The sequence below is a fragment of the Odontesthes bonariensis genome, chromosome 20 (assembly GCF_027942865.1).
Source record: "Odontesthes bonariensis isolate fOdoBon6 chromosome 20, fOdoBon6.hap1, whole genome shotgun sequence".
Lineage (NCBI taxonomy): Eukaryota > Metazoa > Chordata > Actinopteri > Atheriniformes > Atherinopsidae > Odontesthes > Odontesthes bonariensis.
In genome coordinates, this window is record NC_134525.1 from 25,014,910 (window position 1) to 25,159,088 (window position 144,179).

The following is a 144,179-nucleotide window of genomic DNA, read 5'->3' on the forward strand; positions in this document are numbered from 1 at the left end:
GGCTTCGACCTTCTACATTATTTCCAACTCTGGTTAACAAATAAATAAATGAACAAACTCAGTATACCAAAGGTCATGATATGAGATGCAATTTCTAGCATATCAGGCTCATTGTACTTTAAATCCAATTTTTTGTTTTTATTCTCAATCATGAAAGGCATTTTGAAAGGCAGCATATGAAAATATATAAAATAAACTTAGAAACAAATGAACTGGTATCTTTCCTTGTGTTTAGAGCTTATTCTAACAAGAAATTTAAAAGAAAGACTTCGGGGAAGAATAAAGAAATGGTTATGTATGATGTCCAGTGCCTAATTTACTTCCATTTATGCAGAGTCTGTGATCTTGGCTTGTCTTCTTATCTCCTTGAGATTGGGGCCATCCAGGATATATCCCTCGGGGGTCAAGATTTTAGTGAAATACCAAAATAAGCTATTTCACAATGTTTACATCTCTAAATGGTGCTGTGACTGAGAATAGGAGCATAACACCAAGATAAAACAGAAATGATCTGCTTGACTTCGTACCGTAAATGCTGGTGTAGAAACAAGTTTTGCGATGTAGTTCAATTTACTCTTTAAAGTGACCCAACTGATATGATTTGGGAGTTGAGTTTCCCCTGGAACCCCAATACTATCCTGGTTCTGAGGTTTCAGTGAGAGTTTAAGCAGCTGCCAGGGAAATATTTCATTGAAATGTGTCCACACTGTTCTGTGTGCAGCTAAAATACATGGACATTTAGGCTTTCTTTATCTGTTCAGTGTTAAGACTGACAAGCATGACAACACACACAAGCTCCCATCAGGCAAACATACTCTCACACACATCTTATCTCTGAAGCAGAATGTGGTTTTGAAGCTGTGACAAACTGTCCAGCCATCTGAGGCGATCCATGGAGAGCCTTTCTATTCTGTTGCTTAATGCAGGTTTTAAGTAATTAACTCAGACAAAAGCTCAAATTGCTCCCTCCTGATGTGAAGTCAGCACACATGTACAGACAGAGAGACACATTCCACTCCTCCCTGATAAACAGGGAGTCTGGGAACATACAGAATATGTCAACAACACGAAAAGCATCAAACAGGAATGGAAAATGAACTAGTGGGAGTCTGTGGGAAACTGAAGAATATGAAGTTCTGATCTTGTTTTATGCTATCAGTCAAACATTGTCCACCCACAGAACCTGAAACATGGATCATACACAACAAGCCCTCCAACTGATATGACCATATAGAATGTATGTTCATAACTATAAAGTCACACAATAACAGCATCCTGTAACCTACCACTACTACGAACAATGAGGAAGGAAATGCAACTAACATGAGTATTTCCTCACAGAGCAGTCATCATTCACCAGTCATTTATTTAAGCAGCCTCAAAGTCCTTATAAGGAGAAAGGTGATGGGGTTGATGTTTTAGTTATGTACAGAGGAGATTTCTGCAATGTTAGTACATCCAATAAAAGCCAGTTATTACTGCTCTTTAATTAAGCTGGAAATCCATAAATCATCTCAAAACACGATTTGATTGAATTCATATGTTGACATTTTTACCTAAATTCAGCAAGGATTATTTGCTGTGAAGAGGACAAACTCCATTTTATCATGTGTTACGCAACAAAACAACTATCAAACGGAAAGTTTTGCTTTGAAAGTAGCTGCACTGTATTTGAAGTATTAAAGTCTGTTCACTCCCCTGTCTCAAGTGTTTTCATAAATAAAAGCTATGTTTTATGTTTAACTATACATATCTCATCTGGTGAAATATGTAAGCTGATTTGCTTTGAGATCTTTGGCTCTGAGCAACAAAAAATGGTTATGTTCAAAGGTTCCTGTCATGGTTTGGTAACGGAGGACCCAGGTGCAGACACGGACAAGAGCCAGAAGTGAACTGCAAGGATTCATTTTAAACATAAACAAAAAGCGCAGCAAAGCTGGAACACTGAAAAAACTAAACTAAACATAAAACTAAGAAAATAACAAAACCAGACTGAAATACTTCCAGGACAAGGACTGACGAGGAAAAACCATTGAACATAGGCTGTGACAGCTTGACGGGGTAGATAGACGGGAAGTGAGACTAGGATCCGGCAAGGAGTGGTGAAACTAGAATGAAATATATACTGGGGAGGTTGGTTACTGGAGCAGGAACCGGTGGCTAATTACTGACAGGACCCAGGTGAGAGTGATGAGAGCAGAGCGCAGGAGACGGACTGAGGAGAGAGAGAAAGAGAGAGAGAGAGAGAGAGAGAGAAAGAGAGATGGCACAGGGGGCGAGGGAGAGCACACTAACTATGAAAATGAATCTAACTAAAGCAAAGGGAAAACATACGGAGAAATAATCTAGCTAACACAAAGAATAAACAAGGATTAACTAAACATAACTGAATACTATGAGAAACAGAACCAAGGTGAAACAAAAACTGATCTAATAAATAAAGAACTAAGAGCACTAGACAAAAATAGAACCAACAACTAAGTCCAGAAACACCACTAAAAACACCCAGATCCTGACAGTTCCAACAAAAATGAACCATCTCCTAAACATTCATTTTTGTGGATACCTCAACCATGAAACCCTTTAACCATACTCAGTGTCGGTAGAATGAAAGAAGCCTATTGAAACCAGTGTCAAACAAGCAATAAAAGATCTAAGTGTTTGAAAGAATCCGCAAACATCTTATTGAATCATTCCATTTCCAAGCAGAACCCGCAAAACCTACCTGGCGCTCTTCGCCAAGCTTCAGACTGCCCTCACCCACAGAGACAACCCAAATAGATTCCAAGCCCTTTCAGTGTATAGCTGAGCCAAGTGAAACATTCTGCATGCACCAATATCAAGGGGGTTTTGGGAGAGTGCCTGGTTCAGACTGTTGGCACCTTTTCCATAAAAGCATCATAACTAAGTGTGGTCATTTTGTTGAATCACCCTCTGAAGAAAAATGTCTATGAGACCTTGAATAACTTTATTTCACCTATATTAAGGTGGCTTAGGTCTGCCTGAATGTGCGAAGAGCTTGGAAACCCACTGTGAGCTGCTGCTGTGCTGCTCCTCCACTCTCCTCACTGATTTGACCCACAGTCATTGTCAGCTTTGTTTATTTTTTTCCCTTCTTTGTTTCCTTGCCTGTCTTCATTAAACTTGTCAAGTTCCTGCAGCAGCTATGCCAGTTTTCTATTATGCTCTGCTGTTCTCATCATCATGCCCTTCAGTTGCCTGGAAACTGAGCATGACAAAGACATTTGAAGAGGCAGAGCACTCCTCCTTATACAAAGTAAACATCACACCATGTTATATAAAGTATGTAGAGAGTTTGGCGATGAAAGTGAGGAACAACTAGAGTCCACTTTTGAAGAAATCAACTTCCCTTTCAATATACAGACTGGTATTTTGTGTGTTAAAGTATAATTCAAGAACATTAAAAAATCATGGAAAATATAGATCCTTGATTTCAGATGGACCTAAGTATGCTTGAGTATATTGGACATCGATTTTCTTCCCTCTTTGCTCATATAGCAATGACTTAGGCCTCACAAACACACAGACAGCAATGGACTTCTCGTGCTCTTTAATCAGCTTCGAGTATGCATTCCCTACCTTCGCAATAGGTGGGTCAGGAAAATTTCCCAAAACAAATTGCAGCACAATTCTCTCAGCAAATCACCCCTCGGTCATCTGACCCACTAGAAGTGTGTGGTAGTATTTATTTTTATCTTTTTATTTTTTCTCAGTAGGACAGTCTGAGCCAAATGTATTTTAAACAAAATATGTAGCAACCTGGGAATTTCTTCCAGATCTAACCATTCCAAAACCTTGAAAATTAATTTTCTACTTTAAGGACGTCCATTCTTTTTGCTGTGTGAAGTTAAAACCAGGGAGAAAGCTGGAACCTCAACATTACATTGGGGCATTTTCGAACTGACTTTGCAACGTCTTGTTGAGTCGGAGTCTGGTTCATTTTCTCCATTTGTCACGATTCCTCAACGTAAAACTGAACATAGCAATCACTCAGAGGTTAACCAAAGCAGACACACATCCAGACCATTTGCAGGACATAACCTTGGTCTCAGGATATCTGCAGCATATATGATTCTGTAGCTACATAGGTTCTCTCCATCAGAGCAAAGGGGCTTTAACCAAAAAAAGAATAAATATTGGTAAATCAGAAGAATGCAAATCGCCAATATTTTTCATGGTTTGGTTAAAGCCCCTTTGCTCTGAAGAAGGGAGCAAAAGTACGTCTGCTTACATCAGACTAATGCAAATTTAAGCAAACACACATTCTAGCATTTTTTACCACTCATCTCTCCAGAAAAGACATGTGAAAGCTGACTTTTTAAATTGTGTTCACTCTGTCTGAAAAAAAACCCTCCTGATATTCACCAAGTGAAAATTCTTGAGGTAACAGATGGAGGAAGTGAAAGCAGATAAATGTGGCTGGTGATGCTGCAGGAGGAGCACCTGTTCCAGCAAAGGCTACTGTAGTTTTTCTCTAAAATGCTAATAAGGATAATTATATAAATAGAATAAGAACAGGACCTGTGAAGTTAATTAATCAACTATGAAATTAGATTCTGGTTATTTCATCCTCAGGCCATTAATCCCAAAATTAAACTATTGGTACTTGTCTTTGTACTGGCGATAGATTGTGTATGTATACTTTATTTAAGGCTGTTGGTTGATCCATACATCACAAACCCAGTTAGACACATGGCTGTTTCAGTTGGTCAGAAGCCACATAAAATATTTACAAATATAATTTCAGGCACAATGCCCTCAACACTGATACAAATTTGTCTATGAATCTGTGATCATGATAATACGAGAACATCGTATTTGTCATCCTATAAAACATTCACACCAACACTAACAGGACCAGACAGTGAACTGTTGGTGGTGAACAGTGGTTCAAATGCAATTCCTAACTGCCGAATTGATTTATCATTACAAAAAGAAAGCAATTTTGGAGAAACTGAATAGCAGGAAAAACCACAGCATAACACAAATGAAAGCGAGAGTAATCTCAATGTGGACAAAAAAATGTGACTTTCCTGTAGAAGCTAACGCTCGCCTAAAATCAATTCTTTGAAAACTATTCTGTCTTTTGTCACATCGGAATGATACACCCATTCTTGTGGTTCATAACAAAGCCATCAGTGAAAGGAAAAAGCTAAACATTTGGGCATGCTGCATTTACTGTCACCTGACTAATTCAGAAAAACCTCTGCTCCAGAGAAGCTTTCTCTGTTTGCAAAGGTTTTCTCGATTTCAAATCATCTTATTCCATGAAAATGTTCATGACATTGGCCATAATCCTGCGTAAAGCTTTAGCCTTCCAAGTTTACCTCCTCCACCTTGTGCCTGAAAGGATTAACATCAAATCTCCATTATTTAACGAATGTTCTAAACATCTACATCATGGCAGTTCTTTAATCTTGGAAGAATCACATTGCAACAAGCAATGTGGCTGAAATATTTTGCAGAAACATCAAAATAATCAGTCATGTTTTGTGATTCTTAAATTCCATAAAGAGCTTGTGTCCCCATGAGCTGTCAGTGCGAACATTGACATTTGCGTGATTCTCATAATCGATCACTATGTGTTCTGAGCTTAATCCCATTTCACAGGTTTCTCCTCAGTGAAAGAGTTGTCATGGAAATATCAGACAATGAATGAAAGAACAGGACTCAAACTGTTAAAAACAGAATCGTTTTGAGCATTTACTGCTCTCAGAAAAGATGACGCAAAAAAACCTTTTATTTCTATTAAATTGCTTGCTTGAAAGAGACATGGCGTGATTTATAAGCGCATCATTTCAGAGGCATGTCAGATGAGTGCAGTAGACAGACAAGATTTCTTGTCCTTCATTTAGTCAAGCAGTCCTGCATTAGTTCATCATCGCAAACAGCCAGCCTCCCAAACATGTTGACTTTTCAAAGCGATGAAGAAACACTATATCAAATGCCATCAGCCCTACTTGTCACCCGGCTTCCCATTGTATCTTGTCAGTGTGTGACGTACTGTACATTACAACGCGGTATCAGATTTTCTGAAAACAAAACAAGGGTGGACCATTCGTGCATCACTGCCATGCAGTAGCTGACATAAAATCGATACAGGGGGCATGTATTTGTGGGTTGCTCTGTGGCCGCAGAGCTAATGACAAAACAAGACAAATTAAGTGTCTGCTTAGGCGCACTTCCTCAGCTTGACAAGATGATGGGGGAGGCATAATGGGAGTAGAGTAGAACAGAAGACTAGCAGACTAGAAGCCATAAGGCTGAGAGGAATGCTTTATTCTAAAGGGCTCGTTTTGGAGAGTTGTCGGACGTACTTGCATGCAATGTGATGTGACACTGATTGCCAATGGCATGTCAAGGCCGGATAACCTCTGTACATGTGTGTCATACTGGGCGTATAAGTGTGAGGTTTGCCTCAAAGCCCCATTACGAGACTGCAAAAAGTGCAGAGCTGGAGAGGCACAGACCAAGACTGATAAAACATACAAACGCAGATCGCTACATCAGGCCCTGGCAGTGGAACAAATGGGGTCAGAGGTCAACAGCATCACAGTGTCAGTCTCAGCCTGCTGCCGGTATAACTGTTATTCTAACAGAAACAGGGGAGCTGATAACCCAGTTTCTTAGCTGACACACTGTTGCAAACAGCCGCTGCGTAGCACCTCATGGTCTGGCATTTGATTCATATCAGTGAATCTGAACGAGTAGAGGGAGTGAACGCCAACAGAGCCTGAAATGATTTTGTGTCCAATTACAAATTAAAGTAACAGTTAACAAGAATGCAATGTGTCGAGTACAAGTGTATTGTTTGTGTGTTCTCATGCCAGGCCTCCATTTTTAAAGCATTTGCTGAAACCTTGTGGCAGAAACACCCAGCCATATGCCTAGTCTGTGAACACTGGAGCTTCCCAGCCATCTGATCCATTTGGCCCTTTAAAAACTGCCTTCCTCATCAAACGCTTTATAATTAACCATAAAATATGACTGGAGGAGCTGTGGTGAGCTGTTGCTTTTGTCTGATGTCAAAAATCAGGCCAGGTTCCATCTACGAGGATGATTTCACGAGTCTTTCTGAAAAATCAGAACAGAGTATTTGATGACACTCATCTCTTTTTTAAAAAAAAAAGCCTTTAAATCCAAAGAAGCACTGGATACACCACTCCACAACTTCCCTGCCCTAACCCTGCCACTGTCATCTTAAGAATACAGTAGCCTGCATTTATCCATGACATTTCTGATAATTAGTGATTGTGAACATTTTTCTTTCATCACACCATCCTTCATCTTTTGTCTTTTTTTTTTAGCCAAGAAAGAGCATCATTCATGCAACAAAGCATGCTGATATTAGGCCTAAAATGTGCCTACACTGAAGTTGTAGAAGATACAGAAGCAGCAGCCCCAAAGCTCAGTACTGTGTGCAAACTGAATGTGTTCAGACACAATACTGAACCAATACACAATCACTTAGTGATTTGTCCATCCATCCATTTTCTACACCCGCCTAATCCAACTCAGGGTCGCGGGGGCTGGAGCCTGTCCCAGCTGTCATTGGGTGAGAGGCGGGGTACACCCCTGGACAGGTCACCAGTCCATCACAGACTTAGGGATTAGTGCGCTGGAAAACAGCCTCTGATGTGTAAAAATGTGTTTTAAAGTAGACTGCTGGTATTTAAAATGAATAAAACATCAACTGTTCCACAACCTATATGGGCAGCTAATTTGATTAAAATGGCATCATATCTGATCTGTCACTTGTGTGAGATGGAATACTGAAAAAAACTTTCTGCAGTGGGAGACGTTTTGGAAAAATGAGCACGTTTTTGAAAGATGTGGTTTTCAGTTGAATAATTAAGAGGTGAAGAGGCTGAGATGAGCTGTTTTATACAAATCTGTCTGACCTTAAGCAAGATATCTGAATGCATGCAGTAACTCCAACTAATACTTGAAAAACATGGTCAATCAACCTTTTCCAGACCTGTTCAAAGTCATACACTGACTCAATATGTAATATGTGGTTTCTCAGCCTCAAGAGGGCATATCTCTAAATATGGTTCATTCATTACCCCAAATGGCTGAGTGTTATAACTCAAACACAGCTAAGCAAGGACGATTCAAAGCTGTGGATTGATATAAACTTAGTGCTCAAGTGACTATTTGGGGCACCAAGGTTTATCTGGGACTGAAGCAAATTAAGTTACAATGTGTGTGTGTGTGTCTGTGTGTGTGTGTGTGTGTGTGTGTGTGTGTGTGTGTGTGTGTTTTCATGATTATCAAGGAACTTGCCACCCAGTGCAATAGTGTGGTTCACTGAAGGTTTTTGGGAAAACAGTGGCAGACATTATGAACCATTCAAAGTGTTTATGTTTATGCATTTGGCAGATGCTTTTATCCAAAGCAACTTACACTGGTGGGCAGGCAGGGTAACTTCCATGCAGGGAAATTGAACGCAGGTCACCCACATGAAAGGGGGCGATCTTACCACTACACTCCACTACAATGCAGAACACATTTTTGTTTAATTAGCATTCAGTTTGGTTACATGTTATTCATACAACCACCTATTAACAACAGAAATCATCTCATGACACGTGCTTTACAAACGCCCAATGTTCCTCTTTTGTAGTGCATCATAAGAGGATGTGATTACTGCGTAGTCCTTTGATTCACATTCTTCTTTCCCTTGCTCTGTCTTCTTTATGCATCCAATTACATTTGTCAACATGCATTTATCTGAAGCTTCGTTTCTGTCTCCATCCAACTCCAAATCTCTTTATCTCTCAGTCCCTCATTTCTACTTTGCTCTTTGCTGCGCACAATTTCTCGTCCATCTCTCACTTTACATCCAGCTCCATTTCTCACTCTTGATGTATCGTATTCAATATACATTTCTCATTCACTGACACTTCCGATGCATCAGACTTTAAATATTTCTACTCCTGTCTCAGTCCTGTCCTGCCCGTATTTGTCTATGTCTGTCTCTTCTCCCTCTCAGCCTCTGTTCTGCTGCAGCTCTTTCTTTTGCTGTCTGTCTTTGTTTGTCTCAGTGGACATGTTGGTTTCTCTGAGGTCTGCACTCTGACATGGTGAAATGGAGTTAGTTGTTCCTGCACTGACGGTGGCATTTTGCAGTCAGGATAACAACTCTAGATACTGACGGCGAGGAGGAAGAAGACTTCAGGGGTCACAGACACGTGGCAGGATGAAGAGGCGATTCTTCAAAACACTGCAGATGTTTGGTGTAGGCAAAGTTAGGAAAACGCACCCTTCAGAGTGGCAGCTTCAGACAGAACTTTTTATGTGCTTGAAGCATAATGATATTTTCATTTTTTGTGCCAGTTATGATAAAAAGTATTCATTGTCTTTTCTGTAATCCGGGATTCCTGGGTGGATGAGAGACGGTACCAAACACTTTGTCGTGGTCAGTTTGGGAAATAGTTTTAATGGTTGCCTCATTTCTTTTCTTCCAGGTAGGTTTAACTACCCTTACAGCCCACCTCATAATCTGCCTTATAAAGTTTTCTTGCACTTTTGGACTGCTTTTAAGAATACTGCGATGGGCATGGATTTACAGCACATTATAAAACATGGTGACTGAGTGTTGGCCTAAGCTACAAGAAAGCTTTAAACCTAATTTGAGCTCCGTGCAAATGTTTTAGGCACCGAAAGCAACACGAAGCATCTTTCAAAACCGATGACGGAAACAGATTTTCTTTGTAAGTTAACTTCATGTAGTAAACAGCTCAGGCAGTGAAAACCAAAATTTATTTCGTACTTGGTTCAAACATCCGTTCTCTTTAAAAACTGTCCCCATTCTCCTCCTGCGTGCACATTTTTTTAAAGTGCTTGGCAGGCCGGTTGTTTTAAAACATCTTGGAGAACATGCCACAGTTCCTTCAGTGTCTGTGTCTCTCTGATGTTGACTCAACAACGCTGAGATAAGGGTGCTGTGGGGGCAACCATCTGTCACAGAACTCCTTTGTCTTCCTGAGACTGAGAATGCTTCTTTATGGCCCTGGCTTCTTTGTTACAGCTGGTTGTCATGCTTCAGAATGAATTTCAGACTGAAAAGAGCCACCGCAATGGTGCTGGATAAGAGGTATTCTAACAATCTGTAACTTTTGGATTGTACTATATGCTTATGTGTGAAGAGGTATCTGACTTGTACCTCTCAGAAAATATAAGTGCATGTCTGGCTTGGACAGTTACTGAGATACCCTGTGGTGAGTCAAAGAGCTGTGACTGGTCAGCTTGGACTGATAGTGTTACTGGTGTCTGTAAATTCTGCTAAAAGAGATGAAAACATAAAGCAGGCCAAAAAAAAAAGAAAAAAAAAGATTAATAAGCTTTTACTTTTCAGTAACATAACAAGATATTAAGTACAGCATGGAGGCTGCGGGAAAAGCCTGCAGATGGCTTGGTGGTGGGGGGTACTGGGACTCAAGTCAGGGCCTGATCAACCCTGTCTGTTGATCGCCTAAGTGAATTACAGACGATTACAAACATCCAATGACCTCAGGGGACAGCACTGATGATGTGTCCCAGCACATCCTCGGATGTATCTGTGCAACTGCATGGCAGGCTTAAATAAGCCTCTAACATTTTCCACAAACTTAAGTTAACGGCTAGGATAGAATTCAGCTTGAAGGATTGATTTTTGAAATACAAAACAGAGGAAGGAAGCCAATAGAGATAAGAATACCCAGCCTAACATTTAAAACTGTAAAAAAAAATGCAACAATCTAGGTAGGCCAGCTGTGATAATACATTTCTTGTCAGTGGTTGTAATGTAATTATCAAGATGCATGGCAAACAGCAAGCATCACACGGGAGTGAAACAAACAGTTTAGGACACAGCGATAGTGCTTTATGACTTCCTGTCTGTGTTTTCTAACATTTGTGTCCTACAAACCCACAACACTGTTCTTTTCAGGCAGCTAGCATTGTGGGGAGGTATTTTTGGAATGTGACAAAGACAGACAATGATGCCTGACATAGCTGTTAACCATGATTAAGAGACTATACAGAGGCAGGAAAATAATCCAAAATTCAGTCTTACAAATGTATTTACTCATTTCAAAATCATGTCAAAATATTTTTAAGCTACATTCAAAAGAGATTAGGACCTGTTAGCTTTTTTTAAGATGAAAGTCAGATTTGTTGATTAAAACTTATTTGTCTGGCCACAGTCATACCATGTTTGTGTCGTTTTCATTTTGCACCTTTGTGTGAGATTAGAAATTCACGTCTAACTTTGGGCCTTTTTTTTTGTCTGACATGGTCGTGTGATCCACAGTTGGTTTGCTTCCTGTGGAAAACAACTTTATGACTGTTGAGATAGTTGATCAAATTTACGTTATACAGTCACCAAACACTTTTCACTTCATGTGACCATCATTGGTATTGTGAGGGAAAAGCCATCACATGGTATGTGGGTGTTTCTGTTGCTGAAATGACATAATGCAACCGCTATCTTCTGACTAAGTTAGGTTTGATAAAATGTCCCTTTTCTTTCCTGTGATCTCAGTGGCTCAGCCTCTTTAGTCACATCCTGTTGATCTTTAGAATAACACAAGTCTAAATCACCAGATCTGTCACATTCAGTGGCACATGTTCTGTCACCGGCAGCTTCATGCCAAACATCTCAATTTGTGATGAAGACAGAAACACAAGAAAGGCATACAAGTCGTAAAGTATCAAAGAATGATAGCACACATCCTGAATGAGTTCTCTGTACTTACTCGCACAAACACAGATTGAAGAAGGAAACTCCCACCCCCCAGCATTTGTACTGTGCCATTATTGGATTATGAATGTGCAGTTTATTCGTGCCATGTTCCTTAACCTTTTAACAGCAGCAGTGCGAAAGTTACGAGAAATAGCTTCCATTGATTAAAACATTTCTATTTTGTGCAATTTGGTTTTGATTCACACTGTGAATGATAATATAAGAAGTGAGGCTGATGTTTTTTGTGTTTTAATTGTCCAAGGAGAAGGACATTTTGCATGTATTACCCTCCCATCTGTTCATGAAACAGATAAATGTTTATTCTAATCCATCCGCTTTTGTTCTTAAATCTAGTACATTTTAATTTGTGTGAAAAAGAACAACAAAGATCTGACTCATCAAAGACTCATCGGGTCTTAAAATGGAAAAATAAAAGGTTACATTACACCAAAATGCAGATGCAGTGTGTGAAAAGGTAAGTGCACCCTTTGTGCCTCCATGGGAATTAAAAGGCCAAGTAGCAGCCAGGTGCTGCTAATGCACTTCATTAATCAGGCGTGACCACCTCTGTCTAAGCAGATGTTTTGGCATTTCGCTGGTCTGGGATTCAGGTGTGCCAAGTAGGAAAGCATTGATCTTTGAGAAACAATTGTTCCTGCCCGTTAATCTGGGAATAGTTTTGAGGACATATCCAAATAATTTGGAGTCTGTCATGAAATAATTGGAATGATTTTCCCCAGGCGTAAAACATTCAAAACAGTTGCCAGTCATCCCAGGAGGATGTCCCAACAAGTTCACCCCTGGACCAGAGCATGGAATGCTTAGAGAAATTGCAAAATACCGAAGAAATACATCTAAGACTCTACAGGCCTCAGATAGCATGTTACATGTTAAAGTTTCTGAAGGTTAAGTTAGAGAAAGACCTGTTTAACCGTACAATATTTGCATGTAATGACATGGTGGCAAAACAAAAAACCAGCCTGGAGAATAAACACAAAAGTAGAGGAACTCTGGAGTCCACGGTAGAATTGAAATAAAGAAACAAAGAAATAAAAACTTGAGTTGTTTGCTGGTTAATAACTCAAGCCTGTGGACTGAGGCCATATGACTCAACAAAGGGAAACATGCTGTCTTATTGTGTGCCCAGGTTTCTAGAAATGTAAAATGGGAAACATTGTTCTCTGGTATTATCTCACTAAAATGTGAGTTATATCTAATTGTAGCCTTTCATCAAAATACGCAGCCAGGTTGCTCTTCCTATGAATTGTTATTTGATTTACAAGCAGTAGTAACTATGGTCATGACATTTAAAGTATGGTTAAACAGAGTAGTGGCTTCCTTCTCTCCACATTTCAGCTTATATCTGAATGAAACACCCTCACATACTGGAGGCTGTATGGTCACGTTGCTTCTGAGAACTTAGACAGACTTAAAATATATACACTATGGATGGCCTTCAGAGAGCAGGGGTTTCAATGGCAGTCACCAAGGTGATTTTAGCCAGGGTAATCTCTCATAATTCAAGTCAGATGGATTCACCGGAAATCAGATCAGCTTTCAAGACTGTGAGCTGAGGAGGCAATATCCCAGTGAAATTTTTCATTGACCTACATAGCATTTCTCCCTGACAGTTCCCTCCCGGATCTACACCTGCCTCCCTCCCCTTCATTGCCCTAATCTCTGCCGCTTCTCTCTGCGCATTTGATGATGAGCAGCAAAATATTCATCATCTCAGCATTGGAGAATGGAAAATTAACCCAACCGATAAGAAAAATATATATTCATGCCAATACTTGGAATTTGCCAGGCAGTTTGCTCCTTGGCTTTCCAGAAATGTAATTAAACATCAGAGACAATTGTGAATCTGTGTGTCTCCCAAAAAAAATGATCGCTTGATTGGGTATCTAGGATTGGGTAATTTCCATCAGTGATGATGTGAAATTGGGGTGCTGCAAAACTGAGTTGGATTTGCGTGTGTGAATTTATGACGCACACAAACACACACACACACACACACACACACACACGTTTGCAGATAAACATGGTCACATGTGCAGACTCTTATGCAGACCCATATGCACACAGAGACAGACAGTAGGCTCCCTCATCATTAATTCAGGAACCATCACTCTCACTCTCCCTCTGCCCCTTAGAAGACCTCGATGCTTCCCGGCAACATTATGCATATTTATTCAAACCTCCTCCCCGTTTTACTAAATGTCACTGTAAATGTTTCCACTTCTTTATGTTTTTGTTTTATTCTCTCAATCCCTCCCGTTTTCCTCCCTCTCTTGCTCGGTGCTTTGCTTTCCCCTGGCCTGGACGAGAATGAGGAATATTCCTGCAAATTTTGTGGGTTTATTGTTCTTTCACTATTACCATAATGTGTCTAAACTTCAGAGGTGCTTTATTCAGCCTCTAATAATTCCATTCACACTTGGTTTCACCTCAGCCAAACACCTCAGAGGCAAAACACGCTGACTTTGTAGCAATTACTCCAGACCTTGATGTGACTGAGCCTGCAGCACCATCTCCAACCCACTGCTCAAGGGTCAGCAGAGCAGGGATTTTTCTGGGTCTTTACTTTGTCTTGTTGCTCCCGTTTGCAGTCGGAGCAGTGGTTGCTCACTTCGGCTTCTGTTTGCTTCTCTCCCCTTTAGTTCTGAAACCATTCACCTCTCGCTCCCTCTCCCGTCTCACACAAACACGCACGTGTGCCTTTCACATTCCTCCAAGCAGAAAAAGCCCAGGAAGACAACACCGTGACAGAGTATAAAGGTGTGTGATTTTACCAGCAAACATGTTCAAGAGTGTCAAACATCCATTGCCTAGCCTAGTAATTATCACCAACTGCCAAAACTGTGTAACAGGTACAGCAACCTATATACTGTGAGAACTCCGTACTGTATAGCTCCTATTCATGGTCATAATAACCTTTCTGTCTGTGGATGCCTTTGGCTGCCTTTTACAGTGGTTGTCATGGTGGAGAAAATAGAACACTGTGGAACACGATAACAAGGTCTTCTAAAAACTTCACAGTCTGTGCTTCTAATCCAGCATTTAGGTGTTCCTCCTGGTGTTGCCATATCATAAGACACACTGAACTTAAAAGTCCAGAGTTTTGTGGAGCGGTGATGTCCCCGATGAGGTCTCTGAAAGTCAGAACTTGTTTTTACAGAGTAAAAATGCTGCCAAGATGGATATGGTGTAGCATAAATGAAAGGCTGGCATTTTTAGCACATAAATCCGAGGGATTAAATGGTCCGTATGACAGCAGCCGGCGAGATCCAATGTCTAAGATCAGTGCAGTATGGGTTGGATGATACAACTTCAGGACTGGCATCGTGAACCCAGTCATTTGCGACAGCAAGGCTGAAAATATCTGGCATTGCTTGTTGCAGCTGCAATCAGAAAATTGATGATATCTTTTAATGTGGGACCCAGTTTATTACCATAAGGAAGGAAACTGTTTGTAATATCCGTAGCAGAAAACCTTTATTGGGTCCTATTATGTACTATAAGCCTGGAATCATGCTCGTGAAAAAGGAAAATAATCACATCTTTCTCTCTATAAAAGAATCAAATTTGGGAGATTCTGCTCATTGTGAGCTGTAGTGTCAGTGTTCACTGTCAGCCCGGGCAGAAGTGTTTCCTTTGTATAGTGAGGGGTGGAGGTCAGAATGATCGATGGGCAGGTAGCATTATCTTACATTCATGCAAGCAGACCAGTGATGAATTACAGTCCTGTAAAGAAGATACGTTTTTCTTATCAGGCTGTTATTGTTGCTGTCGGTTTATCATATTTTCTTCACCAGTCCCTTCAACTGAGCTGGGAGAATGAACACCAATCTTCTGAAATATTATCCCTCATTTGTTGTTTTGATGATGTTGATACGTTGTTGCATAATCTCCCATTGGCGATACGATGGCTTGAAATATGACTTTTTTTACTCCACATGGAAGCACTGAGTTTCTTTTTTTATCACGTATTTCAGCTTCTCTCCCGCTTAGAAAGAGAAAAACAATCTTTAAAAAAACAACACAAACTAAATTTAAATCAAATCGTGCCCAGATTCTGAACAGTCGACAGACTTTGTTGTCACAGATTGGACTTTGTGCCTGATGCTTTGAGTCTGTACATTTCACTTTAACTCATTCACTCTGGTGAATAAAGGGTAGCCTAATGAAATCAAGTCAAATCCTCATAGGAGCCATAAAAGGTCTGCTTTTGTACCAGTGCTAATTATTCATCAGGCCTATGCTAAAGATAAGTGCGGATATATATGAAGAGCCAAATCCTTAAATGGCTCTTTCTTGTTCCTCTACAATCCCACTTCATTTTAGATACCGCACTGTCAGGCACCCTTGTGAAATGAGTCTAAACCATTGTTCCTGTTTTATCCTGATGACACCAAAGGCTAGTGAGTGCTGCCTTTGATAGAGATGCCCGGCGAAATTTGAACATTTGTGTTATCAGTAGGACAGAGAATTACTAAGGCTGAGAGAGAATGAGAATAAAGCCACTCGATCCTCCGTCTTTGTCTTTCTTTGTGAATGAAAAAAAAATAACGTGCAAGGATTGCGGGCTTATCTCGCTGTAGTGCGACAAGAACTTTTCAAACTGGGAACATTTCATTATGGTGTGCTCTGAATTTAGCATAACAGCTGCCTACACTGAAGAAGGTGCCGCTTGTATCTCTCATGGGGTGAGGGGCGATTAACCTTTTTTTTTTTTTTAGATTTGAATACACAGTACATCAGGATTATTGTTTGAACATTCCACAAAGAAGAATGATAGAACAGTTCCAATCAGTCTAGTCATTCATGAATTCAGCTCGGCACTGTCAAAGGCAGTACAGTAAGGTGAGCATTTGGAGCAATGGGTGACTCTTGCTTAGCTGCTCATTGGCTCTGATGCCCCCTTCAGGGCAGAAGGCAACTAACCACAGAGACCACCAGCCACTGGCCTCCAGTTATTGCAGTAAATTGAGCTCAAAAAGAAGAGAGCTCAAGCAGCATGTGCACGGGACTTAACCTTTCAGGCCTATGGAGAGTCCCCGGTGAAATAAGGTCGGGGAAGTTTGAGCTATATGACACTGGGAGTTGTTTTAGCTTCACTTCCCTTTTCAGAGTTGCACAATAAGATGAATGGATGTTTTTGACCATAGATTTTCCTCGCTGTTTTTTTTTTAAAAGTAATGTTTGTTTGAAGCAACACTCCCTTAGGATTTTTGTTCAAATGAGTGTTTTCAAAGGTTGGTCCCGTTTTTAAGGTCACCAAAATCATTCTCCGCCAACTTTTTGCCCTCATTCCACAGTTTGCTTGTGTTGAATGAAAGACTTATTGTGGATGCTTGTCAAAACTGATGCCCCTGTTTGTGGGGTCTGATGTCATGCTTGGCCAGATCATGCTCAGGAGTAAGTATGCAGCCATTCAAAAGTGTCTGTGTTTTTAGTACAGGTTGTGGCAAAATAGACAAAACTGTTGTTGATAACGAAAAAGCACTTTCTGTTTCCAGGGAAAAAAGACACTGCAGAGAAACCCCACGGCCCTATGACCTCCCAGAAGACCATATACAGTAGCTCATCTATAGAATTAACATCATATTCCTATTGAACTATGTGTGTGGGGTGCACTGGAATGACCTTAACACACGTCTCAATATGCTTTATCTCTTTTGAAACCAATGCTCCTGCGGAGTTGGAGATCGAATCTCCTGTTTTCTTAATATCCTTATAAACCTTATAAAAGTATCCATGTTGCAATGTTATTTATCATATGGGTATATCAAGCTGGGGAAGATTATCTGTGAGCGATGCAAAATGACAGATAGATCTTATTCGTGGTGACTCATAGACGCCGAGACGCCATGGGTTAGCGCATCTTGTGTTTACTGTGAGTTTCTGACGCGTCCAATAAAGGCTACGACCTGACAGCGAAGAGAGAGGCAGCTTGGCGGAATCTGCATATCGATTGCAGAGACGCACACGCCGGCACACGCACGAAAAACAATCGCGCGCACCCGAGTACTCAACCCCCTTGTAAAGGGGCGTGTGGGGACTGGCAAGGACTCAAACGCTTCGCATTGGAATCATTGGAGGAACCGAGAGTGGTGGCGCAAGGAGAGACGGAAGGGGGGAAAAAAATCAACTTATATTAGAACATTAAGCACTTTTATAATTAATGGTTTGTATTCTGCTTCTCCCTGAGATATTTGTGAACTGCTCGTTGTCCCTTTACGGTGGTCGGATTTCAGTTGTGAAAGCGCTGAATGAGAGCCAAACACGGAGACAGACCAGGAGAGATCAACGGTGAGGAGACTTGTCAGTACCGGGAGAGGAGAGCGTATCTTCGGGCATCGGCTGTGCGTCTTGGCGCGGACTGGGCTGGAGGACTTTAGGACTGGGGGGGAGGGTTTGGTTGACTCTTGACTCGCTTTTTTTTTTTTAATTCTAACTCTGGAGAAGATTTGGCCTCATTTGAAGATAATCGTCAGAAGTCTATCGGGTCGTGTACTCTACACCACGCATGTTGGGGCTGGAAAGAGGAGGGCTGGATGCCTGCGAGTTTCAGAGTCCTCGAGACGCAGGTGAATGCAGATGTTTTCATTTGACTTATATCAAGGATTGAAAGACGCATTGCTATGCGGTGTTCTTAATTAATAGTCGTTTTTTATTTTATTATTTAAATCATATTCCATTGACTTTTTCACAAACCTGGCTGGTATGACCCAATCTTCCTCAGTTACTTTTTATAATCACGTATTACAATGTATTGTGTTTACACAGGATTTTGCGGAGCAGTATATTTAATGTTGATCGATACAAGCCGGGTCCCTTTTGTGCACAGTGATCCAGTGAGAGCAGAACTGAGTAAACGTCCCGAAGCTGCTAAAATTTACGCTCTTATCGATTTCCTCTAAATTTCGCTTTGGTGGGGTTGTTGTTCTGAGGCAGTCTTTACCAAACAGATGTATGTTGAGGGGCTCCTGGTGCGTAAAGTAAATTCACAAATACTAAAGAGACAAATGCTTTCTGTCAAACGGAGCAAAAGCAGGGGCCTGAGATAAACAATGCAGGTCAGATATCCACCTCCAATGGAGCTGGCTATAGGGTCAGTATTCTGGAGCATTCAGAATACACAGACGGGAGGTTTGGTTGATGTTGTAGTTCAGGGTGTTTCATAGTGATCAGGCTCAAGCGAAACTTACATGAGATTTATTAAGGATTTAAAAAAAAAAGATCGACGGTTATTTTATTTCACTAAACACCATATTGTGTATTATGTTTCTGTGTTGGGAGGGTCCTGTTGTGTCACTATATCTTCCATTGATGTCTGGGTTCTCTTTGTAAGGAAGGAAAGTGGGAGGGAAGGCAAGAATGGGTAAGAGAGTCAAAGAAAGAGAGTCGTCACTTAACCGACTGCTGGTGTTCTGTGGCTCAGTGTGCAACTCAGCTTACTTATAAAACCACGGGACTTTTCAGACATAGGTTGGCACTTATAAAGCCAATCACCAAACTCTCCGAGTCCCCACCCTCAGCCAATAGAAACCAAGCAGGCTCAACTTGGTGAAGGGCTGTACCCTTGCCTTCATAGTTTTATTTATATCAGGTTCTGGACAGACTGGAACATGTCCAGAGCGCACGGCGACGACACGAACTTATAATCAGCTCACTTCTGTTTCTAACACTCCACAGCCAAGGATTACGTCCTGCTCGGGCATCATCTAAAGGAGTAAGCAGGCAAGGTGGGGGCGGAGTGACTCGTTTCTTTACACATCTTGCACTTTGGCGTGTTTGGAGAGGATATGGCACGGTCGGCGCTGGAGAGAGGAGAGCAGCCGGCGATGGCGAGAGGAAACAGGAGCTGAATGACAGGATGCCAGCGACCTGAGCCCGCACTCTGATCACTTCCAACTTTGTCACAAGAGACATTTCTGCTTTATTTTTCTTGAACTGGGAGAAGAAGAGTATTTGCCAGAGAAGCTTTTGGAGGAGTTTCATTTTGGAGTGTTTTTTTTTCTTTTGTACTCATAATTTTATTTCTAAGGTGATAAAACAAGGATGCATTGTGGATTAGTTTTTATCCTGTTCATGGGAATCCTCCTGGTGGCCAAAGCTTTGAAAAACGGTAAGTGTGACTTCCATCTATATAAAATAAGCTTTTGTGTACTTAGCAAAGCCACTAATCCCAGTATATTTTTTTAAAGATTAGCCCATCTGATCTCTGCTGATCTTTGGGTAAATTCGGCGCTTACCTGCCCATTCTGACGACGCCGAAAGAAAACCTCTCATGTCGGCTATTATTTTACAGTGTTGCATGATAGCGATGTCAGATTCTTTTCAGAATTTATTTCCCCTTCTTTAAAAAAAAAAATATATATATATATATATAGATATAAAACAACACATCTTGTAATAAATTTGCAAAACCGCAGGGTTTTCTTTGTGTGCGGCACTCGGGTATCAAGCGAGTTTCATCCCCTTTCGCAAGGACACAACTTTAGGTGCAACTGGTAAAAAAAAAAAAAAAAAAAAAAGATATAATGCAGATTAAAAAGTCCTTCCAAAATGTTCCTTTTACAAAAACCTCGTCTAATTTTCTTGCAGCACCCATCTACTTTTATTCATGCAGATCTTGCTATAGACTTTCAAGAAATGTATGTCGGAGCAGCAGATGGCGGCCGCTTCAATAATGAAAAGATGGATGCGGATGAAGCTTCTGAAAAATTAATGATTCCTCTTTTTAATCATCAAACGCGTTGTTTCGAGGTGAGGTGGAGGCTGAAGATGAGCGAGGCTTCAAAACAAAACTTTCCCTCGAAGCGTCCGTCTACTCAGACTTCTGCGGTGCAACAAAAATAAAAAAACCGCATCAGTTACTGAAAGCTGCTCTGATTTTAATGTGAGAAAAGAGAACAGAATGGAATGTCCTAAGGTTCATGTACGCGCTCACCATGAATGACTTTTCTTTGTTAGTCTATCTTTATTTCTCTTTTGACTCGTCTCTGTTGTATCTAACACTGTGCGAAGTGCGGTCCACCTGGAATACTTTGCTTAAGATAAACAGAAGAATAAGTTGGGCTGATTCTAATCATAGGCTATGTATCTTTTAGGAGCTTTAAAACAGCAGTTTTTTGTTTCTGGGGAACATAACCCTGACATGAAAGTGTTATTTGGAAGAATATATATATTTTTTTGTTTTAAGATGATGGTAAAACGTGAGAGCAACCTCGTTTAACCTAACCGCTCTGTTGCTTCCGCTCACCGTTGCAGATAAATGTGGAGGCAACATCAGAATCTCAACCGCCAGCTACCTCACCTCGCCCGGATACCCCATGTCTTATCTGCCCTCTCAGAGATGCGTGTGGGTGATCTCGGCGCCTGGTCCCCACCAGCGGATCCTCATCAACTTCAACCCACATTTTGATCTGGAGGACCGGGAGTGCAAGTAAGTAGCAGCAGCACGAGTTAGCGATCTTCTCTATAAGAAACACATGTGCGTTTGGCCCCCAAAACTCAATCATTCAATTACAGTTTGTCTCTAGGGCCCCAAGCAAAAGTTAGAGGAATGGAACTTTATCAACGCATCGAATCTACAGTTTATGTTTTTTTTCTAAATTTGACCCTCAGACCTGACTTTGGGAAACGCTTTACAATCAGATCCTGTACTGTGTGTTTTCATAAAAACATAAAAACCTCCAGATTTATGTTCATTGACACATGACAGCATGTATATATATATAAAAAAATATGAGCTTGTTCATTCCATCCATATGTGTGTGAGAATTCCAGTGCTGGTTTGTGTGTGTGACATTGCTCGCCGTTGCTTATGCCTATTGCACATGAAACTGCGCCATCTGGTGTCGGAAAGCTTAAAAAAACGGTATTAATTTTATTCGGTTCTGGCAATACGTAGAGATGAAGGAATGTCCCATCCCTGCCTTTTGGTTTGGGGAATCTCCTTTATTTCCATCTCTGTGGAATGGAGTCATCAAGTTATAATACTGACTCAGTTCTTTGTACTTTTGCAGACGGCTATGGGTGAGACCGCAGGGGCCAAAACCTCACCAGAGTCCATAAATTGTGGCTACTTTTTGTGAAATTGGAAAAAAAAATAAAATCATATATTCCTTCCTGATATTCATTTTTCTGCTAACACAAAAAAATGTGTACCAAAAAAAAAAAAAGAATCCTTGAATTATATAATATAGGCAATCCCTCTTTTGATACCAGAGTTGGAGGGAGGTGAGGCTATTTGACTTGTGTGGAATTATCTCCCTTGAAAACTTGGTGAGACTTCTCTTTATTGGTAGACCTCTCTGTGACAGTTCGTAACTGATCCTAATTTGACTTGTGAGCCACGAGCTGTTGCATTCAGCAAAAGGCCAAGCAGCCACCCTATTGTTAGTTAGATAGTTTGAGCCGATGAAACCAGAGACAGACAGTAATGTGATGAGGCCGTGTCAGTGTAGGTGCCCTAAGGTGAGCTTTGCCTGGGCAGACTGCCTCACTCTGATTGCCTGTCTCTGTGTGTGTGTGCGGGGTTTTTGTGTCTGTGCCTCAGCCCTGCTCTGTCTCAGCTGTTTGTTTACGCTGCAGGGCTCTAGAGAACACAGGGCTTTGCTGGATCCTGTTACTGTATCTCCGCTCCACCCAAAGTCGGGACCCTACGCTTCCTTTGTGCTCCTTGAATGGCCCCCATATACGCTTGCAGCAGCTTGGGTTTTTTTTTTATCCTGTATTTAAATCCTACTTTAACTTTTCTTCACTGCTGTCAAAGATTTATGACAGACTGAATGGTGCGGTCTTTTGGAAGCCGGATGCTCTTTGACACTTCTTTTGGGTCCAGTTTCAGCACAGGGGGACTATTAAACTGTCCAAGATCATCAGTCAGAAACAGAGAGTGGGGAAGGGACAAGAGAAGAAATGGGGAGCAGTAACAATAATTGTGTTAATGAAATTAGTCAGGAATGTATATCCTGTCGGTAAGCACATGCATTTAGTAGAAATTAGCTCCTCCGGGCTCAAGGAAATACGTTTGCTTTCAGTGCGGAAGGAGAATGGGCTTTCAGTTTAGTGAGCAATTGATTTATAATTTACAAATTAGCATTGTTCTTTTATTTAGCAGCCAGACTGCCAGCTGATTGACTGTTGATAAATGTGCTAGCAGATGATGTCCGTGTCTACGTCTGCGAGCATCTCTCCCGCCTACTTGTTGTTTTCTATTCCCTATGACAACGATGAAAAGTACTATTAACTTAGTAAAATTTTAAGGGTTCTTCTGATACAGAGTAGCATTACCATTTGATGTTATTATGAACTTCTACTCCGTGACATTTTAAAGGGAAATATTGTACTTTAGATTTTTATTTTCTTGTTACTTTCATGACAAAGATTTTAAACAATGGACAGTTTAAAAGGCTTGCCATATTTAACACTGATTAAATCAGTCGTTTTTATTATTCTTATTGGCTTCTGACATCTTACAAAAAGCTGTGTGGGTGTTACATTTCAGATATCTGCGCTGATAATTGAATCCATTGAACAATAATTAACACTGAAAACAGATTACTATTCAAGAACATTTAATCAAATCATAGCAATTCAAAAGGACAAAGCCAGTATTTTCATGACAGAGTGATTTTATTCCATTTTTCTGAAGCATATGTTGGGGCCCTTTCTGAAGGGATCTGAATCCTTCTTCCCCTCCTGCCCTTGAATCTAAGGAATGTAAATTTGGAGCAGACAGTCATACTCATTTTGTGGTCAGAAGGATCTAAACCGCTTGTCTCGAGGATACATTAACAAATGACCCAGGCAGATGGCTGTGAAACTTAAGTCAGATTCATGTGGGCCGCACAGAAGTGGCACCAGAAAATGGGGTCGTCCCGACCTACTGCTTTTTCCTATTTTTAACTTTGTGCTCTTTCATTTTTTATGTTGTTAATGGAGGGGTTTTCATGGGGCTTTAGTTCCACTTCACAATGTCTTCCAACTTGTGTGCCTTCATTTCGGCTTTAGACTGAAAGGACAAGGCAAAGAGTGAGGTCTATTTCCCTTTTTCCACTGTGATTTAGAATTCTGGTGCTTTGATGAATGTGGATTACAGGGCTAAATGCTGACAAGGCATATCATACCTAACTCAATCATTGTAGGGGAATATTTTGTTGTTTACCTGCAATACAGTTGGGTGTAATTTGCATTGGGGCTTATCAGACTCCCTGTCGCAGCTCCACTCACCAAATCAGCCCTTTCATAATGGACACTGATGAGAGCCAGCTTTGTTCCTTATCTGATGGACTGGCAGAGTGGGTGGACATGGAGGCAGTGGGGGTTACAGCGTATGCTTCAGTGCACTGCCTTGCAATCTAATTAGTGGGCAAATGGAACACACATGCACCACATGTTCCCCAACATGGCTCTTATCAGCAAACCAAACAAGAAGCACTCAAAGTGGTGCTCATAAAAAGAAAAACAGTCTTGACTGAGTGGAGTCTGACTGCCGCGGTGTTGTTGCACGTGTGCGCTACCCTTGACAGGTTTGTTTGGGGAAGTGCAGAGGCCTGTATCCTGAGAACGGGAGGAGGAAAACACTTCATCACAGAGATAAGGGGACTAAGTGAGCCTTGCAATTCTGAATGCAGAACGTGTTTACCTTTCACGTGCCATTGTAGACTTTCACAGAGTGGAGTTTCACGGACCGCCCCTCACCGCCTCTCTCTCAGCTAATGAAGTTTAAGAAAATAGGCAGAGCTCTCATCAAGGCAAATATTTGCAGTCAGTTTCCCCTGAAAATCGTTGGAATGAGCAAGCTGCGCTGAAGTGAAAAAACCAAAGTAGATATGCTTTTGCTACACTCTCTTTCCATGAATCCATTCTCTTTTCCTTTGAGATCTGATAAAGGCTGCCAGACTGTTCTGGCTGCACTAGCTCTGCCATCTGGAGGAAAAATGAAGGTTTCAGTGGATTTGACAGGCAAGTTTCACATAAGGCAAACCAAAGGACAATTCCATGATGTAAAAGACACACCTTAAATCTCATTATTCACGTAAGTTTTTCTGTTCCGAGGTTTGATAAAGTTAGGGGTTTTGAACGTCTTCAAATCTTTCATCCTGAGCTGCAGGCTGCTCTCTCCATCTCCTCTTATCTTGCTGACTCCAAGAAGAGAACTAGCTCTGTTTAGATACGATGCATTCCTGACAACGTTATGAATCATTGATAGCATCGAATTCGCTGACCAGACCAGAAAACTGTTCGGTGTTCAGCCCACTGAAATTCCTCACAATCAGCCAGTCAGTCAGTCAGAGCTGCTCTGTTTGCTTTGGAGGAGCAGAAAAGGTGGCTTAAAAACAGGAGGGAGAGAGCGGATGTCTCCGCTTTCGCCGCTCTCGCTCACGTTTTTGCATTTCTGTCTATGTGGATAGAATATCTATGTGGGTTTTTTTTCGGGTTTTCACAGAAATTCCAGTGTGACAGCATGCACAGTAGATGGAGGGGAGTAAAGATGAGCTGTATGGCAGGGTGGTGCGAGGCAGACATGCGAGGAATGCTATTCAAGGGGAAAGTCAGCGAAAGTCGGCAAGAGACCCCCCACTTTCAGGTGCCTGTAATTCTAAGCTTAGAAAAGCACTCTACCCCTTTTTAATTGTTTTTCTCTTCTTTCTCTATCCCTCTGCTCCTTTACACCAGTACCCCACCGTGCCCCCCCCCCCCCCCCCAATCTGAAACTGCCTGACCTGCTGGGAATGCAAACATTCTCCACTGTGTACCTTATACAATAGACATCCTGCCACTACTGGCATTCGTGACCAGACCTGGACTCCAAAGGGGAGCTTGGGAAACAGGAGCAGGGTATCAACCTATACCCTGCATCTATAGTTGGATCTGTCTTTGTCATGTGGAATCCCATTAACTCCAATCATTTAGTTATAGCAACCAACACAGAGTGCCACCTGTTTCAAAAAAGTGAGAGTGAAGGACAAGAAGAGACTTCCGGAAAAAAAAATCCATTTCTCCTAAATATCTTGTTCCTAAATATCTAGTTTAATAACTTGAAGGCACGCAGCAGCTCCAAGATAAAGGGTAGCGTAGCTTCACAGTTGAGGAGTGAAGAGCAATGTATCCTCCCTACTTTTCTGTCATCCTCCTACCCCAAGGCAACACTGGGCAAATAAGGGAGGATGGGATACACTGTTGTTTATTAGCTGTGGTCATGGAGGGGAAAAAAAGAATGCAGGAATACAACAGAAACCTTTGTTAACAGCCCAGTGGAGGTGCCAGATTTTAGAAGGAAATGACTGACATGGGTTGTTGGACATACTTATGGCCCGTGAGCAGACATTTATTTCTGATGTCAGTGTGTTCTTGTCACAGAGGACTCCACGCTGGAGGGTTTCAAAGTGGAAGCGCCAAATAAGCGCCGCTCATTTTAACTACCAGCTTCATCAAAAACAGCACAAATTGTGCACCTGGTATTTTCTACACCAATAGACTCCCACAGTTCATAGCGATGGAAATCAAATTAGACTTGAAATTACATTGAAGCAGTGCCCCTTGAAAAAAAAAGCTTGTCAGCAGTATCTCAAAGAGCAATCCACTTTAAATGTAAGTTGTTCGCACTTCACAGCTATTATGTCCAACCTTATTTTGTTGGAAAGGTAAAACGCTGAGAAAAGCAAGCTGCTTTTCTTTTTGCTGTTGCCATTGTTTCAGAGACGAGGCAATTGAGGCATTTAAAACATATATTAAAGAGAAGCTGTCGTGCTGATGCATTTTCAAGTGTTTCCCCTTGTTTATTAAGCAGAGGATAGAAAATGCTGGGCAGCACACAGCTCTGAGGCATCCGAAAGTCAGTGCCCTTCAATCTCATTACTGTTTCTTCCTCTTCATCTCTTTTAGCCATAGAAGGTTTACTCCCTGGCTAATGAGCAGGATTGAAATAGGCCCATGGACATGTGTGCTCGGTTGCATGCAGCGTGTGAGACCGAGAGGTTGAGGGTCTTTTTTTCATTCACCGGTGAAGCATTTCACCTTGTCCGCGGCTTGGAAGGGCAGCCTGATTGAAAAGCTTTCTGGCTGTGGCATCTGCCATCCTCCCTGCTGCTCTGTCACCACTTTGATTCATGCACAACCTGACCACAACTGGGAGGAAAGCCACTCTACCTCACAGCGGGATGCAAGTTCACTTCACAGCAGAGAAATAGGAAAGGGAAGAATGAAGGAGGGAGAGGAGGAGGAGAGAATGAGGCTCTTACTCATAAATAACCGGGATTTAAGACCTCGGTCACATATCTGTAAAAGCACAAAAACCATCGCAGTCACCTGTCTGCCTGCTTTGTTTTCATCTCGACGTGGGAGTGAGCAACTTGTGTTTGCCTGGGACTAGAGTCCCTAAGCTGTTTCTGGCACTTAGCTGGTGTTTATTTTTTGTTCCTTTTTTTTTTCTTTCTAGCCTTAAACCATTGCAAGTTTCCCTATATGGCAGTTTCTTGTGGAATGGAACTGCCGCCCACACAGCCTACAGATGACAGCCTTTTTCTCCTTTCCTTTTTATCCAAAACAGATTGCAAAAAGGGCCTGTATGGAGAGACTCATGATTAGAGGACAACATTTGGTAATCTCATCTCTCTATCTGGAAATACATCTATTGAAAATTCCTACTCGTTTTCCTTCCAGCGCCAGTGAAAAAGTATTAAACACTACGGCTATAATTTAATTAGGCATTCTGTTTCTTAAGGACAGTTGCCAGTATGTACCGTCTCCCCCTTGCTCTGCAACATATGCTATGATTAGCAACAGGTTTTCCTTTTTTCCCTTTTTTCTTTCCATTTCATGCTGGTTTCACAGTTTACAAGTCTTTATGTAAAACAACAAGAAGCGATAACCAAGGTGAATAAATCATAACGTGTGGGTGGCGAGCAGATGTAAGTTGTAAATTACTTTGAAACAGTACCTCCAAACATCTTATTTATCCACCTCTAGCAGAGGAGACGGGGAGAGAGTTGGCTCTTTAGTCGAATTGATGAGGGAGCTCTGGCCACTTTAGTACGGCATGTCCATGCTTGTCAGACCTGTTTCGCCCAGCGCTCCAACCTTGAATGGGGCCTATGATTTTGATTGATGTGGCCACGGTGCTGCACAGCTTGTTTGTTGCCCTAACGCCCTGGTGCTTACAGGGGTAGCAGGTTGGAGGGGGAGCACAGTGACCACAAGGATCCTTATTTAAACAATCAAGCAAGTCCCCAGAGGGGCTCTGGGTGAGCCAAAGTTTGTTTGCACTGAGTAAGAGGGAAGGTAGGTAGGAAGTAGAGAGCCAAGAACCCTCCTGCCTCAGGCCCAGATCCCTGGGATCATTTTTGGTTACTGTGTTGCATGCAGCAGGCCGCTGGCTCACTGGTGTTTCTGTACCAATCAACCCTGCGTGATTCGACCAGGGCAGCAAGCAGACAGTGATTGATGAGGTGGTACCCCACTGCTCTCTGATTGAGTCACTCACAGTCCTTTGCTTTGTTTGCTCTTTGCTTGATCTCTCCTCACTAAATTGCTCACTCTAGTTGTGGTCTTTGGTTTTTTTGAATTGCAGCAACCATTACATTTTTTTTCTCACAGCCCTATTTCTTTTATAAGAGGGCTGAGATTATAAATGACGATAGTAAATTCAGCTTAAAGCACTCCTTTCTGGCATTATCTCAGTGGGGTAGGTGCTGAAAGTATTATTAGTATCCTGCTCCTCTGGCGCCTGCTCAGCCTTTCCAGGATGACCCCTGCAAACACACAGATAAGTGACAAGAGGGCCTCTCAACCACTGTCATATTGGAGGCAGCTGGCCTCCAATATGACATGGAAGTTTGATTGTCAGGCCAGTAAGTGGAAGTGTCATATTGCCCTTCAAATACTGGCAGTGGTTGGCTGACCATCAGCACCTAAGTAAGCTCTGTAATGCCAAGAATTCACCCTCTCTGGCTGACACCACTGAAGAGATGCACCGCTTGGCATGCGGCCCACACAGCAAGGCCTCTTTGGCTTTCATAGTGCTGCATCACTGAAAAATCTGACTACTTTGTGCAATGTCGGAACAATGCAGCCATAAAAATTTAATAAATGATACGTTTTTAAATATGAGACACCACATCCTTGTTCATATCGGCATTCAAAGGAAAAGTGCCAGGTTATGACAATAGCTGATTACCTGCCTGCGCCTGCACTTAAGCTCATCCTTTCTTTATTTCCTATTTCCTCTTTTTTGTATTAGTGGTCTATGCAGATTACAATCGGAAATGGTTGATTCTGACTGTTAATGTGTGTTGCATACACTGAAGAGGACTATCCTTGTCCTCCTCAACACCCCCACAGGGTCTGGTCCCAGCCGTCTCTGCTCTCAGTCGTACGGCTGTACGTCCAGCCAAATGACCGGGTCATGATGCATCCAGCCAATCCTGCTCTCTGACCCCCTCCATCCCCCTTCACAAAGTCCTCCAGGGAGGTCAGAGAAAAGAAAGAGGGGGGAGAATGCCACGGGGGCGGATGAGGGTATTTAATTGAATAATTCCCAGAGCAGTTATTAGTTCTATTGCCCTCGAGCTTCTTAGCCGATGCGGAGTCTTGTGTAAGAATCTTCGGGAGTGAGAGCCCTTGCTTCATGCCACTGAACCCTTTACCGCATTCGTGTTGATATATATTTACCAACTACCTCAGCCATTTGCACCATTCTTTTCTTTTGTAGCTATTGCCTCACTCCCTTTGTCAACAATTGAAAGCTCATTCCTTCTCTATCTTCCTCAGCAGTCTTCTTTTCACACACAATCACCACCATTGCACCCACACCGCACCCTTCCCCTCTTCCTTCCCATTGTGGCGAGGCAGGAGGATTTGGACCAGCACCCACAGCCTTTACCTCTAACTGACCTCAGCCTCCGTTCCCCTCCTCCCGTTCTGTCCTCCTCCACTGCTCCTCTTGGCTTCTTTGAGGACAGCACGCTCCTCACATGCACAGCTCATTACTCCATGGGGAGCACTGCTAGCGACTCACAGTATCAGCAAAAGATATGGGATTGCCTCTCTAAATGCTGCGTGGTTTCGGGAGTTCATATCGTTTTTTTTCGTTTTTGTTTGTTTTTCGCTCATTAGCCCATAAAATGTCTTATGGGGCTAATTTTAGATCATGGTAAGGTTCAGTGGGTCCTCATATTTCCTTATATTTTTGTCATCCCATGGTTCAAGTAAGTTTGTCCTCAATTTTGTACAGCCTACATGTCTTGAACAGGATATCCAGTAGTAGTTTTCCTCCTAACAAGCACCCTTCTTTTGGGGGGGGGGGGTCTGCATGATGGTGTCCTCTAACAGAAAGTCAGACATGGTCTGAGTAATAGTGAAGCAAATCACCAAAGATACAAACACGATTTAAACAAGTTATTTTTTTTTAAAAAGCAATAGTTTCCTGATGTCAGCTTCAAGCATTTCCAGTCTGTTTTGAGGCTCTGAAGTACTATATATGGGTATTATAATACTATGTACCATATATGTACATTTGGCTTTAAAAACAAATTGTGACATGCTGAAGTTTTGTGTTATGTGTTGGATGTGTTCTGTGAGAATTCATATTTCTCTTTAAACATCCACAAATACAACTGTAAAGAGGAAGTGGTCCCATAAGGCCCCACTATGTGCTGTGGAATGACACAGCTATTAGAAGTTCTGCAGAGAAACTGCGCCACAAAAACAAATGATTTTTTAAAAGTACCGATGGCACTAAATAACGTAGTTTAATAGTAACGCCTTATGCTCATAAATAAACAAAGTTTAATCAAGTAAGTGACTAATATTCTTCTTCTTCTTCTTTTTCTTCTTCTTCTACTGGTTAATAATAACCATTGACATGATAATGTGTAGCAGTTACTGACATCTATTTGTCAAGATAGAGTTAGCCTTCATCTTGAATGCCACTGTGGTAACAAAAAGCATCTAGAAAACATCTCTATAAACAAGCAACTTCTGTGTCATGCAGATGAGCTTTCTCTGCAATTTCCCTCTGGGAAAAGCCATATCAATGTTTATTGCTGTTTCTTTATTCTCCATCTATTTCAAATGAAGGTAATCTCTTCGTGTTTTTGCTCCTTTAACGAGATGATTCATATTCTGATGCCTGTTCTTGCATTGCTTCATATGTGTGGTTCTCCATTACTGATACATGATAATGTTTATCCTCACACTCTTACACCTCACACACCTTTTTTGTCTCTTGTGAACTTTTATGTGCCTTTTATGGTGGAAGATTATCCCAAACAGTGCAAGACAGTGGTAGAAATATATCCTGGGTAGAAGTACACACTGCACAAATTTACATAAGTGGTTGATTTTACAGTAACAAAGATATGATAAATAATTTACCAGAGAAATTATTTAATACTGAAAACATTTTTGTAAAATGTTTTTTTTCATATTGATTTTTTTATTGTTATACACACTGTAACTAAGAGGATATGTTGCATTTATATATTTGACCAGCACATACATTGTTCACTGAGCTGAGGGTTTTGGATCTTAATGAGTTTCTCATCATAAATTAAGTTGAGATGATGCAGCCACCTCTCACCCCCAGCTGGACGTGCATGTATCCAGACCACTGAGGTGTTCCATGGTGAGAGTGGGTGACAACAATACGACAGGAACGGTGTGTCGGAAAGCGTACAAGTCAGCTTGTATGACCCCCCCCCCACACACACATGCACGCAGACACATCCACCCTGTCTCCCAGTGCCCTGTTTTTTTTACCCTTGACTTCTCGTCGCTGTAACGACAGCGTATCATCCGAGCTGTGCCACAGACCCCTGTAGAGGACTCTCTCTTTGCTCACCTCTGCCCGCCCCTCTCTTCTGTGTAATCAGAGATCCTCACAAATGTCAAGGTGGGACAAATGGGAGCCATTCCCTCCTGTAATGGCCCCTAGAAATGGGCTGGAAAGATTCTCCTTCTCTACCTTTCTCTTTCGGAAAACACATGGTCCTTTTCATCTGTCTTTCAGTTTCTTTTCATGCCTTGACTGGATACCAATTACCTGCTTTTCTTTCTTTTTCTACCTTCTCTTGGTGCTTTTCAAATCATATCTCAGTCTCTGGTTGTTGTATGTGAATATGTTAAACACTTTTGAAAAGAGACTGTGTATTTGATATATTATGCAGCGCCCGGTAACAAAGACCACATGATAAGGCTATCACAGCTTTGCTGCTGTGGTTTCTTTGATTAACACCTAAAGGGCTGGTCTTCTCATTTGCAGAAGCACACATTTAGTGTCTGAATATTCATATCTCCACACTAAGATTGCATGTATTCTGTATTTGTTGTATGCAAATTATTTTCCATTCTGAGGTTCACATTTCAGGGAATAGTCTTAAATGTGTACTTCCATTTAGCCATGGGCAGTTTCCTAATAGACTGTATTTACGCATATTCATAGCATTCATGATAATAAGATGAAAACAGAGACATGAACCCATCTTACAGCTGCAATATAGGCTGAGGGCTCATTTTCTATGTTTATCGTTTGGACAAAAAAAAACAAAAAACTGTTTTTTATTTAATATTGTTTTAGGGAGATGTCTGAAATGATGAAAAGTAATCATTGTTTTTCTTATTAGTAGATTCAATTAGCAATAGAGCATGTTGCTCAAATAATTATCTGAGCAAAAGACATTCTTCCCTGTTACATATGGTGAGCATTGTCCCATTTGAGCAAGAATCGGCTCCTGGATGCACTGATGCAAAAAGTGAGTTTAATCTGGTTGGTCTTTTATAAAAATACAGTCACTATAAAGGTGGGCAACTCCAGTTATTATGCGCTCAAATCAGTTTTCAAAAGCCCCAATAAATACAGAGTAAACTTAGACTCTTTTGGTGAAACTACTGAGAAATATCTAAATGTCTATAATTACATTATTATGACCTATTTGTCACACTTCACAGTTTTAATGAGAAAAGAAAGTAGCTCCAAGCCAGACGACTGAAAATATGCACCGCTATGCTTTGGCCCTGTAGGCGTGTCACAGTCCTTCATGGGAATAGAAAGTAAATCAGCTGAACATAGTTCAGCATCCCCAGGGTTCAAAGTGTAGTAGGCCTGACATGTGAGGTGCCGTCAAGGCAGCCTGCTAACAGTGGGAGCTTTTGTGGTCAGTTGTATTTCCCTTGCTTGTTCAGACCCACACCCTGAACCCGTCCCTCCTTTAGTCCTCAGCAGTGTGAGCCTGCTCTGTGCTGAGCAGAAAGAATCCCCCCTTTGGGGCAGAAGTCTCCCTCTGTCACTGTGCGCTCATATTTCTGAATAAAGGATTAGTGTGCATGTTGCTGACAGAGGTGGTGGGGGGTGGGGTGCAATAATAGAGTCTAAACGGCCAAATTCATTAATTTGATTGTTGGCGACAGCAGATCTCTTGACAGTGTAATTAGGGAAGCTAATGGATGTAAGCATGCTAAATCCATCAGTGCTAATGATAATTGCAGCGAAGGAATATTCTTTACAAATGTGCGACTAAGGCAGCAAAAAAAAAAATCTGAAATAGCTACCGCATCTAAAAATAAAACCGTGCTGAGTTTAACCTTGTAGGGGGGACACCCAAAGATGCCCATCGGACGGGTGGAGTTGGGCCTTCAAGGGGGGAATCTTATTTATCTCCATCTATACATGAGGAAATGGATAAAGTGGTGGGCGAAGCAGATGTGCCCTTTACCAGGAGATAACCACTTCTGCTTTGATTGGTTGGTGGGACATCCTTCTAGGTGGGTTACCACATTCTGAGGTCTTCAGCCTCTGCAATTATTTTTGCGCAGTCGCAACATCAGTGGAGCGCATGACAACTTAAAAAGAAACTTTTTTTTTTTCAATGTTTCAAGTATCTGTCCTCCTGATTTGGTCTTTCCCTTCAATAAAAATCTTAATGTGCTGGTTAATAAGGGTTAATGTTTCCATCTGAGATTGTAAAGATGCCGACCTGGTTTATTGCCCCATTTCTATTTTTTTTTTATTTCCTTGTCTGTCCAGGCAAGCTGACATAAGGGTCATTACAGCTGGACTGATGCCCAAGGAAAAATGGAACCTGTTATTCTAGTCCGTTCCAATCCAGGTTAATGAATGTCACATGCATCGGGGAGGCAGCAGGGGTTGGAAAGTTGAGAAAGAGAGACTATTTATTTCAGTGAGGCATGTCCCCTCCAGGCTCGGAAAAAGTAACTCGAAGATCAGCTTGTCCTAAGCCCGCTTGTACAAATGTTAATGATGTTTTGCCTGAGCCCCAAGTGACAGTTTGTTAGACGAGACTCGTTAATACCTCAAGTCCCCAAGTCAGAGTTTTCTGACAGCTGACAGCAAGGTCGTTTTTCCTGCTAAGTCTCCTGGGCTTCACGGAGCTTTCCCAAGTTCATTGTTTAGGAATTTCCACTTGTGTTACTTAGAAATGTTTTGACATGTTGTAGGTGACATGTTTTCATACAGAAGCAATCCATACAGTGTCAGCTGTAGAAAGAGAAATGTGAGAGAATGGCTCAGGCGTTTGTTCTGTATGCAGCTGAACCCAAAGGGTAAAAAAACCAAAACAGAGCTCTTGTTCTGTGGCTTTCCGCAGAATATCTGAGCGTATAAATGGTCTGATTAAGAAATCTAACCAATTGTAAGAGGCTTACACAGTCTGTCATAGGGTTATTCCATTGCCTCAGATTGTATTGCTTTTGTAAAACCATATCAAGCAGACATTTATAGAGGGTGGACAGATTATTTCCATGGGAAAGCGTCAGGCAATATAACTATTATACTGTTGGGCCAGTGGTTTGTCGCCTTCTCTTTCGTTGTGCGAGGAGGACTAATGTTCTCGTTTGACACTAGCGGATTGCTTTTTCTCTGTGCCTGAAGAAAGAAGGCAGGCTAATACATTTGAGTTGAGTTGGTGAGGCGAAGGTCATTGAGCATTACATCGCCCCCCCTCCCCTTCCTCCTCCTACCGCTTTCTTTTTTTCCCTTTAATTTCCCCACTGGATTGGTAAACCATTTTCACTATTAGCACTGTGGTAGGCAGCTGACTGTGCGTGTGTAATTATCTGCATGTGCGTTGTTGCATGCAAACCCGCCCAGATCCTAAGCACACTGGATAGATAAATAGGTGCGTGGCTCGACTGGACTGTCTTGTCATGAGGAATAAGAGCAACAACAGCAGCAGTAATAAGACATGGAAAGCACCACCCAAGCTCCTAAGAACATTCTAAGTTTAACTTGACGGGTCAGGAGGAAATAGAACAGTGGCAAAGCCCCAAACTGTGGGACTGTTGGAGGTTTATAAGTAGGACATGTCCATGGACTTGTTTTATGATCCTAGATAGAGGTTGTTAACTGTCCTCTGTCCTCCCTCAGGACGTTGAACCATAGAATCGAATACCCACAGGTGTTTAGAGCAATATATTCCAGATACATTTGCTACTGCGAGCAACAGGGGAGTCTTTGGGAGGCATCAAACTGCCCAGCCAAGCAGTTCTCATAACGCCTTCCAAATGATAAGGGTCTGAATGGATCTGTGTTAGTAGAGCAGAGTGTGTGGACCCACTGGTGCAGAACCACTGGAGTTCTGGCTGCCACCACTCATTTTGGCACAAATAGAGACATTTTGAAGATGGTGGTTTCTTTCGCTGCAAAACCCCCCAGGGTGTATTCACTCTACCACCTGCATTATCTCCCTCACTGTGTCGACTTTTCAAGATGCCGAGCTGATGATGTGCCGGGGTACATCATGAATAGCTTTTCTGGGGGTGCAGCGAGTCAAAATAGGGGCAAAACCAAGTTTTTTTTGTCCTTTTTCAATCGTGTTCGGAATAAGCAGAGTGATGCTATTTATGTGTACACCAATACGTGTTACACTGTACATAATATGCATAATCCTTTTCATCTGCGCACATTTGTTCGTGAATACACTGAGCACACGCGTAAAACAACACAAATCCAAACACACAGACAGACAGATGCTCAGCTCCTTCTGCTGCACTGCAGCTTGCTCTTCTCCATCTCAGTGATGCATCTAAGCATCAATTTTTTAGGTGTATGGCAACGCTCAGCTTTTGGCAGTTACAATGCATGGAAGGGTAAGATAGCTGCAGAGACAGAGGCTCTGAGTTGAATTATAAGTCTGCTGATAGACCAGAGGAGGGCCTCAGAAAGATTGATGATCTGTTGTGGACTGAGAACACAAAGGAGGAGAGGAGAGGAGAGGAGCTAAGTGGACAAATTGGCTCTTTATGAAACTGAAACAACTGGGGAATGAATCTCTTGTGTATGCTGCCCATTCGAGCAACTACACACTGTGAGAGCCATACATACCAGTGTACCTATACCAGCAAACATGTTGCTGGTATGCTGCCCATACCAACATGTATACCTTTTTATTTGTGAAAAAAAACCTTTTATTTCAACTTAACTACATGACATCATTATAACGAAAAACCCAGAATAGCAAGGGAGCCCTCCAAACTACAAACGAGTTACTCCCAGGGTGTTTGGTGGATAATAACACTGTAAACACCACGTGAAAGTAGTATTTTTACTGAGCTGCAGCTAATAAAGAAGTTGAAACAAAGTGGTGCTTGTGTAAACCAAGCAAGGCTGTTGCTACAGCTGGTGGTCTGATGAGGACAGAGGAAGTAGACCCGGTCTGAAATCACACCATAATCAGAGAATGAGAGAAATGAGAAATGAGAAGGAGAAGCCATAAAAACCCATAGCAGAGGTTTTCACACGGCAACACAGACTGAGTTCCCAAAAGATTTCCAAACATACAGAAAAGTGCAGGGAAGCCAGTTGTTAGGGAGCTACAATGCCTGTAAAAAGATAATCCTAAAGAGTTCCTAATAGTGGAGGGTTCGCTACAGCCTGTTGTGCTTTCTTGGTAGGACTACCCTGAGGTACAAGAGGAGGCCCTCCCTCTGAGGGACCCAGATCCACATGTGGTGTCCTCCTCCTCGCTACACAAGCCTATTGGTCACTTTAATATTTATAACCCGTTTCCCCTTTTTTTGTATGTGTCTTTGAGACAAGTGAAGGAAGCCATTTTGTTGAAAAAGGTGGCAAAGGAGGCCTGTTGATACAAGTCAAGCTCCACCTGAGGGATTTAGCCTAATTGTGCCGTCAGGTAAAGTGTAGATCACCTTTTCGTGCAAAAACCCATGCATCCAGTGACTCCAGAATCCCTTAGGAGACCTGATGTTTTGACAGTAATTTGGGAATCAAGCAAAACTATGATAATTAGCCCCTTTGCCTAGAGGGTGCATATTTTCTGTGAAGACTGAATATGACCACACACCTGCTGCATCGCATGCTGTCATGCGTAAAAACTCATCTTTGTATTATTTACTGTTATCAAATTGCTGTGATTTCATTTGGTTACTGATGAGGAAGGAAAAGCAGTTCATGAGCATCTGGAGAGGAATGTATTCAATAAGCAGCCTGCAGGACTGAAAACTCACAGGGAACTCACGATATGAGCAATTAAAAACAGTGGAAACCTGAACTGAACTGAGAGCTACTTTTGGATCAGCACCCATCACATGGAATCAAAAAACAGCATGGAGAAGTCATTTCTACTCATCCTTAAAAGTCACGCACGCATGCAGGCAGGCACTGGAGGGAAAACTACAACTCAAGATGCATTTCATGCACACTTTTTACAAGTGCCTGAAACACACACACTGATAACCAGAGGCTGTTCAGACCACCCTTATTGTCCAGGCACTCCCATTTTTCTTCTACCGGCGTAGGTTTCGCATGGCAGATTTCACGTGTGCTTCTGTATCGCGGCATGATAAAAGCTCCTCGCCTCCTCTCCTCCAGAACTCTGTGCTGACTCAATTAAGTGAGCTCCCTTCAATGGCTGTGGGTGTAAAATTCCATTTGAATGCAATGTTTGAGTGCGTGTGGGTTTTTTAATACTCTTAACACCTGCTATTTCTATATGAATAAAAGCTAAAAGCCAAAAGTATAATTACATTCCAGACTCATTTTTTTTCTTTTTAAACAACCTGTGGTTAAACAGGGGATAGACAACCATTCAGCTCAAGATCAGTAGTTAAACTATTACATAAACGTGGTGTCAGTGCTCCTGTGAGCACAGTGTGTGTGTGTGTTTGTGTGTGTCCGTGTCTCAATATAATTAAACTATATAGCCTCCCCGCCTGTTCCCTGAGTTTTAACCTGAGACCTCATTAGTGCACTAGTTGTTTCCACTACATTACCTGCACAGTATGTTGTGTTGTCGGTGTTTCTGATCCTTTGAGAATTGTATTTGTGTATTTGCACTTTCTCCCTCATCAAAGACACAGTATAAAGTGAAAAGCAGTAATATTCTGGTCACGAACATGTTTACGAAGAACCTGAAAAGCATCGTGTGACCGACACTGTTGCTGTTGTTTGCTCAGGTACGACTATGTGGAGGTGCGAGATGGTGTGGACGACAGTGGTCAGCTGGTGGGGAAGTACTGTGGGAAGATCGCGCCCTCCCCGGTGGTCTCTTCTGGAAATCAGCTCTTCATCAAGTTTGTGTCTGACTACGAGACCCACGGAGCAGGTTTCTCCATTCGATACGAGATCTTTAAGACAGGTGGGTGACAAAATTACAGTTGTAGCTTTAGAAAATCCTACTGAATATTAGTATATCTAAAGTTGTGTCTGTAAATCCTACTTTTACTGTAAATTTAAGTTTGGGTTTTTATTCTCTAATGTTTTTAGTTTCGGTGATGTTCAGCTCACTTTGCTGATACCCCCACATATCATTCCAGATCACAATGTGCATTTCATGCTCCTGTATGAAGACAATGATCGTTGTCTTTGTAGTGGTTTGATTTGTTGATTGCTCTTTAATTCAATTTCAAATTATTTTTGATTGGCCTCGTTGTTGAGATCTTGATTTAAATTTAGAAGATCACCAGAGCTCCAGATCTATCTGTTGCCAAATCCATCAAACACAAAGAGTTCGGAAGGCTGGAGGAAGAATTTTGATAATGAAGCAAGAAAAAGCCTCTCTGTCTAATTTCATGGTTTGTTTGTGCTTTAGTCAAGGTACCGGAGTATCTCATTATGCAAATGCAATATGGCAAGCAATATGATTCATTCAAAACCAATGAATCATAGTCCCTTATGTTCCCTAATTGTTGCAATTGTTATCTGGTGGGAATTATTGCACAATAGAAAGGGTGTAATTTGATATGCAGTGATTGAACAAATGTTGTTTCAAGTGTTGGTTTATTGTCCGATGGCGGTCCACAGTCTGGCTATGTACCCGCCATTATCAGCCTAAAACACTGGATGTGGAGAGAGTAAATTCAGTCCTTTCAGCAGAGTTCATGTCAGAAAGTGCTTTCAGTGCCACAGTAGTGTGCAGTAAAGTTTCATTCCTCAATGTTTTATCTAAAGATAGGAGCTCTGGGTACCATTTGGGTACGTTAAAGCACAAATATTATCAGGAGATGTGTATCTTATCAGAACACAACATGAAGAAGAATTTCCTGTTGGTTTTGCTGCCTTCCTTTGTTTGGACTGCAAGAAGGTTTAGAAGGAGGACATCATATCGAGAGAGTGACTAGTCGGCTGACAGGTGCTACAGACTCCACTTTCATTAATTAACCTTAGCAGCAGTCCATTGGACCCTTCCCCCCAATGACCTCGGAGACTTGATGAATAGCCTGGCAAGGTTCCTCCTTCCTTTTAATCTGTGTGTGTGTGTGTGTGTGTGTGTATGCGTGTGTGTGTGTGTCTGGCTTTCTACGTGTCACTGGCATGGCTGGGCAGCTGGTGGAATCTGGGTCCATTTGTGAGATCAAAGCGACACTCCACCCTGACATACGTAAACTCGTCCCCGAACACTGCCTCATTCCCCTCGATAGGCTGCTTAAATCTGCTACATTCTTTCCATGATTAGCTTGGTATTTCCCAGTCTTATCTATTAGCAGGGACTGATTATAAATGAGCCATGTTAGGAGCCCTTTGGCAATAGGGGAGGAATTGCTGAACACACTTGCGGGCTGCTGAGATGAGGAATACAGATCTAGCAAGAAATTGAGTTGAAAGTGTGGACAGAGATAGAGCTACAGAGTTGGAAGTTGATGACAATCTGTGTGTGTGTGTGTTATTTTTTGCTGATTCAATTCAGAGCTTGCGAGGGGGCTGGTATGCAGGCAGAAGCTTTTTTTTCTCTATTTGTTCAGCTTTTTGGGTGCTGAACCCATGTAAGATAGCACTATGTAATGTTATGCCTTAAATTCCCTTTGTGTTTTCACTACTGCGGCACTGGCTCCCGCCAAGAACAAGGCTCTGAGATCAATTAACAGCTCTGTTTGTTAGAGCGTGAGAGAGAACTAAGCAGAAAGAGAGATACAAAGCTAGCTGATTAGCACAGCTTATCAACAAACAGGGTATTACTTGGGAAAACATTGTGTTGGCTAACACATGTAATGTTAATGATGATACACAGATGGTCTGATAATGGATAGAGGAACAGGAGGCTGGTGCTTGCGTATATCAATGGGAAGGGAAATGCACGGATTACTGGCTGTTTATTGCTGTGATTATAGGCCTGGATCACTGCATGTCAACCTCGGGTTAAACACAATTAGAGGTCACATGGAACATAAATTAACACAAATCGTACATATGTAAACACATTCTTCCCCTCGGGATCATATGCCAACCTACAAAAGTATGTTTATATGTGCAGGTTGACCCACTTATGCGGTGAACTATGTAAATACACTATTAAGCACAAAATGCTGGCTTTAATAGCTCTGGCTTTTATCATTTGCTGCCTGCAAAGTGTCTAATTGGAAGAGAACAGGTTGTTTTGCGTCTCTCTTTGGGTGCTTCCACATCAGTGTCTACCCCTCTCCACTCCTCAGTCCAATCCAGCTATCTTAATTAGCATGGGCTATTTATTTTACAGCCTGCAAATTGGCAGTCTCGCTCCACTGGCTGAAGTCTGGTGAGAGGCAGGGAGATGGCAGGGAAGGAGGAGGTGGAGAGGAGGGAGCACATTAGCAAGACGGTTATGTTTTGTCTGTTTAAAGAACTTGAACTTCAAAAGAATAATAAGATGGTGACTAAAAACGCTCAGCAAACTATAGCCTTGACATGAAAAACCAGCCTCGCTTTGGTAGAAAAAATTGTTGTCAGCCACAAAAACTGAGTTTACATCAGGTTTTCCTCTACCAAAATCTTGATGTTTTTACAGGAGAGGGAAAGCTGTGTTCATCTTGTCATCTGCCGCAATCTCTCAAAAAGTTCAAAAATGATACTGGAAAAAAAAAAGCCTACTGTTAAACATGCACACAGCTGAACATATGTTTTCTCCTAACAGTGTTGCAGTCTGCCCAGAGCGATATGAAGGTTGGCAGAGGGCCCACTGATGTGGGCGAGGAGACAGAGATAGTGCCACTGGTAGCCCCCCACTCACATACACATAGAAGCCCAATTTCTCCATTACTCAGCAGAGTGACAGCATCAGTTAGAGGGAGGCTTGCCTTTACTTTGAGCACACACCTGTGAAAACACTTTCAAGGTGTGTGTTGGACACACCCCAAACAGACCCACACACACACACACACACATTCTCCTTAGTCCGTCATTGGCACATTTGCCAAGTTAAATGCCCTGTTGAGAACACAAAATGCCCTGTAAATGCAAACCTGCCTTTCCATCTGTTTCAATGGCTGTCCCTCCATAGACGTCAAGTTAATTATTTATTTAGTGCTGAAAGAGCTCATTCTCCACTAGCAATTAAGCCTTCTGTCAGTGTGACATGAGGACAAAATGGTGGTGAAAGGGGGCACCTGAAGGAGGCGACGGCAGTAATGGGTGTGGAAGCTGGGCGAATCGCCAGAAAGAGAACAACATTACACATAAACAGTAGTGATTTGCTTAGCAGTCCAAAAACAACACCTTCAGCTGGTGTGGTTTCCAACCACCTTGACTGTGTATGTGAGGAGGGGTGAGTGGGTATGATTGGAAAAGACAGAGGTGGATGTGTGGAATGTCAGACAGAAAAAGTCATTTTAGAAATGAAAAAAGAAAACGATTAACACCCAGTCTCTGGTCTGCTACTCAGCACTTAGAGGCAGCAGCTTAATAGGGACACGCAGGGAAAGTAGTCAGAGAGCTGAAAGGCACCATCTATGCTGCTGGAGCCATATTTATTTAAGGATTCGTGATGAATCTGAAACACTTGCAAAGATCAAAGTCAAATCCAATCCTAATCACCCGCTGAGCAACTTCCAAATGGCATTTGTTTATATCATTGTTCAGAGTAGGAAGACTCAAGACTTGAAATAAGTCATTGCAGCCAGCAGAGAATACTGAGGGGCCTTGGTGGAAGCTGGAGGTTAATATGCACTCAAGGTTACTTCTCTTTTCCTTGGAGTAAATTCAGCTATTTGTTTAAAGGCAGCTGTTGAACTGCTGGCTGCACTATAATAGACTATCTGATTTGAATTGACTGAAGTTGTGTCCATTCCCACTGAGTAAAACCTTTGAAATTCCCAAACCTCTTTTGTCTTTCTAACCTGAGCTCTACTTATGGCAGCGATCAATCCTCCAGGAGAGACAACAAGTAGTGAAGCAATAAAACAACAGTGGGTGAGACAGACATGGAGTTAGGGGCGGGGAGTTAGCAGTCAGCTGACAACTTGACATGTTTGTGTCCAGGAGCTCCCTGTCAACACAGATGCATGCGCACGAGCTGAATGTACGTTGGGACGATGCTACAGGAAAGCATGACGGCTATCAGTGAATGCCTCTCAGGCTGACATAAGCACAAAGCCCAGCAATGGGGAAATGGGGACAAAAGCCACACATGGAGACACTAGATGAAAGAGATCTGTCGGCTGATTATCTCACCAGTGGGAGCAACAAGAGTGTTCTTCCTTTTTTGCCTCTACTTTTTGTTATATGCAGCCAGGGATACAAAAGTTCACAATTGAGAGGTTTGTCCTTTGGTTGCCCTTAGACATGAAAAATCAGAGAGAACATAGAGAAGACCAGACCTGTGTTGCCTGTGACGAGGCAACACAATACAACAGATAAAAATGATAAATTAATGCAGACAAGTTTCCCTGTTTGTCTACAGGCCTCTGAGTTGAATTGGTTAGATTTGTATCTGTTATTACACATGCAAGAGGGTTTATGGGAGTTGTGTGTAATGATAACAGAGGAAGTGCTTGGATTTTGACATGTTTTCAGTGTGATCCATTCCCAATCACCTAATTTGTTCTGGTCAAGTGCTGAGCTGAGATAAGAATCAGGGTGGGGGCTTATGGAATTGATGGAGAGTGAGGTTTTGGCCCTATATCCAGTTATCTAGAGCACCCCAGCTCCATGGCAACGTTTTCTTAAAGAAGTGGCTTTATCTATTGTTTTTTTTTTTTTTCCTCCCCTGAATCCTTCTGACATTTTCCCAAACGTGCAGTATATAAATAAAGTGCGGTACAGCAGCATCCAGCAAACCTGTCATCCAGGGAACGCTGTCGCTGTCTTAATAGAATCTCTCAATTTTCTCCAAGTTAATACGAGGAGAAGCTGCAAAATTATTGGTGCCCACTATTCTTGAAAGCCCCAGTTTAGCTGCTGTGCGAAATGTCAACTCTGTTTCGAGTCAAAACGCTGCTCGCCGCGGCTTTCAACTCGGGAAGAAAGAAAATCAATATGACTCTCCATCCCCTCTCTCACACCACTAGTGGACAGGCTCAACTGGGCCTGATGGTCTTCAATTAGGGCACAGCGAGATGCTTGAGTGATGCTGGAAAAAGCAGTTTGCCACATTCATTTAAGCTACAATGACTGCAGCATGGTGGTTCTATCTCGCGATAACTCCCCGCAATTTTGGCTTCGATTGGCCCCATCTGCACCCATCACGCCAGCTGCCAGACGAGCATGAAAATGATGTTATCCTGGGTACATTTCTGCCACTAATGGCTCCAAATAATTGCACTGAATGACAGTACTTCTCTCTTTTTTTCTCTTGTCTCAAGCGTGTGTTTGTGTTAAGCTGAGCTTGGACCTGCACTTGAGCCTGGAAATCTTAATGTGTCTTCTCTGTTATACTTTTACACATCAGCTGTTAGTTTATACATATATATTTGTGTATGTATATATATATATATATATATATATATACATATATATATATATATACATATATATATATATATATATATATATATATATATATATATATATATATATATATATATATATATATATACATACACATTTCTTTTCTTTTTTTACTTCTTAAATTCTAATCTTACGCTCCAAGAGGTAGCTACCATGGCAAAGGTGTTTGTGTGTCTTATCAGCCTCTCTGGGGAGCCGTGGATAAACATTTTGACTTACCTCTGTGTAAAACTGTGTGTGTGTGAGTGTGTGTGTGTCTGTCTGTGTGTGTTTGTTGATGTATGTGTATGTATGCGTTATTGCTCTTACCTTCCATCACACAAGCTGTTTTACTTGAGCACCTCTGTTCATGCTTGAACATCTGTTTTACAGACATGTCCTGATGTCCTTCCGTGTGTGAGTGTGAGAGAGAGCCAGACAGCGAGACGTTTATTCATCATTGCTCGACTCTGTTGATTGAGATCTTTCACTAATGTTTTCAGTGTTGGTCCAGATGTTCGCACGGTGAATAACTGTGATTTGTGTCCTAATAAGGGGAGAAAACCCCAGAACTGTCGAGAGATCCAGATGTAGCTTCTTGTAAATAGATGAGCCATCAAGGTGGTCCCTTCGCTTTGGGCCATAAACTGTCCTGTACTCAACAGAGCAGCTGGGAAGCAGAGCTTCTCAATGACCACTGTATAAAGACACCCAATAGATCACTTTCACAATGGCCATTCAAAGACATTATCTCCTCCCCCTGGTTTGTACTCTTTACAGCTCATTTTCTCACTTGCCATCTTGTTTACAACCTTTATCCTTCTTGCAGGCCCTGAATGCTCCAGGAACTTCACCTCCAATAGTGGTGTCATAAAGTCACCTGGGTTCCCAGAGAAATACCCCAACAACCTGGACTGCACTTTTATGATATTTGCCCCAAAGAGGTCTGAAATCATTTTGGAGTTCGAGAGCTTTGAGCTGGAGCCCGACACAACACCCCCGACTGGTGTCTTCTGCCGCTACGATCGCCTGGAGATCTGGGATGGCTTTCCTGGAGGTGAGCCAAACAGCAGCTATGATAGATTCAGACAAAGCTGAGCGCTCTTGGTTTTTCATGCAACTGAAATAGAGAAAAGTAGGCTAATCATTCTTTCTGATAACAACTTAATGATTCCTTCATACTCCTGCCACTGTCACCCATTGCATGTCAATGATTTTAATGCAAAAGTACAGCAAGTGTTTTTTTTAACTACTCCAGGAAACATTGATTTTCAAAGTAACAGCTTTACACGCTAAGATGACATTACCCAGATCCGTGCGCTATCTGACTTCACCAGACTTCTCAGAGGTCTTAACAGCATCATGAGTGTAGTGCTTCTTCATCGTTCAATGCCTGACACTTATTGACAGCAAGAGCCTCTCACCCTTCTATTTTTTTTTTTTTATTTCAGTCACAGGCTGTAACAGTTTGTCAGCGTCAATACTTTTGGGAGTTCAAGGTCTAATCTGGCTTGTGATGTTTGAGTTTTTATTTGATAGTCCCATTTTACAGGAAATGACACGAAATTAAATTTCCTCCTTAAGTTTCCTTGTGTTTCTCATCAAAGAGAAGAAAAAAAAAGTTGCTATTGCACTTCAGTTAAAGCACTCTGGAGCTGTTATGAGCCAACATCCCCCGGTCACAGGGTTGAGCAAAGCCTTTAGCACTCACCTAGACTCATACACGCAATCAAATATTGCCTTATAACGGCATTCTCAAATCCATTCATCTTAAAAATCGGCAGGTGTAAGACGGGGTGAGCAGTGTTCAAAGCTATGCTTCTATAGCCTGAGATTAGTCTTTGAACTCAGCGAGCCAAACACATTTTGAAGTTTTTCTCCCAGCTATTCCAACACGGGGTGCAGACAAGATGAAAGCTTCTCTCGCATGTCAGCGGCTGAAAATTGAAAGAATTTTATCTAGCTGCGTTCGACCTGGAGCACATCTGTATTCTCAACCTTTTCACTCTCGGTGATAAGGTTGAAGTGTTAATCACTGCCCCTTTTCAAGTGAATTTACTTAAACTTCACATCACTGAAGATGTGATCAAGAGATGAGAACATGCCACATTGTTATCACCTTTTTGTAATCCGTAAGTTTAACAGAAGATGTCTGGAAAAGAAACATTTCCTGTGCTACTTCGGCTAAGTCAGAGTTTCTTTTGTGGTCAGTAACTGGGCACAAGCACTTTATGTGCCATCACACCTTTTCAAGGGCTGCTATGTGTGACAGACAGTGGTGTATAAAAATAAGCCACGAGGGAAAACAGTGTGTCGGCTTTTGCCAGGCGGTTTCTGTTGTGCCTGCTAGATCGATAGTGCATTAGCACAGAAGGCTGGAGGCATGCTAGCAGTTGGAGTGTGCCGGGGTGAGAGATGTCCAGGCAAGCAGCAGGGGAGTCACACCTCCCCATACCCACACCTCTCAAGTACACTTCGCTGGACAGGCTCTGTAGAAGAACCTCCACTCCCTATTTTTTTTTTTTTCTTCCCGGAGGAATGGTGAGGAAAGCAGGACACAGCAAGGTTCTTTAAAATTTCATAGAGCAGTGGAATCATGCAGATAATCCGATAGATAGCTTTTTTTCTCTTTTTGCAGCTCAGTCCTTACTGGGTTTAAAGACACATAGCATTCCCACAGACATACACCAGGCACCTGGTTTATGAAGATTAATCCGAGCCGTCACACCGTGGCCCATAACTCCCCGCGGCCCGGCCTTTGCCTTTCATGTCAGAGCTGGGCTGGAAGTGGCATGTTTTGGATGACAGGAGGCCGCAGGGAGGCAGGACTGTCACTAGCCGCTGATCACAGCATTACTAATCACGGGATAAGCTGCAGATCCCAACACAGTGACAGGAATGCACTCTCATAAATGTTCATGGATCATAGCACACATCAAAGACATGGGACAAGGTCACTGTGCTCTTTTGCGCTCCCTCGTCACTATCACTCTTTCCCGAGTTTCTTTCCCTCTCTGTCTCCCCCTAATGTCCCTGTACTTTTACCTGTGGTTTTATAGTCTTTTTTTTTGCTCCCCTCTGTTCTCTGTCCAGTATTTTTTTTATTTTTTTTGGTTTTCAGTATTTACAGCCAGCAAAGCAAACCAGCATGACAGGAACTATGACCCTCCCCGCACAACAGGTGCCTGTTTGCTCTTTTTGTGTCCAACAAGCGAGCAGCCCTGGAATGGTTGGAGTTTTTTCTCACGCGTCTTTATGGGGTCTGAGTGATAAAGAGAAGATTCATTCAGTGCCATACCTCACTGACACACTAGTTTTTATTCCTCCACGAGGGGAGTTAATAGTTAAACCCATGTGTGACATGGCTGTGGCAAACAGACAAATATTGATTTAACCCAAGTCTGACCCATGGAACAATGTTGGTGCTTTGCTTTCCTTTCTTTCTCCAGTTGGGCCTTACATTGGAAGGTACTGTGGGCAGGACACCCCAGGAAGGATCATCTCCTACACTGGCATTTTGGCACTGACAATCAACACTGACAGTGCCATTGCAAAGGAAGGCTTTTCTGCCAACTTCACTGTCATCGAAAGGATCGTTCCAGAGGGTGAGCTGGCACAAAAACACTGGAAATGAAACAAATGCGGATGTGAAGGAGTACAACCACAGTTAGTGAAGGAACATAGGAATTTTTAAACTGTTTAAATTGCATGTATACATCAAAACTTTAAAATCCCATAGAGGTTTGTTCAGTGACGAAAACGTAGATGAGTCCGAGTTGAAACTCAGAGGTCAGGAAGTAACCAAGAAGCAGATGTCCCCTTTTGAGGAATCTCCACTCGTAAGACAGCTTACGAGTTATTAAATAAACCCTGCTTCTTCATTTCGAGGATGTGTTACAGGGTACAAGTCTTCCTCCCACAGTTTACAAGACCTATGTTTACACACAAAGTTCCCGGAGTGCTCAAAAAGGCAGTTTCCCCCATCAGTTACCAGCCTGAACACACACACACACACACACACCCCTAGGGCTTTTACGTTCTGCATCGCTGTCATGGGGCTTGACACCCATGACCCCATTTTGCAAAACGCTCCATCTAAACATTTCATTAACGAAGACGGGCTCTGGTAAGACTCGTAAATCTGTCCAGCAGCAAGACCACCCCTTACACAAAGACTTTGAATAGTAACCGAGGTGGATGACAAGCAGCAAGTCTACTAATCATCTCCGAAAAGGATTTGGCCTTGCCCAAAAGGGAAGACAGAGCTCGCACATGTGCGCGCACGGCAAGCGTAACAGCTCCACCAAAAAGTGATACACACCGCAATGACTGCTGAGGTCATTGCTCTGAGTTCTATAATTGCTCTTAACCACATGTCTGAGGTCAGATTACTCTAGTTAACTTCACCTGCAACACATTCACCATTAAGAGGCACTGTGAAATATCTGACCTGTGATCAGTAAATTCTTCAGTCTGAGAATGAGTTGCTTGGTCTTACATCATCAATTCAGACATATCCAAGATAGAAAAATGTCTCCAAACTTTGCCTTTGCTCTTCCAGGCTTGTACCACTTGAATCATTCATAATCCCCTTATGCATAATACACAGTGGATTTTCTCGCCTCTGCATGGCGAGGGGAAGGGTACATTCTGGCTGAAAGCTACTGATGGGAGCTGATAAGGTGCTGAAAAAAGGCCTTGTTTTTTTGCCCGTACAATTTTCTCTTGCTCTCGTTCCCTCCATCCACCCTATATTTTTTTGTGCTATCTTCTCAGCCATGCTTGATAACCCACATGATCAGATACCCTCAGCGGCAAAACAAACAGCCCTTTGTGTTTTCGTCGATCGTGGATGATAATGTGGGTCTCCGTTAAAAAAGAAAAGAAAGAAAGAAATTTGACTACATGAGTGAGTTTCATTTAAAAGTGCACAGAGAAAAGAGTTGAGAGGTGCGAAACAGTTTTCTCGGTCTCACACAGAGACTAAGGCTCATATGATATGCACAAATGCATGAGCACATGCATATGCAGCCGTGCATTGACACTGTAAAACGTAAACACACACAATGACCCTCTGACTAAGGGTGTGCTCGCAGATGGGCAGACCATCTGTGTTAGCTCTTAGACAGCAGTCAAATAGCAGTTCCACACTGCTCCTTGTCCTGAGCCCTCTGAAAGATTGTATACTTAAAAGCACATATATTTGGCAAAAGATTTTATATTCATGTCTTCTTCTATGGAAGAAAAAATGGTAATACAGCAATTAAAAGGTGATCTATATACGTATATATATATATATATATATATATATATATATATATATATGTGGAAGTGAGCCTTAACGCCCCTGCTTGTCTTTATGGTGACATTATACAACTCGTGTCTAGTTCAAGAGGTTTTTCCAACGGTTGCTCCACAGAAGGGATCAACATTTCTGACCTGCAGGGGTTAAAGAGGCCAAACCCAAACTGAGCCAGTAGGGTCTTTAGACACAGAGTTTTAGAACTGCTACCCCATGTCAACACAATCAACGGAAGTCACCGCATGGCATGAGTGCTTTGGCCAGTGACTAAGATATATGGCCTCTAAATACAGATAACAAACACACCCAGAAACTGCACCCAGAAAAGTTACTGTTAAACTGCCCTCAGGGAGGTGAAGGAAACACATTCAGCCAGTGGAAAAAATAACAGGAGAAAAAGTCACTCTCACGCCTAATACCAGCATAAACCACGCTGAATGTTTTATGACGGCATTTTTACGTCTTAATGCGGAACACATTCATCCAGCTTCCATTAAAAAGTACTGAGAGAGAAACAGAAAGGATTTACTGAGGCATTGCTGATGTGCTGTTCTTTTCTGGCTGGCATCACTGAGTGCTTGTCATGTGGTGGCCTCCTCCCCAGAGATTAGCTGTGATTCTGAGAGATGCTGAAAGCGCATTCTGACTGCATTCTGGTTGCTCAGGATTCAGTTCAACATATCTTACTTTCTGCCCTTTCACCCTTTTCTTCTGCCTTCTTTCTGTCTCATTTCTCCCTCCACCGCTTTCAGACTTTGACTGCAGTGACCCTTTGGGAATGGAATCGGGAGAGATAACATCAGACCAAATCATGGCTTCATCCCAGTACAATCCCAGCTGGTCCCCAGAGCGCTCTCGACTTAACTACTACGAAAATGCATGGACGCCAGCAGAGGACTCAAATAAGGAGTGGATACAGGTACCACTTTTCATGTCATAAAGAGGAAATGATTAACTTGTTCTATATAATTGCTTCCTGAAAGGTACGGTCAGCTACTGAGGGAAGATAAAAAACAGCTGAAAAGTCAACAATTCCCCATCTTCTCACACAACTTTGGTCACTTCGTGACTCACCTTCTCCATAAATTCCAAAGAACTTTATGCTGAATGCCAGTCTAGATAACGGAGCTTCACAAAAATTTCCTCAGACCACTCTATTTACCTCTGTCCCTCTGTCTTTCTGTCCTACCTGATAACTTCCTCTTTCTTTGGTATCAGGGCCTTGAGGGATGCTGGGATTTAGTCCAGGCATCCTGGCGTTATACACACACACACACACACACACACACACACGCACACACACATTCAAACGCACAAACAGGCTCCATCATATTTTTCCGTCTGTCAGCTTATCTGCACAAAGCGATCATCACCCGCCAAGGGAACTTTATGTGGGAAGATTATGGATTTAGTTTCTTTATCCCTTGATGGGGATAAGACACGTATCCCGAGTCCTCTCACATCACAAAACCCCCCAGTAGCACACCCACTACAGCACTACCTACATGCATTTGCAGTGTCTTTGATTTATTAACCCAAAGCTTCCAAGCCTTGTAAATGCTCAGACTGTTTTTTCTACAGTATTTGCTTCATTGCTGAAAACTTTAGCCTAGCCATAATCCTCATGGGATGAATAATAGAGCTGAACCAAAGCCAAATATTTGCTTGGGGAGGGCCATAAGCAAGCTTTTCTTTTATTATTGCAATGAAAATATTGTCCTAGGGGTCCCTGTTTCTCCATCATACTAATTTGATCGGTGTGCGGATGCGTATGTGTGCAGGTTTATGTGCATTCTCCCATGCTGGAGTGTGTGTCTGTCTGTTTGACGTTCTGGGTGAGTAGGAGGGTCTGGCAGGGTCCATATTGTCCCGCGGAGGAGCCCGGCATGTGTCTGAGTGGATCAGGAAGAAAAATAGCATCCCTTTACCAATTCCTCCTGCAACTGGATGGTCTGTTGCATTAAATATGTGTCTCTATGAAGAGGTCAGATGTGTGTGTAGATTTAAGGTTTCCCAGCCTGACGTCCAGCTTTTTGTCATAGGAAATTAGGAGCGATCACAATGATATGTTGCCACTCCAGACTCCCTGATAAAGTATCGATCATATTGAAGAATTGACTTGGAACAAAAATCTGGCTCTTACTGAACGTGCTGATTCTTAACACTAATCAGATAAAAAACATTGAAGTGGACTCTTCGTATCTTCAATTACAAAGGCAGCAGAACAGTCTGTGGTTGCCCAATAATTTATGTTTTCTAAGGAATGCGATGCACTTTTGCCAAGCAGTCTGAGCTCCAATTATCACAAGTGGTACTGGAAGAGTGGAATTTCTCATTCCCCTTTCATTAAGCCCATCCACGTTGCTCAGACACCCTCACAACATGTACAAATGATCTCAGTGCACAGTCGGATGCATAGTAATCAATTCATTATTTATTTGATGATCATTCCCTGACTGCAGTTTCAGCCAAACAGTTTTATTATTCATGACAGGCAGCTTTTGATTCCTGGGCATTTTCCTTTGCTCTGCTTTCCTTCTTCTTTTCTCAACATAATCCAAAATTGTCATCCATTTTAATGCTGCCTCATTCTGATGGATAGACAGAAGGAGCACAAGACTCTGCAGTCTGTGGGTTCTTCACTCACTAATTAGATTTGTGTGGTATGGTTCAGCATTGGGTGCTGGGTTAGCAAGGTCATTAATCAGCCCTTTGGTGTATACAGAGATGGACAGATGTCCTTTGAAGGGGTTTGTGGCTGGAAGAGGGAGCAAACAAAGAGGCAATAACCCCTCAAAACAGGCCTGCTTTTTACTTTGCTCTTTTTTACTCGATTCTTCTTCACCTCCTTCCATGTCTCCTTTTGGAAATGCAGGTTTAAAGCTCAGCATCGAGGTAAGGGGAGGTTAGTGCATATCACCTGCCTGTGTGAGGCACTGCTTTCTCTGGGGATCAATGTGAGCAGCGGACCTCTCTGTGGCAGGATAAAGCAAGAATAAATGTGGGTAAACCAGAGTAGCAAGTCAATGACCTGTCTCTTGCTTTATGAACTCACATAGCACTGGCAAGGAAATGCCTGCATCTGTGCAACACATTCGTCCCCAAGGGGAAAGTATGGCATGTTTATGGACTAACATAATGCTTCCTCCGGGACTTTGGGAAATTATAAAGAAGTCGACATCATGCAGAAGGACTTCAGAATCTGTGGATTTGAACGAGCCAATAAAAGACTGACAGCAAGGCTGAATCTCTGTCAGGCAGCTGCCATTGATTGCACATACTCACAACATCAATAATTTAGACTGTCTTGGAGTGAACCCAACTGTCAATACCTGAAAGCCTCTTCATTGAGCCTCCCATAATGGAAATATACTGTATATCGTATTCCATACATACCTATATGTTGGCTTCAGTGGCTCCTGCCATTATTCTCAGTATTCTTACCAGGATGTGTCATTTCTCCAACAGTATTTATGTAATCATTAGTCTCTATGTGTTTCTGATTACCTCATTTGTTTAGTAATAAAAGGAGATAAACCTACCATCCCTCTGCTCAGGTCATGTGAAAAAGCCTTTAATCTCTCCTCTCTGACAGATGAAAGCACTAAACCTAGCATATCGGTGCTTGTTGACATAAAATGCTCCTTTATCTCCTTCATGCGTTATTAATTCCATGGTAAAGTCAACCATTAACCACACAACAACAGGATTACATGTTAGTTTAAAACTCAGGTTGTGGGCTTGGGGGTCGCATGACTTGTCTTGAGCCTCTTTCCTAACATCTATAAAGCCAATGGCACTGTGAATCAGCAGGCTAGCTGACCAACCAAACACTGTTTAATTACACACTTCCTTAAGAAGAATGCAGCTCTGACCCCGTGCGAGGCTAACGTCAGACGATAAACCAGCGTGCTCTCCCATATCCTGTTTTCTGACTAATCTTAAAATGCTCTCAATTACCTCAGGTCTGATATTTGTAAAAAGGCCCCCTTCATTTTCACTGTGTCTTTTCTTGAGTCCGTTCCCATTCCAGGGCTGTCTACCCTGCCGAGTGATGAGTAATTAGAATATGGACTGGTAATTAACAGCAAGTTCTCACTTGATGAACTCCAGCATGATCAGCAGAGGAGAGGCTGGCATGCAGCTGCTGGTGAGATCATCATCATGCCATACAAATGGAAACAATGGAGGCTGTCTGTGCCTCCCTGCTTCTGGGCCTCGCTCTCGATTGCAAAATCAATGAGAGGATTCAGAGCCACACTCGATTGGAGTAGCCAAAAAGTGGGACTAGAAATCGAAACGCAAGGCATAGCATGATGTAATGAAATGAAATAGTGCTGCATAAGTACCCAAAGACAATATTCAGCTCAGCTGTAATCAGTGTCATTTTCAGTTCCGTTATTATAGAAAAAGAAATGCCTGAAACCCCTTTAGGCAGGAGTCGTCACCAAATGACCATATGCAGCTGTGTATCCTGGGAAAGGTTCATCAAGCAGCTTCCAGACGTGACATACCTTCAGGTCACCCTCTTTTCCGTCCCCATCACTGTTTCCTGGTTTCATAATCATTACTCAGCTCATTAGTCATGTGAGTGTAGCAAGGATGGGAATGACCCTGAAGTTGGAGTCTTTAAGATGATTCACAGGCAAAAAAAAAACTTGAAACCAGACTGTAATCCTTCCTCTTGCAACCAGTATTGGAAACTTGCACATGTGACTGAGCACAAGCACAGTTCAGACAATCTTCTGAATTATTATTGTTGTCATTTGACCTATACATTTCTCATTGTCACTATAACGGATGATCAGCGCATGTGAAGACAATAATTTAATGCCACCAAAGAGGCGTCGGTAAGCTTAAAATAACCTGTAATTCTGTCAGGTGAATAATGTGATAAATGGAAGGTCGGGAGTGCAAGTCATAGGTCCTGCAGCTTTTGAGTAATACAATTTTCATGAAAAGAGGATTATTTACTCGTTTAAGTGATGAAGCTATTCCTTAAGGCTTCTTCTGCTAGCACCAAAGAAAGTGTCGTTAAAACTGATGAGCAGACTGATGAAAGCTGATTTAGAAATACTGCTTCTGAGGACAGAAACATGTCTCCTCAGTCCGCAGCTCTGTGAATGTCAGCTCTGTCATTGCTGTACACAGACAATGATGATGAGACTTGAATGCAGAATCATAATAATCGAAAGAAAACATGTGATTCGAGACTCTTCATCTACTTTGACTGTATCTATACCATCCTTGGAGATCCATAAAGCACTTCCAGAGGTTGTTTCCTGGAACAAGGCCTCCATCTATGTTGACCAGCTGTTCTTTGAATCTAAAACTCGGGGGAGCACTCCCTTCTTTATCACCCTCAGCATTTCTCTTGTTGTATCTGGTGAGGGCAAATGAATAAACTCATTCCCTAGAGGCTTTGGATATTCAGTCAGCAGCAGCCCACACACAAACGCACACACACGTAGATGAGAGGCTTTACCCCCTCTGTTGGGGAAGCAGAGAAATTGATTTAAGAGAAAAATATTTTGTTCCTCTTCTTCCAGAGAGCAGATCGCTGCATGTAACTTCTTGGCAACTCAATTATAAGTCAATCAAGCAGTGGGGGGATAGCTCAAAGGCCTTTTCTTAAGCTGCCTGTTGAACCTCTCACCTTTGGCTTTATAAGCCGCGTGTCTGCGTGTAGCAGCCATACAACATTGACTAGGCTTTAGCCTCAAATACAAGTCATGCGTCCTGACATCTGAGTCATACAGCAGTACAGCAGAGAGAGTAATGACTAGACCCAATGATCACCCCCCAAGCTATCATTGCCATTTAGGAAAAGTTAGAACATTTTCTTGAAGCTAAACTTAAAACTCTATACGAACACTCTTAAATACTTAAGTGCAGTGTCTGTTTGCCATTCCCACCATCTATTCCTAATCTCACGCTCGTACGATTTACCTCCATTCAAATGCCTGATTATAATGTCAGTTTGTTGATCTAATTGCACGCACACCAGGCTTTTACTGACAGGTGTTACAAGCCACAGCACGACATATTCTTGCTTTTCTGTTTCATCACTACTTGAAACCACTAAAACTGCGCACCTAGGTTGTTATGAGACATGAGACTTTAAGTCATTATTTAGACTCATAACAGTAAGGTAGAGAACACCTAGAACACACACGAACACCCACATAGGAGTGTGAGTTGAACACATTTTGCACTGTGCTGGAGGAGGAACTCCTGGGAGACAAGGACATGACTTGCCGACATATCAGCCTGCCACTGCTTTATGGAAAGTATCTGCGAAGCAGGGATGATTTCTTACCCTACCTGGCATTTTTATGACTCGGGTCGTGTGGTCCTTCCAGATACAAGTCACTGTGCACCAGCATGCCCAGAATGTGTGCTATTTATTTATAGGTGGGCTTCAGTCCAAATTTTCTTATTGAAAAAATAACAATCAGGTAGATCAGTAAATTCTCTATATATAGCAGTGGTACATTAGGAGTTATAATTCACACCCTGTGCCAAGTGATTACACCAGCCACTGAGCATGATTCAGCCTTTCAGCTCTAAATGAGAAATCCATCATCATGTGAGGGTGATATATTTACCTAAGATCCACTGTGGTCTTCTTTCAATTTCTAAGCATTAGTTTTTAGTCTATGTATATAGGTCAGTAAGTGCTGTCCCAGCCTCTGGGTTAAAGTGAGTCCCACTAGTAATCATTATCCAGGGTTGTTTGTTTTCTTTGTGGTCTCTGCGGTTTACAATGGACTTTGCTCCACATATAAGCATCCTGACAGCCCGTCTTCTCTCCCTGACCCGTGTAACCTCAGTCTGTTAGCACAGCCTCAGCATCGTTCTTTTGCCTGAAACAAGCACCCATTAATAAATCAAGCTTTGCTCATTACCCAGGCCCTGTTATCAGCCCCTGTCTGTGAAATTGATCTAGTCCACACACTTTTTCACTGGGGACCCCTTGCCTCTGTCCTTCACATCTTCTAAGGCATTACTGTCAGTGGCTGACTTCCCCTCCCAGCTTTTTTCTATGCACTCTTCCCTTTATCCTCCTTGGAGTACCGTAGCTCTCTTCTTTTTCCTTCCTTCACACTCTCTTTCATGCACTCTCCTCATCACAACCTCACCCCGTCTTTGATGCCACTTTTAGACTGGTGCTGTATAAGGCTTGAAACTTTGTGCCCAAAACTTTCAAACAGCTGCAGTAAGTCAGTTTGTCAGGCAGCTGGATTCATAAGATTCATAAGATAATCATGAGATTCCAGAGATCACCACAATACTGAACAAATCCATATTGTTTTTTGCTTCTCTCTAGATTCCAGCAATAGCTCAATTTAAATAAAGGCTCCAGTGACAGTGGATTGTTAATTTGGTTGGTTAAAGTTTGATCGTTAGAGATTGTGATGGGTCCATCCAGTCACCTGCCAAGTATTTTTCTCAGTGCCCCAACAGACTCAACTTTTCAAATGGTTATGTGTTGCAAACCTACTGATGCAGGTAAACCATAAACATCAAAGGTAAGAGGACTCCTGAAAAATCTAACTTATGCTGAAATAAAAACATCAATTTACCAAGCACGCTAGATCCAGAATACTGATCAAAATCTTTGGTAAATCTAACTCTCATCAAATCCGCCATATATCAGTCCTCTCACATAAAATACATTTGAATCTGATGACCTATGAGTGTTCCCACTTAGCTCCCGTACTTATTCATTCCCAGGCACATTTACAACTGAGATTCTTTTAGAGGAAAAAATTCTATCTAATTCTTTTAGTCCATTTTTAGTTAAGCCTTTACTGTAAGCTGTTTTGTCATTGGTCCATACTAATAAGTCAGAAAAATGATTGCAGATATTACGGCGCTGCCTGTACTTTACAGCTACCCAAACTTCACTTCCATCCCATGCTTTCCCCATCGAGCTCTGCCAGCCACATACAGCCATTTATCCTGCAGAGAGGAATTCAGCTCCCGCGTTATTAAATGGAAGCCATCTGACGCTGACAGGATTTGATTTTGTTTCTATTGGTGGATTCAAAAGAAATCTGGGACTTACTGTAAGAGCCCCCTAAGCCTGTTGACAGGAACAAAAGTATTCTGTTTTTGTACAGTATGTGTCTAACTTTTGTATAAGTCTACATTCATCCAAATCCTTTAAAGTAACTTTAAAGAGAGACTGAAAGAATATGTTGGAATCTCATTTATTGCTCCCATCTGTTTATGTCTTTTTACTTCTGGAAGAGAATTTGACGAGCAGGAATGACCAGCGTTCTGTGGCATGCAGATGCTCTTTCCCTCTTTTCCTGCTCTTTGCTCTGAATCATTAGGTGTGGTACAAGGCTGTATATAGGGTTGGCAAGCAAAGCTAAACTGTATGGTTTTACCATTCTGGAGCTCTGTTAAAATGTTTGAAGAAAGACAACCCTGCTTTTAATTTTACTGAAAAATGTGCTCACAGCTATGTCTGTATGTTCACGCTCCCATAAGGATTTTGCTGTTGTTGCTCTCCCTTACACACCCATACGCACGCACATGCAGCTGATCTCCTCTGAGTCCATTCAGTAATCTACTCAAGATTTTGGTTACCATCTTTCAGAGCCCGTTCCCATCTCATGTCAACATCAAAAGCCTTGTCTCTCATTGTGATCTTAGAAACCTATTCGACCAACGCCTTGGCTTCCTGCATTGCTCCTGCATTTCACTGACATCGGCACGCAGCAACATTACTCCTCATTAATGTCAGCTCAGCCTGTCAAAGGTGGTGTTAACGCTTGTTAAAATTAAGCATGCTTCTTTTACTCAGAGGGGTTGGAATCTTTTGAAAGCGGTTCTGGTTTGCACAACCTTTTTAAATCTGTTTTAGATCAAGGGATGGGACGTGTGTTTTAAGTAGCCCCCACAGTGGTCAGAGGGAGAACATTTGTTATCACTAGTGGCTGAAAGATCCCATGAGTCGCAGAGCGAGCGATGGCTGCCTTCCCATTCAGACATGTGAAGTCCCAATGAGTTCAGGCAGCAGCATTGATGTGATCAAAAGTCAGTCTGAAGCCTCTTTCTGCCTCAGAAACAGGTCAGGAATGGCGAGAATAAATGTGTATATATGTGTGTTTATGGGTTCAGGGTGCATCGTGGTTGTGAGAAAGCATGGTTGTTCGCAGGTGGGAGGTAAAGCAGCCTCAAGTTTAACCAAGCATTACTTCTGAATGTTGGGCACACATGCATTGAATAAAATTCTATAAATAAGGAGACCTACACTGAGACTACCTCTCTAACCCCACCACCTCTGGTTGTCTCCGGGTAAGAATGTAATAGCCCTCCAGTAATGCACTGCAGTTTATGATTACTCTATAAAGCCCTGCATATTTTAAACGCTCAATATTGGATATTCAGTCTGTGTATCCCTTTCCTCTCGGCCGATTCTGATAATGTGATTGCAGACCCTGTTTTATTCAGCGTTCACTTTTATCCAATAAGCTCTTGTCTCGTATCTCAGGAAATTAAGTTGTCATCCTGTGTCTTTTTCATTAATGTGAGTATCATTTCATTGCTGTTTATTAAATTCCAGGTAGCAGCTGATGAGACTGTGGCCAGAGGTGGTTCTGATAGAAGGGCTATATTTTTAACTCTTGTCTGTGTATTATTCATGCCAGCTGCGCAATGAAAGCTTTTTCTTCAAGTTATTCATGCCTTTCAACAAGCTAAATGCATTACATTTAACTGTATGTATCCCAGTTAATCAGGCCACTTCTAAACATTAAAGGAGAAGAGGTTAACAGCTGCTTTGGAATTTACCTTGATAGACACTTTTCAAGCTTTTTCTCAGTCACTTCTTTCTTTCCTTTCCTCAGGTGGACCTTGGGTTTTTGCGGTTCGTCTCAGCCATCGGTACCCAGGGCGCCGTATCCCAGGAGACGCGGAGGATTTACTTTGTCAAGTCCTACAAAGTAGATGTCAGCTCTAATGGAGAGGACTGGATTACTTTGAAAGAAGGATCAAAACAGAAGGTACTCTTTAACATTTATGTGATGCAGCTTAGATTTCAGCTAGGATTCCTTTTCTTTTTTTTTTTAAAGTTGGTTGTGCTCAGACCAGGGACAGCAAATTAGGAATTTGTTTCTCTTCCAAAACAGCTCAGACCTGAAAAGCTTTGCAGCTCGTATATATAATCTTTGAAGGGCATCCATGTTACAAGCATGGACAAGTGGTAGATTAGCATTTACTTGAACCAAAATGAGTTTTTTTGAGATTTGGGTTGTTTTAGATGAGGAAAAAAAACACTCCTCTATTGTCCCTGGTCTGAGCAGCGCTTAGCTTGCCTTAACTAACCTTTCACAAATCCTGTATATTTCTCTAAAGATTACTCTGACTGCTTCATGCACCCCCATTTAGATAAAAGTGCTTAGATGTATAGCAAACTTACTTTGCTGAAAAAATATATATATATAAATGTAGAAATATCTACAGGGAGGATTGTGTTAGACGACTGCCACCATTTTATGTCAGGCTCCCATCAACTTGTTGTAAAAGAAGCAGTGATGACAAAAGACTTGACAAACAAGAGTAAAAGGTGATTGGAATAGATGGAGACAGCTGAGAATGTCAAGTTTGAGCAGCTGGTGGAGGTGGGACCGGTGGACAGAGACAAAAAAAGGAAGGAAGGAAGGAAGGAAGGGATGGCATGCTTGACCGGAGCGCGGCAGGCTGTAACCATTGACCGCCGATCAGCCTGTCAAATAGACAAGGTTTTGTCCATCTGGAGTCAAGCACAGCCTCAACTGTGGGTGTCCAGAGGGGCAGGGAAGCATGTGTGTCTAGTAGTCCCCATATCTGACACACATCTAAACACATGAGCTGTTTTTGAATGAAGGAGTGTCAGGCTGCCAACAGAACAATAAAGTTCTCGAAATCAACAGACCATCCAATCAAGTGCTGCTACATACGTATGTCCCCAGGCCTGATTCTTTTATGGTCTCTCCAGAGCACACTGTTGTGTAAAGTGGCAGCTTAAAGGTGCCGCTGAAAGCCTGGCTTGTGTTTTTCCGGCCTCTAAAGTGCTTTTGTGTGGAAGGGCACCATTTTCTACATGCTGAGTTAGCGCGGCTGTGGAGGAAGCCACTTTACGGCGAGCGAGTGGAGAGTAGATTCCGAGTGACATTTAAAAAAGTGGATGACTTTGTAGCTGGGTCGCTCAGTGACTTGGTTGATAGGTATTGCACAAGGACTTAGTGGTTGTATGGTCTAATGGATCAGCCGTGGTGATGTTTCAGTTCATCCCAGATTAGCCTTACTTCCATCTCTCCTTCCGTCCATCTTACTACTCCCAGCTGGGTTCTTCCCCATCCCATAACATCTCAGTCAGGGAGGCTCTGTGGTCACCTTTGAGATTCAATTACTCAGAATGAACTGTGACAGATTGCGGGGAGTTGTTTGGCTGGGTGGCGGACCTCTTTGTGTGGTGCTAGTAAACTGTCAATTGACCCCAGGGGAGAACACTGACATCTATGACCTTTCAGTGAGACACTGCAGTAAAACCTACGCCAGATCTGGAGGCAGCGGACAGTAAAAGGGCTTCATGAGCCAACCTGCTCTTGTCAGTGTTAAACATTCAGCCTCAAGTATCACAGTCTTTCTCAGGCTTGCTTTGATCAGATTCAGCTGTAGCATGTGGCACAAGAGGAGATGCAGGAGCAATTCCAGGCACAACAGTGAAACTGCTCATTAATGAGCATCCCTTGACTTTGCACAATGTAGCACCATAAAAAATGTCTTTAGATTTCCAACTTGCTGTGTCAATGCCTTCACCATATACACCCAAAGGCCAAGCCCAACTTGTCTTGTTTCCCTTTTTTAGATTCTCATGAAGCATCTTAAGCATTGGGATTTTTTTTTCCTCAACATTTTTGTTTTGTTCTTTAATTCTAGATGTAGCCAAGGATGTCCTGCCAATAAGTTTCTCCTCTTCTGACACTTTCTCAGGTATTCCAAGGTAACACCAACCCTACAGACATTACCAAGACGATGCTGCCCAAACCCACGCTTACGCGTTTCGTCCGGATCCGTCCTGTTACCTGGGAAACAGGCATTGCACTGCGCTTCGAGGTGTATGGCTGCAAGATATCAGGTCGGTTACTGCTGATCCCTGTTAATCCTCATACATATGCTCATGAATCGCAATTTTATCTTTGCCCAGAGTTGCCATGAAAAATACATGATTTTACACAGTGGTGAACACTTTGAAATTTGATAATGAGCTGGTGCCCTTTACTTTGCTGGTAAGTAAATAGTCATAGCTCCCTTCTTATGGTTATTTCCAAAACAAGCCTCAGTTGCACAACCACCTTGTCACTGCCACTGCCGGGTGAAATGAGACTCTATTTGAACCTAGCTTCTACATAATAGTGGCACATAAATGAGGGTTACGAGTTCATGTCGCCCCATGTTTAGATGCATTTCATTCCATGTAAATGGAGTAAACAGAAGGCATAGAGACTTTCAGCTGGGTAGGCTCTATATGGTCCCATCCCTCCTGCTGTTCTGAGCCTCCGCCGTAGCTGAACTCAGTGTTTTCTTAAGCAAACTTGGATTTGGGTTGCACTCCTCTTATCTTTGCATGATGGTTTTCTTCATCTCTGAGGGATTAAGAACATGTGCATCGGATTCTAATTAGTGCCTGCTTGTGTGTTATGGACAGAAAAAAAATAAAGTAACCCTCCTCTGTCAGTATTATTTGTTCAATCGTAAACCATGGATTGAAGTTAGGGTCAGAATCCATTGCCATTTAAATGCCCTCTGAGTGTTCTGTGCTTTTTTCGTACTGAGCCACTTATACATTACATATGCATGGCTGTTCATGTAATAGCCAAGGGCACTGCTGGTACAGCAGGGTTACAGCTGGGGCGTGTGTTTGTGGCACATAATCAGACCGCTGTGCAGAGCGTAAACACATCACAGGATCGAAGTCACCACAGGGCCTCTGTAATGACGTCAGCACCCCTGGGTGCTCTAAAGACACTGCCAACTCCACTGCAGGCGACCAGCATCAGGGAGGAGAAAGTGAGGTCTCTGAGGACTGCATAAACTCTGTGACTCACTCTGTTCTACACTGAGTTATGGATCCCAGATACCAAAACTTTAATAATAAAAAAACTAAAACTATGGAGAGCCTTTTAGATACATCTCCACATTATCTTAAAAAAAAAGGGTTGCCATAGTTGCAGCTGAGCAATGCACCAAACTGAGACAAATTCAGGATGCGGTACTGTGTCAAACTGCACCAATATGCATTTCATTACAGGTCCCAGTCCCACCTTCCTTTACTAAAGTCAAAAAATGATTCAGGCATCATAAGAAAAGAGGAGAATGTCACAAAAATGTTCCTCCATAAATTATCATGATCGCATCCACCTTAACTACTCATTAATAAAAAAGATCTACCACCCTGTTGTTTGTAAATATGCCGCAGTGTATAAATATCTCTGATGAACCACTGATGCTCCACCCAAACCTCAAATGTGGGCAACTTAGCCCTGATCATCTTCTCTCTTACTGTCCACAAACATAAACACGAGGGCTTGTTCCACTGGGTGGATCATGGCGTGCATGCCATCTCCCCAGCTTCTGTGATCCCAGCTGAAGTCGATTAGCAGCTCCAGATGATGCAGGGAGTTCACTCAAGTGTCTAAACTCAGATCAGTCTCTTTTTATCTCTCCGACACACACATGCACATTCTCATTCACACATATGTACCTTTCTCTCATATCGTCCCACATCAAAGTCGTTCCAAGTGCACTGCCTAAGCTTTGCTCTGCCAGACGCTCAGACAGATCTTGGCCATAGACGAAAGCAAGTCCCAGAAAGAGTCTTGCGCTAGCATTTTGTTACTTCTCTAGGATGCAGGACCAGGGATCAGTCTCACAGGTTTGTATAGGAGCTGCTTTAGATAACTGGAAAGACTGTCTGAATGAGGCCCTGTTCTATAAGTCTTTGCTGACTTTTCCCAGATGCAGCTATGTTGCTGAGTGCTGCAGCAGTACAGTAAGCACTTTGTTTCAAACAGACACACGACATGTGATAATGCCTGGATTTATCCCACTGTGGGGGACAGATGTTATTGCGGGGCTCCGACTCTGTGTTGGGATTGAATATCAGAGGAAAGTTGGAACAAGGCAGACAGGAACATTTAAGCCTTGCACAAGCTGCTAAGTGTAAGACTGCTGGCAGTTACAACATGGAGAACTTTAAATTCCTGTATCCTGTGCAGCGTATTAAATGACCAAATAAGAAAAAAAATTCCCAGACACAGCAAAGTGTACAATTGAATCTTATTGGTCAATCTTAAAAATAATTCTGACTTTATGTTATATCAAGGTGTTGGGCACTGAATATCCTCATCAATGCAAAAATATGTGGAAAGTTATAAAGAAATCTGGTCCAATTGTGCACATGTTTCCAAGCTGGAGCAACATGTTGATACCCTGTTCAGCTTTCAATATAAGGGGTTTGTCGCTGTGAAGAGAGGTTGATGAAAAATTCTAAGACGGCTATCTGCCTTTGGGAACAAATGGGAGAAGGATCCAAAGCTACAAATTACCATAGAGAGTTAAGATAGAATAAGATCTGAGAAGCTGCAATTCTGGGGGAAGAAGAACAGCAAGGTGTTCAAAGATGGGGTCCCACAGATGTCGACAGCTGCGGAGCAGAAGGTAGATGTGTAGATGAGTGCAGCAGATAAAACACACTGAGAATCTATTCTTGTGTGTGAGTATATGCGAGTCTATGGAGGGAGGGGTGGAGAGATGAAAAGAACAAGGGCTCCCATAATGCAGTAGGTAGAAACACCAACCGAGAGGAGAGCTTTAATTGGCTGCCTGGAGACAACTGCTTCAGGCAGTAGAATTAGTATGCATGAGATCTGCAGACATGGAGAAACAAAGAATAAAGGGGGAGATCACAGTACCAGCACAAAGAGTTTGGGGAATAATGGTCCTCCTCGCTTTGACTTTGGCTGCCCCTGTTGCACCGAACTAGACTTGTGTCACAGTAAGTTATGCTGAACATGCTCTTGGATATGTGTCATATCATGTGTCCCTATTCATCATCTCTACGGGTTTTCATTAGTTCACATAGAAAATAAGGCACCTTTTGCTTCTCTTTTGTTTTTGTCCCTCAGAGTACCCGTGTTCGGGCATGCTGGGTATGGTGTCAGGCTTGATCACAGACAACCAGATCACCGCATCCTCCCATACGGACCGGAGCTGGGTACCAGAGAACGCCCGGCTACTGACCAGCAGGACAGGATGGACCCTGCTGCCCCAGCCACAGCCCTTCACAAATGAATGGCTGCAGGTCGATCTTGGCGAGGACAAGCTAGTGAAGGGTTTGATCATCCAAGGAGGGAAGCACCGTGAAAACAAGGTCTTCATGAGGAAATTCCGTCTCGGCTACAGCAGCAACGGCTCCGACTGGAGGATGGTGTTTGACACCAGTGGGAACAAGCCAAAGGTGAGTTGTTCTTTGTATACTTTTTGTTAAATGCACAAAATCTTTCAACAAGTATTACCAAAATGACTTGGGTATTTGAGCTAAGACACACTTCTGTTGGAAGGGAATGAAATACAACAGACGATTTGATTTCTGCCACAAACAAATGAGAGGCCTTACCTTAGTGTTGTGAAAACTATTCGAATTGGTGCTTCTAATGACGCATCCATTCGCTTTTCACCAGTGTTGCACCTGGCAGTTGAGAGTCATTCAGCAGTCATTGCGAGTCAATTTCAGCTGTGCTTTGAATCGCATTAGGATAAGCATCTCAAGTCTCTCAAAATCCTTTCCCCAGTTCTCTTTTCCTGCTTTGTATTCTGTACAACACACACTTTTCAACCCTTTTAATGGATAGTGAAACCTCTCTCGAAAGCAAGGAGAGGTAGAGGGAGTCAGGGGGAAAGAGGAGGGAAAAGATGAAGAATGGAGAGGAAATAATGCACAACTTAGAGAAGTAACCAAAGATTTATCCAGTGTCACTACCTGCACAGAGGACACACTCCACATACTTCTAAAAAATGCATTCACACACATACCACAAAGCATACTCTTATATGCAGCCACACACACAATCATGAGGAGCTGCAATAGCCTGTCCCCAATTACAAGTGTCCCTGACAGGGCATAAATCTGATCCAGATGGGCTGATGGTTGATTTATGAATGGAGTGAGGAGGATCCATATCCCACCTCTCCTAGTTAGCTGCCATAAGAGGTTCCAAGCTTTTAAAACTCACCGGGCTCTGTCACGTGATCATAGCCATTAATCCACTTCCATCAATCCTCTATGTTCCCCCTTACTTTCAAATATCTCTGACTTTTTCCCACATTTATTCCCTCCCTTACAGTGGATCTGAGGCAGAGCTTAAAGAGTGCAAAGTGGCTTTTCACAAAGGTGTGAGTCATGCTGTTTTTACCCCGCGTTACTCACATAAGCTGTGGTTTAGATGCAGCCAGATGAGAGAGACTTGGTCATCTTCTTTTTCATCATTTTCCCTTTTACTCTCCACCCAACCTAGCACTTGCATTGCCCACTTATCACTCATGGTGTTAGTGTCTAAGAGAGTGTTTGGAGACTGTATCAGAAATGTATTATTTTGTCCTTCGTGTCCTCTTCCTTGACAGATATTTGAAGGTAACGGCAACTACGACACCCCTGAACTGAGGACGGTGGAGCCACTGCTGACCCGTTTCATCCGAATTTATCCAGAGAGGGCCACTCCTGCTGGGATGGGCCTGCGACTTGAACTCCTGGGCTGCGAGATTGAAGGTAAGCGGGAACAACAGACAGAGCTTCCAACAAAATCCGTTTCATCATCTCGGCTTTATCTTCATGGTCTTTTATGTATTTTGTTTGGGACTTTTTTTTTTTCAGCAATTATGTTTTGAGCAGTTGTTGCAAAGTTATTACCCAGAGTAAACCTTTTATCCACACTGTTAACATTTTCTGCTGTAAAAACACTTTTACCCAGGGTAATGGCATTTTTATTTCAAGTGTTGCTGTGAAAACTGTCTGAAAACTGTGGAATGTTTTTTTTTTCTAGCCAAGATGATTACCTTAGTAATCACACCTGGATGTCTTGACTCACAGAGATGAACTGTCTGTCTTCCTTGACTGTGTCATGGCTGGAAGTGGCTTGCACGTCAGGACCTTTCCACAGCTCTGGTTATTTAAAGATGTGTGTGAGGGCTCCCTGTGTTGAGCACACAGCTGTCTAGCTCATGCTCTTCATCCCTACAAGGGACAGTTGTCTTGTCTCCCTGTTACATCAAAGCTCCCCCCATAGCTAGCCACTACTGGAGGGGATCAAATGAAAGCCCACCTGGCCTGCTGTGTGTCGCAGCCTGGCCCCCATCACACTCCTCGCAGCTCCTGCTTGTCTTTCGTCTTTCAAAGGACTGCACACACTTTGCAATGTTTGAAGTAACCCTTCTTTTTTTCTGGCTCTTAATCTATCTCTCTTAAAGCTGATGTAGCAATGAAACAGCTCAGCGATATGAGAGTGTGGAGCTTGCTAGCCCTAAGTGGATTTACATATTGGATTTCAGGGAGACCCATTCTCTTGTAAGCCTCATGGACTCCCACAGGGGGCTTTAGTCAGATGATAATGCTTGTTTTCAGTGTTAATGCCAAACGCACACATACTCAGAGATGTTTGCACTCAGAGCAACCGCAATCACCTTGCCAAACATGTGGTTACAGGAAATTATATACATCGCACACATGCACAGGTGCTTCTCTATGTGTGTGTGTGTATAGCAAGCCAAAGCAGAAGGGCTAAATACTCATTTCTGTGAGAGACTCCCCTGACACAGCACTGACCCCATCCCTGACCTCTCCCACCCTGAATCTGACAGGGGGTGATCTGCCTCATATTTCATCTCGCAGAGGGTGAGAGCAGAAGCACTTGCTCACACACACACATCCGCTCAAGATCGTACACACACACTCACAGATACTGTACACATTTTTCAGGCAGTTTGCCCCAATCTGTCTGTACCTCTCTTGCTCCACCTCTCTCCCCGTTCTTTTTCTTCCGTCTGCACTGGGGAAGTCCGATCATTACTCAGCCAGTGTAAACACATGCAAAAGCACACAGACCACAGGACGGCTGTGCGGCAGCGGAGCGTGGAGTGGATCTTGGTGCTTGCCCACATCCAACATGAAGCAGGGCCATAATGATAGGCCGCAGGGAGCCTGCCCATAGCCAGTCCTAAATCTTTTTTTTGCATCTTAAAACTTCAACCATCTGACCCAAAAGCACCATGCATTAGTTCCAAGTCTATTTTTACACCTTCTGCAGTTTGATAAAAGAGGAATGCTAATTGTTCAAGACCACCAGTAAAACCCAGTATCTAGCTGTGGGGAAAGCATGCTGCTCTTACATATGTTTGTGTGTATTTCTTGGTGTTTTTTTAAGATTATTTTTCAGTTTAAGGCAAATTTAAAAGCCATGAGTGCACTTATTTTTTTAAAAATGCATCAACCTAATGAGGGATGTTCAAGCACGTTAATAACATTCCATACATCCATCCATCCATTTTCTATACCCGCTTAATCCGTCGGTCGGGTTGCGGGGGGGCTGGAGCCCATCCCAGCAGGCAAGAGGCAGTGTACACCCTGGACAGGTCGCCAGTCATGTTAATAACATTAACTTAACAAACAAATGTACTGCTGTGCATGAGCTAAAGGTCGATCTTGACTTATTGTCCCCAAGTGAATTAAGCAAAACAATTTTTTTTAAATGTGACCTCAATCACTTAGCCATTAAGCCAAAGGTCATCACCTTCTGCCCTTGCACCCATGCACGTTTAAATTAAAATCTAAACTTTGTTGTCTGCTGTCTCTCTGCTTCTTCATCTTTCAGCTCCTACCCTCCCTCCTACGACAATTGTTCCGAGCACTACCCCGTCAGATGAGTGTGACGACGACCAGGCAAGCTGCCACAGTGGCACAGGTGATGACTACGATGTGACAGGTGCTAACATCGCCTTCATGAGACTGCGACTAACCTCCTCACCTTCCCCTTTGCTCTCCTCGCATTTGCTATAATTTGCATCCGTCTGCTCCCCCTCAATTAAATGCCCCCACTTCTCCTGCTGCAGCCAATATGCCATCTATATGCCATCATGCTCACAGGCACGCATGCATCAGCTTGTAGGCTGGCCATTAGCTGCACCTGTAGCTCTCACCTCCCTCTTCAAATTTCTCGGCTCCACCTCTCACAATAGAGAAGGTTTTTGCACTTGCTCTAACAATGGCAAGCTCCACCCTCTCTGTTATTTCCATTTTCACCTCCTTAGTCCTCTTGGCCTCATTCCCACGTACCCAGTAACTCCACGACCGCACACTGCTGCCTGCACTCCCAATTAACCAGCAGTCTCCAATGATGAGCATGGCACTGTCTCGGTCATGTGTTTTGAAAGTATTATATAGGTACTATGTATTAGATCAACTGAAAGAGAACATTGATAAGAATTAAATGAAAGCGTCATGTGTTGATGAGCTCAATTTAGCCAGCATGGGTAGTGCATCAGTGCAGTTATTTGTATATAAGGCAAGACTAACTTTGTTAATGTCGGCTACCATTTTGTCACAGGCACCATGATGCCAGAGACCACTACTACTGAAGTGGATACCATGCCTGGTGAGTAAAACTATTTTCTTTTACCGCATCTTTCCAAGGGGAATCTGATGTCTCTTGAGATTACACACAAGGATGATGAAATAATGTGTGAATGTTTAAGTGCATACGGGTTTCTTTTGAAACTATTCCCGTGCTTTAATCTGGAAGCATACCTTAGCTAATAAATGCCAGAACAAGGCAGTGTCTTTCCACTGATGTGTGTCTGTTATTAAAGCTGATGATATGGTCCTGAGAGGCTCCTCCTGATTGGGTGAGGGAGGTTGTGTGATGAAATGCTAGCTGATGATTAGCACTGGTGCTCTGTTGCTGCCTTCTCAGCATAATCACTAATCACTGGGCCGACACTGACTCGCACAGAACACAAAACCGGAAAGCACAATGGGGATGACCAGAGCAGGGGCCGCATACACAGACAAACACACACAGCAATGTGTCCCATAGCAAGCTGATGAGGCAGCAGCCAGCTGAGATACAGTGCCCCAGTCTGACCTTGGCTAATGGGCTATAGGCTCCCCCCAGCCTCATTCACCCAGTCAGCTGGCTCTGTGGTCTGTCTGCAGTCTGCTGGGGTACCGGCTATGATAATGGATTGGGTCTGAGATCTATGCATGTTTATATGTTTGCAAGTTTCTATGGGTAAAGATGAATTTAATTTCAAGAGCATCAAACCATTCATGGTGATAAGACCTGTGTGTGTGTATGCACCCTAATCTCCAAGGATGTAGTTTCCATTGGCATTCAGCAGGAGTCTTCTTTTCTTTTTATGAAATGGCCAAGTGAGTCATATGGCTGCTCATCTTATCCAGAACTTGTTGGTTGCCTCTGTCAAAGCTTTCCAATAATGGAACAAAAAAGAAAAAACCCAAACCATTTTAATTGGGAGTGCGATTTCCATGTGAAAAGTGGCTTGTAGTCTGAAATGTGGTTCCTCATGGGAATTCCATCCTTTGTGCTTAATGAGTAAATAGAGTCATTGCCTGCAGAAGCTAGTTAAAACCTTCCCTTTATTATAGGGAATGCTGGCTCATATATTTTGTTATTTGGAAGGAAGCCTCGTTGTCTCTCTGAGGGCAGATCATGCTGGAGTGTAAAACCATGGCTAATATCCCAAACATATCTCTCCCATGTGTTTGTTGGAAGTCTTTCTTTATCCAATTTGAAAACACCAAAGCCTCCACACATTTTCTGGCCCTCTGTGGAGGCATCTTTGGTGTGGCGTGTATCCATGGGGCATTGCATTGTTGGAGAACGGCCTCGGTACTGTTAGCATAACTGTCTTCGAATCTCAAATCCCTACACTCGTTAAAATCCTTATTTCTCAGCGGGATGTTATGAATGTCTCTGTCTCAACTGGACACCATGTCCAGACCTTGTCTTCCCATCCAGTCGTTATGCTGTGCCTGTGATTTAATACAGCAGACAGTCTTCTCTCCATATCATGTCAAAGCCATATTCTATTTCCTACCTCACACAAGTAGGACTCTAAGCTTTTGTTCCACAATGCTTTGCTGCCCTCTAGTGCTTGCACCTGATCACAGTAAAAACAAGAAGCCCCTATGTGTAGTCTGCAGTTATTTCATCATAGCTCCTTGATTCATTGTTTGGGCACATCCCAGAGCTATTCACATTTCTCTTTTTGTAATGAAGTGTGATCTGCACTGAAACATGTCCTTAACTAATCTTTAACACCACCTGCAGCTTTTCTGTGGTTTGCCTGCGACTTTGGCTTGGCCAATGATCCATCCTTCTGCAGCTGGATGTCAGAGGACACTGGCTCTAAGTGGCAAATCCAGTCCAGCGGCACCCCCACGCTGAACACTGGACCCAACATGGACCACACAGGTGAGCACCCTGTTCAGAAGGGACTTGTAAAATGTGTAACCTCAGGATGCTTAAAATTACATTTCAGTTCAGTCCCAGAACTTTTCTTTTGTAACCCAAGTTTATTTATTCAACAGGTGGATCAGGGAATTTCATCTACACCTTGGCGACTGGTCTCCAAGAGACTGGGGTGGCTCGGCTGGTGAGTCCTTTGGTCAGTTCCCCAGAATCTGACCTATGTGTGTCCTTTTGGTATCATATGTTCGGGTCACACATCGGCACGCTGCACCTAAAACAGCGGAAACAGACAGTGGATGGACCTGCTGACATCTTGCTGTGGATGGTTAGCGGTCACCAAGGCAACCGCTGGAGGGAGGGTCGTGTCCCTGTCCCACGCACTGCCAAACCGTATCAGGTAAGTTCTCGTGAACTACGCCACATGCCTATTTGCAACTGACTGACTTGGGCTCTAATGTGGGCTGCTTTGCATGTTGTCAGTCATAAAAATGTTCTCACAACTCACTGTGTTCTTTTTTTAAGGTGGTGATTGAAGGTATTGTGGAGAGAAAGAGCTGGGGAGACATTGCTGTAGATGATATTAAGGTTATCAACGGGCTCAGTATGCAAGACTGCAAAGGTGAGGCTTTTAGTGTTGGTAGTTCCAGGACCTGCAATTCATTTCTAACTTGAAATAGGACTATACAGATCTGACTGCAGTTGATTTTCTTGCAGCATTGTATTGAATGAGATTTTCTGTTTAAAGATCCTGATGTGCCCACCGAACCGATGTTACCTGAAGACAAATTCAATGAAATCCGTAAGTTATTTTACTTCAAGTTTTAATGTCATATTAAGCCTTTTCAGGAAAGATTTGCTCTTCATGGTCTATATTGCTCTCAATATTCTCAATCTCTGCTTCTGGTTCCGTTTCTCCCCTCCAGTTGAGGGAATCACAGAATATCCAGACTTTGTTGAAACCAACCAGATCAGTGGAGCGGGCAATATGCTGAAGACGCTCGACCCCATCCTTATTACTATCATCGCCATGTCTGCCCTGGGGGTCTTCCTTGGGGCCATCTGCGGTGTGGTTTTGTATTGTGCCTGCTCGCATGGTGCCATGTCAGAGAGGAACTTATCAGCCCTGGAGAACTATAACTTTGAGCTGGTGGATGGTGTTAAGCTAAAAAAAGACAAACTCAATGTACAGAGCTCTTACTCAGAGGCATGAGATGTGACCGACTACATTCATGAGACCGCATGACAGGAGGAACTCGCACAAAACTGTCTCTAGGCATAATCCTCTCGTATTTCTGCGAGTAGGCAGGCTCAACAGGACTGCCATCACCCTCAACTCACTGGATGAGGGACGGGTTCAGGAACCAGTGGGAGGTTTGGACTGATCCACGCTTTTCTCAGGAGCTGCAGTAAAAAGAACCTACCAGTAGGGGACACTGTGTATAAATAAAATACAGGAAAAAAAAATGTACAGATGATTTAGATTCTATTTTAATTTTGTATTTTGATTTTCATTGATTTTTACAATCGGATGCTGGTGTTGAGACCAATTTATAAATAATATTAAAAGTATTTATCATTTTCTGGGAAAGAAAGCTGTTTTTTAGTATCAGTCTATAAAGGTTTTTTGTTTGTTTTAAAGGTTTTAAAAGAGATGTATCGAAATCCTTAATGAACCATATCTGGCAAAGCTGTAGATTTGCACCATGATGTGGCGCACAGTGTGTGCCCTTAACCCATAATCCTGAAACATGTCCCCTTCCCCTTTGACCCCTATCACTCTAAAGTGAGAGTCCCAACGCGTTCCCAATGTATGGTTCTGACAGTGCCTTTAGTACATTTTGGTTAGCCTCCTCTGTTGATATGGGTGTTTTGTTTGTGTTTGTTTTTTTGGGGTTTTTTTTATGGTTAAGTTGTGAGGATAGGAAACAGGGACTCATTATCTTACCAATACCTGCAAAACAGGACTGTAGTTCATCACAGCGCTTTTTTGTTTGTTTGTTTGTTTGTTTTCTGTCCAAAAACCACACACTGTAAATAAGTTTTAATATATTTTATTGCCCTTTTTAAAGAAAGTAAAAAGGAAAAAAAAAAAGAAAAAGCTGCAGTATCCCTTTTTTCACGGGTTTGTGTGTGTAAATACAATATTTTGACTGTTTTGTGGATGGTGCAGTGATAACTTTGTTTATGTTGCTCAGGCAAGCAAGATTTTGTTTGTTGCCGCAATTTCAATGTGCATTCAAGCCGTCTGTCATTGAAACACCCGCCAAACAAAAACCACCAAAGGATGAACGAATTGAAAGGTATCACGTGCACACAAAAAAAAACACGTTAAGCGAGGAGAGGAACTCCACACCGCTAATCTCTTATATCTTCATCCTATCTCATCTGTGGGTTTGACTGATTGCTAGGGTAAAATTAGACATGTTCATATCAGAGGAGGTGGCAAAATATATCAAATATCTACTTGCATACCAAAAGAAAAAAAAAAAAACACCAATCATCACTGCTTTGCTTTAGTTAGGAGCGAGACTTGCTTATCACTTCCAACATCACTGTGGATTGTTAACTGAAGAAGTGCTATCTGGACAATGCAGCTTGAATGCACTTTGTTTTTTGACTCCCTCGTGATAGAATTCTGTTAAGAGGGGTTGACTCACTAACTGAAGAATGGTGCTATCAGTGATTTAGCCAGGCACATGTGTCTCATGATAAACCCAGTTTATGTGGTCCACATGCCATAGTGTAGCTGAAGGCCTTTTGGGCCACAAAGAGTTTTACGTGTTTTACATGTAGCAGCCATAATTTTGTGATGTCAGAGCTGATGTCATTGGGATGGGACACTGGTACGTCGAGGGATCGAGTGGAATCACCTGAATCAGGTCACCTGGCCTCCCTCAGTGGCTTTACCAAAGGACGGTCGCCCCTCTTTGTTTGACGGGGGCTCTCACCAACACGCGGAATTCTACAAGACCACCGTTCATCAGTGGTCCATAGTTCTATTAATGGTTACCTCCCACAAAAGAACCAACTACGTGCCCTGTTAGAGACCCCCGAGAGGAGACCGAGAGGGGGAAATAACAGGACACTTGTAGAGAAGAGCAACATGTAACAGCCTGTTTTTCTATCTCTTTTTAAGTAAAAAGAAAAGACAAAAAAACTGCAAATGTTGTTGTGACGTGAACTCTTCAAATCTCTGTTGAGGCTTTTGTTTGCAGATGGACAGATGAGACAATCCCACCGTTACACACTCAAGGGAAAGAGATTCTGAGAGAACTCCGTGTGAGTTTGAAAGTATAAGGACAAAAGGGGCCTGTGGGGTCCTGAAACTCTGTGGGTTTTAAACACCACAATCAAACAATCAAACACTTAATACTGAAAAGGGTGATGTTGTTGTTTTTTCAAATCTGTGTGCTTTGTATGTTGTGCCGTGGTGAACACATTCTCAGCCTGTCCCTTTCAGATTCAATGACCCACCCTCCTCAGCCGAGGGTTTCAGCTAAAGCGGAGTGGAGCCGCAGCAACTAGAGATAAAGGATACTGTAGCGTGGACTCAGAAGAAATAATGTTGCACTGAATAAATAGATTTAAAAGGTTTATGTGTTTATAATGTTCATTTACAAAAAAAAGAAGAAAAAAAAAGAAAATGGAAATCGAAACACAAAAAACGTTTTCTTTTGTCTTTTTTATACATAGTTTCAGAAGATCTCGTATAATTCTGAAATGTAAAAATACTGAGATGTTTTCATTATCGAAAAAGGCATCATAGATTTTCCAACATAAATGTTTCTCCCCTAAATGTACATCCTGTATTAATGCTTTGTTTTGTACTGTCTTCTGAATTTTGTGCAGATTTTTTTCTTTTCTTTTTTTCTTTTTCTTTTTTTTTTTTTACGAGAAAATGAGACTTTTATTTTCAATACTGCTTCTGTAATTTGCTGTTGTAGGAAAAAAAATAATAAAAACAAACAGCAAAGGCCTTAAAGAGCATTTTGGTTTAATTGCATTGTGATCTACATATTAAACTCGTTAAACACGTTTATTTTTCTGCTCCAGTGACGATCCACAGCACGGCCCTGCTGTAAAGGGTTAAAACGGAACCCTGACGAACAGCTCTTTGAAAATACATCTGTTTTTTGCATTAAAGTAACGTGAGAACACAATTACAGCCAGACAGTCGTGTAAACAAGAACATTGTGTCTGGTCTCATGTCTTACAGCCATTGCTTTCCAAAGATATAATAAAACTTTGTCTTCAGATGAAAGAGGTTGATTGTTTATGGGAATTATTTATCAATGTTATATCTAGTTTTTTTTTCTTCATGTTTTTCACATGAAAGGAAAAAAGCAGCTTATGAGGCCATTTAGACTGACACTAAGGAATAAAAGGTGAACATTCATGCCCAGATCTCAGCTGATTTAAAGGCAACTTCAGCAACGTCTCCGAATTCTTACAGGAGTGGCAAAGAATGGCGAAAAATACGGCCCCACTCAGTGGCTGCACTCAGCCACTGAGCGGCTTTTCTGTGATGTGTAACATGAGGAGATATAAACTGAGCTTTCCACTCGGTTTTCACTCTTTTTTTCTTCAGCTTTTTCAGCCTCTCAGCCCTCATCTTTATTATTGGCAGAGCGCTGACGGTAACAACATCCATGATTTGTTTATTTGGGGCTTAAATTACAGGGCAGAATATGAGACGAAAGCAACATTATTTGTGATGAATAATGTCTTCAATCATTAGCACATCTACAGTACATAGCAGTTATCCTTAGACCCCCATCATCAAAAACATGCAAAATAGACAATAAACATTTGGCAGCTGTATCTGTTACTCACAATTAACTCAGAGAGACTTGTAATGAAGCGATTCGGCTAGATCCTTTTTTATCATTCTTCTAAAACTACTTCAATAATCTTGCAAAGCAGTACTCAGCCTTTATTAATTAATCAGTCAAACAAGCAGAAGTAGCATCAGACATTTTTTTGTGTAGAACACTGAAAGGAAATCTTTGACTTAAAGTGAGTTAAGGTCGCCTCTTATATACTGTAAAGTTGCTACTGTTGGTTTATTAAGGATTTATATGTCATTTACTGATGATTTGATTGGAGCAACTGGGGGGTTGTAAGGTTGTGTGTGTATTGGAGTCATGAATATCTACTGTTTGACTAAATCCGCAGCAAGATTGAAGAACCATTATTTTCACACTTTCTAATGGTCTGCAGTTGTGAATGTTGGTAGCTTTTTGGTAAATGGATTCTAGTCTAGATGCTGCAGTCGGCATTTGAACAGTACGAAGTGAAAAGGGGCCAGTGTCAGATTACAGGAGGGTTAGCCATTTTGATTTTCCCCAGAAAACCGTAATCTCTATTTCCAGAAAGTAAAGAGCAGTACGATAGGTCTATATTTAAAACTTAAATAGCCTTGATAAAGTTCACTTGTTAAAACTAACTATCCCTTAATGGCAGGATCATCAAACAACACTATAGTCCCCTACAGGATCGAGACGGAGGTGCAATCTGTACTTATCTCTTCTGCCATTGGGCGGCTCTGGTCTTCTTGGAGTAATGATTTGAACAAACGGATGCTGCTTTCGGATGTGTTTGTCCCAGTAGCCATGTTGTGACTAAAACACACCACAGGGGGGCTTCAGAATTCAGGGAAATAATAAATACAAGTTCATGCTATGAAGTATACAATGACTTATGTCACTCATCATCTCAGTAGCTGGATTATGATATCTTCTCTCTGCTTTTTTGTTTCCTTTTTTGTTAAAATATGGTGTACTACTGTTTTATTAAACTTTATAATCGATATTTCAACACTGGGCACATTTCTATATCAGTTTCTACTTTTAACCAGTCAAAGCGTTTTAAGTCAGATAAGATCTGACTTTAAACTTGATGATGAGGAAGTCTTACATTTCGGTCCCATCTGAGCATGTGCCTGTTAGACAGCGTGGAAGTCTTCATTTTCATCATTTACGCTTCCTGTTGCTTAGTCAAAACAAACTATTTTCTTGGTAATTTGCTTTGGGATACCATTCATGCGGATGCATCATCGTCTCCTCTCTTAATTCTTGAGAATGATTCATATCAGTGGAACAAGCGCTTCATCCGGCCACAGGGTGCTCTGGGCTCTCTTGGGGGAGGTGAGCTATTATATGAATTCTAAGGACAGGGACTTTTTAAAATCAAATTTCAAGTTATACAACTGCTAAAAAAAAAACTTAAAAATGTGTAAAAGAACTTTTCAAAGAAAAGAATCAAATGAATGAGGCCAATCCACTTCGAAGGGGGTCGTTGTGGAGCACTGGAACATAAAACGCTGCATTCCCTTGTAAACACTCCCTGGAGACTAAACAGGATTTGAGGAGCTTCCGGACCTAATAGTTTGTTTTCTCTCACATTTTTTCCACTATGACCCCGGAGCATAGGCAGAAATAACTTTTATTTAGGTTTAAAACAAACAAATGACTTTGTGGCTTGATTAAATAAACTAAAACTGACCAGTTTTCCAAAGCATTATGTGGTTTCTAAACAGTTATGGTTATAAAAGATTTTCATTTGAGTTAGACACATTATGCCCTTTTTCTTCACGAGTTGACACAATTTTACTGGGGTCTTAATGAAATGCCCGGGACATTCTTTGGTCAAATGAACACAAGGAGACGGTACGGCAGTTCCTTTGGACGGACAGAAAGCAGTACATCAAAGTGTTAGCTGTGACTCTTGTCATACGAGTACAACACGCAGTGAAATGTATCCTGATCCGCACTTCAGACTGACTGCAACAAGTTAAAAAACTTTGACTTAAGACTTTAAGGTTCTTTTTAAGTCACATGGCAAGGTAGAATACATGCAGATGTAAGGATCAAAATGAACCATACATAGACAGACAGACAGACAGACATTGGGTGATTCTGGTATAGAAACATTATATGGGTATAAAATGCAACCGTAAAACTGAAATGTGATGTTCAAATAGTGGTGTATATCTTGCCCTGAACCACTGACCACCCCAACACATTCATGGCCATCTTTGGAGATGTCAGCCACATCTCCTTATCTGCTCCACAGAGCACCACAGAGGCGGGTACCGTTTCTCTTTACTCTGTACACTTCAGACTTCCAGTACAACTCAGAGTCCCGTCATCTCCAAAAATACTTAAATGACTCTACTTGTTGGGCATGTACAGTGAGCTGGTCAAACACTTTTTGGCACGATGCAGGAACATTCACCTCATCTTGAATATAAAGGAAGAAGCAAACAAAGCAAAAGAGAAGATTATAGATTTTAGGGAGACCAGGAAGAAGCCAAACACTATTTCTATCAAGCGTGAAGAGGTCGAGGTTGTTGAGGACAGATACCCAAGTGTTCCCCTCGACATCAGACTGAACAGGAAATGCAACAGGCTGTTCACAAGAAGGGAAAGAGTTGACTGTACTTCTTAAAGAAACTTATGTCCACTAAATGTCACATTTTCCTATAGGGGTCCAAAAACAAAATTGCTGGGGTTGTAATTTGTTTCTGATTACATGTTGAGAGGCTTCAGGCACACAATTAACCCAAAAGTTATAACCCTTAAGTTAATTTTTCAAAAATATCTACCTTTTAAGTGCTATTTAATCATACATTTAGAATATATGGACATCGTTATCTTAATCTAAAGGCATTTTACGACAATATGATTTGTTTACTTCACTTCTAAATCAAACAAAGGAATAGAAATACATCCAAAACTAAATACATTTCCATTCAGTGAGTCTGCATGTGCGGTAAAGGGTTGATGAGAATGACGATGATGATGATGATGATGATGATGATGATGATGATGATGTGCACTTTATCTGAGCTACTGACTGTAAAGCCTTATGAAGACATGTCAACAGTGGGCAATTATATCGATGTGGGGACTTAAAGTGACGTCGGCTCAGAGTCAAGTCAGAAAAATTTAGAAGAAATTCGAGCGGAAAATAGAAGTATCAGCCATAAAAATAAAAGGAAAGGAAACGCGTAGAAATATATTTTGAGCGCACGCATTAGCTGCAATGTTTTGTATGTGACACGTCAGGTAACTCATAGGCAGATTCCTAATTAAGTATAATCAGTACCAGCTATCTATATATATATATATATATATAAAAAAGGGCGATCGTAGCGGTGCGTGCCCAGTACATGTGTGTGAGATAGAGAGAGATGTATAAACTTCAGATGCATAATTGAAGGTATGGTCATTCAAGTCATTCAAGGTGCTGCGGAAATAGATTTAGAGTTAAAGTAAACGGGTTTTTTTTCTCAGTACCAGTAGTATTTGTAAACCAAACATGATTCAATTCAGAATATATTGTTTTAACTGATTCTAATCGTGAGCACGCTTTAAATGAAGCACAGGAGAGATATTGTGTCAATTTTTAATTTTTTGTTTGTTTTGAATCTATTTTATTTTGAAGATGCAAACAGGAACCGTTTTGCACGCGCCGCTCGTGCGTTCGGGAGGGGGCAGCTAAGCTGGTCTTGCCTCTCGGCGTTTTTTACATGATTCGGACCGAAGAGAAAAAGAGCCGCCGAGGTTTCGCCGAGACACTGTTTGCCTCTCGAGATATCTGTTCCTTTTTTTGGCTGTGATAGTTTATGTCGCGCGGAGCCCCTAACTGCTGCTGAGGGAAGCTGAAGGGAATGAGCAGCGGCAGAAATCGCCTTTGAGTTTTCGGAGGAGAAAGTGGCCCCCGGTGCCAGCAGGGCAGATAGTTGATGCTTTCTCCTGCGTAGCGGATCATCCCAGGGAGCTGGACGAGGAAAGCTAGCTAACTGCCCCTGCATGTTGCCTCGGATATAACACCACAGCGGCGAGGTAAGCACAACTCTGCGTTTCTGACCTTCTTTTCTTTGTTTTTGTCCTCAACCTGAGTAACTTTCACAGCGTTGTTGTCGGATTTTGGGGCGCTTTTTTATACTTTTTGAGTACACGCATACTGACTGTACGTTGTAGCGCCTCTTAAACGGTTTCCGAAGGATATTAATAGTTTCGGGAGCTCAGAAGTGAACTCACAGGTGCTGTGGTGTAGTTAATTTTATGTTAGACGCTGTATCACTGAGTGGTGGAAATGGAATTAAAGTTTCAAGGTCAATTTTCAATCTTTAAAATGGTTTTGTTCTTAATTTTGCGCTTTGAAGTAATATCTTATTGTGGGCTGTTCGGCAGCGTGATGATTGAACTCACCTGCGTTTTGGATGTGATCTTTTTCGTTTTAATTGTGCACACGACGGCTGTTCATCCTTCCTTTGATGTGGATGGTCATATGAGATGGCTTCAACAAGTGATCTCACATGATTTATTTTAATTACTTAGGGATCGCATCACATGAGGGGGCTGACAGCCCAGAGGGAAAGTCCAGTTAGAAGTCTGATAGCATGAACAGTTAATGTCTAGAAGAAACAAAGCTGGTATCAGGCTGTAGAGTTATGTTGTGTGAGACGAAAGCCATGCTGACTCCACAGTGTAGATGGAGGGCCTTGGAGTTCAGTTTAATCAGGGAAATGGAGGCAGGAAGAGAGGCAAGGACGGAGAGAATGAGGGGATGTCAGAAGGAGATAAGGAAGAAGTGGCTGATGGAGGAGGGAGGGAGGGGCTGAGAGGAGGGAGAAGAAGGCTAATTGAGTAGGAGGGTAAATGTAGGACAATGTGGGGGTGGGGTGGGTGTAGGAAATGTCCACGGTAGTTAGAGCTAGTGGCCACCAGCTGAATGGATGTGACCCCAGACCCGCAGGGAACAGCTGCTACTGCAGGAGCCCGGCTCCCACCTGATTTATGAGGCCACTTAATACACACAGAGAGCCACACCCAGGTCTTTCTTCTAGACATGTGACGTTCAACATGAATGTGTATGATGGTGTCTTTGGTGGTGAGTGACGTGCACCTTATGTGTGAATTTGTTGCCTCTGGGACGGAATTGATGGATGTGGATTCTGGGCTTGTGTGTGTGTGTGTGTGTGTGTGTGTGTGTGTGTGTGTGTTTCTCTGTTCCTTTGGGACAGAAGTGATGAGTGTATATGATTGCTCTCCACAACACATGCTTTGTGCCACACGGGAAGATCTTAGGCTCAGAAGCGTAAAATGGTGAAGACAATCGCCCGTTAGAGCCATTTACCTCGACTACATGCACACATTTGACCTTAACTCAAGTCTGATCCCAAATGAGCTTTTATCTGTGATACATCGGGCAGTAACTCTAATGGCTCACCACTGAGCGCTTACCACAGTAGTCTTTCTTACACCGCAAGTGTTAATCAAGCCACATGGTCATATAAATTCAATTTATGGTTCATTTGTTCCGCATCATTCTTTTGCATGTCATTTGTCTGATGTGTGTGTTTTTGAACATGCACATTTTTATTTTTACTTTTAGATTTGCTGGTTGGCCTTGTTCATGGTTTTTGTTTATGACCACCAGAGCTGCTTTTAGCCATTTTGTTGTGGCTTTGCTCGTCGCTAGCTGCTCTCTCTGTCCACGGTGAGCTCAATTGCTCCTCTGGGCCATTTTTAGTTGTGTGCCTCCTGCTTCTAAAAACAGCCTCTGAAACACCAAGGAGGAATGGCACAGTTAAAACTGACCCCCGCTTGCCAAAGTCTGCTGGGAAAATGAAGCTAAAAGTGCTATGTTGGTAGTAAATGGTTGTCGGCCTATTGCAGGCTACGAGTGCCATCCTACTGTGTTTTTGTGACTGCATGAAGGCTTAACTTGTGAGACTATAAAGGGTAAATGCTGATGTGCTATTTAATCATTACAAGTCTTTGCTCAAGGACATGAAAAATGAAAATATTTGTGTTTTGAAATGCAGACATAACTCGCCTTTCACCAGCACTTACAATAGGAGAGCTGAAATCAATGAAATGGCCATTATACCGGAGTGGGAAACTGGGGAAGGGTACCAAGCCTGAGTGCTTTGTTAGATAAGAAAGCTCAGGGAGCTGACAGGAAATGAGTGGGCAGACACGGGCCTTACATACATCACCGTTTCCCAGCTTGGATTTGCTCTTAGGTCTTTGCTCCTAACTTCTCAATGTCTTAATCTTCTCTAAATCTGTAGTCTCAGTAAGAGTGCATCCCATTTAGGTCAGATTTGACTTTAATTAGCCAGAGTTCTGCAGCAGTTTCTTGTGTTTGGAACATTTGACATTCGAGAGCTTCCGTCAGCTTTAATGAAGTGAGGAGAATTTAAGATAAGATTTCTTTGTCAAAAAAGCATGTTTAAGAGCATAATGAGCGTCAGTTGTAATAAGCAGCTTATACAGACGGCATGTTTTATGTCAGAAAGTGATAAGAACCAGACAGATACACATCAGGTGTGTAATTGTCATTGCTGATAAATATGTAGCCTAGACTATATCCTCAAGGAAGCAATCAACCATTGGACCTATAAAACGCGCATCAGTTTCAGATGATTTGTTCTTTTGCTTGAATCCAAAGGTGTTAAGTTACTACTGAATGCGTTTTTATTCCGATTCATTATTGACCTACTTCTGATGTCTTTTGTATTTTTCATCTGTATCTACAGACCGTATTTCTACAAGTTGAGATGTTAGCTAAGTTCAGCAAAAACTTAAACCTGTATATATTCATTCATTTGAACTGTTGTTTAGCAGGCACCTTGCCTCTTCAAGATGTGCCATATATTTTCAATAGAAGACCGATCTGAAACAATCACATCTGTGTCTCAAAAGCCATGCTGTTTTTAGTTGTTCTGAATGTAGTCTGGCATCATGCTGCTGATATCAACATAGACCTCCCAGGAGAAGACATCAGCTTGGTGGTACCCTATGCCTCTAAATGACAATATAAGCAACAGTACCTCCACACGTATACAAGTTATCCATGCCGTGGTCTCTGATGCACCCCTGTACATCACCAACAATGGTTTTGGCACCTTTTTCTGACAAGAGTCTGGATGGTCTTTCTCATCTTTGGCACATAGAACCTGAAAGCTGAAACATGGACTTCTGATCGCAGAGCACGTGTCTCAACGTCTTTCTGTTCAAGTTCTTTCCCCTTCTGGCTGGAAAACTCAGAAATGTTTTTGTGCAAAGGTTATACATGGCTTCCCTTTTCCATAATATGATTTCAAGTCATATTTCTTATTGAGCAGTGGCGTGTGTTGAGTTTCTCTGTAATTGTTGTCCAAGGTACTCCAGAGGCCTCGCGGTCATAGTGATCATGGTTGCATGACAGTCGCCTGAGGGCTCAAAGGCCAATGCATCCAGCAGTAATATTAAACTTAGATTTCACCATAGGTGTTAAGAAAAAATTGAAAAGACCTTTTCAATTTTGCATTGAGAAGTTACAAATCAACGATTCTCTGATGGACTTTGGCATAAAGTGGCGGAGCCATGGCCTGTTCTTTCCAGAAAAAGCTAAGCGTTCCGTGGATGCTGATTTGCATACCCAATCCTGATACAGTACTCACATTGTCAATAATTAACCTGCTGATCGTAGAATCTTCTAAAACAACGTTACTTTCACAATCTGTGAACATTTATCTTTCTTTGCCTCTCACTCGACTTTTTTTAGTGTGTGATGCTGGCATGAAATTCAATATTACTCATAGATTACTTACAGATTCTAGATGTACTTTCTGAATGCAGTGAGTTTATGTTGTATTTCAGAAACTCCCAACTTTTCTGGAAATTTGACCCGTACCACATGTAAATAAAGCTATTCACTGTCTTTGTAAACAGTTACATGTCGATGTTTCAGGGGTTTTAAACAAATCACTGTGAAAGATGCAGAAAAAGCTGGAGTACCAATGGGAGGTAGTTGAGATTTGTTCCATTTTTATCATGAGGCTTTATATCTGCAGAAAAGTAGAAATTAAAATAAATCCAGCAACACTTGACGTGCTTCGTGGAAACAAGTTTCACACTTTAGAATGAATCTGACTAACAAAGCAGGTTGCAAGCTTCCTGACAGAAAAATTATGCAATACTCAAAATTAACAAGATATATGGTATAATTGACTAATTAATGTAGTATAGAGCAGCAGCTGGGCAATGGGCAGTTGAAATGCACCAAACTTCACGGCTGAATAAACACAAGCCTGTGTGTCTTGTTTGAACTACTTTTTACATACAATGTTCCGTCTCAGGCCTCTAAAAAAGCTCTTGGGGATTCGACATGACAGATATTCCCTTACTGTTCTCGTGAGAAAACGCACGCAACTGTGGAGTGCTTGCTGCTAAACTCTGCACGGCGGTCATTCTCTTCTGGCTGCAGAAGTGGAGCCCCTCTGGTTTAAGTGTGAAGTTCGAGGTCTAACGAAAGACACATTGTGCCGGTTTTCTAGAATTAGGCCCTCAGCCGACACATGGTGGAGGAGTTCACAGATAGCCCATTTGGGTGTTGAGGGAGAATTCTGGAGCCCCGTGTGGCAGTTAACACGCAGTCTTTGCAACAGCTCAGCTTCTGTTGAAAACCTTGTATACTGTAGTTTGCCCTTTGTACCGCTGTTTTCACTTAAATCTGTGTTTTAGGGGTGTTACCATGAAGGTTGTGATTAGACCGAAGAGAAAAACATTTGTGATTTTGAGTGATGGATTGAATAGACTGCCATAACAACTTTTATAGCCATTTACTTCCACCTCAAGATGAATTGGAATGATCTGCTTCTCTGGTTGTTGCCATATACACACACACAAACACGTGTGTATATATATATATATATATATATATATATATATATATATATAAAAATATAATTTTAGTTTTCCTTTGACATTGCATGCAGTTGCGATGCATCTAAAAATCATTGTGTAGTCTCATTTAACTTTGTATTGAAGACCTGAAGATACCCCCCCCTTTAGTGGATATAGGTTGTATCCCATTTGCAGCTGCTCTTCTCCAGCTTACTGACAAAGGATCAAGATAAGTGCCAACCTTTTGTTTTCCTGTTGGGTCTTTTGGCTGTTTTACTCTATTTGTTTGAGACCGTTTCCAGTCTCACTTGGCCTTTGCCATAGCTTAGATTACGGTGATGGCCTGGTTTAGGTTTAGATCAGACATGCTTGATTCACAAAGACAATATATGTGTCCATTTTGGCAGCAAACAATATTTCACCTCTTTGCAACAAAGCAGTCTGGTACAGTCTCTCTTTCTCTTAGTATTTATTTCTCCTCTTCTTCCCATTGAATGCCTATTACAATGTCGTTATAGCTTTAATAGAGAGATTTGGCTGGTTTCCAGGCATCTTGAAACAGGCTTCCTGTGTGATCAAGTCGCGCTTCCTGTGAAGTGCATATTCAGCATATGTGGGGAATTTTTGGACACTATACTGCGCAACAGTTCCCGACTCCACAGACTTTAGCCCGAGCTCACATTGTCACTCCCAGGCAACGTCACAAGGTTCCCAAAAGTTTTCTATAACATAGCCTGATCGCTAGTTGTGAGAACTGGTGTTCTTGCCCTAGGTCTGCTTATAAAAGATTATTAACCATTAACAGTAACACAAACAACTTTCTACAAATGTCTGATTTCACACATGTTTTGTAGCCGTATGGCTGCTATTGAGATGCTGTCTCTTACCTCTACAGCAGCAGCATGTGATGAAGCATGATAGAACGTGGAACTGTTACAATTATCAAACTAGTTTTAATCTGTGTTTTTAAGGAGTTGAGGCAGATTTGTGAGTCCGATTTATTTTTTTGTATCCTGCGATGAGCTGTTTTCACACTTGCACCTCACAGTGTGAGATACTGTGCTGTTTGGTGCAGTCTCTCTTTCTCTTAGTATTTCTTTCTCTTCTTCTTCCTATGGAATGCCTATTACATTGTCTTTATAGCTTCAATGCTTGCACACTTATAGCTTCTCACAACACTGGAGCTCCAGTTCCAGTAGAGCACTCAGGATTAAATAAATACCCTGTGGAAATCAATGTTATCTTTACAGCGTGCCTAGAATGGTGCATGAGGCTTCCTACCAAAAAGAGTTCAAATGATTTATTGGTTTGCCTGATTGGCTTGTGCCAACTGGACATTTTAAAAACTTCCATTTTAAAAACCTGTAACGTTTTCCATGAAGGCCTCATGCAGGGAATCAAAGATTTGTCACTGTGAAGTATTTCAAACGTTGAAGGCTTTAAAGTATATTAGTATAGCCACAAGTTACCATTATTATTTCTCAATCATGATTTCTCAACCTACATTTAGACGCACACCATTTCCACCAGCACAAATGTGCTCTGAATAAATAGATGTCAAAACACCTGTATTCAGCTACAGCCGTGAAGCTGTCTGTGCATTTAACCTGCCGTGTCAGTCATAATCCTCCTTATATTGTGTTTATTGTGTTGATGTAAGTTACTTTTTCAACTTCTCTTTGGCAATAGATTTACTGGCCACTGGGTAGGCTCCTTTTTCTACTACTGACACACAAAACAGTATCAGTTAATTATCAGCATAGAGAGACAAACATATCTTTTTAATTGGAGGGGAATATGTTCAATTCAAGTGGAAATGAGTCTTTGCCTCAGAAAAGTGTGGATCTGTCAGGGAATTAGGTGTACAGTGCCCTTAAAGGTGGGGTAGGGGTTCTTTTTCTGGAGCATTTTTTTACATAATGCTTGAAATACTCATCACACCCCCATTGCAACCAATTAATTAAAAGTTTTGACACAAAAAATGAAAAGTTTTAGTGGCCTCTAGAACGTACAATGTAGGAAAAACACTATCCAATCATACTGATGATCATCATAACGATGATTGGATTCTGATGCCGTCTATCAAACTGCAATCTGCTCCTCCCTCCCCCTCCTTCCCCCTGTGCGCGTACCCTTCTTCGTGAACGAATTACGTGTCCAGAAGCTTGGCAGGAAGCTAAACTAGAGCCAGCTTGGCTAGCACCTAGCATTATTAAACTTATAGTTAGCATATACTAAATACGGCAACGATCGATGCTTGCTGTCAGAACAGCGCTCGTGCACCTTAGTGCTTGTGCGCGTTCGTGTACTCTAGAGGCGTGGCTTCGGGGGGAAAGTGAAGAAAAGGGTTGGGACTTTTGACCTGTGTATTTTCAAAATACAGCTTCGCTGGACTCAAAATCCAGGATCTCCTACCCTACCTTTAATTGTTAATCAGATAAAGGTGCTACATCGATTGTTGGTCAGCTTCTACGTCTTTTGTATTAACTCTTCAGTGTTAATATTAGTATCACATCCCTGAGCAATGGAAAACAGCATATAGGTTAGGAGAATTCATTTTGAAGCAGAAACTTATCAGTAACCTTACCCATTAGTAACTCAAGATAGTAGAATTTGACTTTGACTTTGAGGTATCCCACAAAGGTGGCAAACAGTTGCATTCTCACTTGTGGCTCCTCCAGAATATGTAAAAAAAAAAATGTTATGGCTGCTTTGCACACATGAGAATGGCTTTAGTTAACTTTTTGGAGTGATTGTCGAAGCCAGAAAAGGGAGGGGGGGGGTCATAAATAGCAAAGCCATGAATACTGATGTGAACCTGGCCCCCTTCCAAAGTTTGTGGATTTGCCTCCATTGTTACAACTCAACTGCTGCGGGAAGATAAGATGTGAACGCTATTCAATGTTAATTTGTTTTGGTTGCAAAAAGCGACCATCTCTGCTTAAGTGTTATAGATTTTTTTTGACTGTAAATGTTAGAAAGTCTTTTCAAGGCCACCCCACCTCCCCACCTCCCAGTGTATCTTTAGCCTCTGCCAAACACAAGAGGAATGTTGGCAGGCTTTGAAACAACATATGTGGTTAAAGTGTTTTCTGTAAAAAGCAGAGCAGATTTTGTAATAGCAGCAGCAGCAGCAGGCTCTCTGTGGACCTACTGACACAACTGGAATTTAGGCTTTAGCTACTGCCCTCATTATTTTATTAATTTATCACAATAAACATCGTAGGCCCAGAGGGGAACCATTTTGAAAAAGGCAGTGACTTTGACAAAATACTTTATTTACTGCATACCTTGGATCAGAAAACGACTAGACAAGTACAGAATGTGTTTTCCTGACCAGACCAAGTCACTTTTAAGGAATGTCTGTCTTCCCATTTAAACAAAAAATGAAAAGTCAACAAGCAGTGAAAACACTGGAGATGTAACAGTAGACAATATTTATTATGGCTTTCGAGTCTTATGGCTTCAGTTTGGTACATTTTGTACAGCAGAGGAAAAAAAAGTAATGTTTTTATTTTTCCGATTGTCTCACACCTCTGATACCATTTAAAGTGGAAATCATTTATTTAAATGGAATCGCCACTGTTGAACAGATGGTCCCTCTTGTGGTACGCTCCTTGTCACAAGTCACATATTGAACTGACCCAAGTTGTTAAAGCATGGACTGCAACACTGGTTAGTAACCCGACTGACTGAGAGTTTGCGTCAGAATTCCTCCATCACATATCGGCTTCCTAAACTCCCGACTTCCCATTCTTCAACCTCGACTTCCCTTCAACCACCCATTTCCGAACTGGGAATGCAGCACGGTCTTAGATTGAAGGCAGGATTTTTGAGTGACCCCCTGCGAGTTTTTCCCTGCAAATCTGAACGGCTCACTAAATGCCACATTTTCAGGGAGCAAAACAAAATGACGGAGTGGTGTTTTTTTCTGAGTTGGCAGTGACTTAAGACTCCTAAAGTGACTTAAGTGCTCACAATCGCAAAAAAAAAAGTTTTTCCATAATATGTTTGTGAAAAGTCTCCCATTAGCACCCAGAATAATGAACTTGCTTAATAATACTTCACAGGGCTCTAGACTAACTTTTTACACTTGTTGCACTGGTGCGCCTAACTTTTTTTTCTTAGGTGCACCCAAATTTTCAACCGCATTGCATTTAACACTACAGTTTTACTGGTTCATTTTTATTTTTTTTTTATCGAAATTTGAAGCACAATTCTACAAACTTACTGAACCTAACTTACTAACTACTTGCTGAAAATTATTGGAAAAGTGTTGGTGCTTAAAGTGCTTCACTGACCTGAAATTTAAACTTAAAACATCTCAAGATAAATTAAATAAAAAGAAAATACAATTTACTTCCATGATCAAGAGTTTATAATGCAATCTACTTTTTAATTTTCATTTTATTATATGTATTTGTTTATGTTTTAATTTTCAATGATAAGAATATTACATATGGTTTATGCAGTAACGAGACGGTAGGCATATTATTGACATAGGCTACATCATGACATGACATGGCTTACCTTGGGCATGGACATTCTTGACCTCAGTGTGTCCAATCACCGGTCTTCCTCTCCTCAAGATACGGCCGTACACAATGACGCATTCCTTTGTGGCGATATCTGTGTCTCCGTCGATCAGGAATGCCATGTACGCACTTTGTAATTAGCACAGACGTCTTTTTTTTTCCAATGTATCTGCGATGACTCCTAGAAATTGGGCGCACGCGACATCATTGCTGTACGTCGGGTTTACGTTCAAGCCATTTTTCTTCTGAAGAATTATTTCGGACTTGAACTTAGTGAAGGGAAGTTCTTCTTTTGCAATATGGTAGGCAACGTTAAACGTGATTATCATCTCGGCCTCGTCCGATGATCTGTTTGCTGCTGCCTGCCGCTGAAAGGCAGCGGGGAGAGGGGACACTTGAGCAGTGCACTTATTGCGGCAGGTAATGTGTTTCATAGATGCGTTGGGCTTTTTCAGTGTTTCAATTCAAAATGTATTAGAACCAGTCACAAATGCACTATTGCCAGCCATGGACTTCCCACACTCTTTACAGTAAATGCAGTGCATTATATTATCGGCTTTACTGCATCTTAGCCAAGGAAACTGGTCAAGCCACTCTCTTCGAAATGTATACACTTTACCCCTTTTAATTTCAGTTGGTTCTGGCTCGGAGTCCATCATATGTGGCTCATTATCTGATGCTAGCTCCGGATGCTAGCTCATTATCTGATGCTTGCTCATTATCTGATGCTAGCTCCGGACCAGGGCATGACATAACGTGGGAGGTTGATGGCTCCGTGTCAGAGCATTGGTTGTGGTTGTGGACGAATCAGGCCTTAACAAAAGGTTGTCAATCGTTCTTTTCATCTTATCACCCGCGGCTACATCCACTGTTTATCTGACGGGCCTAAGTTCAGGACAGAGGCCTAGGACAGAGGGGGGTCCCGCCCTTCACTATCTCTGATTGGTTTAGACCACGATATGGGTCTAATGTGTGTCTGTTGTTGAACCACAGGGAGACTTTAAGAGTCACGTAGACTTTTTCTTTTCTTCCTCGAACGGGTGGTCGCACCGATGTGACCTCAGATTTTTTTTTTAGTCGCTCCATTGAGAAAATAAGTCGCACTCTAGAGCCCTGCTTTATGAAACCACTTTGCTCAGACAGCTGTTCTGGCTGTAGTCAGCAGTAGCTACATTAGTTCAGCAGTTGGGGCTATGAGTGGTCAATGCGTCATAATTCTAGAACGCCATGTCCTGCAGACATCTGCAGAATTTTGCTTTGGTGACTCGACCATTTTTTCGTCAGGATGTTTGCAGGCAGATCTTTATCAGTGTTATGTGATTTTACGGTTTGGGTGCCTTCTCACCTTTTCCTGTGGATGAGGTGGAATTTTTGTCATGCCAGTGCTAAAAAAAAAAAGAAGCGAGACAAACAAACCCCCCACAGAAAAGAGTCATGATTGTAAAATGCTGTACAGTTGACAACCGTTTATCTGCTGCCTTTAGTTCTTCTGCTTTTTCTTCAGTTTACACTTTTACATGTCGGCACTGCAGCAGTGTCACACAAATAATCTGTTGTTCAGTGTAATGAAACATTCTGTATGTGATGTGAAAACTGTTACCCAGAGAATGTTGCTTTATCAAATCAAAATCAAATTTATTTATATAGCACATTTCATGTACAAACAATTCAAAGTGCTTTACATAAAATAAAAGCATTGCAGCAGGGAGTGGAAGAAGCATTAAAATACATAAAAGAATATAAAGAGAAACAAATAAAATAATTTAAATGAATTACACGCTTTACACTCTGTCCGTTTGCTGTATATAAAACGTGGATACCTTGCTACATACTGCTACTATTCTTGTGTTTTTGATTTTCTCATCATTTGAAAATAGAAATAGTGGCTTATGTCACTGACACTTGAGTGCATATTTTTAGAGTAAAGGACGACCGACTGAATCACATGCAAGAGAACTCATTAGGCGGCTTATACTTGTTCTACTCTAACACTTGTTCTTTGGAATCATTATTTTCACAGTTTTCCCCCATTTCTCTAAGCTTCTCCTATTTAGGAATAGTATGACATCTGGAATGCTTGTGCAATAGGGAAACTATGTTGACTTCTCTCATTTTGACCTTCATCTTCATTATCCAGGGTATTTTTCTGTCTCTTTTCTTGTCTGAGTGGAAATTTCAAGCTGGCAATTAAATTAGAATATCATCTACATATGAAACAAGAAGAGGATGTAAAAGATAAAGACATAAGAGATTTCTCATTAGTAGTCTTTGTTGCGTCGGCTCTTTTAGAAAAGAGTGGGGGTGAGTGGGGACACTTTAAGTATCAAACCCTCTGTCATGGTCTCAGAGGGCAGCCTGATTCATTTCTTTTGTCGGCGAGGGTCCTCCGAATGGTGGTGAGAAGTGGGGTGGGGGTGGGGGTGGGGGTGGGGGGGAATTGGACACAGACACAGACAGACGCTGTTTGGTATTCTCCTTCAGTTCTGCTGCGCTTGTACGTCTCAGGACTCAGACATGTTTTCCCACTCTGCGCTTCTGAAGGGTGTGCGGAGTCAAAGCGCTCTCATGGTTTGGCTCTGCTCTGCTCTGCTCACGGTGGAGGGAGTGAACTCAGCAATTGTGTGGGTTAAATGAGGGAGGAGGGAAATAGCACGAAGTAAAAGGGAGGATGGTAAAGATATACCACAGACAGCGATGGAGTAACTCGACTCATCCTAGAGTGTTTTTAATGAAAAATTCATTTGAAAGCTCAACATGAAGACATTTTGTAAACTTTAACTTAAGCCACACAGACTGGTTTATATTCTCATGAATATATAAACATATTTACTTAAGTGTTCTATTATATAATTAAACTGCTGGTTAACCAGACTTCTCATACAAATGAAGGTGGATGGATTAGGAGAGACTAATAGGCCAAATCTGGAGAGGAAAGTCTGAGGTCTTTTTCCTTTGGACTTGAGGCTACCCTCTCTCCCTCTGAACTATGCAACGCCCTTTCCTGTTTTTCCCTCTTTTCCATTCCTTCGTTTCATAGACTGAGAAGAACGGCCTATCTGAGCGAGGGAAGCACCAGGGCCCCCGCTACAAAGGCCGCTGTGACTCTGAGCTGCCACTTTACTGCCGCGTTGCTTGCCTTAGTGTTTCAGTCTCCCAAGCTTCTGGTTGTTCATTATTCACGGCAGTGCTCGGTGAACGAAGTACAACCCCGATTCCAAAAAAGTTGGGATCCTCTTTAAAATGTCAAATAAAACACAGCGCAGTGATTTGCTAATCTCATAAACCAGCTTTTCATTCACAAATAGAACATGGGGTAGATGCTGAAAGTGAGATATCTTGCTATTCTATAAAAAAAAAATCTTTGATTGCAGCAACACATTGTAAAAAGGGTCAGCGTAAGACCGGGAAAAAAGTGGTACTAAAAAGAAACAGCTGGATGAACATCTTGCAACTAATTAAGTTAGTTCAGTAATCTCCAAAAAACTGCATCTACATGCTGTGCAAGAATTGATCAGAGGGGTGTTCTTGAATGTAAAATAGAACATTTTCATCAGTAGAGTCCAAGAATCTGGAGACATCTGTCTGCACGGGACGCTGCTTTAAATCACTATTGGATGGCCGTGATTTCCAAGCCCTCAGGCAGCACCGCATAAAAAGAAATTGCATGATTCTGTCATGGAAATCACTGCATGAAGTCAGGATCACTTCCAAAAATGAATGGTCTTGAGCACAGTTTGCCTTGCTGTCCACAAACGCAGATTAGAAGTCTCATCAGAAGCACTGCTGTCTCCTCTGGGGAAAAAGCTAATTTCAAATGAGCCGAGGCGAGTTGGAAAACTGTTCTGTGGTCAGACTGACTGAAAATGTCAATTCTCCTTTTGGAAATCATGGACGCAAGAGGATAGGGGCCACCTTGATTGTTGCCAGTGTTCAGTTAGAAAACCCTCTGAAGATATGGAGGTGCATTAGCCGCTTATATATCTGGAAAGGCTCTATCGGTGCTAAACTGTATTCGGGAGGAAAAGGTTTGGCTTTTTTGGGGTTTTTTTTGTTTTTAGGGCCAAATATGCTCCCATCCAGATGCTGTCTTTTTCGTGGAAGACCTTGCATATTTTAGCAAGACATTGCTTAACTACATTTGCATCCGTTGCAATAGCTTGAGTAACAAAAGTTCAGGTGCTGGAGCCTTCCTGCACTCCAGACCATGATATGTTTCAATGCTGGGGTGTTGTTGAGTACTGTGCATAGAAACTTATATAAAGAGCCTTCAGTATGAACATTTACCATCTTGGAATACAAAAAACAACAAAGGATACCCAGGACTGTTGGGCATCTACGATCCTATTCAATCAAAATTCATCTCCCAAATCTCCCAACAAGTGGTCTCCTCAGTTCTCAAAGTTTTACACACATTTACTAAAAAGGGTTTTGCCAGTGCGGTTAGAGGAAAGCCAGATCTTCACGAGTCTTTATGACTCAGTTAAGCTGGGTTCTCTGAATACCTTTTTATGATGTTGGTGATATGTTGATGTAAAAGCTGTAAAAAGATTTTCCTTGCGTTAGTATAATGTACAGTAACAAACTGACGGGTGACAGTTGCATGAGTCAGGGTGTTACAAATCAAGCCTCTGTGCATCATGGGTGGTGTAGCTCACATTTCCCCAAAGTACAGGAACTGCATTGCAGGTTACTATCCTGGTCAGGCTGCATTCAGTGTCTCAGGAATGCCTGAGAAGGTTATCCTGTTTTAGTCATGCACCACGGTGTCTGCCATGCATCGACTTCTGCTGCCAACTGATAGAGCTTTTGAAAGCCCGTAAAACACACTAAGCTGCCATTAGTCACAGCCCGGTTGTGCGTGAAAAGGAAAATGTATGTTTTTATGTGCAATCGTCTGAAAGACATACAAGGACAGCGAGATAAACTCATGATTGTGTAAGCCATTGGTGGTCTGTCTGGCTTTAGTGAGACAGACCACTAACACAACTTGAACTTAACAGTCATTATTCAACAGATGAGCCTCGAAGTAAATTGGTGCCTGAGTTTTATTCAGACTTACTCATCTGCCTTCTTTAGGAACTTCTGACAAATAACAGAACGATTATCAAGCCAACTCCTTAAGAAGTTCCTTTTTAGTTTCACTTAGTTGCCATGTATTGCTGCTATTTGATTTGTTTCCTTTTAGTTTCTGGAACACAAACTTGATCAAACTTACGCTGGTAGAGGAACACCGAACCCAAATTCAGCCAGTTGCTTTCCCTGTGTGTTTGAGATGGTAAATTCCACATAATGAGAACAACAGTGTGATTGGTCCACAGTGAACACAGTCTGCGATTGGTCGGGAGATTTGACAAAAAGCAACTTTGGCAACTAAGAACAACACAGTTTTTAATCCTGAAAAAAGATAAATGAATGCATCATGTTTGTTTTCACTTGCCCAAACATAGAGTTTGGTTGCCCCAGCTAAGAGCTAACTGTTAACCTCGAGCCCTAAAAACGCTGGAATTGCTGGCCTCCTTACTTGTGACCTCTGTTGTTTTATCCAGTCGAAACTTCTTTTTCCACTTCACCTTCAGCTTTCGGATAATTTCAAATCATCCTCAAGCTCTCCTTGAAATGATGTAAAGTCCCTTAAAAGTTGTCTTTGGTTATCCCAAAACTAACTTTGTCCAGAAAAAGTCTATCATTAATCATTCCGTCCAGAGTTTGTAGTATAAAAGGAGTGAAGCGGCGTTTATAAAACAGTGCACAGCATCCCCACTCAGAGAGCACAGAAGCTGGAAATGATGTGGACCGAAAAATGACATGGATTCATAAAACAATGCTTGCACATGTGGGTAGTGGGTACATATTGTTCCACTGGCATGCCCATGTTTCACCATTTGTGTCAGTGCAAAGCACATCACTTAGAACCAAAGTGGTTCCATGGCTGGTGCAGGGCTCATGCCTGTGCCAGTTCTACATTATTTATATTAAGAACTGGTTTGGTTTTCCACTGAGAGCCACCACAGAGCCACTTCATCACGTCCCTTTAACTGTCTGTTTCAATACGTGTTGAACTCTCTCTTTATTTATGATTATATACTATTACCGATGATATCCTGAGTTTCTGTTGAGGACCATGGTGTAGTTATTCAGCTTAGGTTGACAAATCACAGCATGTGTCATTTCCCCTGCAAAAATTGCCCATTTCAGTTTATAAATGCTGTTTTAAACGGTTGTCCCACTATTTCTAATGGTATTTATAAGCAGTGCTGAGAAATAGAATTTCTTCTCTATGAATGCCAACGCAGCTGGCAACATTAAGCAGTGAACCGAGGCCATGTTTCTCCACTGCTGCTTCGGCTTAATACCCATTTTGCTGAATTTTTCTCTCACTGACTTGACTTTTGTCTTTTCTCGGGCCCATCAAACAACTTTTGTGAGGGGTTGTAGGCCGTGCTTTTTGCCATTTAAACAGAAAGAACTGGTTCTAAGTTAGACTCCAGAACCAGCACCGGACCTGTTTCGTTTGCCGATTGGTTGGCATCCCACAGTTAATATTGGCAAGAAGTGACAAGAACACCAAGGAAAAGAATGTATCTGCCACATAACGAACCATAATGTCCTCCAGCGGTGTCAGTTTATCCATCCATGCAGCATTGCACCAATGCGTCACTGCAGTTTTTATATGTTTGTTTAAAGCAGTCCGATGGATTGTTTGACATCTTTCCAATACCGTCACAACAGACGGTGGTGTGCACCGCACTGTAATATCATTCTGAAAACTCTGTGGTTACGTTGTGTGACTTCTGCTCAGCTGAGGGCAGGCGGGGGAGCTGGATGGAGCCCAGTGTTGAGTTTTTTCAGAACAAATATAGCGAATCACGGAAAGTCTTGTTTTTCTCTAAATATTTGCCGTGTCTTCCACAACACCCGTGTGCTCCTTGTTGATGCCAGGAGGCGCACATCTTCAGCCGCACTTTGCTTAATTTAAGAAAGCGCACTCAGGATTGTGTCAGCACATTTCATGTAAAGAAAAGAACTAGTTAATGCACCACAGCTGCGCTAATTTCCCTCACCTGGCACTGCTCCCTGAACCCATCTGCTCCTCCTCTCTCCTCAGCAGCTGAACAGAAACCACACCCCACTACCACGCACGCTGTTGTTGGCATTGTTTCCAAATATTGCCATGGTGCCATTGCCGTTATGGTTATGTTTTACAGGGAATAAAGACTATATTCAGACCTATTATCAGGGACAGTCAAAGCACACTTTTCTTAAATCAGCCACCTTAAAAAGTGCACATGAAATAGATCGACTGTATCTCACTGCTCCAAGTATAAAGACCCAGGGTTAGATCGTAGATCCACTTAATCATAATGAGTGTCTGTATAGTTACGCACATTCTACACCAACAACAACATTCTTTGTTTTTTTTCTTTTTCAAATATTTTTCAGAGATCTTCTTAAATCCACATCCAGACCCATGGGCATTTCCAATCTTTCTTTTTGTATCTGAAGTCCTCAAAGAGCTCTTAAAATGTTGGCATCTTGACAGTATATAATTAGTTAGAGTTAGAGCTTTAAATTGGGCCGCTTCCACCTTCCACAGGTTTTTTTTTGGCCTTCCCAGAGGAAAGATGATCGTTGTGAGACAACTGTGGCGATTTCATCGGGCAGCGTCTCTAAGCAGCGGTCCTTCTTTTCACTGTGAGAGATGCTCAAAAACAGCTGCTTTCAACCAAACTTGGCCTGGAGGTTGGAGGTTTGTGTGCTGCTACAACCTTTGTCTCCTTATCAGCCGATTGGAGTAACATGGAGTTGTTAGCGTGACAACCGAAACAAAGCTGGATCATATCTTGTGAAATTCAAACTAAGAAGCTAAATCTGGTCGACTTGTGGCAGCAGAAGTCTCGTCCAAACGATGTGCCCCTCCCAGCTCAAACCATGAGTGCACAAAGCGAGATGTAGCAAACATAGTATTACACAGTAGTAAATAAAGCAGTCATGTTTAAATCCGTCATCTCATAAAACTTTACATCACTGTAACACATAAAATCTGTGTGGTCGCAGTCTGCTTCCATCCAGCAGGTACCATCATTGTATGGTCCTCGCACATCAAACGGGATGTTGTAGCCAGATCATCAAACGCTTGTTGGACAGCGTGACTTGCAATAATCGACATGCAAAGCTGCACAGTGTGTAGCTGTCTGAAGAGGAAGCTGAGCTTTGGCACATGGCTCTCAAAGCCATGAACTTCGGGTCTTGACAGAGAAAGTATGATCGCAAATACAATCAGCTAAAGTTAGTTTAAAATGAAACCGGGCGAGAGGCTTTAGAAACCCGGGGAGGCTTACAGTAGAGTTTCTCTACATTATCAGGGGCCGGTTCAGGCATACGATGGGGATGCCTTCTGAGCACCTCCCTTTATAAGTTTAGTAAACACAGGCAGCTGGGTGGAAACCTAAGGGGTGACACAGGGCCTTACCTGAAGGTTTGTACACAGCCCTTTTACAGACAGCCGTTCCACTTCCTATTCGCCCCATTATAAAAAATTTGGCTGCAGTTCAGTTGATTTTCTTTGGGGGCGCTGGCGAGCGCGTGCAGAATGACCATTGGCCATAGGGCTGGCGCTAATAACTCAAAAAATGTCCCCGCTAGCGACTGAAACCTGAAAATATTACTGTGATTTCTGACAGAGGGATGTAGATTTATATCAAAAGTACAATAACCTGGGAGTTATATCTTTCTGTTTTCTTACAGGTCTGGCATTTGCGAGTCAGTCTCCGCTAGCATTTAGCTAACGGAATCTGAAGAACGCACGGCAGATTACGACCGGCTGCTTTACGGCACTCGTCCACTGTGCCAGAGTGCTAACCTGGTGCTGCTAACAACAACCAAAGCTAAACCAGAGGCTAGTCAGAGAGTATGTAAAAGGGCTGTGCTGAAATCTGTAACTATTTGAGCTAACCCCTCTCTGCTAGCTCAGCGCTAGGACTGACCATGCCGTAAAGTGATGCCACATGCGTGACGTCACTCGTGAGGCAATACTGACAATAAATGTGTATTTTAAAAAGATCTAGTGAGTCTAAAAAATCAAACCAAGTGCCGTTTGAAAGGATAATTTATCCTGCCTTTAGGAAAATTAAAATGAAAAAATATAAAAAATTCTATCCAAAGCAATGGCTGCATCTAAGGTGGATTTCATAGTACCACCATAGAGTTTGGCGTGCTCTGCACTGCTTCGTTGGCGCCCCTAGAGTGCAGTACCACCCGGAAAAAGCCGCCAGTTTTTCCTCTCTGGTTTGTATCCCTCAGCTGGGCTGGGAGTTCTTTATTGATCGCCATGTTTCATCAGCTTGTTCAGACATTCAACCTTTGAAAAACAAATTATCTTTACACGTATTGTTGTAAGATGATGCTAAAAAGAAGAAAATAGTTGGTATCATTTGTGTGAATGGTGTTAACGGGAACAAAAATAACACCAAAGCTTTTAACCATATACCATCACACTAATTAACTAATTAATTAATTAATTAACTTACAGTGCCTGTTTCGACTCCATATTCTGTTGTTTTTCTTTCTTTTTTTATTCAAACTTAACAGTCCTCTGTGCAGCTGATAAACTTCCCAGGAAGGAGGAAGACATTTTTCCTACTTGACACCTCACTTGAATTTTCTCGCCTTAGTGTGCACCTGAATGATTGTTAAGAACCACATACTTCAGCTGAAGACTGAACTCCAGCAAGAAGAACATTTGAAGATTATGGAATTGATGCTCTATTTTTTTGTTGATTTTAAATCTCATATGGAAATGCAGCACATACCGACACGCATTGCCCCTGTATGGCTGTGGAGGTTCAAGCCATCTGATCTAATCTGGGGGGCCGCAGACAGCCTGTCTGCCCTTCTGTGTCTATATAAATGGACACACACGGTCACACAGGCATTCAGGAATGCAGCAGTCAACACCGCACACATGGACTGTCAGAGCTTCTTTTACCAGCAGTGTAAGGGAATAGACTTTAAATGGTGACTCTATAAAAAAAACAAAAAACGGCATCAGCTACTGGTTTGCAAAAAAAAGTTGAAAGAGAAAAAGCTTTTGCCTCTTTATCGCTGTCTGGCTTTAATTTGAACCTCGTGCTTTAATATGCACTGTGGTACACTTTAGATTCTGCGGAGATTTTCTAGAAATGGCTCCAAAAGATCGCGATTGATAGCGATTGAGACATTGGCTGTACATTCCAAATATTAATTGGATTTGGCTCGCATTGACCCATTCTGGCTGTAGCGTGTTAATACCACAGGAAACCATTGCTTTAGTGTCTGTGTGATCCCTTCCAGCTGCCTCTTACCAGAATGATCACAGTTTGAGCTACCGTCGGTCCTTCAACTTCAACTTTCACCAGAGTAGCGACAAGTAATGATTCCACATAGCTGATTAACTCTGAGCACATGGTTTATAAGATTAGATCTGCACATTTCAACAGCTCTTTCTTCACCACTCTTTGTTAAGCAGAACAACTTAACTTAGCTTTTTAAACTCTTTGAAAAGGGATTTAAAATCTTTTTGTTTATTTTTTTTATTTTTCCTACAAAGCTTGGCTAGCATAGCATTAGTATCTTTATAGTTGGCCTTGGGACCAGGATTAGGAAACAGTTTTTTTCTTGTATGATAACGGTACTGGTTGGATACTGGTTGGATACTGGTTGGATACTGGTTAGATACTGGTTGGATACTGGTTGGCTGTTCATAGACCGTGGTACTTTGTAAGTTTTGGATTATGACATTTGTTTTACATCCACTGTACATTGTTTTTCACTGGTCACAAATGAGCCTCTATGAGTGCATTTAGTCCCTTTATCCATTAGGAAGTCACGAGCTTTACATTAAGAGTAGCCCAAGATGCATCGACATGCTCTGACCAAAGACTCTGTTGTTAGAAACGGGATCAATAAACATGACAACAGAGAGCTGGACCTCAGGGAGCTGATGCTATTTACCGTAAAGGGTTGGTGGGGGTTAGAGGATACTCCAAGCTAGCACCAATTTTCTCTGATGCTGTGTGTTTGTGTAGATGCATGTTTGTGTGTGAAAGTGGCCTGTATTTAATTAGCTGGCTGTTACTCCGACTGCCTATGAATAGCCAAGCCCCCGTCACTGGATAATTTATTACCTCCAATTATAGCCAGGCCATTTACAAATACAATCGATCATCTCTCGCCGACTCTTCTTCACGCCTCTCGGCCCTTTTGTCCTGCGAATTTATTAATGTGAGCATTTGGGCCACCGTGCACGTCGGCTATTATTGTCAAACAAAAACACAAACAGTTGTGTTTTCTTGTGTGTGTTTTTCAGATGGACCTGAAGCTGATCTTGTTGACAACATTGTTAGGAGTCTGTTGTTACTGTAATGCACAGAAAGGTAAGATATATGTTACATCTAAAAAGCTAAATGTTTTGCATATTGTATTGCTGCAACACCCCTTCTATTCGCTCACGATGTCATTTTGTAGACGTCAGCTTGTCTAGTAAACATCCAGTTGATGAGTCTCTCCTGGGAGGAACATGTTAGCTGATAAAGAACGGAGTCAGCAGCCTTCTACCACAGGATCACAGACCATAGGGCATAATGAAAAAGATGGAATATTTTACCACTGAGGCACAGCGGTCCAGATGAACTGATGCATAAACAGGGGGCTTAACAGGGCAGGTTATTTTGCAGGGCCTCCTCTGTATCGCTGCTCCCTCTGAACTCTTCTCTCTTTGTGTTCCATAGAGGGGAACGAGTGCATCAATGCCAATGCCAAATACTGCGGGGAGTGCATCCAGGCTGGAGCCAAATGTGGCTGGTGTAAAGACCCAGTATGTGATTCAAAAAGTGTCAGCTGTGTTCACTGCTGAGCATGGCAGTCTGACACCATTACAATACGCATAGTGACTGTGTTCTTATTGTTAAAATGATTGATTATTCTTTAGCCTCTTTTAGCTGAACTTACCGCTGCTTATTTTGTCAGACTAACGGCCCATAATGAAGATGTCTTAAACATTTGTTTCCATAACCTGGCTGATTGTGCTGATGCTTTTTAGGGCTTCCTGAAACAGGGCGAGACTGTGTCTACCCGCTGTGACGAGCTGCAGTCTCTGAAGAAAAGGGGCTGTCAGGACCATATGATTGAGAACCCCCACGGAGGACAGACCATCCTCAAGAACAAGTCTGTTACAAATCGCAAGAAAGTGACAGGACCGGGCAGGGCAAACCCATTGATGCCAGAGGAAATCACTCAGATCCAGCCCCAGAAACTCAACCTCACCCTCCGATCGGGTGCGAATATACATGTTAACAAAGATGTTCGCTTCACTTTTAGATATCTATGACATTTTGGAATTGTTACGATTGTGGTACCTTTCATGCAGGTGAACCCCAGACTTTTGACTTGACGTTCAAGCGGGCTGAAGATTATCCAATTGACCTGTACTACTTGATGGACCTTTCGTACTCCATGAAGGATGACCTGGAGAATGTTAAGAACCTGGGGACCCAGCTGATGCAGAAGATGTCAACGATCACCTCTGACTTCAAAATAGGTAAGAATCAACAGGGCATTAAGCATATAAAGTAATTGTGGCTAAATTTCACTTGCAAGTGCTTTACCACCTATGTTGTAAAAATGCTATCATTCATCCTTTTACACATACGCACTGATGAACTTATAGCGGCAGAGCTGCCTTCTTTGAATGAGGCAAATCAGTCATTTTCCCTCTTTGGCAGACATAAAACACAAGTTGGACATGTTGCGCACACTCTGTGGCACGCTTCTGCTTTCGGCTCACATCTCCTAAATCAATCAAAGTTGTTCCTGGAACGTCAATGTTCCCCAAACGAAACAAGATGCCTTGTTTAAAAAAAAAAAAAAAAAAACGTATTTATGTTCATTTTTCTTTATTGTCCATGAGCCGTCGGCATGATTCGCACACAGCTAAAGGATGTCCAAAGGATTGATTCTTATCTAAATAGACTGACTGTGTTTTCCAGCATTCCATTGTTTTTTAGAATTAAACTCTTCAGAGTTCAGAGAACTCCTCTGAAGTCACTTGCTACCTGCGTACCCTCAGCGTAGAGCAACTGGTCCCAAAACAAAAAATCTCATTGACTCTTTACTGAAATGACTTATTTGCTTAATTGTTACTTAAAATGTTCATTTGTTCCAATCGAATTGTGAATCCATTTTTGTTTGAAAGGTTTTGGGTCCTTTGTGGAGAAGACGGTCATGCCTTACATCAGCACCACCCCAGCCAAGCTGCTGAACCCGTGCACAAGTGACCAGAACTGCACCAGCCCGTTCAGCTACAAGAACGTGCTGAAGCTGACCAGCAATGGCCAGCAGTTTAACACCCTGGTGGGACAGCAGCACATCTCTGGAAACCTGGACTCTCCCGAGGGGGGCTTTGACGCCATCATGCAAGTGGCTGTGTGTGGGGTAAGCAGTAAGAAGTCCTGCTGCTCAGTGATCCTGTGGGAAGTTTTCACACTGGTTTAGATTTGACGGTAATTTTCCCACCATTATGGCACTTGCTTGAAGGGATACAGCACCCGCAAAAATCTTTATGCTGTGATTTGTGAAAAGGTATTTATTTTATGAGGTCTTTGTGTTTACAAGGATTTTTCTGGATGCTAATCAAAATGGTAATCTAAAGCTCATGTGTCTCATTTTAAGCAGCTCAAATAACCACATTGTTGTGAAAGTATGTCCTTCTGAATATTTTTATTGTTTCAACAGGACCAGATCGGCTGGAGAAATGTGACTCGTCTGCTGGTCTTCTCCACTGATGCTGGCTTCCACTTTGCTGGAGATGGCAAGTTGGGAGGCATCGTACTGCCTAATGATGGGAAATGTCACTTGGAAAACGATATTTACACAATGAGCCATTACTATGTAAGGTTTCTGATCCTGCTCAGACTAGTTTGGAATGATTCTTGTAAAGTCGAGTTGCAATTGGAATTATTTTCCCTTCTATCTTCTTTTTAGGACTATCCCTCCATTGCTCACCTTGTTCAGAAGCTAAGCGACAACAACATTCAGACCATCTTTGCCGTTACCGAGGAGTTTCAGCCCGTTTATCAGGTTAGTTCTCTTTCATGCGCTTCTTTTTTTTTTTTTTTTTTTTGAATATCTTTTAAGCATTCCTCACTCCTTTTTTTTCCTGCACGTCAATTCTTTAAAACATGTAACTGTTCAGGTTCAGGCAGGTGCTTCCAGTCAAAGGTATTATCCCATCGTAGCTCTGATTTTAGCTAATTATGTACACCAGGGAATACATTTCAATATTTAGCAGATGCTTAAGATGGAAGAAGAAAAATCATCCGGTTCCTACCTGGTCTTAAAATTAGGTAAATCCAGCCTTGGATGAACAGCAACACATTTCTTTACCTTTTTATATTGTGTTGGTTACAAAGCAGTGTTTGAAGAACTGAGCGAATCCCATTCAGAGGTCTGTACGACCCCCTTTAGCAGCACTAATGTGAAGTAACCATTTTCTGTATGACAATATCAGTCTCACATTATTGCAAAGGATGAATGCACAGCCCTCTGAAGGTCCTACAGCAACACTTTACTCAGGTAGAAGACTTTGAGTGCATCAGTGCAACACCTCGATTCTTTTCTTTTTCAGACATTTACACTGTGGATGTGCTGTCGTACAGATGGCCTCACGATTGACTAGAACACTTTTTTTTTTTTTTTGCAATTTCTCCGACAATCATATTCTTTGACCTTGGCGAGTACTCGCCGAAGCGTCCGCTCCTGAAAATGGAGAACGTGAAGGTACGTCGTGCGTCGTAGCAGGCTGTGACGGGGCAGCCATCTTGTAACGGTTGCTCTCGTGTTACCACCATTGTCATGGTTTTTTTTTTTCTTCTTTTTGGCTAAAATTGCAAAAAAACTGGTGGAGAAAGGAAGGGCTCGTGAAAGGAAAAAGGGAGAGAAGATGGTCTTTGATTGGATGAATCTGAATGCCAGAGCTGCTCGTTAAGCAAGGAAGTTTTGGGCTGAAATCTGATCCCTGCAAATCCGACCACTTTTTTTTGGCCAACGGTTATGAATAAATTCAGCAAAAATGTCTTTATTTATAACTATAGTTGAGTTATACTCATTAAGTTACTCATTAAGTCACGATATTTTTAGAATAATGATGATTTAAAGACCTGTATTCATGCTTGCATTGAACACATCTGTTTAGCTGGGTTATGTGGACTGGAGACAGAGATTTTAGAAGCTGATACTACAGTCTTAACTCAGAAACACTGTCCTGAAAGCAGAATTCAGAATCTGTGCACACAAAATAAACCCTCGGAGCAAACAGGGATGCAGTAGGTGGTCTGTAGAAACCAAAGTGTGGCTTCTGGTTCACATTCTCTATACTTTCAACTGTCCTAAATGTTTCACACTTGTGAGGAAACTTTCTTATTTTGGAAGGATTGTGTGTAAATTGTTTGGCAATAACCTTATGACCCCTCCCCCTGCCCCTCTTGGCAGAAAGGGCATTCTTAGTTTTCCACATATTGCTTCTGCATTTCGGCTCACTTTTTATGTAATGACACAGTGTAATATGTCACATGCTGTTCGTCTCAGGTGTTTAGTTTTTCTCATGATGTCCTGATTATTATTACCTAATAATTTAAGGGTATTATTTCTTTTTCACAACTGTATCTCCTTCTGAATTGTTGGTTTCTGGGTCAGTTTAATCCAATCTGTCCAGGTTTGAATAACTTTTGGTCAGTCTTTTCAATTTGTCATTTGAGTCTTCCCAGCACTTATATTAGATTAGTCTCATAAAGCAAACTGATGTGTTTTTTATCCGAATCTGGAATGAGATGCTCAAAGCAATATATGTCAGGGTTGTAGTCTGATACACGTGTGCACATAAGCTGAAACAACAACCTCTAAATGTTCATGGTAAAGCATCTGTGGTTTCTCCCAGAAAGCACGAGCTTAACAAGGCTTTGACGAAGCTCGTTGTGAACTTTTCCCCCTCTCATCAGGAGCTGAAGAACCTGATTCCAAAGTCTGCAGTAGGCACTCTGTCTGCCAACTCAAGCAACGTCATCCAACTCATTATCGATGCTTACAACGTAAGTGCTTTGTTGAGATTCTTCTGTTAATTAAACCCTGATCTAACTTATCATTTGCTCTCCTGAACCGCGTGAAAGCGCTGCTGCATTCTGACAAAGCAAGAGCAGCCGAGGATCTCTCCAAAAACACATTCTCTTTTAATGCTTGGATAAGCCTTTGTTATCGTGTGCTGTCAAAACAAGGCTACCAGATGGCATTCCAATGCAGGAAACAACAACATTCATGCTGTTATCTTTTGGGTTTTGGCAGTCTCTCTCTTCAGAGGTAATACTGGAGAACAGCAAGCTGCCAGAGGGAGTGACCATCGCATACACATCACGCTGTAAGAATGGAGTGGTCAGCGAGGGCGAAAACGGACGCAAATGCTCCAACATCTCCATCGGGGATGAGGTGAGAATTAGAAAATGGATTTATCACTCTTGTTGCCATTGTTATGCTTCGTCAAATGAGGATTAAGTTTGTCAGTCTCTGAGGCGCGCACCAGCAGTCAGTGAAGGAGACACAATTTCCTGTGGTCTTAATGAAATGTCCATGCCATGCTGTGGTCAAAATAACACACAGAGACACTACTTGATAAGTTGGATGGAAGGCATCTGCTAAATGACTCAAATGTAAATGTTAGAACCTTTGGAGCAATAGAGAGCCTGAGAGTTCAGACCACACACAGCAATTGTACTTGAAATATTTCCATCATCTGCAGTTGGCCTATAAAATGCATCAGCTAACAATTAGAAGTCACGTTTTCCATGTCGGGGTATTAAACGTTGAACAGAGTACTTGTTGAGCATTATCAGCTCAGTTAAGAAAATAGTTGGGGAGCTGAAGTAACTTTACAACTAATGGTGACACTTGATGTTAAAAGCTAAGCAAAAAGCAACCTCCCACTCCTGAGGTACAGCGAATGCAGCATCAGCTGAAGCAGGAAAAAGGGAGACCTAACAAGAAAGCCGACTGAGTTCCATCGTCTGGGGAAGTGACCCGTGCCTCTCGTGCACATCTCACTGAATGTCTCATTTTCAGATACAGTTTTTTTTTTGGTTGGTGATGACTTCAGCTGCTTATTGATGCTTTCAAGAACAGAAATAAATGTTTTTCTTTCTCCATAACAATTCCCCTTAAATTATAAAATGATTTAAAAATGAAAATGGCGCTGAAAGACAATAAAACCGCTTCTTGAAGTTAGTTTTGACGACGGGACCTTTGGATTTCTTTTCCAGTTTGGGATTCTGAGTACGACCAGCTGAGGCGATCAGATTGAAACTTGAGACAATCCACGAAAACCCGGAGAATGATTTGCACCTTAACATGCGTTGCTTGTTCGCAATCATCAAATGATCAATAATGTTCCATCTGAACAGAGAATCTTCAATTTTGAAAAATTTGGATCTCCACTAGTCCTTCATTTTCTTACCACCGCATTTAGCCTCCATGCAGTGTATTACTGTAACCTTTTTGGCCACAGAGGTGACTAAATATAGCTTCAGAGTTGAACACCTCAATTTTTGTGGTGCTTTTCTGATTTCCTCAAACCTTTCATACATTGTTGAATTTGAGATTCTGTATAAACCTGTCTGAGTCAGTCTTTCTGCTTTATTCCTCCATTCCCAGGTCACATTTAGCATCAGTATCACATCTAAGGGCTGTCCAAACAAAAACAAGTCTGAGACCATTAAGATAAAGCCTTTGGGATTCACTGAGGAGGTGGAGATCACCCTCAACTTTATCTGTGAGTGTGAATGCCACAAGGACGGCATCGAGAACAGTCCAGACTGCCACTTTGGAAATGGGACCTTTGAGTGTGGCGCCTGCAAGTAAGCCCATTTCCGCAATCTCCTTAAGTTTCTTATTCGGTCGTATTTGGGTTTTCTTTCTCTGTTGGGAAAAGCCCCCAGAATCCCAACTTTTCCCTTTCCCAACCTTGTGCCAGGTGCTATGACGGCCGCGTAGGCAAACAGTGCGAATGCAGCAGCAACGACGTGGCCACAGAGGACATGGACCGGACCTGCCGCAAAGACAACGGCACTGACATCTGCAGCAACAACGGAGAATGTGTGTGCGGTACATGCGAGTGCAAGAAGAGAGAGAACCCAGAGGAGAGGTACAGCGGCCAGTATTGCGAATGTGACAACTTTAACTGTGACCGCTCTGGAAACAAGCTGTGTGGCGGTAAGCATGTCACCATAAAAGGCTGCAGGAAAGATCCGTCTTTAGCATGTTCAAAGACTCGGTAAAAGCTGCGAGTCTCTCTGGTTTTCAGGGCACGGGCGCTGTGAGTGCAGAGTGTGCATCTGCGACCCCATGTGGACCGGAAGTGCCTGTGATTGCTCTCTGGACACTTCCACGTGTCTGGCCAGCAACAAGCAGATCTGTAACGGTCGAGGAAAATGCGAGTGTGGCTCCTGCAAGTGCACAGACCCCAAATTCCAGGGTCCCACATGTGAAACCTGCCCTACCTGCCCCGGAGTCTGTACTGAGCACAAGTAAGAAATGAAATCAGAAACACGCCAGTATGTTTAGGAAGCCATATAATGCACAATTTGATTTACTTTGACGTAAATTTGGTGTATTTGAATTCAATGGAGACATGCTGAGTTGTTGCTCCTCCTGGCCATGATGTGAGACTATTGCTGGCAAGATAAAAACAGAAAGTTTTTTTTCTTTTTTTTTGTTGCGAAATTGTATTTGAAAGGATAGCATGATAACAAACATAACATTTTTCTTTATTGCAATTCTTACCATTTTGATTTTTATAGATTTTAGATGCCTTTCATATCCATGAGATTTCTGCCTCCGAATGTGATCTCAATGAAAGGAGCATTCTTGCCTCCTTTGTACATTGTGCATAAATACCCATAAATCCCCTTAAAAGTCCAACAACTTGCATAAGAATCATTGTTGCAATTGTTTTCAGCATTTTTAAATCGATGCATAAAAGTAAACAAGTTTAATTAGTTTAATTCATCACACAAATGTACCCTTCATTATTACACCCAACAATACGCTCAAATCTGATTTCATTTGACCAACAATAACACTTTGTCTTCAGAGAGTGTGTCGAGTGCCGTGCGTTTGGCACCGGTGAAAAGGCAGCCACGTGCAAGGAAGATTGCGACTACTTCACAATGATTAAAGTGAAGGACAGGGACAAGCTGCCCCAGCCCAATGCTGCCGCCTACCCTGTGATGCACTGCAAGGAGAGGGATGCCAACGACTGCTGGTTCTACTACACCTACGCCATTAACAACAACACAGAAAAGGAGGTCCACGTGGTGGAAAAGCCGGGTGAGCAAAGCGCCCGGCTAGCATGAACCGGGATGAGAAGCGACCTGTTACAGACAACACTAATTACAAGGATTGCGGTGGTCGGGCTACAAAAATAGGTCTTTTGTTTATTCCCATCGTCCTAAAACGCCCGCTGCACCCTGCTCTGTTTCAGACTGCCCCTCCGGTCCTGACATCATCCCCATCGTGCTGGGCGTGGTCGCTGGCATTGTCCTGATTGGCATGGCCCTGCTGCTCATCTGGAAGCTGTTGATGATCATTCATGACAGAAGGGAGTTTGCCAAGTTCGAGAAGGAGAAGATGAATGCAAAATGGGATACGGTGAGTGCCTGAAAGGGTGACCGTCCGTGGCAGATGAACAGGACATCGAGGGATTTCTGGCCGTAGTTTGGTCGAGTAATTTGAATTTGGAAAACAGGTGTAGTTGTTGAGCTGGGAAGGAATTAGATTGGGAAGGTAAATCGTTTTTATCTTAGCAGCAGAGGGGATTTTAGACGTGTTGACGTCATTATCAGGAGTTTTGCCCCATTCTCTGCGGTCTCACAGCTGTGGAGACGGATTGAATGCTGCTCAAAATGAGAAGGAAAAAATGTTGGAGACTGTGGACTTTTTTGGGAATGCTATGCACTCTGAGCATAGAAATACTTTTTCCTGGGAGTGGCCACAGCTCTTCCCCTCCCTGCTTTCTGCCATGTGTCACATCATCAGCCAACATCAATCCAGCACAGAGCTGGTTTCTAGATATTCATGTGCAATAGTATTCCTCCATCTAGTGGTAAGAATTTGTCAAAGCCCCAGTGAAAGTGGCTTTGATGCTGCACATGTCCATAATCATCAGTCTTATTTCTATGTGCCTGTGCTTTCAGAGCCCTCTATTTTTAAGAAATGAGAGACTGTCTAACAGTTTCCTGACGAGATAAAAGCGAGGGATGAAAAGGATGTCCAACACATGGCATGATACTCCCTCTCTTATATTTAAAACTAGCCTCCTAATCTGTTGCCTGAACAGATTACTTTGTTTTTGTACAAGATTTAGTAGAAAATGGTTATAATAAAAACGCTCAAAGATGTCCTCCGTGAGTTAAATGACAGTAGGCAGAAGAGTAGTCTCCAAAGCAAGAGCCTCTCTTGGGAATGAGAGCATTTCTTATTAAAAAACCCGTCTAATTGGGGTATGTCTTCATCACATTTTCCTCCGAAGTATTTTTACGCCTCAGCACAGCTATGCCGAGGCTGAACGGGGGTTACAGCAAAGTGAAGTTAACTGAATGGAATTAGAACATATTTGAAAGCAGAACACTTCTGCCTTACAGAAGCCTAAACTCGTCACAGCTTTGCTCTCCTGATTTTGTAAATTCGATTTTTTTCCTTCTGTAACTGAGTTTAGTTTCCACGATCTCGTTGGTCAGTAAGGAGGTTGTCCCCTGAGTGGTTCCCAGGGGCTCATATTCTTGTCATTCTGTTAGGGCTTTTAGTCAAATTAGAGAGGACACATGATTCTCATTTCAAACCTTATCTGATCTGTTTGTCATTTTCTTCCTTTCATCACGCTCCATGGACTTTATGCTTTTAGTTTATACTGCGTATTTCCTCTTTTTTTTTTTTTTTTATGCTCTGATGTTCTTCATTTCTGTGCTGAATTGCTGTCTTCATTCTCTGCCTGTAGCAAGAAAACCCCATTTACAAGAGTCCAATCAATCAGTTCCAGAATCCAAACTATGGACGTAAAGCTGCTGTCCTTTAAGTTTGTATTTCTCTTCCTCTCACCTTCCTGCATGGGCTGCCTAAGTGTGTCCCGGTTTCACTCCGCTGCTACTTTGTTTCTTTACTTCAAATGTGCTTTTGAATACTATGTTTGAAAAATTTATTTTTACCAGCCGGTAAACTGACTATAGAGTAGAAAGAGTGATACTCCCAACGTATGTTTAAAGAAGACTGCATGGGTGTGCTGTGACAAACAATACAGCAGAATACTCATAAACCTGCTATAAGAAAGAAGACTGAAGCAGAATCTTAACCGTAAGGATTTTATTTAGGTAACTGCGAGGCTTAACTTGCACATTGTCACAGAAGCATGGCTGTTTGGGAAGTGTGATCGGAAAAACTGACGACCGGTTGTGGTATTTGATAATGGCCATTTAAAAGTGTGGAGTTTCATTTGTTTCTCGTTGAACGTGTCAAAACAAAAACTAACTTTTCCGTAGAGTTTAAACGCCATTTGGAATTTTGATTGGAACTTTCTAACTTTGACTCTTTTATTCCTTTTTTTTCTCCTTTCAGGGTGAAAATCCAATCTACAAAAGCGCCGTCACAACTGTGGTCAATCCCAAATATGAGGGCAAATGATGGCCTCCTTGATTTAAGAGAAGTTTGCTACCAAGCATCCGCAGCATTTACTGTTGGCGTGGAGCTCGACGGGAGCGCACGGTGGAACATTTGTGCATTTGTCTTGTCGCTTCATCATTATAATGTATCATTTGGCCACCGTATCTGTTATTTTTACTAACACACGATTTATATGCATTTTGTTGTATTTTAGATGTACAGTATACAGTTTGTGTATATACTTTTAAGTTGCATTTTTGCAGAAGTTGATACAGTTGTGTTGTTGTTTTTTTCCTGCCAATGGACTGGTATAGGCAGAGGATTTAGCTTTTTTTTAATGATTTTTAATCGACACAGTGTGGATGCTTTGATTATTTGCAACGTGAGCAAAACTTTTTCAGCTTCTGCCTTACTCTGAATCTCTGTTTTGTCCCACCTCGCGCTGACCTCTGGTAAGATTCGTGTGTTTGATATGTCACTTGTCAGCTGTAGCTGCTCGTCATATCTGTATGTGTGTGTGTATATGGAGAAAACAACCGCAATAGGAACTTTTGAACAATATTGAGCATTCAGCTGAAATTCGACAGCGATGGTAAATCACAGCTAATTATGCAGTGGGCGTTACTGTACTTCTGAATTTACAAAAAGCCAGTGTTTTAAGATTTTCTCTCACTTTTAATGAGTACTGTTGTCCGTTTCGTAGGAGTTAAAACACAACATGAAGGAAAATATCAATTATCATTGACTGTAATGTTGCTGTACTATAATAAAAGGGATTGTATACCACTGGTTAAAATGAAGAAAAATTGTAAGCGACGATGAACAATCAAAGGATTTTTGTAGTTATAAATGTTGCAGTTAGGTAATGGATGCCTGATGACTTTCTGAAGTCACTTTATTCTCAGGTCCCTTCCTGTGTTGCTGTCAAGTACACCAAAAGTATATTTTCTGTCAGCTTGTTCAGTCACCTTGTAAACTCGTATATGTGTGAGTCAGTTTGAATGGGGGGTTATTTTAGACTGTAAGGCTAAATCACTGCATAAGTATTTGTTGAGATGTGACCTGAATCACCTCTGAAATGTGCTCACACAAACGCCTCTGAAATATCACATGCAAGCTTTTTCACTGTGTTGTTTTCAAAGTGCCTTTTTATTTCATTATCATGCTCTCTTCCAATGCTGTTCATGAGATATTTATTAAATAGAGAACAAAAAACGGTGTTTCTGTCTGCTTGGCCCAACGTGTGACTTTCCAAAAGATCATTTTCATGTTTTGACTTCAAAACTCTTGTAATCGCAAGAGGAAGCTTTCCGAGAAACCGAATTCAATTCAGTTTTATTTTTGATAGCGCCAAATTACAACAAATGTCATCTCAAGGCACTTCAATAATATAGTCCATCCATCCATTTTCTATACCGCTGAATCCGTCGGTTGGGTCGCGGGGGGGCTGGAGCCTATCCCAGCGGTCATCGGGCGAGAGGCGGGGTACACCCTGGTAAGGCCGCCAGTCCATCGCAGGGCCACACAGAGACAAACGAGACAAACAAACCATACACGCTCAGACTCTAATATAGTCCAATTCAACAAATTGGAGTTCGATTAATTGTAATCATAATCCAAGGAAATCCAATTAATCCAATTCATTCATATAGAGCCAATTCAAAAACAATTTCCTCGTTAAGGAAACCAACTGATTGCACCGAAACTTGTCTTCAGTCCAATCTCCCGTCCTGAGCATGCCTGAGGCGACTGTGGAAAGGAACGACTCCCTTTTAACAGGAAGAAACCTCTGGCAGAACCAGACTCAGGAAGGGGCCTTCTGCCTCGATCAGCTGGGGTTTGAGAGGACAGAAAAGAGGGGGGAAAAAACCACTGTAACACCATTCAAAGGATATCTGTTGAAACAGGGAAACAATGTTAATGACCACATAATATCATTTGAGAAATTAAACAGGGGAAAAAGAGTAAAGTGAGGAAAGGTGACAGATGAGCTCTTATCTTATAATGATATCTCTAAGACATGATGGAGCTCGATCATTAAGAGCTTTATGTGTGAGGAGAAGAATCTTAAATTCTATTCTGAATTTAACAGGGAGCCAATGAAGTGAAGCTAAAACTGGAGAAATATGATCTCTCCTGTTAGTTCTCATCATAACTCTGGCTGCAGCATTTTGGATCAACTGAAGGCTTTTCAGAGAATATGTGGGACAGCCCAATAATAAAGAATTGAGCTGAAAGGCCATCGCTGTAGTTCTCTAAGAACTGACTTAACTGTTGTGCACGACATGCAAAATCAAATTCAAAATCAAAATTTGTCTAACGAGAAGATTTTGGAGCACCTTCTCACTGATGTGTTCTCTCAATATGTGTATGGGACCACTGTCACCTGGTGCTATTTTGATATGAATTTATGGTCTGAATAATAGTGCAAACATACATTGTTGTTTTCTACAGTCGGACTCAAGTGTAGCGTTTACATTTAAACATAAAAAAGGGAAATCGTAACATCATTTTGTTACCTTCTATATACAATTGCTCATCCAAACAGAATTCAGATCAGTTTAGCCTTGTAACAATATCATATGAGTCTATACTTTTTATTTATGATGTATCTAGATTGTCAGGGCTAATGGCAAAATAGAGTATTTGAAATGGACTTTGATACCAAGCAATGCGGACAGTGTAATTCTGACTCCAAAAGTGTGCATGCTTTGAGAAATATACGTGGAGGATTTCAAAGTTCTCAGTGATTAAAAAGTACAAGGTAATATATGAAATTTTAAAAGTACGTCATTGAATTATCATTTGGAAAATATGTACTCGGCTTGAATTTGATGCTGGCAGCAAAAGTTGAAGAAGCTGAAAATGGGTCAAAAAAGGACTGGAAGACACAGTCAGTTCTTTAAAAGTTCTTCTAAACCTAACTGGCTCTAACTCAGTTACTTGATTTCTCATAAAAAAGACCATTAAAAGTAAGAATTTAGAAATTTAATCTATGAAATATTATTAAATGATTCTGAGAATTTGGAGAGACTGATGTCATACCATTATAGACCAGTCCAAAAAACAATATTTGACGGGTTGGGTTGAACTTAATTTGATTTAAAAAGTCTTGAGATTCTGTTTGAAAATAACCAAAAAACACTTCATGAAAATAAATGCCAGTATAAACAGCTTGACACTATCCACAAATGGATGTTGAAATTCGACAATCCCAAAAAGAAAAAACAGAGAAAGTGGACATTTTCCGTTCAATTAATTTTTATATAGTGCCAAATCAGTCCAGTTTACAGCCAGTCCAGTTTATTGTAATCCAATCAAATCAAATTACTCAAAATCCAAATTAGTCCAATTCATACTATGCCATTTTGTTCAAAGTTACCAAGCTAAGTAAAACAATAATGTTTTACTCATCTTAAATCTTCCAACCTGAGCATGCAGAATGTGACAGTAGTGAGGAAAACGAAAGTTACGTATGTAACTACGGTTCTATGAATCCTGGATGACCGCCAGAGGCGGTGCTTTCAAGCACTGGATGATACATCTTGCGCATGCGCAGGTCGAGTGTTAATACCAACAACGTCACTCGTGACCCCCTGCTGACCCCGGAGAGCCTATATACTTCCGGCAACATCAGCAGGTCAGTCCTTACAGAATCTTCTCGCGAGTATACGAGGATTCTGAGTGACAGAATGCTCTGGCGGTCATCCAGGATTCATAGAACCGTAGTTACATACGTAACTTTCGTTCTATTTCATCCTTACTGACCGCCAGAGGCGGTGCTTTCAAGCACTGGATGACTAATACCAGAAAAGTCACGAGGAATCCGGCACTTACTCACTTTATTGAGAGGAAGCAGCAGAGACGGGCAGCAGGACCACAGCCAACGGGTTGGGAGTGGCAACATTCACCCGATAGAACCTGGAGAAGGTACTCGGTGACGCCCATGACGCTGCCTCACAGATGTCTTCCAGGGGAACGCCCCGTAGGGCTGCCCATGAGGTCGAGACAGCTCTGGTGGAGTGGCAGCTCACCCCAGCTGGCTGGGGGCGCCCACTTCCCTCATATGCCTGGGTGATGGCGTCCACCACCCAGTGAGACAGTCGCTGTTTAGAGAGCGCACAGCCTCTCCGAGGGCCACCGTAGCAGAGGAAGAGCTGGTCCGACTGCCTGATACCGGCAGTCGCGGCCACGTAGGCTCTCAGAGCCCGCACAGGGCACAGTAGGCGTAACCTGTCCTCCCCCTCCGGGGGAACAAACTGTGCCAGGTGGATAGGTCTGTTAGATGAAGACAGCACCTTCGGGAGAAAAGCGGGGTTCGGCCATAGGGAAACCCCTGAGCCATCCGAGTTCCACCTCATGCAGGAGTCGCTCACCGACAGAGCATGCAGCTCCCCGACGCGCTTCGCTGACGCGATAGCGAGTAGAAAGGCGGTCTTAGCGGAGACCCACCTCAGCCCTGCCTGAGCAAGGGGTTCAAAGGGAGGCGCGCACAGGGCGCCGAGCACCAGGTGCAGATCCCATGGCGGGGTGCGCCGCACTCGTGGGGGGCGCAGCCGCCGCGCACCTTTCAAGAAAAGGGACACCAACCTGTGGCTTCCCACCGTGCCGTTATCCGCTCGAGCATGCCGAGAGGAAATGGCCGCCACATACACCCTCAGGGTAGCGGGGGACCGGCCGTCATCCAGGAGTGACTGGAGGAACTCCAGAATCCTAGGGACAGGACAGTGCACAGGGTCCTCACCCCTGTCCAAGCACCATGTAGTGAACAGCCGCCACCTCTGTTCATAAAGCGCCCGGGTAGAAGGCGCCCTCGCGTTTAGGATGGTATGGCATACCTCGCCAGAGCACTCAGTCAGCATCGGGTCGGGCCCTGCAGTGGCCAGACCCACAGCTGCAGGCGGGACGGGTCGGGATGCCAGATCCGACCCTGCCACTGAGACAGGAGATCCCTCCTGTCGGGGAGGCGCCATGGGGAACCGCTGCAGAGCCTGTGCCGCAGTGGAAACCACGTCCTCCCTGGCCAAAAGGGGGCTACCAACAGCAGCCTGTGGCCCTGCTGGAGGACCCTCTGTAGCGTAGGGACTATCAGAGGGATCGGCGGGAAAGCATAGAGGAGAACCTCTGGCCAGTCGTGGGCCCGAGCATCCTGTCCCAGGGGACTGCTCTCCTCTGTCAGGGAGAACCAGAGGGGGCAATGGGTCGACTCTTCTGAGGCAAAGAGGTCCACGTTTGCTCTGCCGAAGGTGGCCCAGATATTGAGCACCACCTCCGGATGGAGCTGCCAATCCCCCGGCGGAGGCTTGCCACGGGAGAGCAAGTCAGCCGTCTGGTTGCGTTCCCCGGGCAAATACATTGCCCTCAGGCTGGCTAAGCGTGGTGCTGCCCACAGCAGGAGGTCCCGGGATGCCTGCAGTAGTAGTGCAGACCTGGTGCCACCTTGGTGGTTCATGTGGGAGACGGCCGAAACATTGTCCGACCGCACTAGTTCATGTCGGCCCCTCAAGAAAGGGAGGAAAGCCTGCAACGCTATGTGTACAGCCCGCAGCTCTAGTGCGTTGATGTGCTGTGAGCGGTCCCGCGCCGGCCACAGCCCCTGAGCTGTCCGGTTCTGCCACACGGCGCCCCACCCCGAGAGGGAGGCGTCCATCGTGACTGCCTCGCGACGGGATGCAATGGAGCCCATGGGCACCGCGAGCCTCCTGTGCCGGTGTCTCTTGGCGTCCAGGTGAAAGCTGTGCAACCACCTCTGGAGGGGACGCAGCGACAGCAATCCTAAGGGGACCACAGCAGCCGCAGCTGTCAGTTTCCCCAGGACGCGTAGGAACTCCACGTAGTGGAACCGCCTGCCTTCCCGAAACGGGAAGAGGTGGCGGAGGATGTCGTCCACCCGCCGCGGCGACGGGCAGGCCATCATGGTGACCGCATCGAGGGTCACCCCAAGAAAAACCGTGCTCTGTGATGGGACAAGGCCACTCTTTGTAAAATTCACCCTGAGGCCCAAACGGGCCACATAGGAAAGAAGACACGTCGTGTCGAGGGCCGCCTGAGACTGGGACGGCGCACAGACGAGCCAGTCGTCCAGATACGGCAAGATCTTCATGCCCCGCGACTGTAGGCGCGAGAGGGCTGCCGTCACACACCTGGTGAACACCCGTGGGGAGAGGGAGAGACCAAACGGGAGCACCCTGAACTGGAAATGACGCCCCTGAAAGGCGAATCGCAGAAACTGCCGATGGTGTGGCGCCACAGGAACGTGAAAGTAGGCATCCTCCAGGTCTATGGAGGTAAACCACTCCCCTCTGGAGACCGTACGCAGAACCTCTGCAGTGGTCAACATATGGAACCTCAAGACCTTCAGGAACCTGTTGAGGTTCCTGAGGTCGAGGATAGGTCGGAATCCGCCATCTTTCTTTGCTACCAGAAAGTAAGTCGAGTAGAACCCCCCGGGGTGCACCTGGGGGTCTACCGGTTCGATGGCACCCTTGCCCAGGAGGACGAACAGCCCCTGGGCGAGGGCTCGGGCTTTCGCCGGGTCGCGGATGACAGTCATCCTGACTCGGCCATGGATCGGGGGCCGACGTCGGAACTGAAGTTTGTACCCGTGGGTCAAGGTGGAAAGAACCCACGGGTCCCTGGTGGAAGCAGCCCAGTAGCTGAGCTGCTGCTGGGAAAAAACGCCGACGGTCGGCCCCGTGGCCTCAGCGTCGGGCCCCCCGACCTCTAGAGGCTCCAGGGGCACGACGGTCGGTACGTGAGACCTGAGGTCGCCCAGGGGGCAGTCGCTCAGGTGCCCGAAAGGGCTGCGCCTGCCGCTGAGCAGGCTGTGGGCGTGAGTACTGGGGCCGAAGGAGGCCCCTGGCCCGTGAGTGGGTGCCGCGCTGCGGGGCAGCTGGACGACCCCTAGGGTTGCCAGGCGGCGGCGCGCTTCTGTGAAGCTCAGACAGCTGCTGTCGGGTCTTCCCAGCTTGGACCGTGCGCTCGAGGGCTTCCAGAGCCGCGGAACCAAACAGCTCCCCCGGTTCCACCGGAACACTGCGGAGGGTTCTCCTGCAGGCCTCCGAGAGAGGGGACTGCGCCAACCAAACCTGGCGGCGAGCCTGTACGAGAGTAGCCATTACTCGTCCCAACTCCCTGGACATCAGTGCAAAGGCCTGTAGAGAGGCGTCAGTAATACCGTGGACAGAAGTGTCCAGCTCAGTCTCCTGCAGGGATGACGACAGGGCGAGCAGCAGGTGGGACATGGAATTACCCATGCGAGCCATACGTGCTGCCGCCTCATAGGCCTTCGACAGCAATTCATCCGTAACCCGGCACTGGGGGCGAGGACACCTCGCCTCCTGTCTCAGAGCCTCATTGGGTGAGACGATCAGGGCGGCTATAGTGGGCTCAACCGCTGGCATGCGGTCCAGGCCGAACTTGGAGGCGTCCTGCATGGCTGCCAGGGTCCGAGCATCAGCTGTCGGACGGGCAGGGGCCCTAGGGTCCCTCCAGAACTTCTGTAATTCCCTCAGATACTCTTCTGATGGAGGTACAGTTAGTTCAGCGGGGGTTGAGGAGCGCCTGAAAAAGGCACTGGCCGAAGCTGGCTGAGCCTGCGGCACGTCCAGCTGTAGCCTGGCTAGAGCCGTACGGATGGCGGCTCCCACAGAGCCGTCCTCACTACCACCCGCAGAGCCACGGGCTGAAGAAAGGGAGCCCGCTGCAGAAGGACGGGAGGCTTCGTCTCCCAGGAGCACGTCCGAAGCGTAGTCCTGAAACATAGTAGCCGAAGCTGCTATGGAAAACGCATCCTCCTCCGGCCCGAAGGAGGCCGCTGGAGGAACAAGGGCACCTGGCTGGGTTGCTCCAGCCCCAGGCTGGGTTGCTCCAGCCCCAGGCTGGAGAGCCAGGAGGAGGGACTTCATGCTGTCAAGCTCCGCTGTCAGCTGATCCACTCTAGAAGTAAGCCCGGACCCCTTGGCCCTCTTCCCGGAGGTGGGGCCTGCAGTCTCAGCAGGCCGACGCCGTGGTCGGCTAGACCGAGACGGGGCCAGCCGCTGGTCAGGGGTCAACTGAGGAGACAAGGGAGGGCCCAACAGGCGCTCTACCTCGGCCAGCCTTGCAGCCCTGACAGCATGAGGCAAAATGCCACAATTCATGCAGGACTCGTCTGAGAGATCCTGCCTCAGATGTCCGAGGCCGAGGCACGAAGGACACAGATCATGGCCATCCTCAAGCTGTAGAGGAGCCATGCAGGCCGAGCAGGAGTGGTTGTGATCCATGTCGGGACCACCTCTAGCTCTATATATATATATATATATATATATACACACACACACACAGTGTATTTGACGATTTGTACGTATTTATGAATTCTTCTTCATATATTTCTTCTTCTTAGTTATAGATGAATGCTGGGAGAGGGAGCCGAAAACGGTGCCTTCGCCAACAAACAACTATGCCCCTTGGAGAGGGGCAAGTGAAGGTTTTTTTTTTTTTTTTCTCAAAAGAAAATCCTGTACTCATAGATGAATGCTGGGAGAGGGAGCCGAAAACGGTGCCTTCGCCAACAAACAACTATGCCCCTTGGAGAGGGGCAAGTGAAGGTTTTTTTTTTTTTTTTCTCAAAAGAAAATTCTTTACTCATAGATTTTCATACAAAAGAAAATCCTTTACTAATAGATGAATGCTGGGAGAGGGAGCCGTAAACGGTGCCTTCGCCAACAAACAACTATAGGCCCTGTGGAGAGGGGCAAGTTATGATTTTTTTTCTTTTTCAAAAGAAAGTCCTTCACTTATAGATTTTTTTTTTTTTTTTTTTTTTACAAAAGAAAATCCTGTACTCATAGATGAATGCTGGGAGAGGGAGCCGTAAACGGTGCCTTCGCCAACAATCAACTATAGGCCGCCTGTTCTGGGAGCGGGGGGCGCACACGCCGCCGTGCACCAGGAGAGGGGCAATTGCTGTAATTATACACTGTCTATAGTTGGATGACGGGAGCGGGAGCCGCACACGGTGCCTTCACTGACAACCACTATAGGCCACCTGTGCTGGGAGCGGGGGGCGCACACGCCGCCTTACACCAGGAGAGGGGCTATTGCTGTATTTATACACCGTCTATAGGTGGATGCCGGGAGCGGGAGCCGCACACGGTGCCTTCACTGACAACCACTATAGGCCGCCTGTGCTGGGAGCGGGGGGCGCACACGCCGCCTTACACCAGAAGAGGGGCTAGTGCAAGTTCTATTAGCTATAGCTGGATGCCGGGAGCGGGAGCCGCACACGGTGCCCTCACCGACAACCACTATAGGCCACCTGTTCTGGGAGCGGGGGGCGCACACGCCGCCGTGCACCAGGAGAGGGGCAGAACAACAGCAGCAACAAAATCAAAGAACCGGCACAACCGAGTTGGCCGCTTAACATAAGTAGGTTACAGATGCCGGGAGAGGGCTAGCAATGTAGCTTCACCGACAATGCAACTATAAACAGACTGTTACTCACGTGCAGCGCACAGCACCGGGAGAAGGAGCGAGCATGCTACCTAGACCGGCGCTTGTAACAGCTGGTCAGCAAACTTCATCAGCCGAGGGAAAAAAAGGTTACATACCTCTCGGCAGTTCGCCGCGGTCTCTGAAGGGCGAGCAGCTCGCAGCCTCGACGGGACGTCGCGAGACCACCAGCAGCGAACGATGAAGTAGAATTGGTTTTAGAATTCGTCTCATATGCAGACGCAGTACTTACCTTGCGCAGCGAGAAGATGAAAAAGGACTGACCTGCTGATGTTGCCGGAAGTATATAGGCTCTCCGGGGTCAGCAGGGGGTCACGAGTGACGTTGTTGGTATTAACACTCGACCTGCGCATGCGCAAGATGTATCATCCAGTGCTTGAAAGCACCGCCTCTGGCGGTCAGTAAGGATGAAATAGAACTCCCTTTTAACAGAGAGAAGCCTCCAGCAGATCCAGGCTCAGGTCGGAAGGCTCTCTGCCTAAATTGGTTTTGGGTTAAAAGGACAGGAAAGAGGATCAATATGCACCATAACACGAGGCCTGGGGAACCTGCTGAGAGAAAGAAACACAATGACAAAAATAATGTCACATGTACATGGAGAGTAAAGAGAGCAGAGTGTGGAAAGGTGCTCGGTGAATCATGTGACGTCTTTTAGCAGTCTAGGTCTATAACCTATAAAAGGAAAGTTTTAAGCCTAATCTTAAAAGAGAAGGTGTTGAACCCATACCGGCATCTGGTTTCAAAAGAGATGGCCCTGAAAACTAAAGACTAAATGCCTCCCATTTATTTAGAAACTTTAGGAAACACAAGAGAGCAGTGCTGTTGGGAAAATGCTGAACTATGAGGTCTTTCAGATGAGATTGAGTTTGGCAATTAAGAGCGTTAAGAGAGTTTTGTCTGAATTTAGAAGCAGAAGATTCTGAGTAATCCAGGTCTTTATGTCTTTGAGGAATGCTTGTAGTTTAACCAACTAATTGGTTTAGTGTGGTTTCATAGATAAGTATAGCTAAGTATCATCACCATAGGAATGTAAAGTTATGCCATGCTGTCTAATAATATTACTAGGGCTGGGCAACGATTCAAATTTTTAATCTAATTAATCACATGGCAGTGTTTACAGATGACTTTGGTTCTGTCGACTCCGCCGTCTGGAAGAACTTTAACATCAAAATGGCCGAGTAAAAGTTTCTACCCTTCTCCATTTTTGGTGGATCCGCCAATTACTTTCTTTTCCGGTTCCGCAGACAGCAGACAGCAGACAGCAACAGACTTTTACAATAATAAAACATATCGTAAAACAGGGTTGGTCCGTGGCGTAGTGGGTTGAGCAGACGCCCCATGTACAAGAGGCTATAGTCCTCGCTGCAGCTGACCCCGGTTTGAGTTCCACATCGGACAACCCTGTGCTGCGTGTCATTCCCCCTCTCTCTTCCCCCTGCTTCCTGTCTCTCTGAACTTTCCCATCCATTAAAGGCACAAAAGCCCCAAAAAATAATAATTAAAAAAAAACTGCATTAATACACGATAAAATATTTATCGGCATTAAATAATTAACGAGTTAATGCGATAATAACGAGTTAACTCGCTCAGCCCTAAATATTACATAATGTATAAAGTGACAAGAATCAGTCCAGACACAGAACCCTGTGGAACCCCATGTCTTACTCTGGTAAGGAAGATTATTCGTTTACATGGACAAACTGGAAATCTCTTTAATAGAATGCAGTGATCGATTGTATCAAATGCAGCCAAATTGCCATGCGGGGCTCTCAGGATCATGGGGATACTCACTCTGAATTTACACTGTGATATAAACAATTGAATTGGTGAAGAAGCTCATGAAGTCATCACTACAGAGGGTTAAATGAACACACGGCTCAACAGAGCTCAGACTCTAAGTCAGACTGGCTACAGTGCTGAAAAGAAACCTGGGATTATTCTTTTAAAGTATTTTTTGGGGCTTTTTATGCCTTTAATGTTAGGCCAGTTGAAGAGAGACAGGAAGCAGGGGGCAGAGACATGCAGCACAGGGCCGCTCGGTGCAGGACTCGAACCGGGGCCAGCTGCAGCGAGGACTGTGGCCTCTGTACATGGGGCGGCTGCTTGACCCACTACGCCACCAACCGCCCTGGGATTAATCTTATTCTCTTCCATCAATGATGAATAGTAAGCAGTTCTAGCTTTGCAAATGGCTTTTTTATGTGTATTAAACTATCTTTTCAGACTAATTGAGATTCCAATAAGTTAGTGGAACACTATTCCAACTTTCTTGTAGTCTGCTTTAAGGCACACAGCTGTGAATTATACTAAGGTGCCAGCCACTTCTCACCAATTGAGGTCTTTTTCAGAGGGGCAGCATTGTCCAATTTTTTCCACATTAAAACTGTAGTGCTGTCAAGAAGACAACCAAATTCTGCTGTGAAAGACACCCACTATAAATACATTTCTTTTCAGATACTGTGTAGTGAAGTAATTCAAACTCAAAAGTTATCAAAACATGTTCAGATAAGACTGGGTTATGATGAAATAGAGTAAGTCAGTACAAGATCATGGGCATGATTAAGAGAGTGAGTAGGTTTGTGTACTCTGAGAAAATCCAATTGAATCTGATAAAGAATTAAGTTCATATTTAGGCTGTCATTTTCAACATCTACATGAAATGTTAAAGTCAGTTAATATCCGTAGTTTTAGACTATATGTACTCAGCTCTAACTGAGATAAAAAAAAAAACATCTCAGAATTCAGACAGAAACTCAGAATAAAGGGCATGTGGATGATACACAACAAGAAATAGAAGAGTTTTTTTTATGATTACCACTTTTGATGAGAAAAACTGAGTCAGAGATTCAACATAGTTAGTAAATAAGAAAAATATTCTGGGGTCTAGGACTGATTAGTTACTGATTTGAAGATGACTGCCACTTCTCCTCCTCTGCCTGTAGTTCAAAGAATGGAGAATTTGAAACAGATAGAGGGAGTTGATTTATTAACACTAACATGATCCTCCTGCTGCAGCCAGGTTTCTGCAAAATAAATCCATATGAAAATCATCGATCAAGCAATTTACTAACATTACATGTACTTACACAGGAGATTTAATATTCAGCAAACCACATTTAATAAGTCTTGTGTTTTTGTTCAGTAAAATTAAAGCGAAAGCGGGCATAGTTCTTTTGTCTTCTTTGACTCTGTATTGGAACTGTAATGACAACCTATGTAGGGTACAAGGTTCATTCTATTTGTATTTCTATGTCATTCGGCTGCTCAGCCTTTTGTTGACTTTTTGGTAAACTTTATTGTGCCTTATATTCCATTTGGCAAATTTTCTGAATCTTGAAAAAAAAATGCATTAAATTTAATTCATGATTTTGCATTATGATGCTCAGGGCTATACAGACACAGGATGGTTTGTCATTCTGTTTATTTTGTTAAGAAACGATACATGAGCATTGCCTTCCCCCATTATAGATAAAGGACTGCCTTCCATTGCTTAGATTAAAAAAAAAAAAAAAAAAAAAAAGGAAAATACCTTTATAGATTTTATAATACATGTTGAATATATTGTAAACCTTATATACAGTGATAACAGAACTCTTTTGAATTGTGGGTACGCAAAAAATAACAGTCCAACTAATGGAGTTATATGGATATACACATTGATTATATATGTTACATTAGTGTGCGCTTATATCACGTAATCTGTACATCTGTACAACATGTCTCATATTCCAACCGGAAGCACAAGCAAGTCATGCAGGATATAGTTGGAGTGAGACGTCTTTCTTACAAGCTGTCAAACTAATACAGGCTGTAAACAAGAAGAGCGCAAGTTAGACAACGTCGCCCCTTACGGTTAGTTGGAGCCTTTTACCGAGAGTAGCACAGCTCACTTTAACGAAAAAATGGAAGACGACATAATAACGACGCTGAAAATATTGATAATTGGTGAAAGTGGAGTTGGAAAGTCCAGGTAAGCTGAAGCTTTCTCTGAGAAATGAATGTCGAGGCTAATTGCTAACATTAGCTTGCTAACATTAGCTTTGTAGCAACCCAGATAGTCTGAGGATGAGGGGGGGGGGGAAGCCTATATTCAGAAAAACGAATAAAGCTTGTCATTGTCAACAAATTGCCAGACTGTTAAAGACACGATAAGCCAGTGAAAATAAGATTGTAGTTGCTGGTTGTCCAGCTAACAGTAGCAGGCTATGTGTGACATCATCTTTGTTCACGTATGATGCAGATGGCTGAAGATGTTGCAATCGAGATCAGTTTTCTGCCGGGTCTCTACTGCATGACAGATGGCAATGTTTAAAGTAGCAATGAATGATAATGGTGTTAAATGTACAGTTGTTTTTACCATTATGATCATCAGAAGTTCTTCTAAAATTTTTGGATATCCGAAGCAGGATATTATCATTATTTTCTTTTGCCTTTTTTTCCCTTTGTCCTCCACGAACATCACTTTGTAAGCTTATGGCTTGTGCCCCTGCCAAAAAGAGGGCCTGGATAGGTTTGCTGGTCTTCATATCTGTGGTCCACACTGAAAAAAATCCTGATAACCAGCCTTAGCTGTCAACCATCACATGGCAAACTATGACTTCACCGTGTCTTCCAAAGCCATTTTCACGGTACATGGATAATGAGCCGCCCTGAGCCATTTTTCACAAGTTAAACGTCTTGCCAGAAATATTCTCTTTCATTGAAGACTGATGACCAGACCTCATTTTCTTGAGATGAATCAAGTTTAAAATAACTAAAGTGTGATTGAATGTGGAAGGGATAGTATGGTATCCCTTTGTTTATTTCAGTACTTATTTATGCTGAGATCCTGTTACTGTGTTTTCAGCTCCATGTTCCTCTGTTTGCTTTTTTGTCATTTCCTTTGTTGATAATGTACTCATTTAGGGCCTGTTTTTTTTTTTGGTTAACTGGAGCCCTTTTTGTCCCCCTCGCTTTTTCCTGCTGTGGTTCTGGCAACTCGTTTACCTCTAAAGTAAAGGTCTGTGTACAGAGCTCAGTTTGAGCCGATTCTGATACTACAGCACAAGTTTGCTTATATTCCCAGACATCAAAAGAAAATGTGGCCAGCTGCACTCTATGCCGCCTTGCCAGTTGATCATTCAGACCAAGTGTGTTGTTTCCAGAAAGCAGTTTTGTGTTGTTATTCAATTTGTTTTGCGACACAATTCTGGTATTCTGAAGTTGGCAAAAAGAGTAGAGGGAATTTGGAATAACTTTCAGACATCTAATTTGTTTCCCTGCAGTTTTTGGAGGGCCTCGGGTCAGAGAACACAGAGAACACATACATTTAGAATTGTTACACGAAATGTACCTAGTCCTTACTTGGCTGTCTCTATGTATCATACAAGTAGCACTCACTGCTGCCTCACAAGGGCTTGTGAGAAAAAAAAATGAAGAGAATTACCCCTGGGCCACTGATGTGATTAAGGACGTTGCACTTGATGAGTCACAGGTAAGAAATGGACCATGTCCCCCTGACTACAGTCTAGTGGTGACATCATCTGAAGCTTGTGCATGTAATGCAAGAGAAGGGCACAGTGGTCAAATGATCAATAGAAAGAGATGGAGATGTAGATTTAGATGAGTCAGGTGCAGCAGGGTAATATTTAAGAGCCTGATACTGATAACACTCTTACTAAGTAAAAGAATACACTCCCTTGTATTTGGTAATGATTAATAATGATCTCTCGAATAATGAATCTTCTTCTTCTTCTTCTTCTTCTTCTTCTTCTCTTCAGCCTCCTCTTAAGATTCACAGATGACACGTTTGACCCAGAGCAATCGGCTACAATAGGTGAGTAAAACGTGTGAGCTTATTAAGAAAACTTGGTGCTGTCAAATACTCTGAAGTAAGTTTTTTTTAAGAACCAGGAACAGCGCCGCTTCATAGAATGAAGGCCCTGCTTAGGCCCTGAGCAGATGTTGGACTTCTGCTTCAGTCACCAGCATCGCCTCGTGTCTTTAATGCACACCCAGTGTTTTATGCCGGTAATTTAAAAACGGAAGGTCAGGTTCTGATAATTGGCCTCTTCGGCTCCGCTAACAAAAGCTATGGCCTCTTAGCTGGTTCGTCCCCACACAGCCCTCACAACCGCAGAGCTTTTTTGATTTATTGTGTGAAAAGTTTGGCCCCTAACTTGTGCATTTTTTTGTCTCACAGCGCTGTCTTTGTTAAAACAATGAAAGCACAGAATTGAGACGGTGAGAACACTTTCTTTTGCCATGGTCAAGCTATGATTGCTACTGTTTTACTTGGCCAGTTGGGGTGTTTGGTCCAACAGATGTCTTTCACTGAGAGAGCCCTACCATTCGACTCGAGTCTCTTGGATTATTTTTTAATCTGGTATCGGCTCATCTCGAGCTGAGAAAAGCGCACCTCCTTTTCCAATCTTAAGTAGAAAGACAAAGCAGCTTCTCGCTAAAGGGGAAATGGGGACAATACGGGGTTAAATATTCATTTGAATCATTAATTATTTCTTCTCTTCGCCTCGATTTTTAGTGTTTACGTGATGCGCTCAGTCTGTTTATGTCATATGATTTGAGGGTGTTTACAGATCCGCCATCAGCCCAGTCTTGACTGTCAGTGGTTGAGGCATCTTGTTGTGTTGTAATATTACAAACAGATGCTTTACTGTATGTTCCGTGGGAAAGGCATGGCTGAATTTGTAATGAATTACAGTAGCAGAGACGGGTCCAGGTTCAGGGAAATGATTAGCGTAAACTCATCTCCACATGTGTCTGGCAGCACAACCTGAGCTGACCTGTTGGACTTGAGAAAGAGCTAGTTGTTGTAATTAACCGTTCGAACAGACTATACGTCTGTGTATGAGGTGCACGTACTGCACTTTATGTCCATTCTTTGTTTCGGCCATGAATTGAAAGATCCCCCCCCACCCTATAATCCCAGAGGTAAAAAACAGGCCCAACACAAGTGCGCATCCGGATGAGAAATCGCCTTGAATTTCTCATCCGGACTCTGCATGCTCTGCACACTGAGGTGGTTTACAGTTATTTTCATGTAAATGTCTGAGCCATTAGAGCCTGGCGGGGATTACGTGCGTGAATCATTGCTCTCTGAGCTTATTCACAGGTGGTGTGTTTTTTTTTTTTTTTTTTTGTTTTTTTTATCAATTTCTCTAACCTGAACCTGAATTGTTTTTAGTTTAAGACACAGGGTGACACTGGCCCTTTGTGGTGGATATGAATGCACAGTCAAAGAATAATTTAGCTAAAAGACATGGGTTGGGCACGATGCCAGTCTGAATAGCCTGGGTTACCAGGAGTTCAGAGACATTGTGTGGTAATGTATGTTTTGACAATTCATCATCAATAATTATAGTCTGTCAGCATGATATAATATTCTTGGCTGTAATTGACCAAACCTGTAAGAGTCATCATACTGGGACTGAAGCAGAATGAGGTAATCATGTCAGTTTGAGTGACTGGCTGGCTTTTCATTGTCCAGGTGTTGACTTCAAAGTAAAGACCATTTCCGTGGATGGCAACAAGGCAAAGTTGGCAATATGGGTAAGCTACAGACTCATTGATCTTTCCAGAACTTAAATAACACAAAAACTCAAACAAACAGAGGCAGCTCCTGTCTGTCCGTCAGTGCAGAAAGGTTCAAAGTCGGACTCATCTCTGACTCCTATCTGGCTGTTCCTTCAAGGCGCCAGAAGATGGCGCTTATGTACTATTTTCTGCCCTTGCGCACCTTGAGGGACACACAAGGTTTTGTCTGTGTTAACCGTGTCCGTCTGTCCTGCAGTGTCTCTCGTCTGTGTGTCCCGTTGATGATTAGCTGTACGTGTTTTGCAGGACACTGCTGGACAAGAGCGCTTTCGAACCCTAACACCCAGTTACTACCGCGGTGCTCAGGGTGTTATCCTGGGTAAGCAAAGCGACTTCGCCGGTCAAACCTTCGTGTGTGTGTGTGTGTGTGTGTGTCCTCATCACTTTAGAGCCTGGCCCATCCTATAGAGAGTCATCTAAAATCCACTGAGTGTAACTATTTATATATTAATGCAGGCCGTGTCCAGCACGTACAGAGAGACACGGAGGAAATTGGTTGAAGTTATAAAACGAATTCAGCTGCAGCTCATAGTTTTTATGGTTTTTGACCACTGTCAGGATAGAGAGTAACAAAAAGCTTCTTGGCGCATCGATAGCTATTTTTTTTTTTTCCCCTGTTAGATAAAATCAAAACCCTTTCAGAATTAATCTCTCTTGATTACACGTGACTGAACTGAACTTTTTGTATGTTGGACCTAAGTAATGCAAGATGACTGTGCTGAGCAAACTATTCCAGTTGTGCAAAAATAATCCTATGGTATCATAGATCCCGAGACGACAGTCAAACAGAGAAACTTTGCCTTTGTCCCGTCCTCTGTGCTCCAATTTCATCAGCCGGCTCTGTAAGTGTTTGCCTTCATGCTGAGCTCCTTTCATCTGGTTTGCCGCAGTGTACGATGTCACGAGACGTGAGACCTTTACCAAGCTGGACAACTGGCTCAATGAGCTGGAGACGTACTGTACGAGAAATGACTTGGTCAAAATGCTTGTGGGAAACAAAATTGATAAGGTGAGTGGCTTTATGATGGCATATAGGAGATAAGTGGTAGTTTTTACCTTGGTATAAGCTCAATGTGTGGATTTTATCTACTTGATGAAAAATGTATTTTCTGTTGTTATATTTCAGTTTTTTTTAAACTTGGAACAAAGATAATACATCCCACAAAACAAGTGAATAAATTGCCAGAAAGACCTATCTTGTTCATAAGCCACCACTTTGACATATTTACTGAATTCATTGAAAGTGGCATTTTCACAATGTTCATTCCAGACTCAGTCAGTGGGGGGGGGGTGCCCATGAAGTAGTGTAATATGAATTAATCGTGTCCTTTTCTCTCTGCACTGTGAAGACCACAGTAGCTGAAAGCTCTGCCCAGCAGACCTGAAATAAGCCAATTCCTCTTCTTTTGTTTTAGGAAAACCACGAGGTGGACCGGGCCGAAGGGCTGAAGTTTGCAAGAAAACATTCCATGCTTTTTATAGGTAAGTCAGGATTCCCTGCTTTGCAGAGACCTTCTGGGCAGGTTATTACACAAGGGGAAACGGCTTTTGAACATTTACAATCAACTATTTTGGTTTTCATAAATCATCTTCATGGCTATCCTTTCTTCTCACCAACTGTATTTATTTTTTTCTCCTAATTTTCTCTGCACTTCTTTTTTTTTTTTTTTTTTTTTTTTTTTTTCATTTCCTAACCTCTTTTTTTTCCTTTTTCCCCTCCATCTGGCCCTGACACTTCCTTCTGCTTTAATCCCCCCCTGTCTGTTCTACCAGAGGCAAGTGCAAAGACGAAGGACGGCGTTCAGTGTGCATTCGAGGAGCTGGTTGAGAAGATCATCCAGACTCCCGGCTTGTGGCAGAGCGAGAACCACGGCCGAGCGGTCCAGCTCACAGACGAAGATGCCGGCGACGGATCCTGCGGCGGCTACTGCTCCCTGGTTTAGACATTGCACCCATGTTCAGACAAGCACATGTGAACGCCATGCCCACATACCCCCCCCCACACACACACACTCTTCAAAGAACAACCCCTTCCCATTGTGTCTTATCCTGAGCTGAGCTCCCACCTCGGGCAGAAAGACCGTGGAGGTCCGGCTGTGTCCCTCTGCAGAGCTGAAAGGGTTGACCGTCCTCACTCTCTGTGCTCACACAGACACTCCTTTTGCACCCTTTATTACAATGCTGCGCTTAAACACAAATACAGCTCCGGCTCCCTGTTAATGGATTTCTCAGTGTTTCTTTCTTCTGCTTCGTGAAGGCTTTAGTCAAAATTTGACCCCATTCACATTTGAGAATCGCTGTGCAGTCAGTTTAATCTAAAAGTATAAACCAAAGTTTTATCAGATGTCTCTCTTTGTGTCTCCAGCATGATTTAGTTTTGTTCTCAGAGCACCTTGCCTTCATAAGCACATCTGTATGGACGTAGGGCCGGCTTCCCCGGTGTTTGTCTTTCCTCTGCTTTGTGCTGCGCTGCATCCTGCCCCCGCCCTCCTCGCACAGACTCTGATTATAATGCTGCTTATGGAGAAGTTTATCAAGCCAAGCCATGCTGTATTCTATCTCACTACACTCAGCCATAGGCTTGCATCATGTGTTTCTGTCGTCCACACAACTGCCTCATTTCTTTCCAAGTGTTTGGATCAACATTTTATTTCTTTTATTGACTTGGATTTCAAGCTTTTGCTTAGGAGTGGGTGAATCAAAGAGATTGGCACCAGCTGGCTTTCCACTGGGTGCCGAAATGAAGGGAGCCTTTTAAAATTGCACGCCTGTTTTTTTTGTTTTTTTGTTTTTTTTTTTTGCAACGAGTTGCTTTAATGGAGTGCGACTTACTGGCACTTGCTCACTCAGACAGATAATATCAGTAATATCACTAGCAATGCTGCAGTCACTTATATGGATCCTTTTGACCGGTCAGAGACAAAGGAAACGTGTTCAATATTAAACGGGACACTGAGTCATCAGGGTGTTTCCAGAGTATTTGGAAAATCAAAGAAAAAGCTTTGTGCTTCTCGTTGCTGATGGATTTCACAGCGCTCCCATTTGTGTGTTAGTATCTGAGAAAAGAGTTTGAAGCATTCTGCACACAGACCTCGGACCGTGTTTGCAGTATTCGAGGGCTGGTCAGCGTTCCAGGAAATGTAGTTCTGAGGGTTTGATCTCATAACAAGGGTTGTGTAAGTGACATGAATTCATGCATGTCTTACCACATGTAATTGTATTTAAATCTCGTTTTAATTGCATGGAAAGTGTGCCATTCTTCAGCTTGTTTTGTTTTGTTTTGTTTTAGCCTGCTGACCCTCAAAGGCTATTTACGATAAAGACTTTTAGATACCTTACTCGGAATAAAACACTACATATGACCGTTTTATTGGTTAAAATAGAACAAAATGGGAGTAGGCTTTTACTTATCAAACCAGTATTGTTGTCTTTTTTGTGACAAGAAACAAGTTGAAACATGTATACCTTGTAAATTGTGTATTTTACGACTCTGTTGGGATAATTCCTGTATGAATTATAAAGCTGAATGTATGCATATTTCACTACAGACAGCTTGATGTATTAAACTAAATAAAATTCTTTTTTTAAGCAACCAGAGCTAAATACGTCGGTGTTAATACAGACTCCACAGCTGCTAACATTTGTCACATGAAGAGCTGTGTTGTATAAAGAAGAATTAAGCCGTAACAAGTAATCCACAGGGATGACCAGTAACTGTGCTGTCATGGTTGCCATTTTGGAAATGTCGCTGTTAGGTGATGTATTTTTCACTCACCACCCTCCAGATTCCTGTATCCTCAGAAGAAAGACTCGTGTTTAAGCAGCGTCCGAGGAACCCCTCAGAGCCCAGATGTGTGATCTTTCTAAATCATCTTTTTGGCCAGCTTCTCAGGAAACACCACCACAGTCATAACTCACTCTATCAGTGCTTTAACTGGGATGTGCACCATTCCTGGGCAATTATTAAAGGGTCGGGTTTGGCAGCAAGACCGAGAACTCTTCCTTTGTAGCATATCCCTCATCTCTTGCCACAGTCTGGGCAACTGTCTGGAAATATGTCTCAGTCAAACAACAACGGAGGCAGAGAGTGTAATAATGCCTTCATGCGGTCCATCAGTGTGCTGAGCTGCAGCACGGCCGTGTCCTCATGCCTGCAATGGAAAAACGTCAAGTACTCAAGTGGCTAAGCTGAGCGATTTTTTTATGTATTTAATTCTTTTTTTTTTTAACTGTTTAATTCACTTTGCACTTATTACCACACTGTGGGAAGTTAAAAGATAATGATTTATCTTTCAGACAATCAAGCATTCTTTAAAAATAAAACACTGATTCATAGTTGGTAAATGGAAGTTGATCCATTCTTCAATTTCACCTTCTTAGGCACTAAAACTGACTTACAGTTTGCTATGTTCTTACCTAAGTTTAGCATGCTGATATTTACCCTCAATACATTCAGTCGCCCCCAAGCCAGAGAGTCTACAATCTATCTGGTCAGGTAGTCTGCTTACAAAAGATGGACCTTTTCATCTGGTGTCAGACTAGAAGTGGCTTCGAGTCCAACTTTGACTTTTGACTGCTTGGTGCTTGCTCTAAGCGACTACCGTTCAGAAGGCGCCAGCTTATGTCATCGTATACTAAGTAAGATGATGTACGAAGTAAATTTAAATACAAAACAAATTTTTCCAAAAATCATACATGATGTCATTGGCTAGATCTGCTCCTGTGTAATAGTTTGCTGGTGGTCATTTTTAAATAAATCCTCAGTTAAAAGGAAATTACATTTATCAAATAAAATAAAATCAAATTTATTTATATAGCACATTTCCTGTACAAAACAATTCAAAGTGCTTTATATAAAATAAAGCATTGCAGCGGGGAGTGGAAGAAGCATTAAAAATACATAAAATAATATAAAGAGAAACAATTAAAATAATTTAAATGAATTTAAAAACGAGCAACAGTCCAGATAAATTAAAAGATATCGTGCAGATTTCATGCATAAACACATGAGAATAGAAACGTTTTTAACCTGGATTTAAAAATGTCTCCATTTGGTGAAAGTTTAATCTCCACTGGCAGTTTGTTCCACTTGTTTGCAGCATAACAGCTAAATGCTGCTTCTCCATGTTTAGTCTGGACTCTGGACTGGACCAGCTGACCTGAGTCCTTGGATCTAAGAGCTCTGCTGGCTTTATATTCTCTGAACATATCACAGATGTATTTTGGGCCTAAACCGTTCTGGGATTTGTAAACTATCAGCAGGCTTTTAAAATCTATTCTGTGACTGACTGGAAGCCAGTGTAAAGACAAAAAAAAAAAAAATATATATATATATATATATTATTGTTCACTCAGAATTATAGTATCCCTCTTCAGCTTGTCCATTTATGGATCATTTTGGTTTCAAGAAGACCAAACAAGTGAATGCTGAATTTGAGGCTTCAAAACAGGAGTCCACAAACAGAGACAGCTTGTTGTAGCACGAGTCTGGAGTTTTCCTCAGACACAACTGGTGGTGATGTGTCAGAAGTACACAGTAAATCTTTCCAGGAGGTCACAGACCAAAAACTAAAGCCATTGCAAGAGACCGCGAATAGTTTTTATGCAATATATCTCCATCAGCTAAACAGCCAGCACACACACACACAAAAAACATCAGGAAAGATTGACTGTTGCTGAGACTGAAGAGAGGACCAAGCACTCTTTGGCACCCTAAGATGCAGTAAAATGCCAAACTTCCAGAAGCCTTGTGTTCTGCCCCAGCTTGTTGCATCGAAAAGCCTGAGAGCTGCTCTGCAGGGACAGCTTGATGGACTGCTTTCTGCCCCGCTGTCTGTGTCTGAGCATGCATCCAGGCGCTAAGCTAACTGAGCAGATCTGGCTCCCATTAGCACGCTCTTGTCTCTCCATGCTCCTCTGCCTGCCGCAGCAGCAGGCCGTATGGATTAGTGTTCAGACGAGCCCCTCAGGAGAGCAGTCATGCTGTCATGTGTAAAAATGTTACGAGACATCGGGCATCGTTTCATAAGGTGTTGGGTTCCCAGACGTCACTCACTTTGTCATGCTCATTGCCGGCTTGCTGTCAGGTAATTGTTTTGCCATGCCGACTTATATTGGAGGAAGGGAGAAGAGAGAGAGAGAGGGTGATTGGAAAGATTGGCTTCCAGCACAACCACCTCAATGGAATATTGTATTGAAGAGCTAAAATGTTTGCCATAAGGACAAATCTGTGATAATGACCCTGTGATGTGGGGCCGATACTGAGAGGAGCAGCCGGCCTTCCCTGAGTTCACTTTAACAGAGTGTTTGGACAAAAGCTCAGAGCCTATTAGTCTTTTGGGCTGAACCGTTGCAAACAAGATCAAATCATTCTCTTTCCATACTAGTGCAAAAAAGAAAACCTGTAGGTTTGCAGACTGTTTCACTGTTTACGTTCTGTGGTGAGGTAGAGGAAAGCGCCCTTATTCCTCCTCCTTCCTTCCTCTGAAGTCAACCAAAGCCAAGTTCTGGTCTCTCTTAGGTTACTCTCTGAGCACCAGCAGACTGTGAGGTAATGACTGGCATGACCAGAACTGATGGCTCTGTCACTGCAGGTGGAAACACTTTGATTACTTGGAACCTCGTGTTTACATTGTTGCACCCGTTCACATTTAGACCCTTTGACATTTCATCAGGCAGTTGAAGCATCTCATTTCAGGCCTGATGTGTTTTGAGCTGCGTGACCTCATGTATCCTTTGGGTTACACAGAAGTCAGTCAAACCCCGTCTTAATTCTCTCGACTCTCTGTGACAATCCCAGAGCCTTTGTTGGGTTGGTAGGCTTCAGCTAAGGAGACCACCTAAATTGTCACAGTATCAAATGTAAACTTATTTTGGGGGGAAATCTTCTATCAGGAATTACTAGAGATTCTACTATTAAATTGGCTTGCCCACATACTAAGATGCAGAAGCCTTGTAATGTATGTATAGGGATCAATCACATGAGCCCCCCTATAATTTAATAAGAACAGACTCTGCGTAAGTCGAAAACCTGTGTCTTTGTTTGGTGTGAACATCTGGCCTTGTATCCATGTAAGTCAATTTAGTTGGTAATAGGTCTTTAATTAGGTTTCCTCATATTTGATACCCTGTCAATCTAATTTAAACACAAATTATTGTACTGTAACCCCCTCTTGTTATTTTCAAAAACACAACACCATGTGCACTTGGTCTAAAGAAAGCAGGAGACCCCTCACCCTCGAAGAGAAAACGTCTCTTGTCATAGGGGTCACTTTCATCCGGGGCCTCAAGTTACTGTGACAATAAGCACGAGGGCTGAGGACAGGACGGCCGCGGGGGCACTGCTGCCTTATAGAAACAAAATGGAGAGATGAGTAACTTCATTCATCATTTCATCACCCATAATTTCCTGTGAATGTGGTTCTCCCATCCTGTGTGGCTCATCTCTGGCCACATGCTGCCCCTGTACCGTGGCCGTGTCATCATTAGCTATGTCGGAGCGCTCATCCAGATCTCACCCATGCTTCTGCATGCTACAAGCATAGAAGCAAATACCAATGTATTCAGGCCATTGGTTTCTATAATAAACTAATCACATTGTGTCAACATGGGCTGGGTATAGGTTTTCCACATGCCTCAAAGATTTTCATGGACAGACGCATGCTGCACTGTGGTGCTTTGCTCGCAGTGAAAAAGAAAAAGAATAAACTCCCCTTTGGGTGAGATGATTGGCATGTATAGAAACAAATTCATTATTTTGTATAAATAATCATTCCCCTGTATAGTAATTTCATTGTTTATTTTTCTTCACCGAGCTGATCTTGATTTTTTGGGGTTAGAAAAGAGAAATTTTTTGTAAACCACCAGGACTAAAAGACTGCTATTCCACATGCTTTGAAGAGGCAAGGTGGTTTTGGATGGCCTGGAAGATCTACAGTTGCTGGGCAAAGCCTCGCAGAGTATAGGGAGAAATTTTAGGGGCTGAAACTATCTGGCGCGTCGTATACGTTAACCTTGTTACAGGCCCACATCACTTTCCTTTTTTTTTTTTTTTTTTTTTAGACCATTTGCAGTCCTTTTGTGCCTTGGAAGTAACTTGAGTTTAGGTTTATTACTGAAAACCACAGGAAGCTCGGGCGCCTTGACTCCATAGTTGACAATTGAATTTGAAAATACAAAGCCACCCTCTACCTCTCCCACCCTCCCACCAGCTCGCCAAACTTAAATAAAACTCTGTCCAAGGAAATCGGACCCAGGTCACGCAAACACAAGAAACCCTCATCTAATTCAGACTGTGTTTGTGCACTGTCCGCTTTGTCGTTGGGTTTCCTTTCAATCAGATTAAGTGGAATAATAGAGGTGTGACAAGTATTTTGTAACCGCATAGGTTGTGAGAGTCATTTTGTGGGGTTCGTGCACAGATACATCTGTCTGTCTAATGGCCTGAGAGGAGATAGTGTTTGATCTCCGATTACTCAAAGCTACCTACAGATCAAGACAAGGAAGCAGGTCTTTAAATGTCGAATGGTCACGGTTGTACCTTTGTGCAAGTAGCCTTCACTGCAGGTCAGTGGCTTCTTTGTGGTGAAAAGATCAGTGATTAATAGACAAGTACTTTAATGGCTACATTTTGAAGATTTTCAACACATTTCAACTGTCATCTATTTACTTACAATGAAGTAATTTGCTGGTTTAATAGGTTTTCAGTTTGTATAAAGTAGGCCTCTCTCAAAATGGGCTGTATTTGTCCAGTCTCACAAAATTGAAAAAAAAAATCATTTTGATTAATAAATCAATGAATGAAATCATTTAACTGTAGTTTACAGAACATCAACTGCACAAAACTTGATTAGAAGATTTTCTATATGGGGTGGTCGGTGGCGTAGTGGGTACAGCTGGCCCCCCATGTACAGAGGCTACAGTCCTCGCTGCAGCTGGCCCCGGTTCGAGTCTCACACCGGACAGCCCTTTGCTGCATGTCTTCCCCCTCTCTCTGCTTCCTGTCTCTCTCCAACTGTCCTGTCCATTAAAGGCATAAAAAGCCCAAGGAAAAAAATTATATATAAAAAAAAAAGAAGATTTGCTATATCTTCTTCTCTGTGTTAAGCTCACAGTAAGGCCAGTTTAGCAGGCAGTGCTTGGATCCACCTGGGGGGTTAGTTGCTTCCCTGTTTATACAGGACACTAAAAATAATTAGCATTTGTTATGTAATCCAAATTAACTCTTGAATGACAGAATTTAGGCAAAAGCAAGCTGTTTTTTTTTTTAAATCAATATTTTTGCTGAAGCAATGGCTAGATTTTTGTTTGTCTAAATATTTTACAACTCAGCGAATATGTACACTGAATAAGTCATTGGAGTTATTTGATTATATAATGCAACTAACTGTTGGGGGTTCTAAGGGACCATGAGTTTTAATTGGCATGAAAGATGAGGCATCTTTGAAAATGAAGAAAAGAAATGTACTTTTGTGAATGTCAGATTAAACTACTCTGAGATATTATTAGGCAAACATTCGTTGCAGGCGAGAGGTAGGGGGGGGCAGAATTATGCATACAGTATCCAAAGGCTTGTTGAGTTGAGCGCCGGGCAGCTTTTACTTAACACGATTCTACAAGTTTGCAAATTTTACATTGTGTAGTTTCTAGTGCCAACTCATGCTTGTGAGAAAAAAAAACCTGTATTCACCGTTTTTCAATGTGCTGTTCTTGGACTTTATTGCGGAAAAAAGTTTGGATTGTCTGTTTCCCATGTCAGCTGACACTGACGCCTCGCTGATCAGATGCGCATGCAGGCAGCTCTACCTTTATTCCTGCCTGCTCGCAACAACTATGCAAAGGCATCTGTGCGTGAGAGTGGTGGAATGTAAAAGTAGCTATAGTAATAAGATATCTATTTTGTCTCCACCTCAGTACCCTTAGTTGCAATATGGCTTATGTTATTACCCTGCTGAGCTCCAGCTTGTGTTAAGGCAGAGCAGCACAGACTCCAGAGTTCTCCGATTCCTTGCTTTACCGTAGCTTTCATAAACACTGTGCTTGAATTGAGCTTGTAAAAAAACTCCCCCACCTCACGCTATTACTGTTGTGTGCTCTCCTGAGGTTGTGAACAGATACACACATATATATATATATAAATATAAAACACACTGTTTGCATACATGCTCTATTACCCTACAATCCCAACCTTGGATTCACGCTTGCATCTCCCACTGGCTCCCAAATTCACTTATGGGGCTGGATATCTGGACCCAGCTTCCCAGCAGTGCTGCACTCAAATATTTACATTTACCCAATCCAGCATCAGACAGTAGCACATATATATTTCAGTGAGGTCATGAGCTGCCATCCGTTACCACTTCCACTGTGTGGAGATCAAGGACTGGCTGCTGTCTGCAGAATGGAATGGATGCAAGACTGAATCAACTGTGAATGTTCATCTGTTCGTTATTCTGTCTCCTCCTTCCTGGTTCTGCAACAATATTGACTGAGCACTTGCTGTGCACTGATTCGCAGCTTGAGCAGAAATCTTTTGAAAAGGCATTTGTTCACTTTCTATCCTCACAGTAGATGAGAAGATTGATACAAACAGTTGGTTATACATGGTGTTAGAATAAGATTCAGCCTAAAAGTTGAAACTTTGGATGACCACTCCATCCAGAGGTAACAAAACTGAATTGAGTTTGATTGAATTGAAATTGAATTAAATTACTTGAATTTAGATTAATTTAACTGAATTTGAATTAACTGAAGTAAAGTAAAGTAAAGAAAAGTGAAGTGAACCAAAGTGAAGTGAGTAATACATTAACACCCAAAGGGAAATCATATCATCACTCATACATTTTTTAAGTTGAAATGTAGCAGTGAGAAGTGTGTGATTGAAATCTCCAGAGATCATCATGAATGTATTGGGTGTTTTGTGTTGTGCTTATAGCCTGGCAACATCTGAACTTATCTGCAGATAACACAGGTGAACTCTCTCCGTGGATTACAAAGAAACTCACAAACAACGGTTCAACATTTGCGATGCAGAGATGATCCCTCACAGTAACATATCTACGATTACACCATCAGTTGTTATCAAGTCTGATTCCCTCCTTCTTTACTTTTGCTGCTCTGTCTGCAGTCTCTATCTGCCCATGGAATAAAACACCAGGGAAGAGGTATTGGAAGACTGGAATATGTTCTTACTGCCATGTCTTGGTGAAAGACATGTTCTTGTTGGGTCCTCCTCAGCTCTCAAAACGAATACATTTCAGCAGCCAGTGAGCTCACATTTCCCATGATGATCAAGGGGAAGAAATGGTTAAAGCTTCTTCCTCTTTGCCCTCAGTTTTGGTCCTGCCTTACATCTATGATCTTCTCTCCAACTTGTATGGATTATGTGGGCTTTGGAAAACTGTTGCTAGTGTGGTGCCCTCTGGACCACTCCAGAATCCTTTTACCAGCACCTCCAATGCATGGCATTTTCCAGTTTCCAGTCTTAATGTGCTTGGACCGATTCTTTTCACTTTATACATGCTTCCATTAGGTAACATTATTAGACAGCATGGCATAAATTTCCATTGCTATGCTGATGATACTCAGCTGTACTTATCTATAAAACCAGATGAACCCAATAGGTTGGTCAGACTACAAGCATGTCTTAAAGACATAAAGACCTGGATGACTCAGAACTGTCTGCTTCTAAATTCAGACAAAACTGAAGTCGTTATCTTTGGACCTGAGCGTTTCAGGGAGAAATTGTCTAGCTATATAGTTACTCTAGATGGTATTTCCTTGGCTTCTAGTTCTACAGTGAGGAACCTTGGAGTTATTTTTGACCAGAACTTATCATTTGACTCGCATATAAAACAGGTTTCTAGGACTGCCTTCTTTCATCTTCGTAATATTGTTAAAATCAGGAACATCTTGTCTCAGAGTGATGCAGAAAAACTAGTCCATGCATTTGTTACTTCAAGATTGGACTACTGTAATTCTTTATTATTGGGCTGTCCCTCATATTCTCTGAAAAGCCTTCAGTTGATCCAAAATGCTGCAGCCAGAGTTTTGATGAGAACTAACAGGAGAGATCATATTTCTCCAGTTTTAGCTTCACTTCATTGGCTCCTTGTTAAATTCAGAATAGAATTTAAGATTCTTCTCCTTACATATAAAGCTCTTAATGACCGAGCTCCATCATATCTTAAAGATCTCATTGTAAGATATTTTCCTAACAGATCACTTCGTTCCGAAACTGCAGGTTTACTTGAGGTTCCCAGAGTTTCTAAAAGTAGAATGGGAGGCAGAGCCTTCAGGTATCAGGCCCCTCTCTTGTGGAATAAGCTGCCAGTAAATGTCCGGGATGCAGACACCCTTTCCACTTTTAAGACCAGGCTTAAAACTTTCCTTTTTTATAAAGCTTATAGTTAGGTCTGTTGAATCTGATAGTGTGTCTGCTAGTGTGTCTTGTTCTGCCTCCACCTCTGGCACCCTCTATACTTTCATTACCCCCTACCCGAACCAGGGTTTGAATCCCATTCCCGCTTATCTTACCTCTTTTATTTCTCCCCCTACCCGAACCAGGGTTTGCATCCCCACCCCGCTGTGACTGGTGTGCAGTTGGTGAGAGGCTGAGGTAGCTTGTGGCTGTAAAAAGATGGTTGTTGTGGTGTGAGGAGCAGATCTATATAGGGAGTATAGGGAATTACTTACTGAGTCTGGTCCTTTATTTATTTATTTTTTCGTTAGCACAAGTTTCTTGTGTTTACCTTGAATAGGGATGGCTCAGGTAATCCTGAAACATCCCATAGTTAAGCTGCTATAGGCCCAGCCTGCTGGGGGGACTCATCTGTCACACCTTTCCTCACTTTACTCTCTTTATGTATATGTGATATTATTGTGGTCATTAACTCGTGTTTCCCTGTTCCAACAGATATCCTTTGAATGGTGTTACAGTGCCGCCGCAGCCCCCCCTTTCTGTCTTCTCAAACCCCAGCTGGTCGAGGCGGATGGCCACCCTTCCTGAGTCTGGTTCTGCCAGAGGTTTCTTCCTGTTAAAAGGGAGTCGTTTCTCTCCACAGTCGCCTTAGGCACGCTCAGGCCGGGAGATTGGACCGAAAAACTAAAAGTTTTCAGTGTAATCTGTTGGTTTTCTTAGCTAGGAAATTGTTTTTGAATTGGCTCTATATGAACGAATTGGATTATTTTATGAATTATGATTATTATTAATTAATTGAATTCCAATTGGCTTGAATTGGACTTACTATCTAAGTGCCTTGAGATGACATTTGTTGTATTTGGCGCTATATAAATAAAAATGAATTGAAAATTGAATTGAATGCTAAAGCTAGATATTAAACTCTTACTCTTTGTCAATTTCCCCAAAATGTACTATTCATTCCAGTCTGATATTTCATCTGATATCGTATGGTGCAGCATCTGATAGCAGATAACAGCGAAACTCAGTCAGAATGACAAATTTACTCAGTATGGTAATAATAAAAGACAACACATTATTCAAACACATTAAAGTGTCAGTGCTAACTGTTTTGACCGATTATTGTATTAAAATACAAAGCAGTCCATCATCCTTTAGCTCTCTTGTTATATTTCACTGGTCTCCTTACTAAATCTGCCAGAGCCAAGATGCTGCAGGTGGAAAATTGTGACAGTTGACTAGTGTGTATGGTGCAGTAATTACTTTCTTTTGCGACAACTTTGCACAATAAGGCTAAATAAATGTAGACAATGACAGGTGACACTCTGTGACCGTGTAAGAAGGAGATAGAGGCATACATTGAGGCAAATAATCACATCCTCCTGAATTAATGCATCATATATGAAGAAAATCAGGTTTTCTAGGCATCAGGAGCTCTCATGGTTTAACCACACACCTGATAAATGTCAGTCGACTAAAGCAGAGCAGTTGCAGTGAATGAAGTCGTGACCTGACTTCATCAAACTGCGAATCACCCCATGATGAGATCGTGAATCCAGACAGCCCCACTCTGCAATTTTACGCCTAACATGTGTACGTATTTATCTGATGAGGGAGTGAAATAAAAATAAGAGTACTATAACTAACATCTGGAAGAGTGAGCTCCTGCGCTGGCCGTGTGTGCCCATTCAATTCCAGATTTATGGTAACATTACAGCTTTGGCTCCAGCTGTGTTCTTGAGTGATGGAAGGCCTATTTATTTGCTGGCCTTCAGAACTGGCTGCTACACTCATGCCATGCTGTCTGCCAGCCCTACTGCTTCTCACACTGTTTTTGCATCACTCTCCATCCTCCTCTTTGTATGTCTGAATATCAAAATGTACTCATAAAAACATGGTCAAATATGTGTGTGCATCTGTGCGTATCTCCCCTGTAATGCCATCTTTTTGGAATATGCCATGGGAGTTTTGCTTGGTCTGAAGTATAAGGGCTGCTTTTTTTTTCCTTTCCACATGCCAAAGAGATGGGTCCCACAACCTGATTCCCTTCACACTGGCATATTTACAGTGGTCACACAAGCACGGGCAGACAGGATTGAATCTTCTTCAGCTGATCAACAATGTATTTTTGCTCTCAAACACAAAGTGTTAACGTGAGAGGGCCTTCCAGTCTCTCTCTAGGCCTCGTTCGCTGCCAAACCACATTCCTTCAGCAGCTGCCATTTCTTACATCTGCTGCATTGACGTGGTTTCACTTGACTATAGTAAGGAATTTATTTAGCTTTTCTGTGATGAAATATTACACAGGGACACCAGACCCTGCTGTCCTTTATGTCTTATTTGTGATCCCCTGGCTGTCATTATGACTATGAGTAGTTGTGGCTTCTGTTTTACTCGACAGTTTATGCACTGGGCTGCTGCTGGTGCTTACAGCTCACCATGTTGGTGGGAACACTCTGTGCCCTCAAAGGACTTAAATCAACTTCCCAGTTTGGACACTGAGTTTGTGTGAAAGAAAAATTAACATGTAACATAAGTTGTGGTTATGTATAATCATAAAAATCCAAATTAGCTTTGTAATCTTGATTTTTGTATCAATTCTTACTAAAATTCAGCAGTTGCTTTAAACTTAGGACAAATAGTCTCCAAATATTAGACAGAATAATAAACTGGAAAAAAGCCAAACTTACATTGGCAAAATCAGCAGTTTGACTGTGAGGATGTCATGCTGTTTTAAATTTTAGATGATTGGGGGATAATTGTTTTGTTTCTACGCCATGTTATGAGGCTCCTTCCTCCCCTGCAGCTGTCTTTTGGATGCAGTAATCCTGCATACAACCTTAAGGATTGTGTTTGTAGATAACTTCTGAGGTTATGTCTCAATCTATCAATTCTCTGCTCAGCTAGTTAAAAAAAACTAAAGACCTGATTTTTACAATTTCCAAGATGGATGTAAATCTTATATATCGATGTATCCATCCATTTTTCCATACCTCCCCAATCCTAGTCAGGGTGGCGGGCGGGCGGGCTGGAGCCTATCCCAGGTGCCATTAGGTGTGAGGCAGGGTACATCATGGACAGATTGCCTGTCCATCACTCGGCCAACATAGAGACAAACTAGACAAGTAACCACGTATGTTCACACTCATTCCTAAGGTGAATTTGGAATCACCAGTTAACCTGAAAGGAATTTTGTTTGGATAGTGGGAGGAAGCAGGAGTACCCTGAGAGAACGCCCACATGCACAAGAAGAACATGCAAACTTCACACAGAAAGGCCTCTGCTGAGATTTGGTGACTAAATAAAACAACTGCCTCTGAGCACATGGCTGAGTATTTCTGAAAGTTTTGTCATTGATTTACCTTGATAATTTGGCCAAAAAGATTAATCTAATTTCATAAAAAGTTCATACTCACACAAAGAAAAACATGTGCATGGTTCTCAGCAGGTACCCCTGGCCATGTGTTATGATGCTATGGTTAATTTGTCTGTCTCTAACCCCACAAACAATCAAAGCAGATGACAGCCCTTCCTGAATCTGGTCCTGCTGGAGGTATCCTCCCACTAAAAGGAAGTTCTTCCTCCCCCATGAATTTGATTGAACTGGATTATAAATGGACAGACCGATATGGGCTTCGACAACAGTAATGAGGTCACTATGCCGGTCAGTTGCGGTGATGACAGAGCTGAGCTGGGTGACGCTTTAAATTTATTGGTCCATCTTTGTTCCAACACTCAATTATGGTTATGAGATTTGAGTAGTGACTGAAAGAATGAGGTCACGGATACATGCGGCTGAAATGGATTTCCCTCAGAAGGTGGCTTACTCAGGCATAGATATCAGGTGAGGAGTTCAACCTTTTAGAGGGAGCTCGGAGTAGAGCCTCTGCTCCTGCAGTGAAATGAGTCAGCTGAGGTGGCAGGCATCTGGTAAGGATGCCACCTGGTCGCCTTCCTTTGGAGGTTTTTCAGGCAT

At 42.5% G+C, this 144,179-nt stretch overlaps 3 protein-coding genes across 6 annotated transcripts; all 3 read left to right on the forward strand.

Moving 5' to 3' along the window:
* Window positions 1-17,788: 17,788 nt before the first annotated feature.
* Window positions 17,789-75,018, forward strand: nrp1a (neuropilin 1a). Of its 3 annotated transcripts, none has more exons than XM_075451928.1 (18): window positions 17,789-18,339; window positions 19,448-19,880; window positions 21,026-21,200; window positions 38,192-38,373; window positions 44,740-44,967; window positions 47,360-47,515; window positions 49,965-50,131; window positions 59,076-59,231; window positions 61,204-61,348; window positions 64,398-64,729; window positions 65,893-66,037; window positions 68,136-68,246; window positions 68,868-68,915; window positions 70,614-70,757; window positions 70,874-71,151; window positions 71,277-71,373; window positions 71,500-71,553; window positions 71,678-75,018. In XM_075451928.1, exons 2-18 carry the CDS (start codon window positions 19,814-19,816, stop codon window positions 71,962-71,964), a joined length of 2,772 nt encoding a protein of 923 aa, XP_075308043.1. In that variant the 5' UTR covers window positions 17,789-18,339; window positions 19,448-19,813; the 3' UTR covers window positions 71,965-75,018. The 3 variants fall into 3 exon arrangements, with proteins under 3 accessions (XP_075308043.1, XP_075308045.1, XP_075308044.1); XM_075451930.1 differs by having other exon boundaries at window positions 17,803-18,339; window positions 68,136-68,225; XM_075451929.1 differs by lacking the exon at window positions 17,789-18,339 and having other exon boundaries at window positions 19,242-19,880.
* Window positions 75,019-79,266: 4,248 nt separating this feature from the next.
* itgb1a (integrin, beta 1a) lies at window positions 79,267-111,918 on the forward strand. Of its 2 annotated transcripts, XM_075452893.1 has the most exons (17): window positions 79,267-79,603; window positions 100,319-100,385; window positions 100,740-100,825; window positions 101,051-101,285; window positions 101,378-101,548; window positions 102,203-102,441; window positions 102,742-102,897; window positions 102,991-103,086; window positions 105,003-105,092; window positions 105,343-105,483; window positions 106,702-106,904; window positions 107,021-107,259; window positions 107,351-107,573; window positions 108,140-108,375; window positions 108,530-108,696; window positions 110,042-110,119; window positions 110,656-111,918. In XM_075452893.1, the coding sequence occupies exons 2-16, from the start codon at window positions 100,319-100,321 to the stop codon at window positions 110,117-110,119; spliced, it is 2,427 nt and encodes an 808-aa protein (XP_075309008.1). In that variant the 5' UTR covers window positions 79,267-79,603; the 3' UTR covers window positions 110,656-111,918. The 2 variants fall into 2 exon arrangements, with proteins under 2 accessions (XP_075309008.1, XP_075309009.1); XM_075452894.1 differs by lacking the exon at window positions 110,042-110,119.
* A 12,041-nt stretch (window positions 111,919-123,959) lies between these two features.
* LOC142370038 (ras-related protein Rab-18) lies at window positions 123,960-131,382 on the forward strand. Its single transcript, XM_075452459.1, has 7 exons — window positions 123,960-124,162; window positions 125,952-126,007; window positions 127,679-127,740; window positions 128,032-128,104; window positions 128,676-128,794; window positions 129,201-129,267; window positions 129,559-131,382. The coding sequence occupies exons 1-7, from the start codon at window positions 124,095-124,097 to the stop codon at window positions 129,726-129,728; spliced, it is 615 nt and encodes a 204-aa protein (XP_075308574.1). The 5' UTR covers window positions 123,960-124,094; the 3' UTR covers window positions 129,729-131,382.
* Window positions 131,383-144,179: the final 12,797 nt, after the last annotated feature.

What these genes read in the sequence shown, in the direction of transcription:
- nrp1a (XM_075451928.1), top strand. Translation starts at nt 19,814, where the DNA reads ATGCATTGTGGATTAGTTTTTATCCTGTTCATGGGAATCCTCCTGGTG. An exon ending in CCAGTGGGAACAAGCCAAAG is followed by an intron (nt 64,730 to 65,892) that starts GTGAGTTGTTCT and finishes CTTCCTTGACAG; the next exon opens with ATATTTGAAGGTAACGGCAA. An exon ending in ACCCAACATGGACCACACAG is followed by an intron (nt 70,758 to 70,873) that starts GTGAGCACCCTG and finishes TTTATTCAACAG; the next exon opens with GTGGATCAGGGAATTTCATC.
- itgb1a (XM_075452893.1), top strand. Translation starts at nt 100,319, where the DNA reads ATGGACCTGAAGCTGATCTTGTTGACAACATTGTTAGGAGTCTGTTGT. An exon ending in ACACAATGAGCCATTACTAT is followed by an intron (nt 102,898 to 102,990) that starts GTAAGGTTTCTG and finishes TCTTCTTTTTAG; the next exon opens with GACTATCCCTCCATTGCTCA. An exon ending in TGAATGCAAAATGGGATACG is followed by an intron (nt 108,697 to 110,041) that starts GTGAGTGCCTGA and finishes CTCTGCCTGTAG; the next exon opens with CAAGAAAACCCCATTTACAA.
- LOC142370038 (XM_075452459.1), top strand. Translation starts at nt 124,095, where the DNA reads ATGGAAGACGACATAATAACGACGCTGAAAATATTGATAATTGGTGAA. An exon ending in AGAGCAATCGGCTACAATAG is followed by an intron (nt 126,008 to 127,678) that starts GTGAGTAAAACG and finishes TTCATTGTCCAG; the next exon opens with GTGTTGACTTCAAAGTAAAG. An exon ending in TGCTCAGGGTGTTATCCTGG is followed by an intron (nt 128,105 to 128,675) that starts GTAAGCAAAGCG and finishes GGTTTGCCGCAG; the next exon opens with TGTACGATGTCACGAGACGT.